Raw genomic sequence first — 143,643 nt, 5'->3', positions numbered from 1 at the left:
ATTCATAGCCACAGCTTTTATTTTGCTGCCACTTACCTGGTGTACCTTAGCCTAAACCTATATTTTGCATTTTTCTCTTTAAGATATACTTCTTGTAACTTTATATAAGTATATATTTTTTACCCTAATCCCATATTTGTGTCTTGAGATTCAGCCAGTTTAAATTTGTGTAATTATGATAATCTTCTTTGTACTATATTGTGCATAATATTATTGACTTTATTATTTTCTAAATACAATTTTTATCCTTTCTTCTTCCTAATGGCTTATTGAAGTTTCTGTTCATTTTTGAACAGAACCTTCTTAGTTTTTATTTTTATTTTTACTAATTGTCCCATTATATACTTTTTCCATTTCTAACAGGCATGACTTAATTTATGTTTTCTCTACTATTTGATCAGAATAGAATCGGACCTTTATAGGGAAAGATGCTTTATCCCCTAGATTTGCCTCAGCAAGATGAACAGTATTGCCTTTTGATTTTTCTAGAAAAATTTAAGCTGTTTATTTGAAGACTATATTTTGCTTTAGTTAATTCTGCTTCAAGAAATCTCACTTAACATTTTTATTCAAAATCCCCAGTCACTTCATCTGTCATAATTAAACGTTAGCTATATCAGTGTGTATTTTACTATAACAGTCATTGCTAACCATTGTTTTGCTGTCTTATTTTGAGATCTCTCTTTTTATTTATTTTTATTTATTTATTTATTTTTCTATATTTATTTTATTTTTTTTTGAGACAGAGTCTTGCTCTGTTGCCCGGGCTAGAGTGCCGTGGCGTCAGCCTAGCTCACAGCAACCTCAAACTCCTGGGCTAAAGCGATCCTTCTGCCTCAGCCACCCGAGTAGCTGGGAACTACAGGCATGTGCCACCATGCCCGGCTAATTTTTTCTGTATATATATTTTAGCTGTCCAAATCATTTCTTTCTATTTTTAGTAGAGACGAGGGTCTCGCTCTTGCTCAGGCTGGTCTCGAACTCCTGACCTCAGGCGATCCTCCCGCCTGGCTTCCAGAGTGCTAGGATTACAGGCGTGAGCCACCGTGCCCAGCCTCTCTTCTTATTTAGAATAGGTCCTTTAGTGTTTTCCTTAAACAGAGCAAGTTGGCGGAATACTCTAAATTATTTCATGTCTGAAACTGTCATTTTTTTGCCCTGACTGAGGAATGGTATCTTGGGAGAGGGTAAAGGATCTCTGCAGGGTGTCTGAGGGAGAGGTCCACGTGGGAGCGACACTCTTCTCACCTAGCAAGGGTCCTCCCCTCTGCATCGGCTTTTTACAGACACTCAGCTGATCCCCACCAGGTCCCCCCGTTCCCCCCACCAGCCCCCGGTCTGTGGGATCTGCTGATTTCCCCTCTATCCTGATTTAGGTGCAGAAAAATCCTTCTTCTTTGCAACTTAGAGACTGGCAGGGTAGTAGGGCGACCACAGTCTGTAAGGCCCTTCTAGCTCTTCCTCCTCCTTTCACAGATGAATAAAATGGCCTGCGAAGATGAGTGACACACGCAGGCCTCTCAGGTTCGCAGTGAGGACCCTAGACCAGAGTCAAGTCCCCTGACTGTGTCCTCTACCCTCACCGCACCACAGCCGGGACCAAGTTTCCTACTCAGAGTCCCTTTTGAGATTGTGTAAGCAGAGGAAGATGATGAGTGAGCCAGACCCTGTGTGACAGCCGTCTCCTTTCAGACCTGCCTGTGGATGCTGTCAGCCCTGGGAAGGCCTCCTTGTCACAGGGGCTCGGGGTCATATCATCACTCAGCCAGTATATATTCTGAAACTCTGTTATTTTAGTTTTGTTTATATAATAATATTCATAATATAAAGTTATATACTATAAATAAATGCAAATAAGAAAATAAAAATGATCTCTAAGTGTACCATTTCCTAAATATAAATTTTATTAACAATTTGATTTATTTGCTCCCATATATTTTTTTCTAGGTAGATATGTGCTTCAGTGTTTGTGAATGTTCAGTATATTCATAGATGCACTTTTAGTTTAAATGAAAACAAATCACGTTGTTTGGTTACCTTCTCTTTTTACTTTATATTCTAACTTAAATATTTTCCCATGTCAGCAAGTATTTTTGTATACAGTTTTAACAGCTGCATAATATTGAGTCTTTGAATGTGTCATAATTTGTATACTATACCATGAATATTAGTAAATATTTGTGAAAGATGGTTTTGGTTTCAACTATTCTTAACATCATTGTGGTAAAATTTTTGCATTTAAATCTTGCATAAAAATATGATTATTTTCTATGGATATAGTTCTAGAAATTGTAATCTTGGGTCAAGGTGTAAGGACAGGTATTAATATTAAATAAATATTTAAAAATATTTATACATATTTTTAACTATAATAAAATATATTTTTATATAACTTTAAAAATATAATTAAAATATTTATTTTACCTCTTTCAGAATTTAAGAGCTGACATTTTTAAAAAAATGAATTATAAAAACAACATGCTAGATTTAAAAGACAGAAAGAGGACTTTGTATTCAACAAATATATAATATGCTTTCTACTCTGGTGCCCATGGAACTTTTATAAAATTCCATCAAATGACTTGGCCACAAAGAAAATTTGATAATTTTTTAAAAGTTGAGAATTGAGAATGTTACATTCTCTGACATAAGAAAATCAAAAGTAAACAATGAAATGATAATAAAAGTATTTTACCAGATGGAAATTAAAAAACACTTCCCTAAGTAACTCAGGATCAAAGTAAAAAACTGATACTGAAGTTACACACTTATACCAGAAGTTAAGGGACAAAATTAGAGCTGTATTTAGAGGAAAATTTACAGCATTAAATTCTTTTATTAAAAAACAAAAAAACAGGACAAAACAGAACAAAAAAGTAAATGAGCCAAGTACTCAACCTAATAAATGATAAAAAATGACCACAAAATTGAACCCATTCCAGAAATGGTAATTAACAAAAATAAAACCTGAATTAGAAGAATTAAATATAAAAATATGAAGTATAAAGAAACCATAAAGCTGGTACTTTGAAATTACCAATTACACTGGTGACTCTTTGCAAACATGGTGGAAAGAAAGAAAAAATACAATGTTAGGAATGAGAAAGGAGATACTATCCCAGTTAGGAAAAAAATTTAAACTAATTATAGTGGCATATCATGCACTTTTCTATAACAACATAATTAAATAAGTGAAATATGTACTTCTGGTAAAATAAAAATTATAATTTTAAAGTTTAAATTTAAAATCCATAAGAAACAAATGATTGTGGAAGAAAATGAAAAACAAATTAAAGCTTTTAAAGCAGCTTTTTTATTGTGGTGTTGGTCTGAAAAACAAGTATGTTAAAGTTTTCTGACCTGGTGGGCTACCCTATTATTGGCCCTTTGGCTTAAAGAGAGCAGGCTTTTCTTGAGACTTGCTTTTGTCTGCACCCATTGGTGTTTGTGGGTTCTGGCTTCTCTAATGCCCAGGCTGGAATAATATACAGGAAGCAAGAAAAAGCCTCAGGGAATTCACCATTAGGTTGTTCCTTGATTCCAGAGTTCCAAGCCTACCTTCTCTTCTCTTTGTCCTCAACTCTTCTGAAAAGTGACATATATTTTGTCCAAAGATTTTTTTTTTTTGGCCCTTTTCACCACTATACATGTCCAAAGATTTTTATTGTGATCAGCAGGAGGAATAAAATGGAATGTATTTAGTCCACCTTTTTCAGAACCAGAAGTCCATGATATAATTCTGTACCAAGAATGAAGAGATTCCAGTAAAGAATTACCAGAACAAGAGGACTTGATAGGGTGCTGAGATCCAAGGGAAAATTATAAAAAATAGTTTTTCTCTATATTACCAGTTAATAGATGAAACAGGGCAAATGTCCTATTCACAATGACAAAACTATACATAAGAAGCAACAAAGTCCTCAACAGATAAGAAGAAAATAATTTCTATTGTAAGATCTAACTCTAAAACTAAATAAATGAATGATATACCATATACCTGGTGAAGATGACAGTAGGAGAAAAATATTAAGCCTCCAATATTTACTACATTGTAGTAATTAAGTTCCAATCAGAATTTAAATTTTGTTCCAACTTGATAATATGAAAGTTCATATGTAGCCATAAATGTGCAGAGTTAAGAAAATAATGCAAAGTAATACTGAAGGAAGTGCTTGAACTACGAGATACTGAAACTTGCTGCGTAGATTCTCCTGCCTCAGCCTCCCAGGTGCTAGGGTTACAGGCGTGAGCCACCACGCCCAGTGGAAACTTGCTATAAAGATCAATATAATCAAAACAGGAGTAGATAAATAGACAAGTAAAACACAAGCGGTAAATTCACAACATTTAGAATTTGATCTAAATTCTTGGGAATATATATGATACAAGTTGTGTTTGATTGCAGGAGGACGGGGCAGTTCATTATGTAAATAGAACAAGACATCCATCTGGAAAAAAAGTGAAGTCTTCACCTTACACAACACACTAGAATGTAAATTCCAGCAGGATTGGATATGTGATTGTAGAAAATTTTATTAAAAGGGATGTTGTGTTAATTTCCTAGGACTTTGGAAGCAAAGTACCACAAACTGGGTAGTATAAAACAACAGAAATTTATTCTTTCACAGTTCTGGAGTCTAGAAGTTTGAAATCAAGGTGTTGGCAAAGCCGTGCTCCCTCTAAAGGCTCCAGGAGAGGATCTTTCCTTGTCTCTTCCAGCTTCTGGTAGCCTTAGATGTTCCTTGTCTTGTGGTAGAAAATTTCCAATTTCTGGCTCCATCTTCACATGGCATTTTCTCTGTGAGTCACTGTGTCTTCACATGGGCATCTTACCATGACACTAGCCATATTGGATCAGGGGCCCACCATCTTAACTAACTACATCTGCAATGACCCTATTTCCACATAAGGTCACATTCTGAGGTCTTGGGGATTAGGACATCAATAAATCTTTTTGGGAGACACAATCAATCCCATAACAGATATTGTAAGAAAATTTAGGAATACATTTTTGTAAAACCTTGGTGGTGGTGGCTGGGAGGAGGTTCCTTAGTGTACAAGAGGAAACCTAAAGGTCATAATGGGAAAGAACAACAATTTTGATCAGATAAACATTTCTTTCTAATTATATGTTAAAAGATATTAAAAATTCAAAGGATCATGAGGTGGTAGGATTGCTTGAGGCCAGGAGTTTGAGGTTGTAGTGAGCTATGATGACACCACTGCACTCTGGTCCAGGGAGCGAGCAAGACCGTGTCTCAAAAAAAAAAAAATTCATAGGATCAAGACAGATATGAAAACACAGATCAGTATGTGACAGATAGGGACTTATATCTCCAAATGAGAACTTGTATTAATTTATATGGGGGAAAATCCAAAAGAAAAAAATGAAGGATATGAAATATGCTTTGATATTCATGTGATATGATTATGATTATTATATATGTTATGGTCTGAGATGAGAGAAATGACCACCTAAAGAGTTAATTGAGCCAAATTAGTGAGTCTTCATTAGCTGGCCAGCGACCACCCCTGTTCTGGGAAAGTCCAGGCACAGAGAATGGCCCCGATCTTAAAGTGGGCAGGGGTTATATACCTTCACCACTAACAATACTAACAATACACATACAGCTCAGAACATGTTGATTACAATAATTCATAAGCAAGCAACCTTACAGAAGCAGATAGCATCAGTTAAATCAAGGAACATTTCTTTGAGGAACATCCAAGGAACATTTCTCCAAGGAACAGCCAAGCATAGTACAATGTAACTATACACACCTAGTGATTTTAAACAATCACTTACAAGTTAATCACTGTATAAATTTTTTTCTGTTATTCATGTATTCTTCTCTCAGCTCATAGGTCATGGGCCTATGAATCACATAGCAGCAGTGAGCCTGTACACAACATGGCTTCACTGTGGCTCACAGAGCTATAGTGATTACTGCGGCTCATCACATTCCCCACTGGTTTTCACGTGAAATCAAATCCTTGATTTATCTTTGCACACATAGTGATAATGGGTGTGTAATATTATAAGCTTAACACTTTGTATCAATGGGTAATTTAGAATACACAGACCCACTAACAGGGCTAGGAGAAACAAAATTAAAGGTCCTGCTAAGGACAACAAGAGTTACAAATATGTTGACAGTGAGTTTGGAGGATCATAAGTTTGACAGCTTGAACTCTTTGTTTAATATAAGAAATTAGGCTGTTTATGATGCAGGGGGCAGGCATAGTGTTGATAAGTTTGTAACCCTTGTTTAGTCTGTCAGACCCATAGCTTGGTCTCCCATACCCTCTCTAATATCATTATTTGTTTTTATCTCTAAACAACTGGCAAAGGTCAAAGCGGAGGACCGGCTGGGATAGGGTGGAGTTTTGGGCTATAACAGTCTTATCTACTGTCCTGGGAAGCATCCAGGTATAGTGTATATTGGTGGGGGGTATCGCCTGCTGGATTAAAACAGATAACTAGGAGGAATTAGAGGAGTTTTTGGAAAGTCTTATCTTTAGTGGGTCCTCGGTGGGCCAGGCGATCTATTTCTCGGGGAGTTGATCTGGGGTTGCCTTTTTGATCCGCGTGTGGTGGATGTAATGATGCTTTCCGGCAACCTTCACGGCTGTTGGTGTGGTGAGGATCACTGGCAGGGGTCTAGTCCACCTGGCCTCTGAGCTGGCAGGCTGAAGTTTTCTTATCCAGACAAGGTCTTCAGGCTGTACCTGAAATAGAGCTTTCTCGGGAGTGGGGTTAGTTGGCTGAATATGGTTTTACATGGGGTTATGTTTTTAACATAAGGAGTGCACCTGGTTTTTAGCAGGGCAAAGGGAAGGAGGCTCATCCAGTTTTTACCAGTCTCTAATTTTAATTTATTTAGTGTTTTTTAAAGTCTTATTTATTTTCTTTATCTGTCCTGAACTCTGAGGCCTATAGACATAATGTAATTTTCAATCATAGTACTTGAGCCAGTAATTGAGTTGTTTTGGCGATAAACGCTGGGCCATTGTCAGACCCCAATGTTAGCGGGAGGCCAAATCTGGGGACAATTTTAGTTATTAGCTTTTTTATAGCTATTTGTGCTGCCTCTGACTTTGTAAGAAAAGCTTCTGCCCATCCAGAGAAAGTGTCAATCAACATAAGCAAATACCGGTATCTATAGTTACCTGGTTTTACTTTAGTGAAAGTCACTTTTCAATGTTTTTTTAGAGCTTGTCTCCGCAACTTGGCCTTCAGGGGAAGGTTAATGTCTTTACCTGGATTTACTTGAGCGTAGACGTGGCACCTTGCTGAAGCTTGCCGGGCTTGGTGGTGTAGCCGAGGAATATCCAACTTTCTGTATCACTTTTAGTCTTCAGGGCCTTTTCATTTTAACTTTTTTGGTGTAGTTTGGAGAGTTTGGCAAGAGCCGTTTTGGCAGAGCAGGGAGCATTAGGAGAGTCCCCACTGGTTTTTGTGTGACTTTTTTTTGCTGTCGCATCCGTGAAAGCATTGTCTCTTGCCACCAGGCAGTCAGACTTGCTCTTGGTAAAGTGCCCCCTGTCCATGTGCCATTGCAAAGCTCTCCCCCATCTTAGGGCCTGGGTCAGGGCTATGAGTTTAGCCTTTTGGGCTGAGGTTTTATGTCCAAGAGCCTGTGCCCAGATAACCTGGTCAGTAGTTATTATAGCCACCCCTGCATACCTGATTTTTTTTAGACATGTAGCTGCTTTTATCTGTATGCAGTTCCTCATCAGGGTCTTGCCATGGGTGATCAGTGAGATCCGTTTTTAGGCTTGTAAGAGACTCCAGTATCTCGAAGCAGTTATGCAGTGGCTCTGCTGGCTCATCATCTGGCAGCAGAGTGGCAGGGTTAAGAGCAGTTGTCTTCAGGAAGCGAATCCTGGGGGGAATCTAGCAACAGCACTTGGTTACACATGAGTTGGAAAGCCATTCTTCTTCAGGTGGACTTTTTAGAGCCTCTACTGAGTGAGGGGTTATGATACACAAGTCCTGCCCCAAAGTGAGCTTAGAGGCTTTTTTTTTGCCAGGACGGCTGTTGCAGCAATGGCCCACAAGCAGCCTGGCCAGACAGATACTACAGGTCCAAACTGTTAGACAAGTATGCAACCGGTCTGTTTTCTTTTGGGCAATTTTATTAACTCAGATAGCACTTTTTAATCTCTCTATTTTCTGCAGCTTTCTCTAATATCAGGGGCCGATGAAGTGGGAAAAGGCATATTAATGGCACGTCTATTTTCGGGTGCCTCTGGGTCTATGGGAGTATACAGGCAGTAAGCTTTAAAAAGGTGTTCTAGGAACACCTCCGGAGACTCCTTAGGTCTCTGTATGGTTTTGCTTACCGTAGACAAATTAGTTAGCCTGTTAGCTGTGGCCTATATGCCCCCGAGCAGAGTCTGGCGATATCGATGGAGAGCCCCCTTACCTTGCTCCTCGTTTGGGTCCCACTTTGGGCGCGTGGAGGGGAAGACTTGTTGTATATAACCAGGATCCGTGGAGTTGCCCATCAGGGCCAGGGTTTATTTTAACAGCTTTTCTGTGTATATGTTTTTTATATATCATCTTTTTTTTTCTATCCCCTGTTTTATGCCTGTCTAAACATTTACTCTATTTTAAGGGCCGTACCTAGCTGCACCTGGCCCTGGAACTGTTTTACTTGCTAGCGAAGAAGGCCCCTATAGTTAACAGGGTCCCCAGTGCTACGGCCCCCATCAGCATTGTTTTTATTGATGCCCAGTTTCTCTCTCTTTGACGCTGTGCCTCCTCCAGGGCCATGTCCCCATAGAGAGCTGTGAACTCTGCCCAGCTCCCACTGTTGTGGATCTAGTCGGCCAGCCGTGTCTCTAGGTAGGCCACCATCCACTCTTGCACTTGTCCCACTAGTGGCTCTATCTCCCTGTTGACACTCTCAGCACATAGTGCAGCCCCAAAGACGAAGAAGGCCACAAGGCGGCCCCAATTGGGTCCCCCTGGAAAAGCTCATTGGCGACCTGGGTGAAGCACTGCTGGGCTGAGCTGGGGACCACATGCAGCTGAGCCACCAGACCAGAGAAAGTATGCTGGAAGCGGGTCTTGAACTCATCTCCAGCTGCCCGCATGGCTTGGTGCAGCGGGTCAGCTGCTGGGCCCTTCTCTGGGCCAGTTTTACAGACATAACCCTTCTGCCTCAGCTTATAGCCTATAAAGTCTGCCACCAAAGCTTGTGTGTCTGGGGCTGAGGCTGGGGTCGCCATCTGTATAAATGAATGGATATAATTAAAAAGCATATAAATGATCACCCTGAAAGTTTCTGGAAATTTTTCAAAAAACATTAAGTGGCATGCAATTCTTACATGACCCTGATTGACCCATTTTGAGGAAAAAAAGGGAATAATCTTTAGATCTCAGGAATCCTTGGTCCTGGCCCGTCGCCTGGTGGCTGCCTTATGGAAGCTAGGAACCTGATCCCGTGTTTCTGAAAAACAAGGACTATCGAGGGCAAAAGTCTAAACAGGGTAACCGAGAAAGAGTTTTAAAAAGGAGGACCAAGCCTATCATAGTCTAGTATAGCAGCATCAACAGAACCTGTTTCATTTTCTTAGGAGCTATGCCATAAAATCCTATACCAAACACCAGGGCCAAAAAGCCTGGTAGCAAGTAGACTAAATCTATCATAAAAAAAGTAAAATCAAGGAAAGGCTAAAGGAAGCCACAGAATTCACAGCGGTACCAGAGCAGGTGTCGGCAGCTTCCGGAGACTCCTCAAGAACGCTCGCCCCTACTTGGTGGATTGTAGCTGCTGTCGAGAAACCAGCAAAGGCACTCCTTGACCCTGTTCTGTGGTTAATAAATACAACTGGCAATCTGGGCAATAAGCTGGGCTAAAAGAATACCAGTGACTCAGCGCCAGAGCGGGAGGTGGTTGCCCCCTTGGATAGAGGGCAGTTTTTACAATGAATTCTTTATAACGCATAGGTAACAGACTGTAACGGTGGCAGAGAGAAAAAAAATTAGTAGATTTATTGGCTAGGAGGAGAAGGAGACAAATGAGAGTTGTTGCTAGGTGAAACAGGTGCCCACGAGGCAGCAACCAGCAAAATTCTTTTGTTTTTCACAGTTACTTTTTGTTACAATAAGAGCAACACTTTATCAGATTTCAATTTAAACTTAACCGGCACAGGGATTTTGAGCAGGATTTGCTGTACACTCTTTCATGCTATAGAGTTTTTTACAATGACAAGACACAGAGACACAGAGACAGATCTTCACATAGGGTGGGGTGTACTTTCAGGTGTCCGCCTGGCAGCTCCCCTTGCAGAGATTTAGGCGCGTCTTGGCTGAAGGTGTTCCTGTATAAAGCCCGGGCAGGTCACTTCTCTTTCCAGAGGGTGAGTCACCGTTATGCCCTATGACGTCGCCACAGAAACGCAGGTTAGGACTCACTCAAGCCCCGTAGCCAATCAGCCGTGGCGCTATAACACTCTCACATCTCTCATCCAGGTGACAGTCGGGAGGGGAGACAAGACAATAACACTATTTGTGGTTGCGTTACTCAGACAGAAGCAGCACTCTAAAAGCAACATGTACTAGTATCTAGACAACAATTAATAACATACAACAAATCAACCACGAGCATTCAAACCAACATCAAACAAAATCCTAAAGTTTTCGGAAAAACCAAGCTATCCGGCACGGTGCCAAATAGTTGCTGACTCGGCCTCGTGGCCAAAACAGCGTTCCAAGCCCGAAAACAATGACCAAAACCCCGAGTAATGTCTCACTCCTTGGGGCTTGTTCCTGGGATCTTAGCTGTGTCCAGCTTTCCCAAGGAACACCAAAATGGGCCCACCAAAGACAAACAAACCAAACACGGGCCCACCAAAGACAGACAAACCAAACACTCACCGGTGTAAGTCCAGAAGACTCGTTCAAGGAAATTGATTAATTTTGAGGTGTCGGTGGCTGGAGCGAGGTCTGGCTGTTGCCTGGGGCTGAGGAATGTCTTTCAGGAGCTCTCCCCTAGGCTAGGCACTCGACCCCGCACCAGATCCCAGGCACCAGTGGTCACCAAGCACCCTGTGTAAAGGCCATCTCATTGGGGCCTCCAAATGTTACAGTCTGAGATGAGAGAAATGACCACCTAAAGACCTAATTGAGCCAAATTAGTGAGTCTTCATTAGCTGGCCAGCGACCACCCCTGTTCTGGGAAAGTCCAGGCACAGAGAATGGCCCCGATCTTAAAGTGGGCAGGGGTTATATACCTTCACCACTAACAATACTAACAATACACATACAGCTCAGAACATGTTGATTACAATAATTCATAAGCAAGCAACCTTACAGAAGCAGATAGCATCAGTTAAATCAAGGAACATTTCTTTGAGGAACATCCAAGGAACATTTCTCCAAGGAACAGCCAAGCATAGTACAATGTAACTATACACACCTAGTGATTTTAAACAATCACTTACAAGTTAATCACTGTATAATTTTTTTTCTGTTATTCATGTATTCTTCTCTCAGCTCATAGGTCATGGGCCTATGCATCACACAGCAGCAGTGAGCCTGTACACAACATGGCTTCACTGTGGCTCACAGAGCTATAGTGATTACTGCGGCTCATCACAATATACATATATATCCATATGCATATATTATAAAGAAAACATGATTTATACTGACATTCATGAGTTCATGCAGGGTTCAGTATGGTGTTTCCCCCTCTTTTATCTGTGCTCCCCTCTCTGATGGTGAGAACAGTCAGAAGCCTGGTTTCCACCATCTACCATCCATTTACTGAAATTACGTGTCTGATCTTGCATATTGTCTACCTTTAGCATTAGAGCCTTTCACATATTAATCATAGTTTAAAAAATTTATTGATACATAATAGATATACCTATTTTCAGGGTACATGGGGTAATTTAATACATTCATATAATTTGTGTAGATCAAATCAGTGTAATTGGGACATCCATCCCCTTAAATATTTGTTTTTTCTTTATACTAGAAACATTAGAATTATTCTCTTCTGGCTATTTTGAAATATACAATACACTAATGTAAACTATAGTCACTCTTAATCATAGTTATTTTATTCTCCCTGTCTATGGTTCCAATATATGTTTCACATCGAAGTCTGGTTCCAATCATTGCTTTGTTTCTTCAGACTGTGATTTTTTAAACTTCTAGAATGCCTGTTTTTTTGAAAGCCAGATATGTATACGATGTTAGATATTGAGGTAAATATTTTGCTCTGCTTGGATAAGAGCATATGTTTCCTTTTGCTAGGCCTTTTCTGTGGTGATCTGTGTTATCTAATCAGGAGTTGACCTGTGTTTACCCTCTGTTGTTTGCTATAGGAACCAAAAACTTCAAATTCTCCTAGTGATAACTTTTGTTTTTGTCTCCCAGCTTGGCTTTGGATCTTCCCTTAGTGCAGTTCCCCAGAGACAGTCTCTCTGTGGTAACTCTCACGGCTGGCTGTATTCCAGTTGCTTCTGCTCTTTAGTGTGGTGGGAGGGTTGAGGGTCATCTCTGATGTCCTTATTAAGCCTCACTCTTTGGCAGGCACTGTGGACCTGTGTTTGGGGGTGGGGTAGAGCTTGACTTGACCCCCTGTTCCCTTCCCCCAGCTGTAGTCTCAAGGCTACAGTTTTGAAACACTTTCCCCTGGAGATTAGGTTTTTGTTGACATGCCTGGGTGGAGTTTCTTTGGTGGCCTCTGTTCACTTCCCCCAGCTGCAGTAGAATTCCACCAGTGTCCTTGGGGTGTAGGTTTTGATGAATTTTCCCCTGCAGATTAACTCTTTTGTTCTGTAAGAAGAAACAAACCTGAGCGGATTTCTTTTTTTTTTCAAATAGGGATCCAGCCATCATTACTTTATCATCACGAAAGACATGAAAGGCCTGAGTGGATTTCTTAGTGGGTTCTCTTTCCCTCCCCCAGCCAGCACCATGAAAGGGGAGGACTTTCTTAGGACTCTCCTATTGTAAGCCTTGTGTGGGTCCTGGGGAAAAGCTTGCAAAAGGGCAGAACCCTCCCCATATTTGTAGCCTCCCCAGGAACTTCACACGCTCACACTAGCCTACATTTGACACTTAGCAATCATTAAAAGTTCCAGTTTAAACTTCCTACTAGCTTATATGACATTCAGTTGGCATCTGCCCCAGGTAAGCAAATGCTTTGGTTCTGTTTTCCCCTGAAGATGCCTGTGTCTGTACAGATTTTACAATATAATAGCTGTTTGTTCTATGACCTCAGTTTTCTGATGAGTTCAAGCAAAGTTTGTTAATTTCCAGCTTGTGTAGACTTTTGTTCTTGTTGTAAGGATGAGAGTATTGACTTTCCAGCTCTCTATGACTCTGAGCTGAAACTAGAAGTCCTCTAAAATATTTTTTGAAATTTATTACCACCCCACAAACATCTTTCATCCCCCCACCTTATCACACACCTCAAGACATCTCAGTACTCTTTGGGCACTAAACTTTTAAAAACTTGGAGATCTTCCTTGCAATAGCACTGAAAGGAGGGGCCTTGCAAAAATAACTGGAAAATACCAAATCCCACAATTTCCCCAGCAACAGTTAAAAATCAATCCAAGAGTTCTCTCACTAACAGGCATCCTGAAGGGAGTTCTGTTTTGCACAACTTCTGGAAACAGCTGAATGAACGGAAAAGAGATGTAAATCTCTCCCTTTCAAAATTGTTTTTTGAGAATCTGCTGGTTTTTTTTTTCTTTTTTTTCTGAGACAGAGTCTCGCTCTGTTGCCCAGGCTAGAGTGAGTGCCGTGGCATCAGTCTAGCTCACAGCAACCTCAAACTCCTGGGCTTAAGCAATCCTTCTGCCTCAGCCTCCCGAGTAGCTGGGACTACAGGCATGCGCCACCATGCCCGGCTAATTTTTTTCTATATATATTTTTAGCTGTCCAGATCATTTGTTTCTATTTTTAGTAGAGACGGGGTCTCGCTCTTGCTCAGGCTGGTCTCCAACTCCTGACCTCGAGCGATCCTCCCGCCTCGGCCTCCCAGAGTGTTAGGATTACAGGTGTGAGCCACTGCGCCCTGCCGAGAATCTGCTTTTATAGAGCTCCTGAGTAAACAGCAGAATGAGCTACAGCCTCAACCATATCTCAAGGATAGTGTCACATCTCCTGCGATAATCCCCTTCCCAAGTAAAGGCAGGAAACCAGGTCTTAGACTTTGACATCCTTGCAGTTTTTGTTATCTACCTGCTGCCGCTTTTGTTATCAACTGACAGCCATCGCTATGTTTTCTTCTTTGTCCCCATAAAAGCAGCAAGCCACTTGGCCTTGATGCTGGTATCTCCCTCCCTTTTGTTTGCGATGCCAGCTGTCTCCCTGCTCTTTCTTCCCCCTCTGTTTTCTTCTCTCTCTCTCTCTCTCTCTCTCTCTCTCTCTCTCTCCTCTAAAAGGATAAAATAAATTCTTTTACTTTTACATCTTAACCTCTGCTTGAGAAATCTTTCTCTCCCTGTGCTGTGAGCACCTACTAGGCTTTCCACCCTAATAGCACTTATTCCTGCATTGAAATCCCCTTCTGAAGCTGTGGTTTTGGCACATGCTTAGGAGCACCATGGATGCCACATTGGGCCAACAGTCAATATGGCACAGTCTGTGTTCAGTCTCCACAAGTGGTGTTGTCAGGCAGGGAGCATGGTAGAATTGTTGGGTAGCTTCCCTGTGGGAGCAGCCATCTTGGAAGAGTGTTCATTATATACAGGATGTAAAGTAAAAACAAAATCCTAATCCCCCCCACCGACTGAACAGGCCCCTTCTTGGCCAAGGGGACCCCAGAAAAACGTTAAAACTGAGTTTCAGGCCAAGGTGGAAAGGGAGGTCAGACACGCCTCTTTATTACCTCCTCCTTTTGGAGTTTAGACACTGCAACTGACCAGCATTAATGTTAAAAGAGACTGACAAAATAGACTTCTTGTGGCAATGAGATACTAAATTACAAACAGCACCTAAAGCCATGCAAGGCAAAGGTTAAGTGATGCCTACAGGACATCAATTTGCTCAACAGATCACTTTGAGTCTGTATATCGTGCCTTGCTCTGTGATTAACAGGCTTCCTTATCTTAAAACCTTCCTTTCTACTGATTCTGAGCCTTTGGACAAAGCTTTGTTTCTTTAACCAACTCAAATCAAAGAATCTCTTAATCTACTTATAACCTGTAAGCCGCTGCTTTGAGATGTCTTGCCTTTTTGGGCCAAACCAATGTATACCTTCCATGTATTTGTCAGGGTGGCAGTCTGCCATTGGTTCTTGGTATGCTCTTGGTCAAAGAATGACCAGACACAGCAAAGCATCAAGTCCAGACCATAACCCTGGTCCTCAGGCTCCTTTCTTGGAAACATCACCAGCAGGCCCAATGTGTGTGATGGAGTAACCTCAGGCAGGAAGCAGTTTCACAAGAGCAGTTCTTTATTATAAAACAAAACGAGTCTGTCTCTGAGAGTGGAGAGAGTCAGACAGACTCACTGACTGGCCCACTATCTCCCTGACTTCTCGGATTGTTTCCTTTTATTAGCCCAGGCCGGGGGCAGGCTCTCGGGAGGTGTGGGATGTTATCAAATGATCAACAGGTGTCCTTAAAATTCCATCTGGGTATATGACCTCCCTCTCCAAAAGCCCACCTGGGGGGTGGTTGAACCACGATGCAGATTCAAGCTAATGGCATAATAATTACCCTTAGGTTACTCCAGGTCACTTTCTAAATCCTATCATGGCTGGGCTGGGGCATTCCTAGATTGATAAACATTCTGTCTTTCGCTAGGTGTAGCAGTTGTTCAGGATAGCATTAAGAGTGGGACAACACCAAAATGGAGTGCCCGCCCCATCCTTCTTCCCAGTTGGACCAATTGCTTGAGACAGCACCAAAGCAGGGGACCCTTGTTCCTAGAAGAGCCAGAGTTCCTAACTATCTACCTATTTATTTATGATTTAACCTGTAAGTCCTGTCTCCCTAAAATGTATACAACCAAACTGTAACCCAACCGCCTCAGGACCACTTACTCAAGGCTTCTTGTGTTTATGGATCCTTGGGCCATGGCCACTCATATTGGCTCAGAATAAAACCCTTTAAAATTATTTTACAGAGTTTGATTTTTTTTAATTATTTCAAGAAAGAAGCTGCCTTGCTTGTTTTACCAAAGGGGTCAGGGATCAAGGCTGTTGGCCTTCTCTAGGCAGGATTTCTGGAGTAGGGGGTGTTTGGATCCGAGCTATAGAGATTTGTGGTGTTTATAGAAGCTGAGGTTATGGCACAGGGACAATGCAGAAAAATGATCTCCTAAGAGACACAACTGCGTGAGAGGTGAAAATTCAGGATGGAATTATCCTCTTCTGAGTGATAACAATGGAGGAAACAGGGAAATCAGGGAGGTACAGTAAGCTACTGGGAGATACCACTGGAAAAGAAGGGGGGATGTTAGGGTGATATATTTCCCTCCAGGTAAATAATAATAGTGGTACAGTCCCCATGTGGGCGTTACTACTGGGGGAGAGAGAAGGAGATGTCAGGGTGGTAAAGTCTCACCGCTGAGTGCTACCACAGGGAGATGGAAGGAAAAGTTCAGGTGGAGGGGAAGCAAACCTCTAGGAATCTTAGCGGCATGTCTACTATTCATTAAGCATTTGCTGACTGCATGCATAGTTCTAAGTACTTTACTTCTATTAATTCATTTATTTCTTGAGGTATCTGGACTTTGAGGCACAGCTACAATGGCTTTCCCCAAATCCAGGCTAGAAATAAATATACCCAGGTTTTCGTCCAATACTTGTACATGGTTTCATTTTTACATTTAGATCTCTCATCCATTTGGAGTTTGTTCCTGGGCATAGTATAAGGTGTATCCAATTTAAACTGTTTCTAAATGGCTGTGTCTAGTGGGTTGGTGTCTCCCAAAAAGATATGTCCCCAGAACATATGACTATGGCCTTATTTGGGGAAAGGATCTTTGCATATGTGATTAACTTAAGAATCTTGAGATGAGATCATCCTGGATTAAGCCAATGGGCCTTAAATTCAATGACAAGTGTCCTTATAATGGATAGAAGACGAGAAAGAAACAGAGAAGGTAATGTGAAGACAGAGGCAGAGATAGGAGTGATAAATGTACAAATCAAGGAATACTAAGGATTGCTGGAGCCACCCGAAGCTAGGAGAGAGGCATAGAGTAGGAGAGAGGCATAGAATAGATTCTCCCCCACAACCTCCAGAAGGAACCAGCCCTGATGACACCTTAATTTTGGACTTTTTCTCCAGAACTGTGAAAGTAGATTTCTCTTGTTTTAAGTCACCCAGCTTGTGGTAACCTGTTACTGCAGTCCTGGGAAATGAATGCACTACTTATTTAAAAGTTCATCTTTGCCCTCATGATTTGAGATGCTATTTCAATCATATAAAAAATTTTCTTCTGGGCCAGTACAGTGGCTCATGCCCACTGCACTGCAGCCTGGGTGAGCAAGACCCTGTCTCTAAATAAATAAATAAATAAATAAAGGCAAATGACCTGAACAAACACTTCTCAAAAGAAGACATACGAATGACCAACAGGTTCATGAAAAAAAAAATGCTAGCATCACTAATCATTAGAGAAATACAAATTAAAACCATAGTGAGATATCACCTCACACCTGTTATAGTAGCTTTTATCAAAAAGATAAAAAAAAATGTGTTGGCAATAATGCGGAGAAAAGGGAGCCCTTGAACATTATTGGTGGGAATGTAAAATTACAGTCATTATGGAAAACAGTATGGAGGTTCCTCAAAAAAACTAAAAACAGAACTACCATATGATCTAGAAATGCCACTTCTGGGAATATATCCAAAGAAACTGAAATCAATATGTTGAGGGGATATCTATACTCCCATGTTTATTTACTGCAGCATTATTCACAATAGCCAAGATATGGGATCAACCTAAGTGTCTGTCAGTGCATAAATGGATAAAAAAATGTGGTATATATATATATATATGCACAATGGTATACTATTCAGCCTTAAAAAAGAATGAAATTCTGTCATTTGGGACAATATGGATGGATCTAGGGGATATTATGCTAAGTGAAATAAGCCAGGCATAGAAAGACAAATACCAACTACACTTATATGTGGAATAAAAAAATTGAATTCATAGAAGTAGAGTTTAGAATGATGGCTACCAGGGGTTAGGGGTGGGAGAATGAGGGAATGAGGAGTTACTAGTCAAAGGGTACAAAGTTTCAGGTAGACAGGAGGAATATGTTTTGAGAACGACTGCACAGCAGGGGAACTACAGTCAATAATAATGTATTTTATATTTCAAAATAAGTAAGAGTAAATTTCAAATATATCACCACAAAAAATGTCAGGTAAGTGAGGTGATGGATATATGAATTAGCTTGATTTAATCACTCCACAGTGTATACACATATCCAAACATCACATTGTACTCCATAAATGTAATACAATTAGGATCTGCCAGTTAAAAATATTAATGGCTGAGCATGGTGGCTCACACCTGTAATCCTAGCACTTTGGGAGGCCAAGCCGGGAGGATCAGTGGAGGTCAGGGGTTCAAGACCAGCCTGAACAAAAGCAAGACTCCATTGCTACAAAACAAACAAACAAACAAACAAAAACAAACAGAAAAATTAGCTGAATGTGGTAGCACACACCTGTAGTTCCAGCTACTTGGGAGGCTGAGGCAGGAGGATGGTTTGAGCCCAGGAGCTTGAGGTTGCTGTGAGCTATGGTGATGCCACGGCACTCTAGCCCTGGCAACAGAGCAAGACTCTGTCTCAAAACAATAATAACAATAATATTAAAAAGAACAGAATAATCCAAGCATGATAAAATATGGACTTGATTTTAGGTGATATAATGGGACTTGAAAAGAAAGGACATTTAAAGACTTCCAAGAAGAGAAGAAAGGATAGAAATTCCAGAGTGAATAGTCAGGAAATATATTAGCATCCAGAAGAATTTAGGAGGTGAGAACTTTCTTGATTTAGGCAATAATAATTCCATTTACTAATATATTGAAATGAAGGAACTGAACAGGAATTTAATGAGAAGTGTCATTTTACAAAGGTAAATATAGTACCACAGCACAGTTATAATACAAGGACTAAAAGTACAGTAAGGTCCTCTGAACCCATAGGTGCTGCATCTGTGGATTCAACCAACTGCAGATCAAAAATATTCAACAAAAAGATGGATAGTTGTATCCATCCTGAACATGTACAGACTTTTTCTCTTATTATTCCTTAAACAATACAGTATAACAACTATTTAGATAACATTTACATTGTATTAGGTATTATAAGTAATCTAGAGATGGTTTAAAGTATATGGGAGGATGTGTGTATCCAAATCTTACACCATTTTATATCAGGGACTTGAGCACCTGCAGATTTTGGCATCTCGGGGCAGGGGAGGGTCCTGGAACCAATCCCCAGCAGATACTGAGGGCCAACTGGAGATAAGTCAATAGAATAGGAAAACAAAACACGTGTTCAGAATGGATGGAAGACTCCTTTACGGAAGATAGTCTGTAAAGGGGAGAGCAGAGGACAGTATACAGGGCTCTAGCTAAGGGCCCTTTAGCTAGAGGGAATGGAGGAAGAAAAGTCTGTAAAGATAAGAAAACGAGGTACACATCAACAAGAAAAAGAAAGATCTGTGGTTAGAAATGAATATAACAATAGGAACAAGCAATTTACAGAAGGGAATCCCACATGGATGACAAATATAATTAAAAGTTCAACGTAGCTAATTATACCAGAAATGGAACGAGGGCATGAACACCACAATGTGAGCACCTGGGGCTGAGGAAGAGCATAGATTCTGATGGCTGTGTTGACAGACAAGAAACGATATGAGGCTGGTTGTAGGTGACAGTTCTGAAAAGCTGGAGAGGAAATGAAATGAAAGGGGATTAAGCAGGAGTAAGAGTGAGACACGATGATTTTGAAAGGAGGCAGATCCATAAAAACCTGAATACATGACACCTGAATCTAATACCATGGGGGAAGGCAGGACAGAAAAAGCATAAAATGTTAGGGAAAGAGAAAACAATCAAGAAAGGGAGGTCCTTGCAGGAGCAGCTTGGCATGTGATCCAGGGTACAATCATTGGGGGAGAGGAGGCAGAACACTCTCCTGCCAAAAAGCCACGCAAAGAAGACAACTGATATTGGCAAAGGTCATACTTAGAGATGGCATTTAGGTATCTGAGAGGCTAATGCCGACTATCTCCAAGCAAGCCCAAAAGTTTAGACATGTCAAGATGGGTTATCTTCAGAGTGTTTAAAGGCATCGGCCTCTCCTAGGGAAAGTGACATTTACTTCCACATCCCCATCTTCCCCGATCACTCACTCACCTGAACTGCTCTGGTGTGGGGCTTCCCCTTCCAATGTCCACAGCCCCTCCCCTGGCTCCAACTGGAAGATGGCCTCTAGCTTGGGAACTCGGTACCCTGTTAACAGGACATGATACAGAAGAAGCAAATTTCTCTTCTTTATAAATTACCTAATGTCTGGTATTCTGTTATAGTGACACAAAATGGACTAAGACGGGAAATTTGTACAAAGAATAGGAACAGGTGATATCAAGAAAATATTGGGCTGGGCGCAGTGGCTCACGCCTGTAATCCTAGCACTCTGGGAGGCCAAGGTGGGAGGATCGCTTGAGGTCAGGAGGTCGAGACCAGCCTGAGCAAGAGTGAGACCTCCGTCTCTACTAAAAATAGAAAAAAAATTAGCCAGTTAACTAAAAACAGAAACAAAAAATTAGCCGGGAGTGGTGGCACATGCCTGTAGTCCCAGCTACTTGGGAGACTGAGGCAGGAGGATCAATTGAGCTCAGGAGTTTGAGGTTGCTGTGAGCTAGGTTGATGCCATGGCACTCACTCTAGCCTGGGCAACAGAGTGAGACTCTGTCTCAAAAAAAAAAAAAAAGTAAAAAGAAAAGAAAAGAAAAAAGAAAATATTGTTGGCTGGGCATGGTGGCTCACATCTGTAATTCCAGCACTCTGGGAGGCTAAGGCAGGAGGATCACTTGAGCTCAGGAGTTTGAAACCAGCGTGACCAAGAGCGAGGCCCTGGCTCTACTAAAAATAGAAAAATTAGCCAGATGGTGTGGTGTGTGCCTGTAGTCCCAGCTAGTAGGGAGGCTGAGGCAGGAGGATTGCTTGAGCCCAGGAGTTTGAGGTAACAGTGAGCTATGATAATGCCACTGTAGTCTAGACAGGGTGACAGAGTGAGACTCTGTCTCAAAAAAAAAAAAGACAATACTGTTAATGTTTTAAGTGTGATAATGGCACTGGAGTTAAACAGAAATACGTACTAAAGTAAATAAGGATGAAATGATATCATTTCAGTTCATTATACTATTTTTGTGTTTCTGAATAGCTTGATTATTATGAATTATATATGCATAAGTTCTAAAAGTTAATTTTTAAGAAAAAGGGAGGAAATGAACACAGAAAAAGCTATCACACAGTCTAAAACTGGACTAAAATTATATCTATAACTAATTGTTCTTAAAATTTTAATCTATCTGTGGTTCAAGAAGTGTCAAAAAGCTGCTCTTATGGACTGAATGTGCCCTCTGAAATTCATGTGTTGAAATCCTAACCCCCAATGTGATATTAGGAAGTGGGGCCTTTGGTTGTGAGGCAGAGCCCCCATGAATGAGATCAGGGCTTTTAAAAGAAAATGCAGAACAGGCTGGGTGCAGTAGCTCATGCCTGTAATCCTAGCACTTTGGGAGGCCAAGGCAGGAAGATCACTTGAGGCCAGCAGTTCAAGACCATCCTGAGCAAGAGTGAGACCCTGTCTCTACAATAAATAGAAAAATTAGCTGTGCATGGTGGCACCCACCTGTAGTGCCAGCTACTTGGGAGGCGAGGCAGGAGGACTGCTTGAGCCCAGGAGTTTGAGGTTGCAGTGAGCTATGATGATGCCACTGCACTCTAGCCTGGGTCACAGAGTGAGACCCTGTCTCAAAAAAAAGAAAGAAAGAAAAGAAAAGAAAAGAAAAGAAAAAAGACATGACGGGCATAGATATTGCTCTCTCGACCATATGAGGATACAAGTAGATGGCTGTCTGCAAACCAAGAAGAGAGCCCTCACCAGACACCAGATCTGCTGACACCTGGATCTTGAACTTCCCAGCCTCCAAAGCTGTGAGAAGTAAATATTTCTTACTTAAACTACCAGTCTATGGCAATTTGTTATAGCAGCCTGAACTAAGACAGCTAACTAATAAAAATTATAATATAAGATTAATATTCAGCTCATCCACTGATATGTATAATTTTGCCTTTTTTCTCTGTATGAAGTCAGACCATCAGAAAGGTGTGTCCTCAGATACAGTTTTAGTTTGCTTTCTGCGGTTTCAGTTATATTCAACCATGGTCCTAAAATAGTAAATGGAAAATTCCTGAAATATATTAACACATGGTTGATCCTGTCAGAAAAAAAAACCTTCCAGAAATACATAATTCATAAGTTTTAAATTGAGCACTATTCGGAGTAGTCTGATGAAATCTCACACCATCCTACTCTGTCCTGCCTGGGACGTGAATCATCCCTTTGTCCAGTGTATCCACACTCTACACTATCGGCCCATTAGTCCCTTAGTAGTGGCCTCAGTTATCAGGTCAATTGTCTCAGTATCACAGTGCTTGTGTTCAAGTGACCCTCACTGTACTTCATAATGGCCCCAATGCGCACCAGTAGTGATGGTGGCAATTTGGATATGCTAAAAAGAAGCTGTAAAGTACTCCGAGTGAAAAGGTGAAAGTTCTTGACTTAATAACTTGAGGTTGCTAAGATCTACAGTAAGAACAAATCTTCTAGCCATGAAATTATGAAGAAGAAAAAAGAGATGTGTGCATAGTATACAGAGAGTTTTGGTACTACCCAAGGGCGCAGACATCCACTGGGGGTCTTGGAATATATCCCCAGCAGATCAGGGAGGACTACTGTACTAGGAATGATGGGGTCGCTATAAATGACATTGTTCTCTATTATTAGGCTGACTATACAGTTTATACTGGTTGTCACAGCATAATTATAAACAGAGCCCCTATGTATTCATTCACATGAAGATCTATCAAAAATCTTTTGAAAACTCCATCCCAGAAAGTCTTTACTACAGAGGCATTGTCACATTGTCCTTGTGACAATTAAATGTAAATCATGTAACTGCTTATATCTCTTTCATTCTGTATTTGCCACAAAGAACACAAATTTGTAGCTTAATTTTAATAATGATCGCAGGACAGTCCTCTAGGTGGCCTTGGACCAACCCAGTTCTTCCTCTCTTCTCCCTTACAGTTCCCAAGAATAACTGTATTAAGTGCCGGGAATGCAACATCCTGAGGTAGGGAGTGACTGGCCAGAACAGCTGAGGCTCTGTTCCAGTTGCCCCTAGAAAGGAGAGGTCCTTCAATGCTCTAGCCCAGCATGTCACATTGCCCTGGGGTATAAAACCCAGGGTGGGTTGCTTTTCAGGGTTCCTCAGTTGCGGGGCAAGTGGGGTGTGCACAGATGAGACTCCTTGCTTCCCCAGCAGCTTTCCTGAGTCTCAGGGGGTAGCTCGCAATGATTCCTAAGGCTTCCGTTGTCCCTTGCTGCCTATCTGCAAGTATCATAATAAACTCACTCCATGTAACTTGTTGTGTGTGTGGGTGTTGTGTCTCACCAAACTCAGACAAGTTGGTAATCAGCGCATAGTGAATCTGCTTCACAACTATTTTACTAAACTTCATTCAATATTGCATCAGTGTTTACAGCCCACTGATGTTCTGTTGTTAAATGTGTCCACACTGCCTATAGTGTCCCTGATCCTATTACAGATTTATATGTGTTCATTTTACTATTCAGATTATTATAAACCTAGTAAATACAATGGGAAATGGAAGCAGTAACTAAGCAAATAAATAAACAAATATTTAGCAGAGACTAGGTTTTTTATTTTTTTGGTTCTATTTTGGAAAGAAAAGCAATCTATGAATTCAGAGCTGGGAAGTGAAAAGGTACAGGTGAAAGGGTACCTTTCAGAGTCTGGAATCAGCAGGGAGCTGCCTCTCTCTCCCCTAGGCCATGGGGCTGGACCCTCCACATCCCCCTCCTCCATCAGCCAAGTCACATTTTCTGCTGAAACCCACAGGGCTCTGGATGTGGTGACATCAGCCATGTGGTGCTCACTCTCAGTGGAGAATCCTGATCTGTTTCTGGGGCAGCAAGTCCGGAATCTGCCATTTCCTGTGACTTACCTGTCCCTGCACTGAGGCCCTGGGGACAGGTCAGGGGTATCTCCTCACTGAATGAATTCCTGCCCCTGGGGTCCTCTCTGTCCTCACCTCACATGAGCTGCCGTGTCCCTCTGCAGCCAGGGCTGAGGACCACGGGGGAGCATCTCCATTAGCTGCCATGTCCACACTGGGCCTCAGGCCTCAGGCTGTCCTGCTGACAGCTCCACTCGTCCCAGGAGCTTGAAGCTGGGCTGGCACCTGTGGACTCAACCAGAGCTGCTGGGGTGAAGGAAGTTGAGGTTGGAAGGAAGATCTTGCAGTTCCCACTAAGGGGTCTGGCCCCCAATACTCTGCAGAGGCTCCAAGAAACCCTGGAAAGACAGTGTCCACAAGGTTACTCACTCCACATTCACCCACAAACGCTTCCTAGGCTGCCACTAACTCTAGTTAATTGTCATCGTGGAATGTGGGAAATATAGTAATATTTGGACTAAAGTGAATGAAGGTTTGTATCTCAGCTCTCTCACAGTTTAGGTGGGAGAATATGAAGAAGCTACTTTGGAATCCAGGTTCCAAAACAAGGATGAATATGCCTACCTTAAGGGACAATGACAAGTACATGAGATGATACTAAGCATAAGCATTCAATAAATATTAGAAATTACTGTTATTATAAGGGACCATGGATGGTACAAAGGTACCTCACTTTATTTTCACAACCTTTACAATTAGTTGTTACTATTATTATTCTACTCAACTTACAGATAAGAAAATAGAGGCTTAGACCTTTTAAGTCGTATGCACACAGGTCACAAAGTTAGCAAGTAGAACAGGACTCAACCCAGATCTACTGGTTCCAACTTTCACACTCTCAACCACTCTCTACTCTCACAGTCTCAACCACACTCACATCCTATCAATGTTCGGCTCCTAATAAATATTACTTCTGCTTCTTGTTATCATCAAAGAGCTCAGGTTATGGGGCAACCATGTTGCATGTGCATAAACTGAACTCCTGGACACTTTAGTGCACATCCAAGGCAGCCAGCATGGTCCACCTTCTTCTGCAGAACATAAAAGAAGTCAGACTTACTCTTCCCAACTCCTCCCTGGACGTGAAAACCAGCACACCAGAATCAAATGCCCTGACAATCCCTGACTTATTCTAGCCTATTGATAATTGGTCACCACAGGCCCCAGGTCTTGGAGACCACATCACTGTCACCTCTGGCTAACAGCAGAAGCCATCAGTGACTGAACCACATCAAATGCAAGGAAGCTACTGAAAAATGTAAACGTTGACTCTTAATATTAACGCAAACAGATTGCAAATTACTTTTCCGAGAGGGTAATTATCTGGCTTCCAAAGGGCCCTCAAATAATCCCCACTACAGGCATCTCAATAACACCTCCCTCAACAGGAATCCAATCATTGATTTTCCCAGAGAGCCAATCATTTTTCCTTACAGTATCTAAAACTGACCCATGGAGATGCCCAACACTGGCATTCCAGGCCCCAGTTAACTGGCTCTACATGGTCACAATTCCTGATACCCACAGAACACAAATCACTGATCCCAAGTGTTTTCAAAATATGACCCCCCAAAGTTCCCAGGCTCCACGTTACTCACTCAATGACCATATCAGACCTTCAATCATTAACTTGCAGAAGCCTGGATCACTGACTCCTACAATTAATGATTCCTGCAGAGATGCAATGACTTTCCCAACATATGTCCAAGTATTATTTGCTAAGGGCTCCCCCAAATGCACGTTCACTGCCAACAAATGAGCAATTCCAGCAGGACTTCCCATCACTGATACCATTAGGACTGAAATCAGTGCTTCCTAACTCTGCTGGCACACCAGAATCACCTGGGATCTTCTAAAAATGTTTATGCAGGGTTCTGCTCCTGAATAACAGTGACAGAATACCTGTGGGCCTAGGCATCTGTATGTGTGAAAACCTCACAGAAGATTCTGATGCAAAGTGAAGATTGAGAATCACTGATCCTCCCCCACAGGCGTCCTCCCAGCATCAGACTTCTTATTTACAACAATGGAAGGCAGAGTCATTTAACCTCGACAAATCATAGAGGAAAAGGACCACAATGTAAGAATCCTATATCCCTCCCAAAGATACCATTTCTCAGCCGGGGCAAAGAATGACAGTTTTCAACATGAAATAATATGAAAAATGTTCCTTCAATTTACCACAGTTGAGGAAAGCATTCAAAGACAAGTTCTAAAAAAAGGAAAATTGAATCAGAAATGAGATCACAAAATAAAAGAACAATACAATGGGTGGGTACACAGATACACACACACACACACACACACACACAATCACCCCACATCATGAGCTTTTTGACGAAAACAGGAAGTATATGTATGTATGTATGTATTCCTGTATAATCATAACAGATGAAAATCTGGGAATTTGAAACAAAAAAATGAGGGCTCTTGTGAACTAAAATAAAGTCTTAATCCCCCCAGCTGACTGAATGGACCCCCTCTTGGCCAAGGGGACCCCAGAAATACCCTAAAACTGAGTTGCTGGCCATGAGAAGGGAGGTCAGACATGCCCAGTCATGCCCCTTTCCCTTCTTTTAGATATCCTTTGTAACTCATTAACAGGCCTAAGGCTATGCAAGACAAAGCTTAAACCACAGCTGCAGCCTTACTTAACAGATCACTTGAGTCTGGGTATATGGCAGGTGGCTTGTCTCTGATTAGCAGACGTCCTTATCTTAACTTAAAACCTTCCAAGCCTTTAGACAAAGCTTCATTTCTTTTTTTTTTTCTTTTTTTTTTTGAGACAGAGTCTCGCTCTGTTGCCTGGGCTAGAATGAGTGCTGTGGCGTCAGCCTAGCTCACAGCAACCTCAAACTCCTGGGCTCAAGCGATCCTCCTGCCTCAGCCTCCCGAGTAGCTGGGACTACAGGCATGCGCCACCATGCCCGGATAATTTTTTCTATATATATTTTTAGTTGGCCAGATAATTTCTTTCTATTTTTAGTAGAGACAGGTCTCGCTCTTGCTCAGGATGGTCTCGAACTCCTGACCTCCAACGATCCACCCGCCTCGGCCGCCCAGAGTGCTAGGATTACAGGCGTGAGCCACCGCGCCTGGCCAAAGCTTCATTTCTTTAATCAATTACAAATCAAAAAGTCTTTAAACCTACCTATAACCTGTAATTCCCCCCTAATTCCCTCCCCCGCTTTGAGATGTCCTACCATTTTGGGCCAAAACCAATGTACTCCTTCCATGTATTGATTTATGACTTTACATGTAACCCCTGTCTCCCTGAAATGTGTAAAACCAAACTGTAACCCAACAACAGCATGTCCACTTGCTCAAGGTTTCTGTGGCATAGCTCTGGGCCATGGTCCTCAAACCTGGCTCAGAATAAACCTCTTTAAATTATTTTACAGAGTTTGGGTTATTTTCTGTTGACACCCTTTAGACAGATACCTAAGGAAAACATTAGTTGCCTCTAATTAAAATTTTAAATTATCTTTGAAAAGTCCAGAAGTACAACTGTTCATCTTGCTGAAAAAAATGAAGAGGAGAGAGAATCTGTCCCTACAGGTATAATTTTATTTTGATCAAATGATAGAGAAAATAAAGTTGTTTAATGAATATAAAGTTTCAGTTTTGCAAGATGAAAACGTTCTGGAGATTGGTTGCTGCATAACAATACTTAACACTGGTTAAGATGGTAAATTTTATGTTATGCCTTTTTTTACAATAAAAAATAATTAAACATAAATAAATAAAACCCAGAGTCAAAGGTGGACTAACACTGAAATTATACACTTTGTCCCATAAGTTACTGGTCACAGCAAAAGCTGTATTTGTAAGAAAATTTACAGCCCTAAAGGATTTTGTTATTAGAAGGAGAGAAAAACCTCAAAATAAATAAGCTAAGTACTCAACCTAAGCAATTAGAAAAAGAAATTATTTAAAAAATAAAATCATGCTAATTAACCCCTGGAAGTAATAATTAACAAAATTAAAACTTAAATGCAATATATTTGTATGTATTATGTGTATATTGAGGGTCTAAATAATATGAAGAGCTAATCCTTTCAAATGTCCAGTTACATGAATAAAATTCTGGCCAATCTTATAAAGGAAACAGAAAGAAATAAGTACAGTTTTAGGAATATTACTTCTAGTGGAATATTACGTGCAACTCTATAGTAATGTTTAAATATGGAGATAAAACAGGTGCTTCCTTATCAAAATATAAAGGTAGTCATTTTATAATGGTAAAGGGAGTAATACAACAAGAAGATATAGAAATCCTAAATGTATATGCACCTAACACAGTATCTTCCAGATTCATACAACAAATTCTACTATATCTAAGCAAAGAAATAAACAGCAGCATCATAATTGAGGAGGACTTCAACACTACACTGACAAGAACAAAAAAAAGAATAAAGAAACAACAGAATGAAGGACAAAACAATACGATCATCTCAATATGCAGAAAAAGCATTTGATAAAATTCAGCATCCCTTCATGTTAACAACTCTCAATCAATAAGGTATAGAAGAAAAGTACCTCAACACAATAAAAGCCATATATGACAAACTTATAGCTAACATCTTACTGAATGGGGAAAAGCCAAAAGTTTTTCCTCTAATAACTGGAAGAAGACAAGTATGCCCACTCTCACCCAGTCTTACTCAACATAGTGCTAGAAATCCTAGCCAGAGGAATTAGGCAAGAGAATGAATTTAAGGACATTCGAACTGGAAAGGAGGAAATCAAATTGTCTCTGTTTGCAGATGACACAATCTTATTACAGACTCTACCAAAAAAAGTCTTAGAACTAATGAACAAATTCAGTAAAATTGCAGGATAAAAAAAAATCAACATGCAGAAATGAGTATCAGGAACAATAAATAACTGAAAAATAAATCTTTTTCCTTTTCTAAAAAAAGAAAAAATATATAAATGAACAAAACTAATGCAAAATAGGAAAGAAAAGAAATTCTAAGTGACCAGTGAACAATAACTAGAAAGTTTGTAATGTATACATTTAAAAAGACACCAGCCCTCCGTCCTATTTTTTGCAATGTCCTGTGAATCTACAATTATTTCAAAAATAAAAAGTTAAGTAAACAAAGAAAGACACCAGGATAAAATTGACTTAATGTGGCGTGCAATCTAACTTGTAAAAAACAGAGTATTTCTACACTTTTTAAAAAGTTCTATTAATAGAATAGGAGTTGGCAAACTACAGGCTGCAGGCCAGTCTGACCCACAATCTGTTTTTCTAAGTAAAATTTTATTGAAAAACAGTCACTTTTATTTGTTTACATCTTATCTGGTTTTGCTATAGCAGCAGAGTTGAATAGTTGCAATAGAGACTGCGTGACTGGCAACACCTAAAATATTTGCTGTCTGGTCCTTTGCAGAAAAAGTTTACTAATCCCTGTTGTGAACAATAGAAAAATTTGGACATTTCCAAATTCATTTTATGAAGTACTTATCTGAAAAAAATAGAGTTCTATTATAAACAAGCAATTATGTAGAAATTATTTTGTCTTGTAGATGGAAAGATTGTAAATAAAATAATAGCAATTTGAATCCAGCAATAATCAAAAGAAAATTTTACCTCATGATTAAACTAGGTTTTCCGGTAAGGCATAGATGCTTAATGTCAGGACATCTATCAATTTATTTCATGACATCAACACATAAAGGAGAAAAGCAATACAATTAGATTGATGGACTAAAAAAGGCATTTGACATCATTCAGCAGTATTCTCAAACTAAAACAAGACTAGAAATAAATTATGAAAATTCAGAAAAGATCACAGACTTGAAATTACCAGGAAGCATAATAATAAAAGGTAAAATGGTGAAGATGTTTCCATTAAAACTATTAATAGTAACAACATAGGGGTGTTCCTAGCACAACAGTGTTTTGAAAGTTCTAGCTAATACAATGAAATACAAAGATAACATAAACTGATGAAACATTGAGAAAGGACAAAAAATCATTTTTGTTTGCAGGTAATATCATTGTGTCCCCAGAAAAATAGCACAGGGAATTTTAATAAGGTGGTAGGGTACAAGAAAATAAATACAGCATATTGAAACAGATGGACAGGGAAAAAAATCCCATTTTCAATAATGACAACAAATACAAAATACCTAAATATGTACATAACAAGGAAGGTGCTGGACCTAAAATAAGGAAACTAATAGTTATTCTATAAGAATATAATATAGGCCGGGCACGGTGGCTCACGCCTGTAATCCTAGCTCTTTGGGAGGCCGAGGAGGGTGGATCGCTCGAGATCAGGAGTTTGAGACCAGCCTCAACAAGAGTGAGACCCCCGTCTCTACTAAAAATAGAAAGAAATTATCTGGCCAACTAAAATATATATATAGAAAAAATTAGCCGGGTATGGTGGCGCATGCCTGTAGTCCCAGCTACTCGGGAGGCTGAGGCAGGAGGATCGCTTGAGCCCAGGAGTTTGAGGTTGCTGTGAGCTAGGCTGACGCCACGGCACTCACTCTAGCCCGGGCAACACAGCGAGACTCTGTCTCAAAAAAAAAAAAAAAAATAATATAAAACTTAAACACATGGAGAGACAGATCCTATCCCTGGACAGGAATATAATAAAATTAAAATATCACCGTTTCAATATTAACCCTGTTTAAATAATGATGTTACAAGTTGAATTCCAATTATTTTCTAACTTTGTTTTTTTTTTTTTTTTTTTTTTGATACAGAGTCTCACTCTGTTGTCTGGGCTAGAGTGCCGTGGCCTCAGCCTAGCTCACAGCAACCTCAAACTCCTGGGCTCAAGCAATCCTCCTGCCTCAGCCTCCTGAGTAGCTGGGATTACAGGCATGTGCCACCATGCCAGGCTAATTTTTTCTATATATATATTTTTAGCTGTTCATATAATGTCTTTCTATTTTTAGTAGAGACAGGGTCTCGCTCTTCCTGAGGCTGGTCTCGAACTCCTGAGCTCAAACAATCCACCCGCCTGGGCCTCCCAGAGTGCTAGGATTACAGGCGTGAGCCACCGTGCCAGGCCTATTTTCTAACTTTGTAAAGTAATTTTTAAAAAATTTCAAATTCCATATGGAAGTATAAATAGCCAAGAAAATCATGCAAAGGAATATGGAAAGGATGCTTATACTCTGATATTAAAACTTACAATAAAAACTAATGCAATCAAAACAAGAACCAATAGGCCAGTAAAATATAAGAAAATGTCCAGAATTAATCTTAATGTATATGGGAATGTGTGACATCAGTTTAGCCAAACTGTAGGGAGGAAAGGTCACTGTCGCCATAAAGCTTTACTGAAAATTCACTGATATGAGGCAGATTAATTAATAGGAAGAAAAATTACAAATTTATACATGGGAGCCTTCAGAATGAACACTCAAAGATACAGGGAAAATTGTCCATTTTTATGTTTTAGGGTCAACAAAGTATGGACAGCTGTGTAGAAACGACTGGACAAAAATGGTATGATCTAGGCCGGGTGTGGTGGCTCATGCCTGTAATCCTGGCACTCTGGGAGGCCAAGGCAGGAGGATCCCTTGAGCTCAGGAGTTTGAGACCAGCCTGAGCCCTGAGCAAGAGTGAAACCCCGTCCATACTAAAAACAGAAAAAATTAGCTGGGCATGGTGGCACATGCCTGTAGTCCTAGCTACTCAGGAGGCTGAGGCAGGAGGATTGCTTGAGCCCAGGAGTTTGAGGTTGCTGTGAGCTAGGCTGAATCCACAGCACTCTAGCCCAGGCGACAGAGCAAGACTCTGTCTCAAAAAAAAAAAAAAAAAAAAAAAAAGGGTATGATCTAATGCTAACAGGCTGAGTGGCAGAACCCAGCAAGGCCTTTCTATCTAGATTCTGTTTGGTTGGCCTCTCGGAGCATGTATTTATTCCTTCTGGGTGTGGCGCAGGGCCCTTTCTGGAATGAGGGTTTTACAGTAAAACAAAGTAGGTCAGATCATTACCAGTTTTTACATAGAATAATTTTAGGTTTTATGGCCAGCTTTCAGAAAAAGGGGTTCTGGCTTGTATGACCTGCCTTGGGTAAGAGGGATTCTGATTTCTGTGGCTAGCTTCAGGGAAGAATGGGACAAAGAGGCAGGAGGACCAGGTAAGGTCAGAGAACTTTTGCTTCTGAAGGCCTTCATTTTAGGGTAGTTTTTGAGCCCCATCAACATGATAGCTCTTGACTATGGACTGAAAAACCCTTCAGCACCAACCGTTAGCACCTCAAACAATGACACAAAGTCATAATGTGTTTTGTCTTACATGAGAATCAAGATTAAGCTATTTTAAAAACAATCTAGGCCGGGCACGGTGGCTCATGCCTGTAATCCTAGCGCTCTGGGAGGCCTAGGCGGGTGGATCGCTCGAGGTCAGGAGTTCGAGACCAGCCTGAGCAAGAGCGAGACCTCTTCTCTACTAAAAAAATAGAAACAAATTAGCTGGCCAACTAAAATATATATAGAAAAAATTAGCCGGGCATGATGGCGCATGCCTGTAGTCCCAGCTACTTGGGAGGCTGAGGCAGTAGGATTGCTTAAGCCCAGGAGTTTGAGGTTGCTGTGAGCTAGGCTGACACCAGGGCACTCACTCTAGCCCGGGCAACAAAGTGACACTCTGTCTCAAAACAAAAAAAAAACAATCTAGTCTCAAAACATTTTCCAACTTGGGTGTAAACTTGAGTACATGCAATATTTCCAAGGAGTAAGACTCTGAGATTATCTTTGGATTTTAGTAGCCATTTTAGTTAAAATAAATTATTATACTATACAAAAATTAACAGTTTAGGGCTTTTTCCCTACGCAAAACCTTTGCTATGGCAACATAATGTACACATAACCAGCTAGCAAATCAAGAGTGGACAAGACCAAGGGAAAACTAAAGCTTCCAATTTTAAGTTCTTATAACTAAAATTTCTAGGACAGCTTTGAATCCCTAATAGTAGTATTAATTTCAGATGATAGAAAATGGGAGTTAGAAACATTTTTTTTTTGTGTACCTTTCCACAGACATTGAAATCAGTGGAAGAAACTGTATCTGCAGCTAGGATTAAAAGACCAAAACCAAAATATTTTTAAAAACTTTTGATCATAAGTTTCTGTTTCTGTGCTCTATTTACTTGCTGTTTTATTTATTCTAATTTATTGACACTTATTTTTTGTTTAGGCATGTATACATTTTTACCTAATTAAGAACCTTAAAGTTAAACACATAGGTATTTTCACTGATAACTCAGGAGATTTGACTATTACATTAGACCAAAAATGTTAAATTTACCTTACTTATCAAAAATCATACAAACACAGATCATTTTATCTTTGGCTGGGTTTATAGTTTTATAACCTTTGTGTCAAACCCTGACACCTTAAGAACATAAAAATATCCAGTAAAACCCAGGCAAAAATGTGTGCTGACAATTTGAAAACATTTTTATTCTTACTTTACCAATAATACATTTTCTAAACAACCCAACTTATTTACCAAAGATTACTAAATTCGTGTGAACTAGAAAAGCATTTGGTTTTGTTTACTTAATTTATGAGCACTCCCTTATTTATAAGCCAGTCTGCAACCATGTAGGCACAAATATATAATACATGGACACAGATAAAACATATCTAAACATATACACTTACACACATACACAAAATTCCAATAGATTTTATCTCAGAACTCTAGCCATGAGGTAGTGAAACCACTCTTTACAAATTAATAAAGGGGTGCAAGGCGAGAACTGTGTTAAGGGCCTAAAACTCAGCAAAGGCACAGGCATAGCTAAAAATAATGATAATAACCAGCCACTGTCCCCTTGTTTGCTTTCCTATAATTGCTACTCAGGAGTCACACAGCTGATGGTCATAAAGATTCTTGGGTTCGGCTGAGGAGAGGTCGCCAGACTGAGGCACAGCAATTAAGATGGCATCTTTTACTCCAAGGAAGAGGAAGCAGCATTCTTTGAACTGTGAAAGCCTGTTGTCAGATATTCCATCAAAGAAATCAATTTTTCACTTCTCTGAAAATCTATTTCCATCACCTAATAAGAAGCACATTTGTCAAAGTGATAAAAATGAAGAAAAAGTGCATTGCTCTCAACAAGGCCGTTTCATCTTAAGTCCATTCTAAACAGCTGAAGAAGATAGATTGCCATCTGCAAATCAAGATTCACCATTTAAATCTGCTGTGTCCACTGTATCCTTTTACAACAACAAAAATAAGTTGTACCTTAATCCACTGGAGAGAAAGCTAATAAAAGAGAGTAGATCCACTTGTGTAAAAACTAATAATGAAGATAAATCTTTTCCCGGTGTGACAGAAAATATTCAGGGAAAAGCAATTTGCTCCAAGAAGAGGAAGAAAACACCACAGAAGAGTTTAACTGCTAAGTGTCAACCAAGTTACAAGCACATCAAGCCTGTATCAAGGAATTCTAAAAATTCTAAGCAAAATTGAGTGCCCTATAAGCCAATTATGGAGAAAGAGAATAATTGTTATTCAGCTAAAAATAATCCTAATGCTCTTCGAGTTTTAAGCCAAAAAATAAAACCACAGGTTACACTCCAGGGTGGAGCAGCATTTTTTGTTAGTAGAAAAAATTCCTGTCTTAGAAAAATTTCTCAGGAAAATAAGCCATCACTGGGACTCACCCAAAAGAATAAATCAGTAGTGACTGAAGATTCTGATGTAGAGACTGTCAGTGAAAGAAAAACTTTTGAGACAAGGCAAATGCCAAAGTGCTTATTACTGGAAAGGAAATTGAACATTGAGCTACTGAGTGCAAGAAGTAAAAATGAAGACAAATCAGTAAAGGATTCGTCAGATGGAGTAGTTTCTTCAAGGGAATGTAAAGTAGATAAAAATAAGTCTTTTTCTTCAGAGGATTCTCTTGGTGAGAACAAGACAATGGCTCCCGAGTCCATCTATCCCATCTTCAATGCGTCTTCAGTCAATACAAAAAGATCTCTAGCTGAAGAACAGTCTTCTGTGGGATCCATCATATGTACTAACGTCTTGAAACAGACCAATACCCAGAAAAATACTAATGCCAGAGATACAAATAAAGAATCAAAAGACCAGCTCATCATTGATGCAGGTCAGAAATATTTTGGGGCTACTATGTGTAAATCTTGTGGCATGATATATAATGCTTCCAGTCCTGAAGATAAAATGCAGCATGTTCAGCATCAACACAGATTTCTGGAAGGAATCAAATATGTGGGGTGGAAGAAAGAACGAGTAGTAGCAGAGTTTTGGGATGGGAAAATCGTGTTGGTCCTGCCACGTGATCCAAGTTACGCTCTCAGAAAGGTAGAAGATGTCCAAGAACTTGTTGATAATGAATTGGGCTTCCAGCAAGTTGTTTCCCAGTGTCCAAACAAAACCAAAACTTTTCTCTTTATATCTGATGAAAAGAGAGTAGTTGGATGTTTAATTGCAGAGCCCATCAAACAGGCCTTTCGCGTCCTATCTGAACCAACTGGCCCAGAATCCCTAAGCTCTAAAGAATGTCCTAGGGCTTGGCAATGTTCAAATGTACCAGAACCTGCAATCTGTGGGATAAGCAGAATCTGGGTTTTCAGATTGAAGAGAAGAAAGCGCATTGCTAGACGACTAGTGGATACTCTCAGGAATTGCTTCATGTTTGGCTGTTTTCTCAGCACTGATGAAATAGCATTCTCTGACCCAACACCAGATGGCAAGTTATTTGCAACCAAGTACTGCAACACCCCTAATTTCCTGGTATACAATTTTAATAGTTAAAGCCGATTTCAAATATAAAACAGTTACTGTGTGGATAAGTTCAGAAATTATGTAGGGATTCAAAGAAAAGGAAATTCTTTGGGTGATGTATTGATTAGCACTATGGATCTTTAATTATGAAACTTTGTAGCTGTAACAGAAAAATTACTTGACTCCTGTGTAAGAGTTTTGACAAAGCAAGGTGTTCTCTATGGAAATGGGACCTGGTCTTTTGTTTTTTTTAGGCTTTATGTTCTCTTTTTTTTTTTTTTTGTTTTTGTTTTTGTTTTTCGGTTTTTGGTTTTTTTTTTTTAATTTAAACAGGTTTATTTTGAGCTTGAATGTGTGTGACCAGCCTCTGGAGCACATCGCCTCAAGAGGTCTTGAGAAAATGTACCCCAACCTGGTCTTTTATAAAGCACACCTTTAGACCAGGATTATCTCATGCCACATCAGAAGCCAAGAGGCAAATTTAAACCCAGGCAAAAAAATTTCCATGCTTAATTTTTAAAGGTAATTCCTGAATTCTATATACAAAGTTCTTGCTTTATAGCTCCTTCTGTACAGTGGCTCAGTCTGAATATATTTAGAAAGTATTTTGAGTTTCTTATTTGTAACAAGAAAAGATGGTAAGTAAGAGTAAGACATCCCATATCCACTTATGTAGAGCAGAATTCCATGGCTTAATGTTTTAATCTTTGAAAATTAATCAAATATGCAACTGTCATCAAATTTAATTAAAATTATAATTAACTACATTATTATCATTTCATTGATTTTTGTTGCATGAAAATACTGATAGTGCTACTTTAGGAATTTGTTACTAGGAATTGATGTCATTAACAAAATGGATGCCTAATTTGTTTGGTTTCGTTTTTGTATTTTTTTGCTTGCTTAAAATGCACCTTCTTGTTCTGAGACATCTGGCAAAAAATCTTTGCAAAATGTGTGGTCACAGAATCAGGGTTAGTAAATATATCTAGGCTGGTGGACCAGAGAATATGATGACATTATGTAACTACACCTAAATGTGTACAGATTTTTCTAGTATAATTCTTTCATGCTTACTTTGTAAAGCAAAAAAAAATTATTCAGATTGTTTTGATTCTAAAAAATCATTTACTGTCTGGCAATAAGACTCTAGGTGAGTAGCTTTCCAGGTTGTCACTCTGTGTAGAATCTGCTCATCTGCAATCTTTTTGCCTGTAAGTTAACATGGTTCCAAAATTTAAAAGCCTAGGTTCCAAAAGGAATGTAGAAGTGTTAAAATGTGTGTAATAATGCAAACATCTTAATACTATTTTCTGCACTGCTGTTCTTTAAAATTCTTTAAAAATTTTATTTAAAAATGTTTATTACCTATTTTGTTTGCTCAGTGCTTTTGTGATGAATCAATTAAAATTCTTTTAAGTACAAAAAAAAAAGATTCTTAACTTTCCCCATAGATAACATCACCCTTGTGAAACCTAAGGCTAGTTTTTGAGTTATCTTGCAGCCCCTGCATTCCAGTGGAATGGCTGACCCACCCAGACCAGTGGCCCATACCCAGAACGGATTCAACTAGTATTGTGACCCCCACCCAAGAACTGACTCAGCAAAGAAGACAATTTCTATACCCCTGGGGTTCTTCCCGGAACCCAGCCAATTAGCAGACCCAATTGCCTAGCCCTTTGCCCACCTAACTGTCTTTAAAAACCCTTTCTCCCAAATTTTCAGGGAGATGGATTTCAGAAACTCCTCCTATCTCCTGACATGGCACCTGCAATATTAAATTTTCTCTGCTGTAACCCCTGCTGTCTCAGCGTATTGGCTTCCTCTTGAGCAGTGGGCAATGAACTTGGTTGGGCGGGTAACAATAGTAATACAAACTCAGCAATTTGCAAAAGACAACTGGAGCCAAATTTCTTCTGACAAAACTGGAACTTATTCACATGGCTAACCTTTAGTTGCCCTGATAGGTAATGTAATTACACCTGTGGATAAAAGTTTGGGTAAAGCAGTTTTCATGGCAGTTTGACTTAAATAAAACCTCTTTTACCTTTTTTCTTTAGTTTAAAATGAGTTTTCAATGTTTACATTTTACATCTTGGCTGCAAGATCTCTGGGTAGCCTTCAGTTGGTGATACCATAAATAATGAGTTTATCTCAACATCAGCAGAAAAACTTAGTAGGTTTAGAGTAGGCAGAAAAGAGAGATAGAGAGCTTGAGAGACTGGACATTTTAACTCTATAGTGGCAGGGTGACCATTTGAGTTCTGAATTTTCCTTGATATAATTTGCCCTTCAGTAAAAACTTCTGCACAAGAATTGGCCATAACCATCTGAAGTCCTAGAAAACCTGGCATGCCTTTGAATCTTTCCATTTACACAAATACTTGCAAGTAGAGGTGCTAAAAACCAACTGGGGTGCCTGAAGGGGGTTGTTCTCTTTGTCTTTCCTCATTTTTAAAGGATTTTTTTCCCATTTTTCTTTAAAAGAAGCAACCAAACTGTAGTCTAGGGTTTAGTGTGGTGGACCAGGGCATGCTGATTGTGGGTGGGACTCTACAGGGTTTCACCACTGAGTCATTCCCACTCTCTAACATGTCTGTCTCAGTTTCTCTCTTTGGGGGTCTACTACCTCCAAGAGAACTCAAAATGCTGAGTGATCACCTCTTATATGTGTTTCCTGGACGAGCCTTCTTTTAATTAATTTTGTTGGAGGGTTCCCTATAGGGCCACTCGCGACATGGGGGATCACCCCAGGCAACTCCTACTCAGGCCCCGGTCACCCAGGGGTGCCTTTTGGCTGGGAGGAGTAAAATGCCCTTTCTCTTCAGAACTAAGGAACTCAGTCTCTCATTTATCTACAAATAAGACAGTTAGGTTTCCTCTCTCACAAATGCACAGAGAAGCCAACTGAGATTAATTTTGGGAGGAAGAGGCAATGGAGAAGACCCTTTAGAATGCAACTTCGAATCAAAATTAGGATCCAGAACAACAAATTCCTAGGAAAAGAACCAACAGCTCAGAATAAACCAGGACCACTAACTGGGAACAGGAGGTCCAGAGCTCAGGAGGACTTACCAGTTCCACCCAAGAGCAAGGTTCGAGTCATGGGGCCCAAGGAGGCCATGCCGGTATCTGGTACCAAGTTCAAGCTACTCCTTCTGGAGGTCTTGAGTCATCTCTGAGGTCTACATCTGGGCACCATCTGACAGAAACCAAACTCTGTAAAATAATTTGAAGAGGTTTATTCTGAGCCAAGTTTGAGGACCATTGCCTGGAGCCACACCCAAGAAGCCTTCAGCAAGTGGACTCACGGTGGTTGGGTTACAGTTTGGTTTTATACATTTCAGGGAGACAGGATTACATATGAAGTCATAAATCAATGCATGGAAGGCATATGTTGGTTTGGCCTGAAAAGGTGGAACGTCTCAAAGTGGGGGCTTATAGGTTATAAGTGGGTTTAAAGACTCTTTGATTTGTAATTGGTTAAAGAAATGAAGCTTTTTCTAAAGTCTTGGAATGTTTTAAGTTAAGATAAGGAAGTCTGCTAATCAGAGACAAGATACTGGCTATATACCCAGACTCAAGTGATTTGTTATATAAATTGAGGACCTGCAGGTGTGGTTTAAGCTTTATCTTACATAGCCTTAGGCCTTTTAATGAGCTACAAAGGGTATCTCCAAAAAAGGGAGGGGCCATGATGAACCATGTCTAACCTCCCTTCTCATGACCAGCAGTCAGCTTTAGGGTATCCCCTTGTCCAAGAGGGGGTCCATTCAGTCAGCTGAGGGGGGAGCTTAAGATTTTGTTGTAGTTCACAATACATTGCTGGTGGAAATATTAATATTTTATATACATAAATGTACATGTGTGTATATATATCAGGATATATAACATTTTGAGAGCCACTTGGTAATATCTATTAAAAATACACACATCTGTACCTAATAATAAGGCTCAAATACAGCAAAAGCTGACACAAGCAAAAGGAAATGCCCAAATCACCACCACACTGCCCTCAATAGAGCAAGTAGGTGAAAAAAATCAGAGAGGGTATAGAAGTTTTGAACAATACAATTAACAACTGGAAAACACACATTCTCTAAAAGCAAAAGATAGAACATTTATGGGAATTCACAAAGGTCTAGGCCATAAGGCAAGTCTCCACTCATTTCAAGAAATGTTCAGGACACAAATCACATTATCTGACCACTGAGAAACCTGGTTGGAAATCAGTAACAGAAGGATGAGCCTGTTTATTGCAAATAGAAACGTACTTCAAAATGACACGTGTGAAATGAAAAAAATCATAAATGAATTTTTAAAATGCTTGGAAATGAACAATAATGAAAATATGATAAAGCAAAATCTTTTGGGGCTTGGAAATCTATGGCCTTAATGCCTATATTAGAAAAAGAAAGGCTTACTACTAATTAGCTGAGCACCAACGTAAAGACCCCATCACTGAATCCACCGACCCACCTCCCCTTCCCCAACACTCAGCGTAGAGTAACCCCATCGCTAACCTCAAATTCACCTCAGCGCCCTCAAGCGCTGAACCATCCATCACCTTTTGAAAACCCTTTCCACTCGGAACGCTGACCTCTAACAGCGCGGCGGCTGGGCGGGGCCGGGTGGGGGTTTCTGATAGGCATGCTCAAAAGCACCTGCGAAGCTGTGTTCCGCCATCTGCAGGGTACAGTTACGGTTACCAACGGCGGCTTTCCTGGGCTTGGAATATGGCCGCGCCCACGTAGCACTTCGTGGGGACCGACATCTCGGAAGGTTGTTCCTGACGTACAGTGGAAGAAGTGGCTTCCCGCCTCACGGAGCAAAACAATGGAGCTGCACTGGGAAGAAATAGCCCGCCCTTCTTTGGGTGGACTTTCTGGTGGTTAGGGATCTTTGCAGTTAGGCTCTGGAGCTCAACTTCTAGAGAAGTCGAGGGGCCGCTAGGGATATGGCGTGGGGGAAAGGTGAGCCTATACTAATGAGAAGAGAAAGAGACGGGCCCTGAGTGAGTCTGGGAGATACCACTGGAGGAGAGGGGGAAATGTGAGGATGGTACCTCCTGGGCGATACTACTGGTGATGCAATAGGAGCGTTACAGTCTCGCCTGGGAGATACCACGAGGAGAGAGGGGAGATAAATCAAGGTGGTACCGTCCAGTCCGATTGGGGGTGGGTAAGAAGGAGGGTATTGGAGCGAGGGCCTAAACGTCCCCATAATCTCCATCAGCCCCCACACCAACCACCCCAACTGACATAATAATAGGTATAAATTAAAATAAGTTTTAAATTGATATGGCCACACATTTTCTCCGTCTAATATAATGTGTCAATAAAAGCATCTTTTAGGAAACTTTATTGTTCACAGTTCCTCGTAAAATAAAGTCTAAGTAATAACTATGTAAGTGCAGCATTAAGACAAATTTTTGACCCTGCCCCACAACTGGTTTGCTGCCTCTTAGCACCTCAAATAGGAAATTATGGAGATGCCATTGCCTCTCCAGGAGATATCACGGGACAGGGGTGAAAAGAATCCGTTTCTTTTCAATGGATGAACTGCTACACATTCTCCAACACCCAGCCCACATACCTGCTATGGAAAGCCCTCCCTGACCATGGTAGGAGACTCTATGTCAGCTGAAGCCCCTTCTGATCCAGCAAGTGGGGAAGGCTTTTTGAAAGCACCTGGTCTTAAGCTCTGGTGTCCTCTACATTCATGCCCTCAGATCAGGCACATCCTTTTTGGACTCCAGTTAAACATTCTGGAAATTAGAGTGTTGGACTCTCTGATTCTCTGTCTCTCCCACAGCCCTGGACTAGATAATGCTTTTGTTGAGTGAATAAGAAATTGAATCCACGAAAGCTTGCTAGCACACATATATGTCTAAAACGTTCCAGGAATTACTGTTGATTTTGTTGAAGGTGATGATAGTATTGTGGGTAAGAAAAGGAGGAGGAGGAGAAGGAGCAGACAAAGAAAAGGAAAGAAGTGTCCTTCTGTGTTAGAAATTTATACTGAGGTACATGGGGGAAATGATACGAAGTCTGGTATTGGCTTTAAAATACTCAACCAAGGGAATGGGGAAGTAATGAAAGAAAATAGAATGTTGATAACTGTTGCAGCTGAGCTTTGTGTACATAGGAAGTCATTATACTATTTCCTCTACTTTAGTATATATATATAAAGTTTATAATAAAAAATTTTTTTAAATGAAGAAATGGATGAAGTATTCACAAGTAACTATTAATATTAGACAAAATAGATTTCAAAGTGAACAATTTTAAAAGAGATAAACAGATTTCTTAATTGAAAAGCTTACAAGCCACCAAAAAGATACACCAGTCATGGGTATTTATGTGTGCATATGTACTTTTGAAATACATAAAACAAAAACTTGCTGATGCAACAGGGAAAATTTTACAAGTATTCAATTACAGTGGAAGAAAAACACATCTCACAGAAACTGACAAGATCAGATAGATGAAATGTGTAAGATATGAAGACTGGAATAATACAATCAAAAAACTTGATGTTTTTTATAGCTTCATTCAATCTTTATTTTGTACTCAATGGAGAATGCACATTTTAAACATGAATGAGATACTCCTATAAATTCTCCTATTACTAGGCCACCCCAAATAATAAATCTTTAAAATGATATCACATAGGCAATATTCACAGCCCACAATGCAATAAAAATGGAGATAAAAACAAAGAAAATAAATATTTCAAATTCCTGGACATTAAAAACACTCACATACAATTAATACTTGAGTTAAAGAGGAAATCAAAATGGATTACCAACTACTTAGAATTATAAGAGCATGAGCACACTACATATAACATCTATGGGTTGGGCAAATTAGTATACTTAAGATTATTTATATCATAAACTGCAGTTATTAATAAACAAGAAATTCTGAAAACAAATTATCTAAACTTTTAATACAAACTGTAGGAAAGGAAAACAAAATATCTGCAAAGGAGGTAAGTAAAAGTTAAAACCAGCAATTAATAAAATAATTAGCAAAATATTAGTGATCAGGGAAATGCCTGTTGAGAACACAGTGAGATACTCTCTTATGCCCATTCATTTGACAAAAATAAAGCAGTTGGGCAAGATTAAATGTTGGGGAGTATTAGGGTGTGAAGTACATATGCCAGGGGAGAAAGAATTCTCAGTAATTACCATATACAGAAGTAAAAGTTTATTTCAGAGGGAGAGAGAGGAGAGAGAGACAGACAGACACGCTGGCCGTGAGGCCAAATGACTCTGAGTTTTTATTAGGGCAGGCTGAGGAGGGGTGGAGGAGTTATGACTGTAGCCCAATTGGCAGAAAACAGCTGAGAAACTGCTGTATTGGTTTTTTCTGTTTCTCACGCAGCAGATTGATAGCAGAAATTAATTTCTTCTTTCTTTTTGATAGCAGGAGGCATCTATTACCGTCTCTTCTTGAAGAAATGGGGGAAGTTCGCACTCTTGCTGTCTGCTCAGGAAATTTTTCAAGGCTGTTTAAACAATACTCAAAAAACTTTTTTACAGGCAGTCAATTTTTGATGACAGTCCATCAGATAGTCTACCCCTTCCTCCTCTGTCCCAGAAACTTTCTTTCCTTTTGGAATGTGAATTGACCAGCTCTGACAAAAGTTAATGAGGATTTATGCCTTCTTTTGTGTGCTCAGCTTCCTTTAATTGCTAGGTAAACATCTCTGTAGGAGAGATATTCATGTTACTAACCTTAGAGGCAAGGCTTATGCTACTCTAAGTGGCTGCCAATTAGAAATCTCTTTTCTTTTTTTCTTTTCCTTTTCTTTTCTTTTCTTTTTTTTCTTTTTTTGTTTTTTGAGACAGGGTCTTGCTCTGTTGCCCGGGCTAGAGTGCTGTGGCATCAGCCTAGCTCACAGCAGCCTCAAACTCCTGGGCTCAAGTGATCCTCCTGCCTCAGCCTCCCGAGTAGCTGGGACTACAGGCATGTGCTGCCATGCCTGGCTAATTTTTTCTATATAGATTTTTAGTTGTCTGTTTCATTTCTTTCTATTTTTTTTTTTTTTTTTTTGAGACAGAGTCTCGCTCTTTTGCCCTGGCTAGAGTGCCGAGGTGTCAGCCTAGCTCACAGCAACCTCAAACTCCTGGGCTCAAGCAATCCTCCTGCCTCAGCCTCCCGAGGAGCTGGGACTACAGACATGCGCCACCATGCCCGGCTCTCTCTATATTTTTAGCTGTCCATAAAATTTCTTTCTATTTTTAGTAGAGACGGGGTCTCGCTCTTGCTCAGGCTGGTCTCGAACTCCTGACCTCGAGTGATCCTCCCACCTCGGCCTCCCAGAGTGTTAGGATTACAGGCGTGAGCCACTGCACCCGGCCGCCTAGAAATTTATTTTCTTGTTAACTGTTAGCAAGACCATCCTTTCAGTAAGGCTCTCTCATACGCTGTTGGTGGGAGTATAAGTTAGTGAAACCACTTTGAAAAGCAGTTTGGCATTTCCTTCTATAATTAGACATTCACATACCTCACCACTCAGCGAGTCCACTCCTAGGAATAATCCCAAGAGAAACTCTTGCCCATGTAGCCCAGAAAACGTAAAAGCACGTTCAGGAGAGCCTGCTCATGACATAAAAACGTGGAAACAAACCAGATGCTCACCAAAGGAGTCAAAATGAACAAACTATGGTAATACTTAACAATGTAGAGGAATACTAAGTGAAAAAAGTATCAATTGCCAAAGATTACATACAGTATGATGCATTCATTCCAACATTTTATTATGAACATTTTTGGACATAAAAAAAATCAAAAGAATTTTAAAATGAGCATACACAAAAGCACAACCTAAAAAAATCTATAACCATCATTTTAGTATATTTGCTTCATCTCATATCTATCCAACTATGCATTCTTTTTTCCATTCAACCCGTCTTCTTTGATGTGTTTCAAATTATGTTACATCAGCACACATCACCCCTGGAAGTTCAACATGCATATCATAAACTGGAGTTCAGTATTTGTTTATATTTTTAAGGCAAAATTTATATATGGTAAAAATACACAGATCTTATATGCATCCTTTGATGAGATTTGAAAAGTGCATACAGACTTCCAGTTTCAGTTCTGACATGTTAAGAGCTTGGAAGAAATCATTCCCACACTTGGAATAAGAATAAAAGCTGAACAAACTGAAAATCAATGACTTTTCATAGGCCCCTTAGATAATTGAGGTTACAAGACAAACTGCCACCCCAAAATCTGGAGAGAGAGGCAAATACAGAGAATCATAGCTGAGATCAGCTTACTTTACCTAGAGCAGAAGCCTCTGGATCTTTAAAGTGATAGGAACACTTCACTGATGACTTTGACAAATTGCTGGAGGCTGAGTGTAAATTAGCTTGAGAGTGAGAAACCTTAGTCTTAGGGAGGTCTCACACTTTCCTGGGTTTTACCTCCAGGAACTAAGCAGATTCTCAAAGTGAAGATCTAAGAAATATCCCCTAAGGTTTTTGGCAAGAGGAGGGTTAAATTTACCATTTCGAAATACGCCCAGAGCTTTCTCCACAACAAAAGTTTGCTCTCCGGGGTAAGCAATTTTTCCAGAGACTTGTCTAACTGGGTGAAGAGCACCCAGTCAACTCCAGCCCACTCTAACTTTCCTGTCTAATCTAGGGGAGAAAAAAAGGCTAAGAAACACATCTGAAGGTCACAGCCCAGGGACTCAGGCCCACTAAAAGACTAAAATTTAATCATAAGATAATAGAACACTTCTTCTCCTTCACTCCTTACCATCACAGTTATAAAAACAGTCAATTAAAACTAAAAATACAAAGAAATTATCTGGCCAACTAAAAATATATATAGAAAAAATTAGCTGGGCATGGTGGCACATGCCTGTAGTCCCAGCTACTCTGGAGGCTGATGTAGTAGGGTCGCTTAAGCCCGGGAGTTTGAGGTTGCTGTGAGCTAGGCTGACGCCACGGCACTCACTCTAGCCTGGGCAACAGAGCGAGACTCTGTCTCGAAAAAACAAAACAACAACAAAAAAAAACCTAAAAGACCTTTAAGACACAGCCTCTATTTTATGAGGGAGATGTTTCCCTATTCTTAGGGAAACACCAGGGAAAGAAAAAAAAAAAAAAAAAGAACACTACAGAAATCTAAAGCCTCTGGCACCTACAACTACAGCTAACATTAAACATAGACCAGCTCTTAGATTAACATAAAACTTTCCACTAAAGGCCTGTATTCCTCAGATACCTGATACATCAAGTCCAGCTATTAACAAAAAATCACAAATCACAAAAGTAGGAAAAAATGCAAGAAAAAACACAGTCTGAAGAGATAAGGCAAACATCAGAACCAGACTCAGATATGACACAGATTTTGAAATTATAATATAGGGAACTTAAAAGAGCTATGATTAATACGTTAAAGGCTCTAATGGAAAATGTAGATAACATGCTAAAACAAATGGGTAATATAAAAAGAGAGATGGTCACCGTAAGAAAGAATCAAAAGGATATGCTAAAAATGAAAAACACTACAACAGAAGTGAAGAATGCCTTTCATCGGCTCAAAAGTAGACTGGACATAGCAGAGAAAGAATCAGTGAGCCTGAAGAAATGTCAATAGAAACCTCCCAGACTGAAATACAAGGAGAAAAAAAATGAAAAAATAAAAACCACCCAGAATATACAAGATCTATGGGACAATTGCAAAGGGTGTGACATATGCATAATTGGAAAGCAGAAGGAGATAGAGAAAGGAGCAAAAGAAATATTTGATGAAATAATGGCAAAGAATTCTACAAAATTAATGGTAGACACCAAACCACAGATCCAGCAAGCAGGATGTCTTAGTCAATTTAGTGTTGCAATAAACGAATACCCAAGGCTGGATAATTTATAAAGAAAAGAGGTTTATTTGACTCACAATTCTGATGGTTGGAAAGTTCAAGATTGGGCATTTGCATCTGGTGAGGGCTTCAGGCTGCTTCCACTCACAGTGGAAGGTGAAGGGAAGCCAAGCATGTGCAGAGATCACATGGAGAGAGAGGGAGAAAGGGAGAGAGGGAGGGAGGTGACAGGCTCATTTTAATAACCAGCAATTATGGGAACTAATCAAGCTAGAACTCATGCATTACCGTGAGGATGGCACCAAGCCATTCATGAGGGATCTGCCCCCATGACCCAAAACACCTCCCATTAGACAGACCCCACCTCCAACATTGGGGATCAAATTTCAACATGAGCTTTGGAGGGGACAAACATCCAAACAATAGCACGGGAAAATTCCAAAACAATCTACACCTAGTTATATGATAGTCAAACTGAAGAAAACCAACAACAGAGAAAATATTGAAAGAATCCAGAGGGAGGAAAATTCTTACTCTAGAAGAACAAGGTTAAGAATTACATTTGATTTCTTGTTGGAAACCATGAAAACAATAAGAGAGTGGGATGAAATATTTAAAGTATTGAAAGATAAAGCTCAATAACAGAGAATTCTACATTCAGTGAAATTATCCTTCAAAAGTAAAGAAGTTCAGGAATATATCTACCTCTGAAAAAAATTTTTTCAGAAGTGAAGAAGAAATAGAGACTTTATCAGATAAATAAACACTGAAGAAACTGATTGCCAGTAGATCTGTCTTGCAAAAAATGTTAAAAGAAGTTCCTCAGAGAGAAGGAAAATAATATGTCAGGAACTCAGATCTACATAAGGAAAAGTGTCAGATAAAGAATAATAAAAGTTAAAATAAAATTGTTTATTTTTCTTATTCTTAATTGGTCTAATAAATATTTGTTCAAAGTAATATATTATGTGATTATAGCATATTTACAAGTGAAATGAATGACAGCAGTGTTATAAGGGATAAAAGGAAGGAATTGGGAATACTCAGCTATAAGGTACCTGTACTACCCATGAAGCAGTATAGTGTTAGTTGAAAGTGGACTTAAATTAGTTATAAATGTATATTGCAAAGTCTAGGACAACTACTAAAAAATTAAGAAGTATAATTGATATGCTAAGAGAGGAGAGAAAATGGAATAATAAAAAATGATCAATTAAAAGCAGACAAGGCAGAAAAATGGGAGAGATAAAAAAATGAAAAAGAACAAATGCAGGCCTGGTACCTGGTGGCTCAGGCCTATAATCCTAGCACTCTGGGAGGCCGAGGTGGGAGGATCATTCGAGGTCAGGAGTTGAAGACAAGCCTGAGCAAGAGCAAGACCCTGTCTCTACTAAAAATAGAAAGAAATTATCTGGACAGGTAAAAATATATATAGAGAAAAAATTAGCCAGGCATGGTGGCGCATGCCTGTAGTCCCAGGTACTCGGGAGGCTGAGGCAGGAGGATCGCTTAAGCTCAGGAGTTTGAGGTTGTGAGCTAGGCTGATGCCTTGGCACTCCAGCCCGGGTAACACAGTGAGACTCTGTCTCAAAAATAAATAAATAAATAAATAAATAAATAAATAAATAAATAAATAAATAAATAAAAATAACAAATGCAATAAACAGAAAACAGTTAAAAAAAGATGGTAGATATTAATTCAACTATATCAATCATCACTTTAAATGTGAATGGTGTAAATATGCCAGTTAAGACAGGGACTGCATTAAAAAAGGACACAAGGGTTCTCTATAAGAAACCCACTTTAAATATAAATATTCAGATAGTTAAAAGTTAAGCGATAGAGAAAGATATACTATACTAATGCTAATGAAAAGAAAGGTGGAGTAGATACATTAATTTCAGAAAAGTAGACTTCAAAACAAGGAAAATTATCATGGATAAAGAGGGGCAATACATAATGATAAAGGAGTCATTTCTTTTTTCTTTTTCTTTTTTTTTGAGGCAGAGTCTCGCTTTGTTGCCTAGGCTAGAGTGAGTGCCATCGCATCAGCCTAGCTCATAGCAACCTCAAACTCCCTGGCTCAAGTGATCCTCCTGCCTCAGCCTCCCAAGTAGCTGGGACTACAGGTATGCACCACCATGCCCGGCTAATATTTTCTATATATATTTTTAGTTGTCCAGATAATTTCTTTCTATTTTTAGTAGAGACGGGGTCTCGCTCTTGTTCAGGCTGGTCTCGAACTCGTGTCCTCGAGCGATCCTTCCGCCTCGGCCTCCCAGAGTGCTAGGATTACAGGCGTGAGCCACCGCACCTGGCCAAGGAGTCATTTGTTTAAGAAGATATAACGATTAATATGTACTCATCTAACAATAGAGCATCAAAATACATGAGGCAAAAACCAATAGAACTGCATGGAGAAATAGACAAATCCACTATTATAGATAAAGACTTCAACACCTCTCTTTTAGTAACTGATAGATCCAACAGGCAAGAAAATCAGTAAGAATACAGTTTAACTGGAACCACCAATCAAATGGATCTAACTGGCATTTATAGAATACTTCATCCAACAAGAGAATACACATTCTTCTTAAGCTCACATGGAACATTCACCATGATAGGCTACTTCCTGGGCCACAAAACACACCTTAACAAACTTAAAAGAAAATAAACCATATAAATATGTTCTCAGACCACAATGGAATCAAATAAGAAATCACCATTAAAAGATAGCTAAAAATAGCAGCAAATATTTAGAGATTAAACAATATAATTCTAAGTAAAGCATGAGTCAAAGGAGAAGTCTCAAGAGAAGTTAATAAATATTTGAACTCAGTGAAAATCACAATACAACTTATTAAAACGTGTGGGATGAAGGGAAAGCAGTGCTTGAAGGGAATTGATGGCATTGAATGCATATATTATAATAGAGAAGAAGAAAGATGTAAAATCAGTAACTTAAACTTTCCCCTTAGGAAACAAATGCATACAAACAGATGGTCATTAAGCACATGAAAAGATTCATTAGACATCAAGAAAATGCTAATGAAAACCACAGTGAGAAATCACTTCACATCCATTAGAATCCATAAAATTAAAAAGACTGATTTTACCAAGTGTTGGCAAGGATGTGGAACAACTGGAACTGTCCTACACTGCTGGTGGGAATGTAAAATTGTAAAAACACTTTGGAAAATATCTTGGCAGTATCTCAAACATTTAAACACATACTTACTGTATAACCCAGCCATTCTACTTGTAGGTATTTATCCAAAAGATATAAAAGCTTATGTCCACACATAGACCTGTACACAAATGTTTATAACAGCTTTATTTGTACTAACCAAAACCTGGGAAGAATTCACAGGGCCATTATCAGTTGAATGGATAAATGAATTGTAATAGATCCATACAACATAATACTCTGCAGCAATAAAATGAATTCATACTCACAACAATATGGATGATTTTAAAATAATAATGCCAGGTGAAAGAAGCCAGATACAAAAAAGAATATATTGTATGATTCCATTTCTATAATGTCCTAGAAAATGCACACGAATCTATATTGACAGAAAGCATATCAGTGGTTACTTGGGTATGGGGAGGAGGGAGTGATGGATTATATATAGGCATGGGGAAACTTTGGAAAGGGTGATAGAAATATTTGTTATCATGACTGTGGTGATGTTGACATAGTTGTATACTGACAGGATAAGTTTTGCATAAAAATGAGAACTTTAGAGCATTCTAATTTAGGAACATCAACGACAAACATTCCTAAATAAAATATTAGCAAACAGAATCCAACAGTACATTAAAAGAATAATATATCTATAAATCTATTATGTATGAATGAAAAATTTAAAGAATAGTACATTATAACCAAGTAGGACTATAGTAGGATTAAAGGGAAATTTTAAAATTTGGAAGTATATTAATTTCATCATATTAACTGAACTAAACATGGGCAAAAATCATTGAGAGAAACCAATACATCGGATTTTAAACCTATGAAAGGCTCAACCACTCTCATGCTAAAAGCACAAATTAAAACTACATTTGAGATATTACTTCCTACCTCTCAGATTGGCTTAATAACCCATTAAAAGCTTAATAACCCTTTCTATTAGTGAAGGTATAGGAAAAACTGACACTCTCATCCATTGCTGGGGGAAGTCAAAATGATACAATCCTATGGAGGTGAATATGGCAATATTTACTAAATAATAATGCAATTAATTATGACTCAGCAAACATATTTCTAGTAATCTATTCTACTAATCACCTAACATGTATGAAAGGTATATTACAAGGTGGCTCATTGTGGCATTGTTTGAAATAATAAATTATAAGACACCAGTCTAAGTGCTCATCAGTAGGTCTCACAGAAAACAATAAAATCAAATCATCAGCATGATTCCAGTCAGTAGCATCAAGATGTAACATTAGTAAGAAAAAATGTGGTTTCAGAGCCAAGACAAAGAAAGAGCTGAGGAATCTTGCAAATTGCAGTAGGGGAAGGAAACTGGAAACAATGAGTACAGATTATGTGTTCAGGAGTTCTGGTGGAATATTATGGCAGTACTTATCATCCATTCATTGCACTGATATTTCTGAAGCACTAATTGTGTGTTATGCAATGTATCTGCAATCAGAAAAGCAATAAATCTGATGCTGGAACATGAATATAACAATGCTCAAAAACCCCCCAACAATGTGCAAAGGGAGGGAAATCTCTTCATCCAAGAATGTCAGCTAATAAACAGAGAAAGAGAATTAGAATATCATCATTTTGCAACTCTCAAGTTAATACTTATTTTAGTCAAAGATCATCAATGGATGCTAAAACCATTTTGTGAATGCTTATTGGGGAACAGATTATTCACAGCATCGCCAAAGAATCAGCCCATAGATAAATAATTAAATACAAAAGGTAAAAGGTCGGTTTTTTAACAATGGAAATATTTGATGGACCATCCCTTAACCAAAAAATCAGACTTAGCATTACCAATAGAGTGAACTGACACATGCTTCCAGATATGACTTACTGAGAGGGACACATCACCTATGTAGTTTTCTTTCCCAAGTCATTTAACCTGAATCTATTCATGAGGAAACAATCAGAAATGCAGAACCATCTGCAACACAATTGGCATAGGCTCTTCAACAATACTAAGGTCCTGACAGACAAAAAAGGCTGGGGAACTATTATAGATTAAAGACTAAAGAAGAGATTAGAGACGAAAGAGATGACAACCAAATGCAATGCATGAACTCATTTTGGATATGGGATTTTTTTTAAGTTGTAAAAAAATGGAGATAATTAGAAAAAAATTGAATTTGGACTGCATAATATTATTGTATCATTATTAAATTTCTTAAGTGCGATTAGACTATTAGAGGAGGTATCATGGAACTGTCCTGTATGCTGATGGTGGTAGTGGTTATACAAATCTATACATGCATTAAAATATAACTGTACATGAAATATAACTGTATAATTTTATAAAATGAAATTTAAAATAATAAAAAACTTGAATTTCCTAGGTGTGATAATGGGCTTGTGGCTATACAAGAAAATGTCCTTGTTCTTAGGAGCTTGGAAATATACAGAGATAACCCAAATGAAAAGGAGCAGCGATTGCTTATTCAGAGCTTGCTATAGCAAGGGAGTCAGCCACCATCACTCGGCATTCGTCAGAGACTCAAAGGCGGGCAGAGGGTGGGAAAGCTTTATATGCAGTAGAAAAAAGGGAAGGCTTCAGGTATGCCCTGATTGGAGGCTGTTGGCATGGGGAAGCTGTAGGTGGGCTAATTGAAGTGGGGCATCCTATGTGATTGGTTTGGGGAGCAGATTCGACTTTCTCTGGTTGGTCCTGAGTTGGAAGTGGGAAGAGGGGATAAAATATGGAGAAGCTGGATATCATCAACCAAGTCCTGACAGGCAGGGCTGATTGCTGCATAGGTTGTGGTTTGGCTTCCTGGACTTGTTGGGGCAGAGGTTGTAGGTCAGAGTTCTATTGTTTTATATGGTCTGGCCATCATCCATTTGTATATTCAGTCCCTCAGGAGATACATGCTGAGTATATTGGAAGGAGCATGATGTCTGCCGCTTACTGTAAAAAGGTATTGTAGAACAAACATGATGGAGTTGTCAGTTTCTCTGTTGCCTTCTTCTTTTGCTCCTTTCTGTTTTGCCATCTGTCTCCTCTTCCCCCATGAAACTCTGACTAGTGGATAAACCACAACACTAGCAAAAACAATCCTCAGAAAATACTGTTGGTTTAGCTACCAGGGCTCTGATTGAGCAAGGGGCACAAAACCAAGAATGACCCTTCAACTGGAAGTTTCATTTAAAGTAAAAAACTTCTACCAAAGCCCAAACTACAAGGACACATATTCCATTTTTCCCTATAAAAACCCTGACCCTGATTCAATTAGGACATTACTGAAGCATCTCAGCTGAATAAAGCATTAAGCTCTATTGCTATCACTTCAATCATTTTCTTTTGACATTACTTTAAAATGAAGGGGCCTGTATATATATGTATAGAGAGATAAAGCAAATGTGGCAAAGATTAACAATTGTTACATCTAGGTAGGGGGTATTTGGATGTTCATAGTGCAATTCTTTCAGCTTTTGTATAGGCGTGAATTTTTTCCATTGAAAAGCTGAGTGTAAAATAAGCTATCATTGCCTGCTATCCATTGAAATATGTAAATGGTTGTGGCTATTGGTCCTGAGGTCCCTGCTCAAGCCATTGAACCTGATACTTTTCATGAAGTTTTCTTTGACCTCTGTCAGTGAAAGACTTTGTAAAATGTTTTTCACCTACTAAAGGGAGGCACAAAAGACAAGTATGATCAGAAGACTGTGGCTGTGGATTATTCCTTGTATCTACTGTAGGACAGAGGTGCTCATTATTATGTCCCTAGCTACAGATATGAAAATATTCTGACCTCAAATTTGGAGAGGGGGGTGATCTCTGTTGCTTGCTGTGCAAAAAGACAATTACTGAGACAAAACAAAGGATTTATTGCAGAGAATGTGTCAACTAGGAGTGGGGAGGAATGGACTGCCTCAAATCCATCTCCCCAGTCAACAGGGTCAGGAGTTTTTCTGGAGGTGAAATGAATAATGCATGAAGAGAGTGAGCAACATTACATGTTTGGGGCACAGTGCAGGGCATGCAAGCACAGTGAGAAATCATGCTAGTACATGTATTGCATGATCAAAAAATGTTGGATAAGCCCCTCCCAGGGTGGGGGTTTTAGTAGTATAAAGAGCTAGGGGTCAATATTGGCCGTTCTTTCAGCCTTATGCGCAGGTGTGATGCAAGGAATAGGCTGCTCAGTGGATCCCTGGGAACCTCTGTAGTAGGGTGTCACTTATCTTGTCTTCTCCAGACAAGCAGGTGGTGTAAGCCTCTGTAGTTACCTTGTGGCTGCAAAGAGGTTCCGCCACTTCTGGGAAAGAAACTCAAAAGGAATGTATCAGTGCAACAGAAAGTTACAAAGTTTTCATTAGCAAACCTTACTGAGTCTGTTAAGCTCTCTGTCTCTCCATTTTTTTGAAACTGCAGTTGAGATAAAACTCATTGTCTATGGTACCATCAATTCAAGGCCAATTAGAACAGCCAGCTCTAGCTACAATGTGAACACTGAAAACTCATTTGAAACACAAGAGAACTAAAAAGAAAAGAAACCACAAAAAAATGTTCTTGCTTATGGAGCTGGTTACACTAACACCATGAATTTAGGGATTTGGGGGCTGTTTTGTTTCACTAAACATCAAGTACCAAGGGCAGGCCAGGTGCAGTGGCTCATGCCTGTAATCCTAGCACTCTGGGAGGCCGAGGTGGGTGGATCGATCAAGGTCAGGAGTTCAAGACAAGCCTGAGCAAGAGCGAGGCCCCGTCTCTACTAAAAAAAAAAAAAAAATAGAAAGAAATGATCTGGCCAGCTAAAATATATATAGAAAAAAATTAGCTGGGCATGGTGGTGCATGCCTGTAGTCCCAGCTACTCGGGAGGCTGAGGCAGGAGGATCGCTTGAGCCGAGGAGTTTGAGGTTGCTGTGAGCTAGGCTGACGCCACGGCACTCACTCTAGCCCGGGCAACAGAGCGAGACTCTGTCTCAAAAAAAAAAAAAAGTACCAAGAGCAGTGCCTGGTGATCAACAAATATTTGATGAATGAACAAATAGGATCTTATAAAAATTCTCCATCTCTTTGGTATTTCATGCATTACTTAAACCAAATTAATTTTATAACAGTCATGTCGCCCAGAGATGCCTGCAGAATCTTCTGGAAGGAATCATTAATATTTTAAGAAAATGACTCTGGTGTGTGTGTTTTGCTGCCCTCTACATTAGGTAGTAAAGATACCAGAAATAAAGCAGTTGATTACTCCGTATATGTGAGAACCAAAAATCACTGCAGTATCAGCACAAACAATTAAATGAGAAAACAATAAATTAATAAAATAATTTCTAACACAAAAGAAGGTTATGAAGAAAACTGAAACGTGGCAAAGAGCTCAAGAGCATTGGGATAGAGCAGTGAAGAAAGACCTCTGAAGAGACATCTGAGCAGATATATGAGTGATGTGATGGAGTGAGCCATGGAGCCAGGAGCAGCAGTGTCAAGGCCATGGAACTCCTGCTCATCCCACCACTAGGTGGCATCTTTAGGCTGGGGCCAAAGATTTTCTTGCCCCATTCAAGGAAGGGATAGCACTTTTCTCCACATAGACTTTCTCTATTTGTCATTTAGGTATTTAGCCAACACTTTAATTTTACCAATTAATTTAAATATTTAGTTAGTTTTAATAATATCACTAGTGCTTATGCACCTATCACCCAAAAGAAAAGGTATAGTCTTGACAATAACCTCCATCTATCCATGTAGTCCCCCAATTCATTGTCCTGCTTCTCCTCAGCTGAGGTAAATATCATCCTAAATCCTAGATTCATCAATATTTAATTTCTTTTTTATATAATTTTATTGCAACTACACAAAATCTTAAATAGTTCATGTTCTTTATATTAGTAGCTTTTAATTTTATAAAAGTATGCTATACTTTATATAATCTTTTGGGATTATAGTTTTTCCCCCTTAATATTCATCCATATTGTTGGGTATTGTTCTAGTTCATTCATCATGACTCCTGTTAATGAGCATCCACTTTTGTTTCCAGGTTTTTCTGTTGTGAACAGGATGCCATGCTGCTATGGTTTGAATATTTGTCCCCTCCAAAACTGATGTGGAAATTTAATCTCCAATGTGGCAGTATTGACAATTAGGGCCCTTAAGAGGTGATGGGTCACAAGGGAGTGGGACTGGTGGCTTTATATGAAAAGGAAGAGAGACCTGAGCTAGCATGCTCAGCCCCCCTTGCCATGTAGTGACCTGTACCACCTCAGGACTCTGTAGAGAGTCCTCACCAGCAAGAAGGGCCTCACCAGATATGGCTCCTCAATCTTGGACTTCTCAGCCTCCAGAACTGTAAGAAATAAATTCCTTTTCTTTATAAATTACCCAGTTTCAGGTATTGTTGCAAGCAACAAAAAACAGACTAAGACACATGATACCTGCATATCCTAGATTTCTTGTGTAAATATTTCTCTTGGATATATTCCCAAGAATGGACTCTTAGGAACGGATTGTGAGGTATGTAAATACTCACTATGGAGGGAATGCCAAATTATTCTCTAAGGTGGATACACTGATTTATATTCCTTCAACAGGGCAAAAAGATTCTGTAGGTCCACGTACTCTCCGACTATTGGTATTGTCAGGCTTTTACTTTTTTGCAAATTGAATGGGTGTAAAATATCACTGGATTTGTAATTCCCTGATCACTAATGACTTTGAAGATCTCTTCCTATGTTTATTGGCTCTATCTTTTCTGCTTCTTTGAAGTGGTCTAACAGATAGACCTATTTTTTTTTTAGCATAACCATAGTACTATTATGACATCCAAGAACATTAACAATGATTCCTGACACTCTATTAGAAGTGCATGCATGCCAAATGTGTGTCCACTGATTCCATTTCTTCTTTCATTTATTCATTCAACAAACACTTACCCAGATCAGGGATATAGGGGCAGAAAGAGAATCTGGTATAATCAGAGTCCGACTACTATGGTTTGAATGTTTGTCCCCTCTGAAACGCATGTTAAATTGCCACGGTAACAGTACTAAGAGGTGGGGGGTCTTCAAGAAGTGAATAGGTGATGGGGGATCTACCCTTATGAAGGGATTAATGCCATTATTATGGGCGTGGGTTAGTTACCTCCACAGTGGGCTGTTATAAGTGAGCCTAGCCCCTTGTGCTTTCTTTTTTTGCCCACACTTGCTTATTCTCTTGCCTTCTTCCGTGGGATAATGCAGCAAGACGGCCCTCACCAGATGCTGGCATGATGCTCTTAGATTTCCCAACCTCCAGAACTGTGACCTGAATACACTTTTCTTTCTAATTACCCTGTCTGTGGTATTCTCTTATAGCAGCAGAAAACAGACAAAGACACCAACCCTCTAAGACAGTAAAAATGAACTCGGGCTATAAATATCTGCCCTGCCATTCATCAGGCAGGAGAACAGACACAGATAAAGCCAGATGGAAAATTCACAGGAAACACTTATCCCAAGGACATGCTGCAATTGTAATGCCATAAAGAACCCCTACTGTAAGTGACTACTTCTTTCTTAGTCACTGAGAAACTTTGTTCTCTGCAGTCATAGACTATCAGAAACTTTGCTGTTTGAAATGATACCAGTAAGAGTGAAATACCTGGCTCTTACAGGAGATTCTGAGTCACTCAGACACAGAGAAGCAAGGCTCAATTTCCAACCCAGGTGCAGAGAGAGCTTCCGATCAGGGGTATCTGGAGACACATCTCTATTTTAACAGAGGAACCAGCACTTCACAGTCTAGACCTGATGTTGACCCTTTACATACAGGCCTACTTTGCTTTCAACTTATTAAAACACTGCTTCATTTAAATTTCATCTGGACTCCACCATTCCTTAGAATCCTATAAAAACTCCGTCTTTTCCTTTGTTTAATCACCTGCCCCGTGGTTCCCCTGGTGTATGTCTCCCTCATTGATGGATGGATTTGTCAGACTAAAAATTAGTCCCTGATGGTCTTAGGCTGATTGGACAAGGACACCTCTCACATTCCAGATTGTTAAGCTGAGACCCAGAGGGGATGAGACTGGACTGAGAGCCCCCAGCAAGTCCAAGCCTCAGCCTACACTGGGTCCCCTCAAAATACTTTTCTCACATGAGGATTGAGAAAGGCTTTCAGACTTTCAGCAGAGCCTTCTACCTCTGTCAGGAAGATTCCCTGGAGGAGAAGATATTTGAACTTGGTTTTGAAGGATGAATAGACATTCTCAGGTGAAAGGTAGAACGACATCTTCCCCTTCTGCTCCAGTGACATCTCCCAGAGGGCAGGAGTATCTCCAGAATTTCCACATTGGAGGTCATAAGGGACAGCAAACAGGTTAAAGGGCAGAATCAGAGTCTTGCATTAAAGCCACATCTGCAAAGTAAGGGCACTGTCACTATATATTAATAGATCTTACTTTATGAGGAAATAAAAAAATAACTTTCCTAAAGATGTTTTCACTGACATATTGCATAAGGAAACATTAAAAATTGTTAGTATTGGTACATACTTCTATTTTAGTTGAGGTAGATGGAATGGGAGATAAGGTAGCTCAAGGGAGCATTCAAACCTCACAGCCAAGCCCCACAGGCACAGCGGGGTTGGGGGAACCGAACACTCTGACTTCTCCCCTTTTCCCACTCCGTGGTATATCCTAGGAGGGCTTGTGCAACCCTGATTTCTCCTCCTTTTACCCTTGTGGTATATTCTAGCAGTCTGACTTCTCTTCTCACCTGGTGGTAACTGCCAGGAGACAACAGCCGCAGGCGCCTCTGCGTATTTCTAAGAGGCTGCTCAGCTGCTCGGAACGGTATTTCACAGATCCATAGACTACAGATCCAAAGACCCCTCCTCCAGTAAGCCCGCGCAGAGGAACGTCCCCACCCCTGCTCCCTGCCACCAGTGGGACAACTCCTCACCCCTGCTCTGTGAGTTTAGAGGCGTCCTCATCCTTAGTACGGAATGGACACTCCTCCAACATGGTGTATCCCATGGGGAAATGAGACCTGGGCGCGGCCATGTTCTCCGCCTGACAACGCTGCCAAGGGGTACCGAACGCCCCAAAGCACCGACTCGGTAACTTCTCCATGTTGACTCTTGGCTGCCAGCGGCTTCGAAGGTGGCTTTGCGCACGCGCAGATCCCCTTTACCCCCACCCCCGCGCGAAGCCCAAACCCCGAGAAGGGCGGGGCTAGCGGTAGTGACCGGAAGCGGCTGTAGTTCTCAGCTGCGGTTTGATAGTTGTCAGGAGGATTCGACGTTCAGTGCCCGAGGGATGTGGAGGTGATGGGGCGCCGGGAGGGTGAGTGCTGGGGGCTTCTGTATGGTCAGTGATGGAACCGTTTGAGTAACTTGAGTTGGATGATTCGCTCATTATTTTGCAGGCTTTTCTCTTTCCTAATGCCAACGTAAGATGTTAAAGTTCACTCAAAAACCCACTGGGTTGGGTGCATTAAGTGTTTTTAAGAGTGTTAACTTGTATTAATTTGTCTCTTATGCAGGAGTTATTCAAAAGTGAATTTTCTATTTCCAAAAGTTAATCTTTTTAATGGATTTCTAACCTTAGTTTTTGGAGTCAGAAAAAGATCTATGTGAAGCTCATTCCTTCAAATATAAGGAAATTTATGGCCTAGTCCGTGGTGAATTTTTAGATATGTTCCGTATTATAACTCAAAAATAATATTTAATTATTAGTTGTCAGTTGCGTCACACAAAATCTGTCCTTTTTGTCTGATGCTTCTATTACTGAGAGAGGAGAGAGATTCTCCACTGTTGTGGTGATTTGTCCATTTCTCCTTGCTGCTGTATGTGATCCATTGTGAGTTAATTTTTGTATAAGTGTGAGACTTAGGTCAAGGTGCATTAAATTTGCTTATGGATGTCCGATTATTCAAGCACCATTTGTTGAAAAGGCTATCCATCCCCCATTGACTTACTTTTCACCTTTGTCAAAAACAAATTGGCCATACTTGTGTGGGTGCTCTTTCTGGGTTCTCTATTCAGTTCCATTGATCTGTCTATCCCTCTGCGAGTAGTACCGTGCTATCTTGATTACTGTAGCAATGTAAGTCTTGAAATCAGGTAGAGTAATTCTTCCCACTTTATTCTTTTTCAAAATTAGTTTAGCTTTTCTGGTTCCTTTACCTTCCCCATGTACATTTTAGAAAATCTTGCCTCTATATACAAAGCATCTTGCTGGGACTTTGATAGGAATTGCATTAAACCTGTATTTCAATTTTGGAAAAATTTATATCTTAACAATGTCATGTCTTCCAATCCATGTTCACAGTCTATCTCTCCATTTATTTAGATCTTTTTTGATTAATTTCAACAGTATATTGTAATTTTCATCATACAAGTTCTGTACATGTTTTAAGTTTATACCTAAGTATTTAATTTTCTTGGAGTGGTTGTAAATGGTATTGCCTTTAAAATTTTGATCTCCCCATGTTTCCTGCTTATATATGGGAATACAATTGTGTTTTGTTTGTTGATCTTGTATCCTACAATCTCGTTGAACTCAATTATTAGTTTTACACCTTTTTTGGTAGATTTGTTGGGTTTTCTGCATGAACAATCATGTCATATACAAAGAGACAGTTTTATTTCTTCATTTCCAATCTCTATGCCTTTTCTTTTCTTGCTTTATTATGCTGTCTAGAACTTCCAGTACTATGTTGAATAAGAGTGGTGAGAGTGGACATCCTTGCATTGTTTCTGTCTTAGAGGGAAAGTATTCAGCCTCTTACCATTAAGTATGTTAACTATAGGTTTTTTTTTTCAGATGCTCTTTATCAAGTTGAGGAAGTTCCACTCTATTCTCAATTTTCTGGGAGTTTTTTTTTTATCATGAATTAGTGTTGAATTTATATGATATTGTGATTTTTTTCTCTTTTAGCCTGTTAATATGGGGAGTTACACTGATAGATTTTTGAATATTGAACCAGCCTTACATTCCTCGAATAAACCCCACTTGGTTGTGATATAACTTTTTTGGATATATTGCAGGACTTGATTAGCTAATACTTTTTTTTTTTGAGTATTTTTGCATCTAACTTCACGGGAGATATTGGTCTATACCTTTTTTGTACTGTCTTTGTCTGGTTTTAGTATTAGGGTAATGCTGTCCTCATAGAATGAGTTGGGGACTATTTTCTCCTCTTCTGTTTTCTGGAAGAGATTGTGTAGAATTAGTGCTAATTTTTCTTTAAATGTTTGGTAGAAATCTCCAGTGAAACCATCTGGGTATAGAAATTTCCATTTGGAAGATTTTGATTATGGCTTCAATTTCTGTATAGTTATATAACTCTTCAGATTATCTATTTAATATCTTTTCAGATTATCTACAGGTCAAGCATCCCTAATCCAAGAATCCAAAATCTGAAATGCTCCAAAATCCAAAACTTTTTGAGCACCAACTTGACGGCACAAGTGGTAAATTCCGCACCTGACCTCGTGATGGGTTACAGTTAAAACTCAGTCAAAGCTTTGTTTCATGTACAAAATTATTAGCAATATAGTATAAAATTACTTTCAGGGTACATTATATATAAAGTGTATATGAAACTTAAAAGAATTTCATGTTTATATTATGTATATGCAAATAAATATTACAAAATCCAAAAAAAAAAATCTGAAATCCAAAACACTTCTCATCCCAAGCATTTCAGATAAGGGATACTCAACCTGTGTTTAATAGTGGGTGTATGTTTTACGAGGAATTGTACTATTTCATCCAAGTTGTTGAATTTATGTACACAAAGCTGTTTGTGGTATTCCCTTTTTTAATATTGGTAATTTGTGTCTTCTCTCTTTTTATCTCTGTCAATCTTGCTAGAGGATTACCCATTTTCTTGATCTTTTCAAAGGACCAGCTTTTGGATTTATTGATTGTTCCCTGTTGTTTTTTTGCTTTCAATTTCATTGATTTGTGCTTTACATTTATTATTCCCCTCCTTCTGCTTACTTTGCTCTTCTTTTTCTAGTTTCTTGAGGTGGGAGCTTAGATTATGAATTTAAAACCTTTCTTCTGGCCAGGCGTGGTGGCTCACGCCTGTAATCCTAGCACTCTGGGAGGCTGAGGTGGGAGGATCGCTCAAGGTCAGGAGTTCGAGACCAGCCTGAGCAAGAGCGAGACCCCGTCTCTACTAAAAAAAATAAAAAGAAATTATCTGGACAACTAAAAATATATCTAGAAAAAATTAGCTGGGCCTGGTGGTGTATGCCTGTAGTCCTAGCTACTCAGGAGGCTGAGGCAGAAGGATCGCTTAAGCCCAGGAGTTTGAGGTTGCTGTGAGCTAGGCTGATGCCAAAGCACTCTAGCCTGGTCAACAGAGTGAGACTCTGTCTCCAAAAAAAAAAAAAAAAACAAAAAAACAAAAAAAACAAAAAAGCCTTTCTTCTTTTTAATATAAACATTTAGTGCTATAAAGTTCCCTCTCAACAGTGCTTTTTTCCCTCTAGACTTTGTCTTTGATCCATGGATTACATAGAAATATATTGTTTAATTTTCAAGTGTTTGGAAAATTTCCTGTTATCATTCTGTTATTGATTTCTAGTTCCATGCTATTATAATCAGAACATACTCTGTATGACTTCAGTTTGTGGCGGCATTTTATGACCCCAGATATGGTCTGTTTTGGAGAATGTTCAATGGGTGCTTGAAAGGAACATGCATTCCATTAGTGTTTGGCTGGAATAGGCCAGGCTTTTTCAAAAAGGTTTTCTGTTCAGTGAAATCATCTTTTCTTGGTCCTTTAATTAACAGGAGTGGTTTTTCTTGGAGGTTTTTAAAAAATTTAATTTATTTATTTATTTGTTTATTTTTGTCTGTGCTTGTTGGTGGCTCTGAACTGTAAGCTTCTCCAGTACCTTTGTGTGATAGTGATGTATGGGAGGGTAAAAGAAAACCCTGGGAACTCACCACTGTGTTGTTCCTTAAGTCCTGAGGTCTGTAGGCTGTCCACCTTACCATTCTACCTTTCAGAGTCTTCCCATTTGTGTTTGTTGTGTTATGTCCATTTTTCCCCTGATCTATACTCACTAGTCTCTTCTTTCTCTTTTTTCCCTTGTATTAACTTTGTTAATTTACATTTTACTAGGGAAGAACTTGTTTCACATCAGTATTAAAATGTGTTGCTACACAGTTGTGCATCATATTCCACAATAACTGCTTTAAACACTTTCTGGTTTGGGAAAGATTTTCCTCTCTTATTTCAAATATATATGTATATATTTGACTCCTCTCCTTTATCTGGTTTGCTAGGGAGCTTTCTATGACATTGGTCATTTCAAAGGAGTAGCTTTTTTTTCTTTAAATCTCCTATTATATTTATTTGATCTAGTTAAGGTTTTATTTTTATTAATTCCTGGTTTTGGTTTTGCTTAATTTTGTTTTTTCTACTTCTAATATTTTCGGTTGAATACATAGCTCATTTGGGGGTTATATTTATTTTTAATTAAAAATAAGGTTATGTAAAGCTGTAGATTTAACTCTAAATATGATTTTGTATTCCATAACTTTTGGTAAAATTTGTATAGCTTCTGTATTGATTTCCCACTTTGATCCTAAGTTATTTAAGAAAAAGTTTCTTTTCTTTCCTTTTTTAAGAAAACAGATTTATTTAGATATATTCCAATACCATAAAATTCATCCATTTAAAGTGTACAGCTCAGTGGTTCTTAGTATATTTACAGAGTTGTGCAGCCATCACCACACATCTAATTTTAGAACCCTTTCAACACCTCAAAAAGAAACTCTACCCTTCATTAGCAGACATTGACCAGACCACCCCGTACCCCCAGGCCCAGGCAACTGCTAATCTATTTTCTGTCTCTATGGATTTGCCTATTTTGGACATTCCACATAAATGGAATCATAAAATATGTGGTCTTTTGTGACTGGCTTCTTTCACATAGGATAATGGTTTCAAGGTTCATCAATGTTATAGCAGGTACTTCTTTTTTATTGCCAAATATTACTCCGTTGTATAGATATTCCAAATTTTGTCTATGTATTCATCAGTTGATGAGGATTTGGGTTGTTTCTACTTTTTGGCTACTATAAATAATATTGTCATGAATATTTGTGTCCAAGTTTTGGAGTAGATATGTGTTTTCATTTCTCTTAGGTAGATACCTAGGAGTAAAATTAGTAGGTGACTCTGTGGTTAATATTTTGAGGAACTGCTAACATGTTTTTCAGAGTGGGTGCACCATTTACAATCCTACCAGGAATATATGAGAGCTCCAATTTATTCATATCTCACAAACACTTGTTATTGTCTTTTTTCCCCTTATTTTAGCCATCTTATTGGATGTGAAGTGGTCTCCTAATCAATGGAACATTTTGGTTTTGATTTGCATTTTTCTAATGACTAATAATGTTGGACATTTTATGCTATGATCAGAGAATGTAGCCTGTCGATAACTCATAGTCAAACATTTATCAGATTTTCTTTGTGGCCAAGTTATTTGAAGGAATTTTGTAAAAGTTCCATGAGTATTAGAGAAGAAAGCATATTCTCCCTTTCTTTGATATAACATCCTCTTTGTCTTTTTAAAATATAACTTGTTTATGACTTTTATTTTATTTTACTTATTATTTATTTTACTTTCTCTTTTCCTCTTCATTCCATTCTTTCTGGTGTTGTCTTAAGTTCCTCTTCATTTTAAGTAGACATTTTCCTTTTCCTAACAAGAATGACTAAAGATATAGTGCCTCTATTATTTGATTAGAATAAAATTGGACCTCCACTTGGACACAGAGACACTCTCACCTCCCTAGTTCCCTCAACAGGAGAAATGTTTTACCTCTGGACATTTTTGAGGCAATTAAAAAACTTTAGTCCCAGGCTATTAATATTTTCCTTATGGCATATCTCTTCTGTTTCAATAAACTTTACTTAACTTTTTTTATTCTGAATTCACAGCCATGTTTTCAACATGTGTTAAACACAACCATATTTATTTTGAGCCTACCATGTGAAAGGTACCATATGGAATAAGATTGACAACATGACTTTTGGAGCCAGGTAGACTAGGTTTGACTTAAGACCACTAAACCTCTCTATCTATATGTATAAAATGAAATAATAATAAATATGGCAACACAGGTGACAGGATTGTTGTGCAAATTAAATAAGGTACCTGCTTCTGCATATTACACAGTTCCTTATAAAAACATTACTTGCTAATATGTATTAAATGTTTACCTTGTGCCAGTCTAGTGCTAATTGCCTTAGAAACATTATCTCATTTAATTTTCATAACCACTTGAGATAGTTTTGCTTCATTTTAAAAATAAAACTGAAGAATTTTTTTGTGTGTTCTCATAGCTAAAAGTTGGCAGAGCTAGAATGTAAACCTTTATTAATTTTAGTCCAAATCTCATGGTCTTGTTCATATTCCGTTTTTTTTTTTTTTTTTTAATTTTTTGAGACAGAGTCTCACTCTGTTGCCCGGGCTAGAGTGCTGTGGCAGCAGCCTCGCTCACAACAACCTCAAACTCCTGGGCTCAAGTGATCCTTCTGCCTCAGCCTCCCGAGTAGCGGGGACTACAGGCATATGCCACCATGCCCGGCTAATTTTTTGTATATATTTTAGTTGTCCAGCTAATTTCTTTCTATTTTTAGTAGAGGCGGGGGGTCTCACTCTTGCTCAGGCTGGTCTCGAACTCCTGAGCTCAAACGATCCACCCGCCTCGGCCTCCCAGAGTGCTAGGATTACAGGTGTGAGCCACTGCGCCCGGCCCATATTCCATTTTAATTAATAACTAGAATACTTGTTTCTTGGACTTTATCTACCCCACAGTATCCAGTGCAGTGAACTGTACTTTGGTGCCCCAGGGAGATGTTTGTGTGGTGGGTGCTGAGTGACTCTGACCATGTGGACACTGTCTTTCCAGGGTTCTTGGAGTCTCTGCAGAGTACCTGAGCCAGAGCCCATGGTGAAGGCTACAGGATCTTCCCTCTGACCCCAGCAGCTCCTGTTGAATCCACAGACTCCACCAGACTCCTGGGAAGAGCGGAGTTGTCAGCAAGAGAGCCCCAGGGCTGAGGTCCAGCGGGAGCATGCCAGCTAACGGGGACTCTTCCCAGCCAGGGGGACATGGCAACGCCTATGAGGTGAGGAGGAGGAAGAGGTAGCCAGGGACAAGAATTCATCCAGAGCTTCAGAGCCTGAAGGAAGGCTACTATTTCATTGTTTTCATTTGTATTACTTTTTTACTAGGCAGAATAATTTTTTCCTCACATTTTCATTGGTCATTTATTTCCCTTTTGTGAATTTCCTTCTCCTGTCCCTTGCTGATTTATTTATTTTAGCTTATGGATTTTTAAAGAGGGTTTTGGAAATATTAAGGTAATAGCCCTTTATCATTCTTATGCATTTTTGTGAATTTTTTTGCCACTTTGTAATTTGTAATTAGTTTTTAGTTTAGTTTACAAGTAGTAAAAGGTATCAAATAGTTCTTTAAGTCTTGTTAAAAAAAATGACTCTTCCCTGCTTTGTTTTCGTCTGGATTCCAGCTCCCCAAAGACAAACACTCTTAATCTTTGTAATTTTTTTAATGTTTTGGGCGTTATCTGTTGACTTTCCTCTATGGAAGATAGAGATTGAGCTTTTCTATATACCTCCACTGACATACACATTTCCTGTAACCCCATCCTCCTAAGATAGGTGTATTATTGTTTTAGTGAGATCCACAGTCATTGTTTATTACTGTAATAATTTATAGTTGAATCAAATAGTATCCATGCTATGATTATTATTTCTGTACAACTTTTTCTTTTCCCTGGAATTGACAATTTTCTGGCTTAGGCATTTGTTCACTTTACTATATATGTATCAATAATTCAACTCCAAATTCTTCCCACATTAGGTAATAATCATAGGGATAATAATTACAAGCACTCATAGAATGTTTACTACGTGCCCAGACTGCTATATGCACAGTACATGTATTCACTTGTCTTCATAACAACCTTGTGAAGTAGGTGCCATTATTGTCCCCATTTTATAGAGGGGAAAACTGGGGTATAGAGAAAAACTATCTGGCTCAAGTTCACACACCTAATAATAGTTGCGGCTGCTGCAACTCTGGGCATCACTGTCTTCTCTTTGAAGAAATATTCCCAGGAGCTTGACTTGCTGAAGTCTGCATTGACTCTCCACTTGATACATAGCTGTTACCATGGCTTCTTCCCTTGACTTTCTCCCAGGAAATCCCCTTCACTTCTGTCTTATGTCAGATCTCCTGTTTCTTGGAGCCTGTATCTTCTTCTTCTTCTTTTTGGAGACAAAGTCTTGCTCTGTCATGTGCAGTGGCATCATTGTAGCTCACTGCAACCTCAATCTCCTGGGCTCAAGGGATCCTCCTGCCTCAGCCTCCCCAGTCGCTGGGACTATAGGCGTGTGCCACCATGCCTGGCTACTTTTTCTATTTTTTGTAGAGACAGGGTCTCGCTCTTGCTCAGGCTAGTCTCAAACTCCTGACCTCAAGCAATCTTCTTGCTCCCCTCCCCCCGAGTGCTAGGATTACAGGCGTGAGCCACCATGCCCGGCCCTATATCTTCCACCTTCTTGGCTTACCCCTTCATTTTTTGGAGGCATATCCTTCCAGATATCCTTAAAAATGGATGCATGACAGGTAAAGTGTCTGAAAATGTCATGCAAAAATATATTTATTTAATATATAGAACTGTACAGATATATTTATAGAATGTAAAAATTAATATCATAGAAATATATTTATTTGACCCTGACACTAAATTTGTCTTTTTGGCTGAGTTTAGAATTCTACGTTGGAAATCATTTTTATGCCAAATTTTAAAAGCCAGGGTCTTCCTAGGCCTTTGCTACTCACACATATATTTTCTCTGCTTTTCAAAAAACTCTTTGAATTTGATTGTTGATCCTCTTGATCCTCCTTTTTTTATTCTTTGCTTTACTAATCTTCATTTCTGTCTCTTTTGCTCTCCTTTCCAGGAGATTTTTTTAAAAAACCTCCATCTTCTAAATCTTCTTTTGTGTCTCTCATTAATGCTGTTATATATTTTATTTTAAATAGCTCTTTTTGTTTTCAGAATATTCCCTTTTAATAGCATGCTATTTTTGTTTTATGGATGTAGTGCCTTATCACTCTAAGGATACTAGTAATAATTTTTTAATTTAATTTTTTGAATAATATATGTATATATGGCTCAAAGAATTTAAAAAATATAAAAGCTGTACAGGTTGAGCATCCCTAATCTGACAATCCAAAATCCAAAATGCTCCAAAATCTGAAACTTTTTGAGTGCTGACATGATGCTCAAAGGAAATGCTCATTGGAGCATTTTGTATTTTGAATTTTCAGATTAGGGATGCTTAACCAGTAATTATGCTGCAAATATTCCAAAATCTGAGAAAATCTGAAACCCAAAACACTTCTGGTCCAAAACATTTTTTTTTTTTTTGAGACAGAGTCTCACTCTGTTGCCCAGGCTAGAGTGCCATGGCGTCAGCCTGGTTCACAGCAACCTCAAACTCCTGGGCTCAAGCAATCCTTCTGCCTCAGCCTCCTGAGTAGCTGGGACTACAGGCATGTGCCACCATGCCCGGCTAATTTTTTCTATATATTTTTAGTTGTCCAGCCAATTTCTTTTTATTTTCAGTAGAGACGGGGGTGGGGCGGGGTCTCACTCTTGCTCAGGCTGGTCTCGAACTCCTGAGCTCAAACGATCCGCCCGCCTCTGCCTCCCAGAGTGTTAGGTTTATAGGCGTGAGCCACCACGCCCGGCCCCAAACATTTCTTTACGCAAATAAAAGCAGCTGAGAACACATTCTTATTTTCTTCTTTTTATTTCACAAAAGGTGGCCTACTGAAGAAATTTTTATCAATCCTTGTAAATTTAAAATACTTTGGTGAAATATATGAATTACAAACAATGCTGCTATAAACATTCTTGTTGGTGTCTCCTCGTGCACATGTTTACACCCTCTCTTAAGTATATGAATGGGGTGGAGTTAATGGGTCATAAGTTAAGTCTATCCTTTTAAAAATGTTTTTATTGTGAAATATAACATACATACAGAAAATTACACAAAACAGACATATACGGCTGAGTGATTTATCCTTGTATAGGTCTAGAAGAGTCCATAGTCAGCATTCCAGAATCCCCCTACTCCCAAAGATAACTACTGCCCTGACTTTTATGATAATCACTTCCATTAAGAAGAAAATTGCAATCCATAGAGTGGGGAAGATATAAAAATAGAGGACTTATACCCAGAATATCTAAAGAACAACAAAACAATAAGGAAAAGCAGACTACCTGGTAGTCAGAGGCCTATTGAACAGATATGTAATAACTGAAGATAATCCGAATGGCCAATAAACACCTGAGACAGGGCTCAATCTCATCAGTCATCAAGGAAATGCAAATTTACACCACAGTGTAATACCACTACACCACCACTAGAATGGCTAAAATTTAGAAGATTGACAATGACAAGTACAATGACAATTAAGTGTTAGCAAAGATAAGGAGCACCATGAGCTCTCATGTGCTGCTGATGGCAGTGTAAATTGGTACAGTCTTTTTGGAAAACACTTTAGCCTTACTCATTAAAGCATATGTAGACCATCTGAGGAAACAATTCTCCTCCTAGGAAAACACCCACCAGAAATTCTTGGCTGATGTGCCAGGACACACGTATAAATGCTCACTGTGGTATTACTTGTAGCAGACAGAAACTTGAAATAATGAAAATATTAGAATTATTATCCATCAATAATAAAATGGATAAATAAATTGAACATAATATTGAGTGAAAGAAGCCAGACATGAAAGAATTTGTTGTGTTTATCTCAATTTATATAAACTTTTAAGACAGGGAAAACAAAACCATATTGTGTAGGGTACATGTGTAGGTGGTAATACTTGAAAGCAAAGCAGGGAAGTGGTTTCCTTGATTAGAGGGGAGGGAGGGAAAGAGGCATGAAGAAGGCTTCTGGGAAAGGAGCTGGAATGTTCTGTTTCCAGACTAGGGTGGGTATTAAGTAGGTTTTTGCCTTGAATAATTAGTTAAGCTGAATATTTGTTCTATGCATTTTTAATGCATGAATATTATATTTTGTAATAAAAATATTTTAAAAAGGAAAAAAAATATGTACCCTGTAATTTTAACTCCGATAGCTAATATAGTCTTTCCAAAGGCATCCACAGATGGTCTGTCCATACAAACAGGTACATGTGTGCACACACATACACACCCCATACCCATATATTCATTTTTAAATTAAAATGTTAGCATACAAAATTCCCAACACTTGCTCTTCTCCCTTAGTAATAAATCTTGGTGATCATTTAGTGTTAGTGCATGTAATGAGTTACCTCATTCATTTTAAAGGCTGAATCTTATTTGATTATATGGATATATTAAAATATGCTAACAAGTTTTCTGTTAATGGATGTTTAAGGTATTTCCAGTCCTTTGCAATTACACACAGTACTGCAATGAATGACCTTATCCATATCTCAGTTAACGTGAAGGAGAATATGTTTAAAGAGAAATTTCTACAAGTGAAATTCCCAGGACAAATAATCCATACATTTCCATTTTTGATAGATCTGGCAAAATTGCCTGCCTTGTGGGTTGTATCAGTTGCATAAGAGTACCTGTTTTCACCATTCCCAAGACATCACAGTGTCTTGTCATATTTTTTTCTTTTTGGCCAGTCTGATAGGTTAAAACATGGTATCTCAGTACAGATTTAATCTGCATTTCTCTTATTATGGCTGAGGTTGAACATAAGTGATTGTATTTAAAGAGCCATTTATATCATTTTTTCTGAAATGTTTTAAATTTTCCTTTTCCTATTTTTCTATTAGGTTGTTGCTATTTATGGATTAAGGACATTAGCTCTTTGTCTTTTATATGTATCCCAAATATCTTTCCCAACCTCTCATTTGTGTTTTAAATGAAAATTTTGATGTTTTCTCTATGCATTTCACATAATTGAGTTTATCAGTCTTTTGTGTCCTCCAAGTTTAGTGTCATAACTAGATAGGCATTCCTCATTGCTCAACTATATTTGAAAAAAAAAAAACCCCAAACTCTTGTATTTTCATTTTAGTAATTTCATGTTTTCATTTTTTACTTTTATTTCTGTGAGTATCTGGATTCATTTTGTTGTTGTTGTAAAGCCTTAGCCAGAGATCCATCTTCATTTTCTTCAAGATGCCTACACATCTGTCCCAACACCATTTATTTAATAACCTATATTATCCCCGCTAACATGCAATACTACATTAGCATATACAGCTATACCTCGGAGATATGGCAGGTTCAGTTCCAGACCACCACAATAAAGCAAATATTGAAATAAAGTGAGTCACGTGAATTGTTTGGCTTCCCAGTACATATAAAAGTTATGTTTATACTATAATCTATTAAGTGTGCAATAGCATTATGTTATGTCTATAAACAATGTACATACCTTAGTTAAAAATACTCTATTACTAAAAAGTGCTAACGATCATCTGAGCCTTCAGCGTGTCATAATCTTCTTGCTGGTGGAGGATCTTGCCTTGTTGTTGATGGTTGCTGACTGATCAGGTTGGTTGTTGCTTAAGGTTGGGGTGGCTGTGGCAATTTCTTAAAATAAAGCAACAATGAAGTTTGCTGTATTGATTGACTCCTCCTTTCACAAAAGACTTCTCTGTAGCACATGATGCTATTTGATAGTGTTTTACCCACAGTAGAACTTAGTTCAAAATTGGCATCAGTCCTCCCAAATCCTGAAGCTGCTTTATCAAACAAATTTATGTAATATTCTAAATCCTTTATTGTCATTTCAACAATGTTCATAGCATCTTCACCAGGAGATGAAGAAACCAGTGTCTTTAGTCATATAAAGAAACCACTGTCTTTACTCATTCCTAAGAAGGAAATCCTCATCAATTCAAGTTTTTTATCTTGGATTGCAGCATTCAATCACATTTTCAGGTTCCACTTCTAATTCTAGTTCTCTTTCTATTTCTCTTCCACATCCGCAGTTACTTCCACTGAAGTCTTGAACCCCTCAGAGTCATCCACAAGGGATGGAATTAATTTCTTCTAAACTCCTGTTAATGCTGGTATTTTACCTCCTCCCATGAATCATGAATGTTCTTAATGGCATCCAGAATGGTGAATCCTTTCCAGGAGGTTTTCAGTTTACTTTGCCCAGATCCCCCAGAGGAAATACAATCTATGGCAGCTATAGCCTTACAAAATGTATTTCTTAAATAGTAAGGCTTGAAAGTTGAAATTACTCCTTGATCCATGGGCTTCAGAATGGATGTTGTGTTAGCAGGCATGAAAACAACATTAATCTGCTTGTACACCTCCATCAGAGCTCTTGGGTGACCACATGAATTGTCAGTGAGCAGTAATATTTTGAAAGGAATCTTTTCCCAAGCAGTTGGTTTCAACATTGGGCTTAAAATATTTAGTAAATCATGCTGTAAATAGATGTGCTGTCATCCAAGCTTTGTTCTATTTATAGAGCACAGGCAGAGTAGATTTAGCATAATTCTTAAGGGCTCTGGGATTTTCAGAATGGTAAATGAGCATTGGCTTCAACTTAAAGTCACCAGCTTTATTAGTCCCGAACAGGAGAGTCAGCCTGTCCTTTGAAGCTTTGAAGTCAGGCATTGACTTCTCTTCCCTACCTATCAAAGTCCTAGGATGGCATCCTCTTCCAATAGAAGGCTGTTTTTTTCTACATTGAAAATCTGTTGTTTAGTGTAGCCACCTTCATCAATAATCTTAGCTAGATCTTCTGGATAACTTGCTGCAGCTTCTATATCTGTACTTGCTGCTTCACCTTGTACTTCTATGTTGTGAGGATGGTTTCTTCCCTTAAACCTGATGAACCAACCTCTGCTAGCTTTAAACTCTTCTTTTCTTTCCTTTTTTTTTCCTTTGAGACAGGATCTTGCTTTGTCACCTGGGCTAGAGTGTAGTGGTGTCATAGCTCACTGAAACCTCCAACTCCTGGGCTCAAGTGACTTTCCTGCCTCAGCCTCCCAAGTAGCTGGGACTACAGGTACATGCCACCAAACCCGGCTCATTTTTCTATTTTTTGTAGAATTGGGGGTCTCATTCTTGCTCAGGCTAGTCTTGAACTCTTGACCTCAAGCAATCCTCCTGCCTTGGCCTCCCAAAGTGCTAGGATTACAGGCATGAGCCACCGTGCCCGGCAGCTTTAAACTTTTTTCTTCTGCAGCTTTCACACCTCTCTCAGTCTTCATAGAATTGAAGAGAGTTCAGGCCTTGCTCTGGATTAGGTTTTGGCTTAAGGCAATGATGTGGCTGGTTTGATCTCCTATCCAGACCAGTAAAACTTTCTCCAGATCAACAATTAGGCTGTTTTACTTCTTACCTTTTATGTGTTCACTGGATAACGCTTTTAATTCCCTTCAAAAATTTTTCCTTTGCATTCACAACTTGGCTGACTGTTTCTTGCAGGAGGCCTAGCTTTCATCCTATCTTGGCTTTTGACGTGCCTTCCTCACTAAGCTTAATGATTTCTAGCTTTGGATTTAAAGTGAGAGATGTGCGACTCTTCCTTTCACTTGAACACTTAGAGGCCATTGTGTGGTTATTAATTGACCTAATTTCAATATTGTTGTGTCTCAAGGAATAGGGAGACCCAAGGAGAGGGAGAGAAATGGGGGAATGGCCAGTTGGTGGAGCAGTCAGAACATACACAGCATTTATCAATTAAGTTCTCCATCTTCTATGGGCACAGTTTATGGTGCCCCAAAACAATTATAATAGTAACATCAAAGATCACTGGTCACAGATCACCATAACAGATATAATAATAATAATAATAATAATAATAATAATAATAATAATAATAATAATAAAAAGTTTGAAATATTGTAAGAATTACCAAAATCTGACACAGAGACATGAGGTGAGCACATGGTTTTGGGAAAATGGCACCTATAGATTTGCTTGAAGCAGGGTTGTAAAAAATGCAATAAAGTAAAGTGCAATAAAACAAGGTATGCCCATACGTGCATTCCAGTATATAGCTCTGAGTATACTGGATATATTTCTGGACCTTATTCTGTTCCATTGAGCTGTTTAATAGTCATAATCTTTATGATTCTAATTGCTCTATATTTATAATTTATTCTAATAGATGGTAGGGCTATCTCTGATTACACTTTTTCAGGAATTTACTGTTTTCTTGATTTTTTTTCTGTGCACAATTTATAATTAGTGTATCAAATTTAAAAATAATTCTCTTGCTATTGTGAATGAACTTGCACTGAATTTATATTCAAGATAGGGCCATTTGTTTCTTTATGATAATTCAGATTTCCTACTAAAGAAATGGGTATGTCTACATTTTTTCAAGTAATATTTGCATTTCCCATTAGTGTGTTAATGTTTTCTTCAAATATGTTTTTGACAGCAGTTTTTGTTTCTGTTGTCTAAATGAAAGAAACAATGCAAATATATATGAATATATGTCATAAATTGGAACTAAAATTACAATTATGCCCACACAAGAGGTAAATGAGAAAAGTAAGTGAAGGGAAAAGTACAGAATATTATGATTCTCTTATTGTTCAGGAGAAGAATATAGATATTGACAGACCTTGTTAGAGAAACATGCATATAATTATGGCCTTATGTTGGAATCAATGAAAAGACTAAAACTTGAACAGTAAGTTTTAAATGATCATTAAGGAGGAAAACACCAAAACTTTGATGTGCCAAGGAGATTAAAGAAAACCAAAAGAAATATGTAAGTAGCAGAGATCCATCCTAGTGTCACAATAATTACATATTATAAATGGGTTAAAATTATTTGTTAAAAGAAAAAGATTCCCAGAAGATGGGAAAAAACAACAACCAGAAATACCCCAAGGTCCAGAATTATTTTATGAGTTACACTTAAAATTAAATAACCCAGAAAATATGAAAATCAAGGAATAGAAAACGGTAGACTTGGCAAACAAGAACCAATATAAACTGGGAGCTGCGATTTTAATTCCAGAGGCAATGTAAGGTGAAAAACATCACAAGAGATGAAGGTAGATGGTTCAAACTGTTAAATACCAAGAATTATAAAAATTATCAATGCATATGTAGCTAATGATATATCCTTAAACTATGTGAAATTAAAACTGGCAGAAATAGTTAATTCAACATTGGCCATTTTAACCCACCCTTTTCAGAAACTAGATGATCAGGCAAAATACAAATCTGAAGCTTTGCTATATAATATGAATCGTCATATTCTGTGACCACAGAGCATTAAATTAAAAATAAAAAGTGAAAAGCTAGTGAAAAATAAATCATCTCACACGCATTAAAATATGATACAAAAGCCATGCAGGTAAACTTCAAACAGCACGTTTCAAAGTTTAGGCAGTAAAGCTAAACTTGTAGGTAGAGGAAAAATTGTAGACTTGAATGCCTTCGTTTATTCCTTTCCTGTATTCATGAACTTTCCTTCCTGTTAAAAGGAAATGATCTCTCCACTGAGCCCTCTCCCCTCTACTCTAGTTATTGCCTCTCTTTCCTGTCGTGTCACTTTTCCCCTTCTTTGCTGATCCATTCTCACAAGCATGCAACATGCAATAATATTTTCCATCTCCAAAAAATCCTTCCTTGACTCCATATTCACTCCCAGCCGAGGTGTTTCACCGGAGGAATGAGTCATTCCTGTAAGCTCACTGACAAAACCGTGGCTTTCTGTAAGTTTAATGTCTTCTCCTGTTGGGTAGGTTTCAGGCCAGGGACTTGCTTCCTTGAACTGGTTAGGGGGTCACTCCCCTGTAGTCCCTGTGGTACACTTCTTCTCTGAAGGTCCTGGAGTCTTAATTATGCCAACCCCCCAACCCTCAACTCTACCCCTCTTACATTCTAAGCTGCCATTCCCACTACATCCTTGCCGGGATCCTGCCTTCCCAGGGGTCTCTTATACTAATGTTGTGATACAAACGCTTGCCAAAAAGAACACATTAACAATTGCAGATCAGTCTCACTTGTGAGTAGTGATGGAGCAGTTATAAGTGAAATATTATTGAGCAGAATCCGTCAATTCCTTAAAAAAAAAAATCACTCAATCTGACCACGTGGTTCAACATTATAAAATCTATGTATAATTTACCATGTTAACATATCATCAGAGAAAGGTGATGGGATAAAAGTCAACATTCATTCTTTTTTTTTTTTTTTTTTTTTGAGACAGAGTCTCGCTCTGTTGCCCAGGCTAGAGTGAGTGCCATGGCGTCAGCCTAGCTCACAGCAACCTCAAACTCCTGGGCTTAAGCGATCCTCCTGCCTCAGCCTCCCGAGTAGCTGGGACTACAGGCATGCGCCACCATGCCCAGCTAATTTTTTCTATATATATTTTTAGTTGTCCATATAATTTCTATTTTTTTTTTAGTAGAGACAGGGTCTCGCTCTTGCTCAGGCTGGTCTCGAACTCCTGACCTCGAGTGATCCACCCACCTCGGCCTCCCAGAGTGCTAGGATTACAGGCGTGAGCCACTGCGCCCGGCCAAAATTCATTCTTGATTTTAAAAATTATCAAAGTTAAGCATCACATGCTTCCAATTCCTTCCCCAAACTCACCCTAGGGATTGTCACTGAAGTAACGGAGACTGATTAACAATGTCCAGAATTCTTCATTTTGGATCTAATCCTTTATCTTTATAAGTTGTCTTCCTTTTTCTTATTTTATACTTTTCCAGAATTCTCTGACTAAGAAGATGGAGACCTTGCTTCCTTTCTGTTGGGGCTTCCTTTCTGTTGGCACTTCCTTATACATTAATCATGTTCAGGATCCTTTATTTTAGATTGAGTCTTTATCTTTATAGGCACTTTATAAAGTGTCTTCCTTTGTCTTGTTTAATTTTTTTGCCCCTGAATTCTACTCTGGTTGATACTGAGATGGAAACCCGGCTTCCTTTCTGCTGGCTTTTTTTGACACACCTTTGCTTATCCTTTTACCATCACTGTTCCAAGTCTTTGTTTCTTTTTTCTGTACAATATATGAAAGATGTGTTTTATATTTTGCTTTCTAATTTTAATGCTTTTTAATATCTTTTAGTATATGCTCTATTTTGCTTTGTTTTGTGTTCCTTCTAGTAATTTGAAAGGATTGAATTCTTTTTTGGTTCTTTAAGTGGTTACCTTTATAACATTAACTTTGTAAAATATAATTAATATTCTAATTATTACAACAGTATCTACTAACTGTCCACTGTGAGTAATGACAAGGTTTATATATGCTGTTCCAAGAGTTCTTTTATTAGTTTTCCTTCAACTTTGTCTGTTCAGTTTGTCTGGGTCAACTTTTTAGGTATACAAATTATATACTGAATTTCCTCTCTTCCATATTTCTGTCATTTTTTTCTATTATATTTTAAAGTTTTAGTTTCCACTTCATTTTGTTTACTGGCCATAATCCTTTCTTTGTCCCTACCTGTTTTGACAGGAACTGTTAAAAACCTTCATTTGTGATTTTTTTTGATCATTTCTTTACTAAGGTCTGCAAACACATTTAAATTTTTCTTAAATGGCTCAAGTCAATGTCTTTTTTAAGTTGATAACTTCAAATCAGAATCCAAATGAGGTCTGCACATTGCATTTTGTTTATATGTCTTTGTCAAGAACTGTGAAGAGTCTGATATTTGACCCTACTTGCAAGCTAGCAAGTTAGCCTGCCACAGTGTCCTGGATGCTGGCAAAAGACATCACACTGTGGGCTAGAGAAAAAGGACTTTATTGCTCGTGGCAATTGCAGTAGCCAGAATCTTAGCATTTGTGCCAGTTCCTCAAGTCCCAGTTCCTATGGGGTGACTGAGGGCCAGGTGACACACAGAAGGTTGCTTAGCTATCCTGAGTCTTTTATACTGAGCAAACTTGTCCTTTGCTCTGGAGGGAGACACAACATCTTCCAAGGCTATTTGCTATGTGAACATCTTTGAAAATATAGTCTGGAACAAAAAGGGCAGTGTGGCATAATAAAAAATATATATTTGGTCTCTGCCCTTGGTTCCTGGCAGAGAGTTCTTAATACTCTTGTAATTTCCTGAGTGGATAGGGGTGCTAGGAGCATCTTTTGTTCCAATATTTGGTCTTTGACTCCAGTTCTTGACATAGAGCTCCTAATCCCTTGGAATTTCCTGAGTGATAGGAGCATCTTTTGTTCTAATGAGGTGACTCTTGATGGGCTCCTGGATAGCTTCAAGAGGGGGGATGGTCACCAGGAAGACTATGCTATGATTAGGAGCTTGGAACTTTCAGCCTCACCCCCATCCTCTGGGGAGGAGAGAGGGGCTGGAGATTGGATTAATAATCATGCTTATGTGATGAAGCCTCCATGAAAATCCCTAAAAGATGGGGTTTGGAGAGCTTCTGTGTTGGTGAACACATGGAGGTGCTGGGAAGGAGGTATGCCTAGAGAGGGCTTGGAAGTTCCGTGCCCTTTCCCACATACCTTTCCCTATGTATCTCTTCATCTGGCTGTTTTATCCTTTATAATAAACTAGTAAATGTCAGTGTTTTTTGGAGTTCCATGAGACATTCAAGCAAATTATTGAACCTGAGGAAGGGGTCATGGGATCTCTGCTTTATAGCCAATTGTTCAGAAGTACAGAAAAGGCTTGGACTTGTGATTGGTGTCTGAAGTGGGGACAGTCTCGTGGAACAGAGACTTAATCTGTGAGGATCAGTGCTAACTCCAGGTAGTTCGTTCAGAATTAAATTGTACAATACTTGTTGGCGTCTGCAGAGATTTTCTTGGTGTGGAAAACCCACACATTTGGTGTTAGAAATGTTCTGTGTGAATGGAAGGAAAAATTGTTGTTTTTTCCGTTTTTAGGCAGTCAGTGCCTGGGCTCACAAGATGTGCAGAAATGTGAGAGCCCCATGGAGAATTATCTCCCAATAATATCTACCCCTTGTTTCTACACTATCTTGGATTCTGTTGGATTTGTCTCATGGAGCACTTAATTAAGGCTTTTATCGACAGCACTCTAAGAAGCAATCTGGCCAATACCGGGCTTATACCAGCAATACTGGGCCAAAACCAGCAATATGAGGCCAATCCTCAATATTTTCCTCAACCATAACTCCCAGGGTTACAGACCCAACCAGCTGAATAAATGCCCTAAACCATCAAGGTCTACCTTACAAAGGCAGGAGTTTTTCTCCTTAAGATTCTATATTGACCTTTTCTTCTTGGCCTGAGGCACTAATCCAGGTATAACGGAATGTATTAGCAATTGCACAGATTCTGCCTTGGCTCTGAAGGGCAATTTCATCATCCGTAACAACCTTGGACAGTAAGTTGAGGCTGACTGGAATGCCTTCCAGGGCCAAGGTAGCATTATTGATCACCTCAGATAAAATCAGGGACAAATTTCCTACCACTTGTTTTAATTGGATGATTCCTATCACAGGAATAACTGCCCACAGGGTGCACATAAATAATGAGCCAGTTATCCCTCTAAGAAGTTCCCGCTAGCAACCAAGGGTGGAGAGATCTTCTGAGTCATTTAAGGGTTGCATGAACCACTGGTGGTGATTCCTTAAACACTTGCAGATATCTTATGACCCCTCCACCCAAACTGTAAATCAGCATATTTTGGGATGGAACAAGTTAATGTCTGCCTGACTTCCACACAAAGAGTACAATCCTCGCGTGCCCCTGGGAAGAAAGTGTTGTTTACAACTGATGGGTCCCTGTAAGTAAGAACCACAGCAGTCAGGGGACACAGGGTGAGAGTACCTCCAATGTGGCTCCTCAGTCAGCTGATAGTCTTTAACTGATAAGACCAAAAGCAAACAAGTCAAGAAATTGAACTTATTCAGGCTACTGCAGTAGGGAGAGAGCCCAAGATTTGGAGATCAGAGTGTCTGAGTGGGGTGGTTTTGCCTTTTACTTGTATAGGGTGGAGTAGACAAGTTAGAGTTGGGAGATTTATGAGGGGGTTGTTTTGCAGTTGGGGAAGTCACAGTGGAACAGGGAATGTTTATCTCTGTGGCTAGCTAGTTTCAGGAGGACGTTTCTAATCTCAGTTCATCATTCAAGAAATAAAGAACAGGAAGTCGGAGGGTCTGTCTCAGGCCTTTCAGCAGGTTCAGGCAAATGGGGAAAGGTCTGTGTTGACCTTGCCGTAGGTAAACCCCAGGAGTCATGAGAAAGAGTGGATAGTGAGCCTTAACTAAGTCACATAGGGGAGAGGGTGGTCCTTTGTGGTCAGCTGTTTCTAGAACATGAAATGGTAGGGGGATTTCTTAACTGTTGCTATTTTCAGGGCTCAGGTAGAATTCAGCATTGTCTGAACCTCTCCTGCTCTTGTTCAAGATGGCCTTGAATGACTATGTCTGAAAATGAGGCCATTGGAAATGCCAAGGTCTTTATCGTTGTCAGTCCAGATTTGACTTCCACGCATAAATTGTTGGCTCGGGTTTAGCCTCTGTGTACAAAGTCATTTGGAAGTATAGTTGTTCTCAGGTCTGCTAGATTATGATATGGGTTGAATAATGATTCAGTAATGTCAAGACTGGCTGCATAGTAGTGTCTAAGACTCTAGGCAGGCTGCATTCCTAACTGCAAGGCATAAGATTATAAACAGGAGAAGGATTAGTAATCCTTGCACTGTACCTTGAAGCCAGGATCCTCTATTTCCAAATTTTGTCCAGGAGAACATGCCCCATAGGCCATTCATATCAACCTTAGAAAGGCAAGTTCTTCATGGCCTGTGATGTTCATCCAAGTGCAGCAAGAGGTGTTGGCTATGGTGTAGACACCTCCCTGACTAGCTAGGAGGAAGAGGAGAGCTACATGATTGTAATAATTTGGGGAAGAGCATTTAAACTTATTTACTAGGGCAGAAGTGGCATCATTTATTACTTCTGTAAGGGTTTAGGAGAGATTTGGAACTACTTTTTCTAATTGTATAATTTTCTTAGTGGGTAAAATGACCCTCATAGCGTGCATAAAGAGAGAATTGTTGATTCCCCTGGGGAGTGTTCCTGAATACTCTGTAGTTGCCTCATTTGGGAGTGATTAAGTCTCCAGAGGGACATGTGGTTGACAGGTGGGCTGGTGGTTCTCAATATTTGGATGCCTTGGACAAGGATTCCAAAGACACAGAAAATATTAATGTAGGGAAGGCAGGTGTAGACTGGCTGACCACATAAAAAGTAGTATCATAGGGGTGACAGTGTTTGTGGTGTAGGAATCATTCATAATTGTTGCAGTTAATCATGGGGTGGACCCTTCTTCAGGATGGCAGATTCTTTGTGTAGAGTTGAACAAAGTCTATAATGCTGATTGAAAAGTGATGGAGGAGAAAATGGTGGTTATTGGGAATAACAGCCATACTATGTTTTTTTCCTGGGCCTAATTCTGAGGAAGTGGAGTTATGGGGTTTGGAGATTTCAAGAGAAGCATTAATTATGTTGGTAGATACAGTGTAGTTAGTGTGTGCCGAAAAGTTGGGGTTGATGATGTGGTTTAAATACCAATATGGATCATTAAGGGGAAATGGGACATGTTGAGGGAAATGGTGATTAGATATCCGTCCTGGGAGGCAGGTGGGGGAGGACACATCCAACAACCAATGAGACTGAGAGTGGTAGCAATAGTTGAAAACCAAACAAGGGAATTTTGTTCCCCTCTTTGTTTGTATGGTAGAAATGTAAAGGAGGAAAAGGGCAGAGAACACCATGAGGGGCAAAGCCATCTTGGAGTTCTGCATCGTAGGGGATGGTTGGGCCAGAGGTCAACGGAAAAGAAGGAGACATATGACAAAGAGCAGACAAAGAAGCAAGATGGCAGGGGCTAATTTTAACAAAGAGAAAACCAAATTATAATTTTGTATCAGTATAATATTAGATACCAAAGCTCATTTTGAAATTCTTATAAATAAACTCATTAAACTTTGACTACAACACATACAATTCCCTTTCTGTGGGCCTTCTACAGCTTTCTATATTCGTTCAGGTTTTGTCCAATATTTTTCTCATTCTCATTCTGGAACAACCAGTCATTTTACTTTAGGACAAAACTACTTTCTTTTTCCTCAACATATGCTGCGTACCTTACATACATAGTGATTCCTCTCTGCCACTTTTGCTCCTAGTAGAGTCTGTCTTACGTATATTGATTATAACTTTTAGCCACAATAACTTTTATTTCACAGAGAAAACTGTGCATAAATGTGAATTGTCTATCATACACCACCATTTTGTAGCAGACTAGCAGAGCTTATGAATATATCTCACAATGTTTTATAGCCATGTACATCCTTTATAGCAGTGATCTCCAACCTTTTTGGCACCAGGGACTGGTTTCATGGAAGACAGTTTTTCCACAGATGGGGGTGGGGGCATGGTGGAGCTCAGTGGCCCAGTCCCTAACAGGTTGTGGGCTGATACTGGTCCATGGCCTGGGGGTTGGGGACCACAGCTTTATAGTACAACTTCTCAAAACGGCTAAACTGAACATGTTCATTAACAGACCGAAATATATATACATAGCCTCTCTGTAGCGTATAAAAATAAGATGTAAAGGTATATAAACTTAAAATTAAGCTTAATGTTTCAGTTTTTTTCTTACTTAGAAATGATCTAGGTATCTAATGAGTAACTATTAATTAACTTAATTTGACATAAGTTCAAGGTTTTAAGTCACCTAAGGATATTGGCAACTATCCTCAAAGTGACATACTACTAAGCATAATTACTGTTGGAATAAAGTTTGTTAGAATAATGATTCAATTTGATTAAAGACAAATTTACATTTTTCATAATCTTGAATATCCAGTAGATGTAATAATAGCTTATTGAATCAATAAACCTGTGTAAATTTAGAAAGAATATACCCAACTGGAGTAGAAATGTATGTTTTTGTTCAGTTTCAGTTTTTAATATAGAAAATCACCTGAAAGGAAGTTCTTAGATCATTTATGAATTTTAATCTTTTTATGCTGTAGCTCTATCTACTCTTATCAGAAATAATCAAGATCTGATTAGCCTCCAGGGGAATGTGGTAAAGTCAGCCATCTAGTGATGGATGGTAATTTGGAATCAAAAGCAAGATGGTTATTGTCCACGAAGCCCTGATGTGGTGAAAAGCTGCTTGATGGAGGGAAAAAGATGCTGACTTTGTAGGCTTCAACCAGACATTAGAGATGCTTCAGACAAATATTTTATCTAATAGAAAATGACATCGCAGCCTGTTGCTTTGCTTGCCCTTTAAGGCAAATTAGTGGATAGAGCAGAGGCTTCCAAACATTTTTTTAAAAAAGGTTGTTGAGGTTTTTTCTTGATGTTTTTGACTGTGATGCACAGGGCACAGTGAGAAGTACATTTTATGTGGTGACATATAGACACACACGCACACATATATATATAGACATACATATTTATTTGTCCCCACTGTGAATGCACACATGTGTGCACATACACAAATGTAATAGAAACAAAAATTTTAGAAGCAATGCTCTTTGGCAGTGATGTACTGGGATATTTTATATTCTCCTCAACTCTATTTCATTAAAAATAAATGCTGGTTCTAATACAAAAAAAATTATATGCTTGTTTTATACTTGATGCTGATAACTCAGAAGACATGGCTATTTTTTTAATAACTAACAATATTAAACTCGTCTTGTTTGCCAAGTATTTACCTAAATTATGTGAACTTGAATTCTCAAAACATTTGAGTTAGTTACTATAAGAATAGTAGTCCCCCCCCCTTATCTGTGGCTTTCCTTTCTGTGGTTTTAGTTACCCACAGTCAACTGCAGTCTGAAAATATTAAATGGAAATTTCCAGAAATAAACAATTCATAACTTTTAAGTTGCATGCTGTTCTGAGTAGCGTGATAAAATCTCTCACTGTCCCATTCTCCCACTGGGGATGTGAATCATCCCCTTGTCTAGCAGATCCATGCTGTCTGTGTTCTCGCCCATTAGTCACTTAATAGCCATCTCGGTTATCAGATGGGAAAAACCTAGCATATATATAGAGTTTGGTACTGTCCGCAGTTTCAGGCATCCACGGATGCGGGGGTGTCTTGGAACATATCCCCCATGGATAAAGGGACTACTGTACTTATTTTTTTTTTTTTAGCACATAAAGATTATTGGAAGTTCAAGTTATTTGGGAGAACTTTAGGATATTCATTTTTTTCCCAGAGGTAGAAAAATATTACTCACAAACACATAAACATACATATGGACACAAATAGAGAGTTTATAGTTCAGTGGCTCATGTGAAAGAGGTCTTCTCTCCCCAGTCTTCTCTCCACTGGGACAGTGAAGCTAAGCAGAAAGCTCTGCTGGGCAGTGAGGGGTCCTAGTGAGACAGAGATTTAGATGAAGGCAAGTCATGTGATAGATTATCAAGTTCCACCACAGGTATGGTTCGTATACTCTGAGGGAGAGTGGGGGAAAATAAGGGGCATTAATGGTGGAAAGTGTTCCCCTTGTGTCCACTAGTAAGGTGGAGGGATGTCCATGGCTGGGGATGATTATCTCCCCTTGTCCATTGAGTCGGTTGTGGACACCAGGGGGCAGGTCTCTCCAAGGAAAGTCATTGGGGAGATGGATCTTTGAACTCTTGTTCGCTTTTGTGTTTTAGGGCCAGGAATCCCAAATCCGATGTCCTATCCCTTTTTATTATGATATTTGCAAACGTCCCTATCTATGGGGTTCTGGGGGGAGCAGATTGCTCTGGCTTGTTCCCTTCTTATTATTTAAGTTGTAAAACCATGGGCTTGCATTGTGTTGATTTGGCCCTTTCTGTACTGAAGTCCTTATGGTGTTGAACGAGTGTGTATTTCATAAAGAAGAACATTTCACCAATTTACATTATATTTTTTAGTAATGTCTCTGATTTTTGGTTGTAAGCTGTTAACAGAGTTAATGACCAAGGTAGATGTGGTTTAATCTTTGAGAGCAAGATTAGAGTAGTCCTTCCAAACATTTTCTAATCTCTATCTCTAGTGAGAGATCTATTCATCTCTTTGTTGTCTACAATCTTGTATATTTGACTAATAAATTTTGGAGGGGGAAGACAGTGGGAATGGATTCTAAAAGCCTCTCTTCTATGGTTTTAACTTCTATGTAAGTCTCAGTGTGTTCTCCCATCCAAGTACTAACCAGGCCTGACCCTGCTTAGCTTCTGAGATCAGGAGTTCAGGGCGGTATGGCTGTAGGCTGCCTCAGGGTGTTCTGATTTCTTTGAAGGTCCATCTCAGGGGCCCACTAGTGGTTGTACAAGTTGATATAAGTCAGGGAGCCCAGGAGAATATGCCCCGAGGACCAGTCTGAATTGATTACTAAATTCTTCTCCATTCTTACAGGGGTCTAGAAAGTTTTTAACAATAGCATGTAAACCTGAGCAAGACCAAGGCCTGAAGAATACTTGTTCAGGTTGGTGCTCAGGTCATTGACCTTCCATCACAGGTGGAGTAGGCAAATAATACAGGTTAGGATGGGCACTTGGCAGCAGGAGAATTTAATGAAGCCAAAGAGGGTAAAGAGGAAGAGAGACTGAAAGGGAGAAAAGGGGAATCTGCAGAATGAATGGGTAGAGAAAGGGCAGGGGTGGCACACATGGAGAGTTCTGGGGGAGAAGAGTGTTGTGAGGTTTAGTTAGGGGTGAAGGAGGAGCAGGAGGAGAGGACTGGTGGTGGGAGAGCCAGTTCTTAGAGACCATGCAGTTGAGGTAGATTGGAGACACTTTCTCATTTTTCAGCCTCCTCATTCCAAACAAAATAAGCTGACCATTGATGATGTTGACCTAAAGGAAGAAACTGAGGCACAAAATATAATTTTACAGAGTTTACTTGAGCCAAAGTGAGGACAGCTGCATGGGAAACACTTCTAAGTTGCCTTGGGAAGTGCTCCATGTGGGCTTTGTTACAAGCAGGTTTTTAAAGGCAAAGGGAACAAGAGATGGGCTGGTACAAGGTTATTTGACAGGAATTCTCATTGGTTTATAGAAATAACATTGATTAGTGATTGGCTATACATTGTTGAATATAGGGTATGAGTTATGGTGTCCAACATATAGCATTGTTAGGTTATTTTTTTTTTTTTTGAGGCAGAGTCCCGCTCTGTTGCCTGGGCTAGAGTGCCGTGGCGTCAGCCTCGCTCACAGCAACCTCAAACTCCTGGGCTCAAGCGATCCTTTTGCCTCAGCCTCCCGAGTAGCTGGGACTACAGGCATGTGCCACCATGCCCGGCTAATTTTTTTTCTATATATTTTTGGTTGTCCAGCTAATTTTTTTTTCTACTTTTTTAGTAGAGACAGGGTCTCACTCTTGCTCAGGCTGGTCTCGAACTCCTGAGCTCAAACAATCCGCCCGTCTTGGCCTCCCAGAGGGCTAGAATTACAGGCGTGAGCCATCGCGCCCGGCCTGTTAGGTTAATTTTATGATTGCTTGGCCCCAGTCTAGAACCCACAATAGCAAGTGGCTTCAAACAGTGATTACTTAGCTTGAGGAGGGAGTGAGACATGACTGCTGTCACATTTCACTGTCTCTTTGAGCCTGATAATTTAAAGGGACTCGCATTCCTCAGATTTTAAAAAAAAGTTGCTTTTCTTTCTCAGCGAGATCTTTAAGAATCCTAAGATTTGGGGGCACTTCACAAATGAATATGTTTAGGGAGATCCTGAATGCCTGAAAGGAGCCTTTGGAGTTCTGAGTTATCCTTAGTAAAATTATGGCATTTTTGGAGATAATGAACTGAACTGTTGCCATAGTGGCAAAGCATACAATCGGCAGGAGTTGTTTGAAGGGGTTGAGAATTGCATTGAGAGTTTCCAATGAGTACCAAGGTTAAACAAAAGCTGGCAACAAAACAAAATCAATAGAGCACTCAAAGAATGGCAATCACATCCTTACTATGTGACCATGGACAAACATCCAGAGCACAGGGATCAGGGGCTGGATTTACCAAACCACCAGTTAGGGAAGAAGCACGGTGGGCTGAAGAGGTCTCAGTACATGGGTGGAAAAGGTGGTCCGCAAGGGGCCTCCAGGCTTATTCAAGTCATGGCACCAAACTATCCAAGACAAAAACGGAACAAAGAAAATGGATTTTATTCAAGCCATTGCAATAGGAAGAGCACCCCAGATCCGAATAGTGGAGTCTGGGCAGGGTACTTCTGCTTTATACTTTTATAGGGAGGAGTAGACAAGTTATAGGTGGAGAGATTTACAGGGAAGATTGTTTTTGCAATCAGGGGAGGTCTCAGTCAGTCAGTTGACCAGGAAATGTTTAGCTTTGTGTCTAGCTAGTTTCAAGAGGATAACAGTGTGGTTAATTATTCATGAGACAAAGAATGGGGAGTTGAGGGATCTGTGTTAGGCCTTGGGTGCAGGTGCAGGCAAAAGGGAAAAGGTCCATGTTTGGCCTTGTCACAGGCAAACAGTGGAGTCATCGCATGTCTTAGGGGAGTCATGACAGAGAGTGGACAACAAGCGTTATAGGGAGAATGGTTATTTGTGGTAAATTATTTCTCAAGGAACACAAATAGGCGGGAGGATTTCTTAACTGTCACTGTTTTCAGGGCTCAGGTGAAGTTCAGTGTTGTTGAGAGTTCTCAGCTTTGTTTGAAAACTTGAGTCTAGTTCTTGTTATTGGAGAGACTACCTGAGGGCAGTCTTTCCAACCAGTCCTACACATCCATGCCACCAGCCACATGGCATTCTTCTGCCCTACAGAATGACTGAGTGATGGCTCGGGGAAGTGGTTGGGAAAGACATCTGGAGGGTTGATAGGTGTTTTGCATGTGAGATGCAGGAGCTGAGGCTCTCCCTGGCACGGGTTGGCAGGGGATGTTGGCAGACTCAACAGTTAAATTTAAGGCTTTTGCACCTGTTTGGGAAGAGGTGTATCAGGGCATTTTCCTTTTGAGGAAGGTTCCAAAGGTGGTTCTGAAAGACAAAGATCATAAAAGTCCCTCCCTCTCCTATACCTCCTTGGGTCTAAGATGTTTCCTCTTTAGATGCTGATTTGTTTTCCCTCTACTGATGCAAGATCACTGTGGTCCATTCTAATAGCTATAAGTTCACTTTTCCCCCCATTCATCCCCTACTAGCTCCCAGACTTTTCATCTGAAAGGATTAGGTGCAAAAGGGACAAGGCATTTTTATAAATTTACAGAGATCTGTTATGTTCCGTACGTTGGCCCACGTGGGTTACTGTAGGGGGACACAGTGAGCAACGTACTGAACCAAGTGGTAATTATCCTTATGATCTATGACACTGTCAATCCAACCAGAGAATCTAGGTGACTGAACCAGAATTAAATGTAAATCCCTTAGGCTTCCTTCTGTCTGGGCTGCCACCCAGTGGGTTACCAACCACTCTGGTCTGCAGTTGCTGTTAGGGGAAAGAAAGAAGATTATATCCAGAAATGTTTAAGACAGAATCTCAGGTTTTTAAAATATGTTCATATGACCCTCAACATCTTGTGTTCTGATCATTACCCAGAGAGCAGCTGAAAGAAGATGATTGCTTTCTGGGGTCAGCCATATTCATTGACCAAACTGCCTTACTAAGGTTTGTGGACCAGGAGTTGGTGAGGGAGATAGAGTCTGAAGTCCTTTTGAGTCAATTTTTGAGGAGGCTGTTTCAACACTTAACAATACCAGATACCTGTGCACGGTAGGGAGTATGGAAGTCCATCAGATACCTTGACATCAGCACATTTTTATATGGCTTTTGCAATAAAAGGTGTACCATTTTCAGGATGCAAATAGTCCAGAAAAATGAAAACAGCTACAATTGTGTGGCTAGAATTGGCTGAGCAGATTGAAACAGCAATAACCCAAACCCTAACTTGAAAAAATGTCAACAGTGGCGCAACCTGAGTGAAGGCTCTGAGAGGGGGCTTGAGGAGTGATGTAGTCAATTCGCCAGGAGAAAATGGGGCCACACCTCATGTGATGTGACCTTCTTTATCACAACAGGTCATCTTTTAGGAGTCACAAGTTTGGGATGCAATGGTAGCTTCTGCATCAGAAACATAGAGTCCTGTAATTTTTGCCCTGTCTATATGACAATGGCTGCCTTGCCTTGTCCAATGTGATGATGGATCCAGGCAGCAAGGGTGGTATTCTGGGCAGTGAAGGCTCAATCAGCAGCTTGATTCCACTCAGTTTCATCAGAGAGTGGACTCTTACCATGGGAATCTACATGAGTGATGCAGGTCGTTCAATTAATAGCTGTGATTTGTTTCCACAGTCTGTGATACCAAGGAAGGCTGACTAATCTCAGTCTGTAGTTTTCTAAGTGGTAGACTGAACAGCTAGGCCATTGGACATAGCTCAAAAGTCAATAAATATCAAAGGGAATATTGGGCAGAGTTAATGACAATGGCCTGCTGAGTGGAGCACCCACATCTATTCTCAGTTCTGCTGAGGCTGAACAGTCACACAGCCCAGTGGAAACCATCAGATTTCAGCTTAGCCAAACCATTAATGGATCAGGTCCAGGCATTTAGGGGAAGCTCTGTGAATTGAGGGCCCCATTAAGTCTAGCAGTCTTGCTCTAGTTGGCAGATTGGGAAATAAATTTCCCCCAAAGGGATAGTTGTCCCATTTTCACGTAAAGCGGAGATGCTGTTGGAGTGAGGCCAGTTGTGCTCTTGAATATACTGTTTCCTTTTGATAAGTGAGGCTTGTTGGGCACTTCCCACCTTGTTAGTCATTGAGTCTGAATCACCCTACCCCCAAATGAGAATAGTGGTCAGGCAGAGAGTCACGAGGCCTCCATTGGTCAGTTCAGTTTCAACTCGGGCCTCATAGCAAGCTAATAGCTGCCTTCATAGGGGACATAGCTGGTAGCAGTGTAAGAAGATGACAAATCCAAAACCCCAAGGGGCTCTTCTAGGTGGAGGCTGCCTCCCTTTGTTAGAGACCCTGTTGGCAAAATCATCAGTTACAAAGAATAGTAGCTCAACAGGGTCACTTAGGCTTTGAGGGCCCTGAAGGTAGAGAGCAGAGAATGTGCCACAGCTTGCTGGACAGCATCCTACACTGCCTGTTGGTCTGGGCCTGGCTCAAAGGACATTGGTTTGCAATTTAGCCAATATAAAGGATCTAGTAGAAGGTCCAACTGAGGCATATGATGTCTGTCATAATCAAGGTGTCCACTATGGTCTCTTTCTGAGCTTCCTTTTCTGAGTGAGGTTCAAAGAGATGGAAGTTTTTCCTTGACTGTGAGGGGGTAGAGCATTGTGAATCCACCCAGAGGTCCCAGACGCTTTACTTGGTGAGCAGTCCTCTGAATTTTGTCAGGATTTACTGTTCCCTTCTGATGGCAAAGGCATGCTAATACCACAGTCAGAGCCATTGAGACTGAGGCTTCTGACTTGCCAACCAAGAGGACTGATCTCTAGAGTGAAAATTTTGGACATCAGAGGGTAGAGTCACCTTAAGGCCTGACCCACTCACTGGTGTTAAATGACAAGGTACTCATTATCTCAAGAGAGTACTGCAAATGTCAGTTGAAGGCCTTGCCACATGAATGCAATTGGTCTTGGCCCATGGTGTCAAGAATTATAAAAGGTCTGAGATTTTACCATACTTATAAGCTGATAAGTGGGCTTACCGCGTTTGCAAGCATGCTGGCAGAAGTCACAGAACTCCTGAGTCAGTGAGGAAGGCTATTACTCAGAGAAAAAGCAGTAGCCAGAGTGAGCTTGATTGCATGTTGGGGAAAAAATTAAAAATAAAATCTCCTTGCAACCCAGGAAATCCTCTCTACAAGTAGAGAATAGAAAGGAAAGAGTTTTATTATTGAATAAGCATCAAACCAAACTGCAATGTACATTATAATCAATCTGCTAACGAGATTGCAGACAGAAATCTCACTCTTTTATGCAGCTCAGCAGGTACATGTTCTCAAGATAAGCGATAACTTGTCCTTTGCTCTACATTCTTTCATAGTTCATCCTAAGTTCACCTGGTAATTGGGGCGGTCATCTGTGCTAGCTAATTGCCTTTATCTGAAAGAAAAAAATCAAGCTTCTATGACAAGCAGGTAATTACAGATTAGAGACAGGCACCTAGGCTAAACTCCCAGGGTGTCAGGGAGATAGGGTTGTAATGCTGACACAGACTTGTTTAGCTTTAAAAAATTTACGAACATATCAAAGGGGCAAAGGAAAGGTTGACAAATACAAGTTTTCTCAAAGAAATGCTTTAAGAAAAGGGAAGTGGGGGAGGTCTCTTTCCCTTTTAGCAATAGGGAAAATTTAATTTAATTTAATTTTTCCCCCTTATGATTTTCTCTTCTTTTATAATAATACTATAATTTTCTAATTATCTTTATCATTCACTATTTCTACCTTTCTCTGGGCAGTTTTAAGACACCTGAAGATCCAGCAAATCCATAGTAAAATACACTGCAAAGCAATTATGAAAATTACCGTGGGGTGAATTTTAAACATCAGTGTGACATTTGCATTTGGGGGGAAAAAACCCTTCAAATAGGTCTTAGAAGTGGTGGATGGTTAAAGCATGTTCTTGATTAGTAATGTGCAAAAATTCTCATTTGCTCATACATTACTTTTACAGATTGTTGGTGTTATCTTTATTGCTTGCCCTTTAAGGTGATTATTTAAGTATTATTATTATTATTATTATTATTATTATTATTGTTTTGAGACAGAGTCTCGCTCTGTTGCCTGGGCTAGAGTGAGTGCCATGGCATCATCCTAGCTCACAGCAACCTCAAACTCCTGGGCTCAAGCAATCCTGCTGTCTCAGCCTCCCAAGTAGCTGGGACTACAGGCATGCACCACCATGCCTGGCTAATTTTTTCTATATATATTTAGCTGTCCATATAATTTCTTTCTATTTTTAGTAGAGACGGGGTCTGGCTCTTGCTCAGGCTGGTCTCGAACTCCTGAGCTCAAACGATCCACCCGCCTCGGCCTCCCAAGTGCTAGGATTACAAGCATGAGCCACCGTGCCCGGCCTATTTAAGTATTATTTTATAGTTCCTTAGGGAGTCTCACCCAACCCAAGCCTAAAGAGTGGTTCTCCAGAGGCCTGATATTCTAATTTTTAATTAAGAGTTTTATAAGACCCAATAAATTTATCCTAAGTTCCTGTCAATCAATAAGTAACACTGTATTTACAGAACTTAGCCCTGCAGTACTTGTTCCATCTTCCCAAATGATATTTCCAAGATGCAAAACGCAGAGACATCCATGGCCATTATCTAGTGTATTATGAGGCACTCTTTGAAGAGTACAGATTGAACTTCCAGTGTTTAATGTGCTTCGCTCTAATTCTTTTAAATCTTGAGGAAAAACCCAACGTATGGGCTTTCACTGATCCAAATCCATGGTGATACCAGGCATGTAGATCTCCATGAATAACAGGCATCTACTGGTATTTATCTGTCCATATGGGGACTGGAGAGAACTTGCATTCTAAGTTAATGCAGTGACATTAGACCTATTCTTCCGCAGTCTCTATCTGTAAATGCCAGATCTCTCAATTAATTAGATGTTTTTTTACACTATTCTTGTATCTCTTGTGGTATAGTCATAGTCTAGTACTTATCTGTTCCCTTAAATATGAACAGCCCTGTAATTCTGAGCTAGTGATGGTATCTTGGAGCTATTTTGTAGCTAATTGCTTTTGGAGTATACTAATGAGTGCCTGAGACCTCTGTGGTGATTTTTTTGTTCCATCATTAAATTTTTCCAAACAGTCCAATACCAAATTTTTTTCATTTCCATTCTAATTGAGCTCCCATTGCTTTTAAATATCTTGCATGATGTGATTCCATCCAGTTTGCAATTGTATTATGTGTTTTTTTAATTGTCTCAATGCACTAGGTTTATTCAAAGTCTTAATCTCAAAAGAGTTAGGTATACCTGTGCTTCTTTCTATTCCTCTCAGGATTGTATTCTAATAAGTCTCCTTTTGCCCTTGGATGGCCCCAAACAGGTCCCTTAATAAACAAATTTCATATTGGGAGGGCTCAAGGGATACATGTCTAGTTATGAAGACTTAGCCTCAGATATTTTAAGAAAAACTTTCCACCTATAATATTGGGGACTATTAAAATAGGCTCAGAGCATTGCCATGTTCCAAACATAGTAGGGGGATCTCTATTATATATATTTTGAGGGATCTGTTGAAAGCATTCCCACCAGTTAGGATGTAATTTACCATTGCTATCTTTACCACTATCAGTAGTTTTATTGAATCAAACCCCTACCATGGTAAAGGTGAGAGAACAAATCACAAGTGGGCTTACTCCTACAGTTATATACATTGTTAGTGTAGTTAATGGATTCCTTTTTTTCTGTAAGGATCCTTCTAATCAAACCAGTTAACAAAACATTTTTGCATCAAATTTAGGGCTTGAGTGTCTGGATGTGTATGTTACTTTAGTATTAATATTATCAAAAATTACTAATGAAGATGGTTTTACCTTTACTCTGCCAATTATTAGATTGTTTTGAAAGCCCAGGTCATGTGTACTTTGGGAATATAATATAGAGTTCATTGTGGGGAATGGCCTGCAACTCAGTTTTAAGGTTTTTATGGGATCCCCTTGGCCAAGAGAGGGTCAATTCAGCTTGTTGGGGGTGGGGGCTTAGGATTTTTAGTTCACATGTTGAATATTATTATGAGGGGATTCAGTTAGGCACAGGACATGGTCTCAGACCCAAATCATAGGCCTGCCAAACATTAATTCAAAGGGAGTGACACTGTAATTGCTAGCAGGGGTTGCTCTAATTTTTAACAAGGCCATTTTAACCCAGAAAATCACTGAATCTTGGTCAATACGTTTTTTCAGACTTTGATTCATTTGCTCCACTTGTCCAGAGGACTGAGAACAATAGGGCTTATGACAGTTTATTGGATTCTGTAGGCTTGTGCATAATTTATGAAAAAAAGTAAAAATAAAATGATTTCCTCTGTCTGATTCAATCTGCTCTGGTAGCCCAAAGGTAGGAATTATGTTTATAAAGAGGACCTTTGCCACTGCCTGAGCAATGGCTTTTGAAGAGAGAAAAACTTCAGGCCATTTATATGCACTGTAACTAGACAAAAGTCTCTTACCTTCTGCAGGCATTGATTCTAAGCAATCCAGCTGCTACCAGGTTCCTGGTAAATTGATTGGGAAAAACTTCCTGTGCTTATCCTGGCAGTGGTCTGTGAAGACTTTTGATGACAAATGGCATATCTATTTAATATGTTTTGAATAAGTTCATCTTTTTGGTAGGCATAGTGAGAGTCTAATGCCTTTAAAATCCGTTTTTTATGTAGCTGATTTTGTTGACGACACAACAATACTAACCAAGCAAATAAAGACTGTGCAGTCAGAATTATATCGTTAGGTAATTCCCATAGTATAGTCGAATTCTTTTATTCCCTTTCTTAATCCATTTGTCCATTTCCTTTTGGGATGTGTATTTTTGAAAATGAATGAGTTTCTTGTATTAGAAGTGAGGCTTCTGAGTTGGGAGTCAGCCATGTTCTAACAGTAGCTGTTTGCAGCCCTGTCAGCAAAATCATTGCCTTTAGAAATTTTGTTAGAACATTCTGCACTGTGTGGGATCTACAATGGATTATTGATATCTCAGTAGGCAGTTGTGAAGCCACAGACAACTGGAACATTAATTTTCCTTGAGATATTTTAGTTCCCATGAAGTTACGAATCCCCTACTTTTTCAAATTTGCCCCATTATATGACAGACAACAAATATGTACAATCGGTATATAAATTCACTTTAAGTCCCTGAACCAAGAATTGTAGCCCTAGTAGCCAGTTTTAATTTGGCTGCTTGTGCTGCTTTAATTCTAGGCAAGACATGTTTCCAAGATTTCCTAAGCAGTCACCATAGCATAGGAAGCCTAATGGTGGCCTTTTATATCTTGGGTACATAACCCATCAGTAAACATTATCAAATATGCATTTTAAACAGGAATATCAGAAAAATGAGCTTGCTGCTTAGTGTCTTCTCCTATTACCATTGTACGCTCATGATCATCTATTTGACCAGGATCTGGTAAAAGAGTAGCAGGGTTTAGGAGACTGCATCTCTGAAGCACAAGATTAGAATTAGATAATAATGCTTGTTCACAATTAGTCAGATGGCACACCGATAAATGCTGGATCTTATACACTTGTAAGATCGTTGTCACAGCATGCGAGGTGTGCAAAAGAGTCAAGTGACCCAAGATAGGGGCTTGAGCCTTTTCACTGAGTATGGTGGCTACTGCCACCACTTGGAGGCATCTAGGCATTTTCAGTGCCACAGCATCCATAAGAACTGAGAAATATGCTATTGGTCTATAGTCTAAGCCCACCTTTTGAACTAAAATTCCACTAGCAGTGCCTTTACTTTCATGACAAAACAAGTGGAAAGGTTTTTAAGTTTGGAATCTCCAAAGCTGGGGGAGAGAAACCATAGCCAATTTCAGTTATTCAAAAGCCTCTTCGGATTCTAGGGACCAAATCAGAGCATCTGGAGAATCACCATGCGATTGCTTCATCACAAGTTTTGTGCTCATTGCAAAAGCTGGAATCTGCTGTTGTATAGTACCCTACGAGTCCCCCAAATTGTCCACGTTGTTTTATTGTAGTAGGCCCTTTTTTTTTTTTTTTTTTGAGACAGAGTCTTGCTTTGTTGCCCAGGCTAGAGTGAGTGCCATGGCGTCAGCCTAGCTCACAGCAACCTCAAACTCCTGGGCTTAAGCGATCCTACTGCCTCAGCCTCCTACTGCCTCAGCCTTCCGGGTAGCTGGGACTACAGGCATGTGCCACAATGCCCGACTAATTTTTTCTATATATATTTTAGTTGGCCAGATAATTTCTTTTTATTTTTAGTAGAGACGGGGTCTTGCTCTTGCTCAGGCTGGTCTCGAACTCCTGACCTCGAGCGATCCACCCGCCTCGGCCTCCCAGAGTGCTAGGATTACAGGCGTGAGCCACCGCGCCCGGCCTGTAGTAGGCCCTTTCATCTGCAAAATTCAAGCTTTCACTTGACAACAGATTCCCTAAATATTTTACTTCAGTTTGGCAACATTAGAGTTTGTTCAGTGAGGTCTTGTGTCCCAGTGAAGCAAGGAATTATATATAACAAAGCCAAAGTATCAGTTTTGCATTGCTCTTTAGTTTTGGAGAATACCAGCAAATAACCTACATTTTGAATAATTATAGATCCCTCCAGTGGGACAAATTTCCCTAAGTTTTCCTGTGAATGGCTAGAGAAAAGTAGTAGGAGAGTCATGAAATCCTTGCGAGATCATTTGCCATAAATACTGGACTCTACCAGTAAAGAATAAGAATTCAGATTCGTTAGCTAGAGAAATAGAAAAAAAGCAGAACACAGAAAAACTACAGAGAAAAACTGCAGACCAATGGCACAGAAATCAGAGTAGTTGCAGGGTTGGGAACTACAAGGATTGAGGGACCAACAAATTTATTTACTTCTCTTAAGATCTTGTACAAATCTATGTAGTGGTTGTCTATCTTCATCAAATATATCTTCCTTGACTAGAAGTAGGGGAGTATTACAGGGTGAGTGCCTTTTTAAAATTATTCATGATTTTTCTAATTCTTTTATAACTGGTTTTATTCCTTCTAATTGAGCTCTCAACAAAGGATATTGTTTTACACATGGTCATAGCTTATCCTTTTTGTAAACTCTTTTTATTGATTCTATATCTTGAATTAAACCACCATCATTATTCCCTGGGGCCCAAAATGATGCATTGATTTGTTTCAGTTTGGGGTACTTTTCCAGCACAGTGTGAGGCTGCCACTGTCTGCCATACCCCTTTTCTTTTTGATGGCACCTGGTAACCAGATCAGGTGCCCTTTCCTCCAGTGAGTTCCACAAGCACTCCATCAAGAGTACAGAATATGGTAGCCTTTATTCTGCACAGCAGTTATGCAAGGAGGTCTCTCTCCAATCAGTTTACAGGAGGATCAGGAAAAAAAAGCGGAAAAGCACAGTCTTCATCAGAAGACCTATCTGTATGGGAACTGTGGAGGGAAAGAAACAAGTAGAAGGCTGACCTGAAATGTCAACAACAGTCTGTACTGACCTATCACCAGATGGCACATGAGAGATTTCTGGGGAAATTGCACAATAAATAGCACCAGTATCTACCTGAAAAGGCAAGCATAGATTAGCCTGAGGGAAAGTTATTGACACTTGTGGTTCACCGGTTTCCACCTCTGAAATTCCCTCAAATCTGCCAATTTTGAGCCAATTGCCATTTTGAGCCAATTGCCAGTGTTCACTAGCTGAGGGTTTTATCCCGGTCTTTCCTGATGCCCCCTGTTCTTGCAATATCTGCATCCTCTGGAGTTTCTTTCTATAATCCCTCTTCTGATGTCCTGGCTTCTTATAATAATGACATACAGTTTCCTCATTGTCCTCGGTTCCCTTCATAGATTGTCCAAGGTAGGAGTGATTCCTTTAGAAAATTAGTTGTAACTGAGCAGTTAACACACTGGTTTTTAATTGCTTCTTTTCTTCCTTCCCTTTCTCTAGCTTGTCCCCAAACTGAGTAGCTGCTGCTAAGATTTGAGTAATAATCTGTCCTTGGCCAAGACAAAGGTGGATAGGACCAGAGGGTGTCTTTGATCTGTCCCTGGATCTTTGCTGGTCAGTTTTGAGAAGGCCTCAACAAACTGTTGAGATAAAAAAAGGGACTCACTCTTCTTTTGGATCCACTGCTGTAATTTCTCCCAGTTCACTTTTAGCAGAAAGGGTCCAAGTATGGCCCTTAGCAACCCCTTTCAGTGGGTCCCTAAAGCCCTCAGTTCTTTCATGGCTGTGGGGAGTGGCAGATAGAGTCTTTTGGCCACAATACCCCCTGTTTGGATGGGTCACCTTCTTCTGGTGCTTGACATGTTTGTTCCATTAAACAAGCAAAGCCTTCTGGTTGCAGAATTCCATGCAGGTGCTAGTACACATCCCCATGTGTGGGACTGTAAACTGAAAACACACTGCCAAGTTCTTGTGCAAACTTCTGTGGGTCTTGCCTGGGCACAGGAAAAGAAACCCTTGAATGAGTAGTACTGGCTGAGTTGAGGGCATGAAGATTCTTACTGTTTCAAGTTCCCCTTGGGAGGTCTGGGTAGCTTCTTAATAGCATCAGCTTTGTTGTCCATGCAGATAGGAAGCTGGCTCTCAAGCTCTTAAGAAAAACATTCTTGGGTTATAATGCTGACAAAAGGCTTATTTAGCTTTTAAAAAAGATTTACATACATATTGAAGGGACAGCAGAAAGATTTGGAAATACAAGCTCTTCTCAAGGAAAAGCTTTAAGAAAACGAAAGGGGGAAAAGGTATTTTCCCCTTTTGGCAACAGGGAAAGTTCAAATTTTTTAAACCTTATAGGCTGTGGGTTCCCTGAATCCCAGTTCCCACAGGAGCATCTCTGATTGTCCTTGATGGATGTCTGCGTCTGCAGTGAGGTGCATTACAGGAAATGAACACTGAGCCCAGGGAGCCTGCTACTTTATAGCAGCCTGCAAGCAAGCCTCAAAGTGGCTTGCTACAAACATAAACCTGAGGAATGCCCAGGCCGAGAGCATTCAGGGCTTTGCTTTCTGGTCATACCCAGCAGGATGTGTAAGAGCATGAGAGACCCATGGAAGAGTATCTTCTGACTCCAGTGGGATAGAAAAGAAAACATAGGCAATATCCAACACAGCATCCTAAGTGCCATCTGTTTGTGCAGTGTATTCAGTTATAGTCACTACATCTGAAACAGCCAGGGCTATGGGAGCGACAACTGAATTCAGTTGGCAGTAATCCCGTGTAAGCCTCCAGCTCCTGTTAATCTTTCTCGCTGGGCTGTTGTATTGGCATATTACATATCTTACTATACCTGCTGCCTTTTAGTCCTTAATCAAGGCTGTGATTTCCCTTTGTCCTCCAGGGATTATCTCTTCTTTCTCTTGGACCGTCTGGGAAAGGGAGAAGGGTTGGGGTGTGGTTTGCATGTCCCGCTACCATGTGTCTGCATGTGGCAGTCCCTGAACAGGAGAATCCCCTTTAGACTTGATGAGCATTCACAGGACAAGCATGTAAAACATCACGTCAATGATACATTCAGCTGTGGAAGCCACAGTAACAGTACATTGAATTGGCCCTAAGGGCCCCACCTGCAAGGTCACTTTAGCTTTCTTTCCTCATGAATCCCTGCCTACACCCCATAAGTTGAATTTGAGTTTTCCCTCACCCCTTAAAGGTCAGAGAGGATGGTCACTTGGGTAACTGTATCAAGCCTTAAAAGTCTGAGTCCCTCTCTTCACTGAAGTTCTCCAGCACACTCAGAGGGGTGTGTATGGCCTTTGGTCCCTCTTGGGAACAAGGAGGCCTCTGTCCCAGCCCTAATAATTTATTAAAAGCAGCTGATTTCAGGGTAGAAGAGGATGGAGGGATCAGGCATGGAGTGAGAGTGTGGCTTCATGCCAGCAAGCAAGTCTTTACATTTACTTTTGATTTCAAGTAATGCAGCAACTGCCCAGGACTCAACCAGATGAACTTCGGATATTTTCCATATGCCCAGAGCTCTGTATTGGGCAGCAAGGGCATCATTACTGACACTACCCATTTCAACTTCTGGGTTATCTCACTTCTGCGGCCACAGCCACATTGCTTTCTGTTCATGCCTGTTGGAAGACTCAGGATTTACTAGCACAGTGGCAACTTCTTATTTTTAATATGTCCACTTTAATCTGGCACATTTGCTGCCCATTTTCATGATAGCATATCTTAAGTTTTTGCTTAGTTTTAAACATAAAAGCTAGGGGAGTTTTCCAGGGCAGTGGGACTGACCCCAGAAACTTATTTTGAATTCTTTGGGTCAGTTTCTCATTTCCTAGTGGGTCATCTTTGTCAGTGTTATAGATCCAGTATGGGGCAGTAAGAGCCTTATATGAGGCATTGCCTCATCTGTTGTTGCCCACAAGAATTTGTTGCAGGGGAAGCTCGCCGAGAAGGCTAAGTATAGGCTAAATTATAGCAGCCAGAATCTACTGTAGAAAACCTCTGACACCTTTTTCTGTTGCTTCTGGAAGGCTCTAAGGTTGGCATGATAGATTGCAGGAGGAGTCGAGCTGTAAGACTTCCCAGCTATTGCTACTGTTCCTTAACATGCCCTCCCGCTCATCCCACAACCAAACCAGCCAAAGTTCTGCCCATTTGCCTGGTTTCTGCCCATACCAGTCACAAATGTCCCTCCTTTTGCCCTGAGTGTAAATGCTTATTTCTGTAATTATTGTCTGAAGAAAGGTCAAGAACACCTCCCACCTCATTCTTAGTTCTAGTTGTTACAGTAGAGGACCTGGGACTGACCACCAGACTGTTGAGGAAGTCCCCCACCTAGATGAGAGTTAGTAACAACCAGGAGACTCTTTAAACCCACTTCCTGATACTTGGAGTGCAATAACTTCTCCAGTTCCTCCTAACAGGCAATACAATGGAGGGCCATTTATTGCACAGTTGACCATGCAATTTGGTCAGCGTATTTACTACTGATTCCCCTAGACTTCCCTTAAATCCCCTTAATTGTCCCATGTATTGGTTTTCTATTACTGCTGTAATAAATTGGCACTTACTTAGTGGCTTAAAACAATAGAAGTTATCATCTTATAGTTCAGAAGTCCAAAATGGTTCTCACTGGGCTAAATTAACCAAGATGCTGGCAGGGCTGCATTCATTTCTCAAGGCTCTAGGGAAAAATTCATTTCTTTTCTCTTTATAGCTTCTATTTTTTTATTTCAGCTTATTATGGGGGTACAAAAGTTCAGGTTATGTATATTGCCCATGTCCCCCCATCCCCCCGAGTCAGAGCTTCAAGCGTGTCCATCCCCCAGACACTGCGCATCACACTCATTATGTAGGTCCCTTTACAGCTTCTAGAGGCCACCCTTATTCCTTGGCTGGTGGTCTTCTTCCTCCATCTTTAAGCCAACAACAGTGAGTCCAGCTGTTCTCACATTGGATCACTCTGACCTTCTCTTCTGCCTCCCTCTTCTACTGTTAAGGACCCTGTGGTTACATTGGCCCCACATGGATAATCCAAGATACTCTGCTTATTTTAAGGTCAGCTGATTAGCAACCTTAATTCCATCTGCAACCTTAATTCTCCTTTGCCATGTAGTATAACGTATTCACAGGTTCCAGGGATTATAATGTGGACATCCACAGGGAGGGCATTATTCTCCTTTCCAGGGGTCCTTGAGGCCCTCATCTTTCCTTTTCCAGAAAACTACATCTCTGTGAATAGCCCATCCTAATCACCAAAATTTCCAAGAACTGTTAAGGGTCTGAGATTTTTTTTACCCTACTTGCAAGCGCTGGCAGAAAACAAAAGACTCCTTGGTAACAGACAAAGGACTTTAATACACATGGCAATAGTGGTAGCCAAAGTGTTAGCATTTGTGCTGCTTCTCTGAGCCTCAGTTTCCACAGGGCAGTGCAGAGGGCCAGATGATACCCACACATACAGTGGGTCCCATCATAGGAGAGAAACCCTAAGCTTGTGGACCCTGAATCTTTCCTAATGGGCAATAAGTCTGCCTGGCCTTTGTCCTGGAGGGAGAAATTATGTTTAGTATAATTTCTAGTATAGCCTGCCTTTTGTTCTGGAGGAAGACTATCTTATAAGACTGCATGTTAATATAAACATCCTTGAAAAGATAGGTTTGAAAAAAGGCAGTCAGTGAGTGTGCTTGCAAGATGTGCAGAAATATGAGAGACCTGTGGAGAATCATCTCTCAACACTCTCAAATCCCTTTTAATCTATAGCAGATCCACCAGATTCTCCTCCCTCTTGTTGTTCCCCTTGCTGTTTATTTGTTGAAGAAACTGGGCCGTTTTTCCTGCACTATATCCTGTATTTTGGAATTTTCTAATTGTATTCTTGTGGTGTTATTTAATATGTTCCTGTATCCCTATTTTAATATGAACTGAAATCTAGAGACGTGATCAGATCTAATATTTTGGGAAGAACACTTCATAGGCAGTGTTGAATACTTGCTAATCCATTCCTCCAGGAGGCACATAGTACCTGGTTATCTCTGTGTATTCAGGGGATGTCAACCTGACCCACAGATTATAAAATCCCTTCAGTCTTTCACCCAATGGTTTTAGCAGCCATTGATGATCATTGCTTTTATTAGCATTTCTCAGCTGGGATTCTTCTGTAAAGAGTAAATTTCCATAACAAACTATTTGTTTACCCTGAAATGAAGTACTTATAAGTAGGATAATCATTTTAATATAAAACTCAAGTCATATCTCTTCCCTTATATATAAAACATTTCAGTGGCAATCTATTACTAAAAGAATTTATGCTATTTCCATGATCAGACTCCAGCACACTTATTTGGATTTTTTCCTGTAATCACCTCCCTGTCTTATTTCCGTTTTCTGTTGCTTATGACAGAACATCTGAAACTGGGTAATTTATAAATAAAATAAATTTATTTCTTGCAGTTATGGAGGCTGAGAAGTCCCAGGTCGAGGGAACAGATCTAGTGAAAGCCTTCTTGCTGGTGGGGACTCTGCACATGGCAGGGGGGCTGTCTGTGCTAGCTCAGGTCTCTCTTCCTCTTTTTATAAAGCCACCAGTCCCACTCTCATGATAACCCATTAATCCATTAGTGGATTAATCCATTCGTGAAGGCAGAGCCCTCATGACCAAATCATCTCTTAAATTAAGGCCCCACCTCTCAATACTGCCACATTGGGGATTAAATTTTAACATAAATTTTGGGGAGGACAAATATTCAAACCATAGCACTGACATACAGTCTTCTCTCTTTTTTTACAGAGCTAATCACTCATTCTTTAATTCACCATGTATTTTCCTGTCTCCATACCATTCTCCTTGTCTCTTCTGGAAAATATTTCCCTCACTTATCTTCACACTTACTTTTGTCCCAGATTCAATTTAAATTGCACCAACTCTAATGGAACCTAAACCTACACCCCCAGGAGACTCGACTGTTTTCTATTTGGAGCCCACAGTGTACCCTGAATATATTTTTAACATGCTCTTTTGTTTTTTGTGCTTTTTGAAATTGAGTTGTAGTTGAAACACACTGAATTGCCCAGATCTTAATGTATAGTTTGATGGTTTTGACAAGTGTATACACACACACACACACACACACACACACACACACACACAGCCATCACCCAGATTAAAATATAGAAAGTTCCCTCTTGACCAGTCAATACTCTCCCCCTGAGGCAACATTGTTAAGATTTTTAATCCCTGTAGATTAAAAATCCTTGATCGTCCTGTCCTTATAATAGAATCATACAGCCTGTGTCTGGCTTCTGTGTTTGGCTTCTGTTTATAAAATAGAATAATAGTTTTGAGATTCAGCTAGGTTATTGTATCTATCAGTAGTTCTTTTCCTTTGTTATTGATGAGTATTCCATTGTATGAATACAGCACAATTTATTTAGACATTCACGTGTTGACGAACATTTGGAATGTTTCTAGATTTTGGTTATCATGAGTAAAGCCTGCTGTGGATATTCTTACAGAAGTTTTCTGAGGATATATGTTTTCATTTCTTTTTAGTAACTACCAAGAAATGGAATTGCTAGATTTTAGGGTAGTTGTATGTTTAACTTTATTAGAAACTGCCAAACAAGTTTCCAAAATGATGATTCAGTTTTACATTCCTACCAGCAATTTTTGAGTTTCTTTTTAATTTTAGCTTTTCTAGTGAGTGTATAGTACTATCACAGTGTAGTTTAAATTGCATTTCCCTTACAATTAATGATGTCAAACATCTTTTCATGTGCTTTTATTGGCCATTTATGTATATTTTAGGTGTCTGTTCAATTATTTTGCCAATTTGAAAATATTGGGCTACGTGTCTTTTACTTATAACTCTGTAGTTCTTTCTACATTCTTAATATAGGTGTTTTGTATATGTATTATAAATATTTTTGCCCAGTCTGTGGCTTGACTTTTCATTTTCTCAATAGTGTCATTGCATCAGAGGAGGCTATGCGGGAAGCTGTAACACGGTACCCAACCGCTTCAAGCAAGGGTTCCACTGGAGGCCTAATGGGACCTGAACTCCCACCCCCATAGTATTGGAGAGCTCCAGTCCCCCTCAGGTGTCAGTGGTGGCTAAGTGGGGAATCGTGACTTCTACACTCAGCTTGCAGGACAAGGGCAACATCCCTCCCTTCTTCCCTTGTCAGAGCAGTATCAGAGAAAGCCAGCTAAAACAAAATTTAAATAAGATCCAAAGTCTCCTAACTTATAATATCCAATATGTCTAGGATTCAATTTAAAACATAACTTGTCATTTAAGAACCAGGAAAATCTTAAATGAGAACCGACAATCAGCAGATATCAAAAGAGAGGTAATGCAAATCTTAAAATTATCTGACAAGGATTTTAAAGCAACCATCATAAAAATGCTACAACAATGGGCAATTACAGAAACACCTGCAATGAATGAAAAAATATATATCTGAAATCTTTCACTTTTGTGAAATTTGTTCATGAATAGAAGGAAATCTATTAAAAGATATTATTAAATTCTTAAAAAAATAGTGTCATTGATGAGCAGAAGTTTTAATTTTGATTAGGTCCAGTTTATCAAAGCTTTCTTTTATGGTTGGGCTTTTTGTACTATGTCAAGAAATCCATGGTTACTTCAAGATTGCAAAGATATTCTCTTATGTTTCCTTCTAGGGCATTTTTAGTTCTAGCTTTTATGTTGAGGTCTATAATCTAGCTTGAGTTAGTTTTTTGTTAACTTTTTCTATGGCTTGTTTTCTATTTCATTAATTTTTGGTCTTTACTGGTTCCTTTCTTTTACTTCCTTTATGTTTATTTGGTCCTTCATTTTCTAGCTCATTGAGGCTAAATTTTAGGACATTAATTTTAGACTTTTTTAAAGCTATAAATTTCAGGTTATAAGACCTGAAAATGTGGAAGTGTCCATCAAACTGGGAAGTGGGTATAGGCTAGAAAAGATTTTAAGGATCATGTTAGAGAAATCCTAAATTGATTAAACACATTGTTGGTAGAAATTTAGACTTTGTGTATGCTGCCAATGAGGGCTCAAAAGGAAGTGGAGAACATGTTTTGGAAATTGGAGGATCCTTGTTATAGAGTGGCAAAAAGGTTAGCAGCACTGTTATCTGCAGTTACGTGGAAATGAACTTGGTGATCTATCTAATATTTCCAAGCAAAATGTTGAAGATGCCTGACTTCTTTTTGCTTTTTATGGCAAAACGTGAAAGGAAAGAAAGAAATTGAGGAAAGAACTGTTAAATACAGAGGAGCCAGCACTTGATGGTTTTGAAAATTATTAGCCTCTCCAAATAGCACAAGATGCTAAAATTAAGAAATGGCTTTGCAGTGCTATCAGGAAAATTTGATCTAGAGATAAAGCAAAGGATGTGACTGTACAACATTTTAAGATCTTAGGAAGGTCAGAGGATCAGAGTATTCAGCCAAGCAAAAGCCCCTTTGAAGAGATTAAAGGTACATTACAGATCTCAATCAAACAGTAGGGCCTCTAGGAAGCTTAAGAGTATTGTCCTTCAGCCCTCCCAAGTCTAAGGTAGAGGAAGGTTTATTGTGAAGAGATCTCTGGGTGCAGCTTTTGCCTAATAGGGTAGACCCAGTGAGAGTCACAGAAAATCAATACAATTTTAGGGTAAACTATATCAGCATAAATACTACCACCTTGTACTGAAAGGGATGCAAACAATACAAAAGGGAAAGAAGATGTTAGACCTCCAAAATTCTTATTGCAGGAACCAGGTTGAGCAAACTCTTCTGCTGCCTTTCATGACGAAGGAAGGATGGCTCAGATGGTGGGGCCAAGAACCAAGAAGAGGGAATCAAAAGCCATGAAGAATTATTTTTAGGCCTTGAGGCCTAATCAAAGAACTCTTAACATTTATCCAGATAACGCTTTATTTTCTTCAACATTTTAAAAATATCATTCAACTGTATTTTGGCCTCCATTTCTTCTGTTGTATAAGTGGTCACTTAAATCACTGTCCCTGTATGTGATGTTTCAGTGTCTTTCTGGTTTTTGTTTTTCTGGCTGCTTTCAAAATCTTTTCTTCTTTGATTTTCAGCGGTTTGCCTATGATGTGCCTAGGTATGATTTTAGTGGATTATCTTGCTTGGATTTGCCAAACTTCTTGAATCTGTGAATGTATGTCTTTTACCAAATTTGGGGAGTTTCCCGCCATTATTTTTAAACATATCTTTTTGCCCTTTTCTCCTTTCCTTCCGGGTCTCAAATTACATGTATGTTAGATTAATTTTGACTTATTTATTGGTATTAGTCTGTTTGTGCTGTATTTTATAACAAAATACCAGGGACTGGGTCATTTATAAACAATAGAAATTTATTTCTCACAGTTCTGGAGGCTGGGAAGTCCACGATCAGGGCACTAACAGGTTTGGTGTCTAGTGAGGGCTGTTCTCTCCTTCCAAGATGGCACCTTGTTGCTGCTTACTCCAGAGGGGACTAATGCTGTGTCCTCAAATGGTGGAAAAGATGGACGGGCAAAAAGGAAGAGGCCTGGCTAATTTCCTCCAGCGCTTTTATAATAGCACTAATCCTTTCATGAAGATGAAGCCCTCATGACCTAATCACCTCCCAAAGGTTATACCTCTTAATACTGTTGCCTTGGGGATTAAGTTTCAACATGAATTTTAGAAGGGATGCAAACATTCAAACCGTAGCACCATCCCTGACACTATTCATTTTTATTTTCATATATTTTTCTCTCTGCTTTTCAGATTTGATAATTTCTGTTGGTCTATCTTTAAGTTCATTACCTCTTTCTTCTGTTATCTCCATTCTTTTGTTAAGCCTATCCAGGGAATGTTTTAGTTTTAGATGATATTTTTCAGTTCTAAACTTTTCAGTTCATTATTTTTTATAGTTTCTATTTCTCAGTTGAGCTATTCTATTTCTTCATTATGAACATATTTTTTTCTGTATGTTCTTGAGCATAATTATAAATAACTAGTTTAAAATTCTTTCCTGCTAATTCTAGCACATGGATCACCTCAGGTCAGTCTCAGATTGCATTTTATCTTGAACCTTTTGTCATTCTCTCCACACCTTTCGATCTCTTTCTATGTTGAGTTATTTTGGATTGTGTCTTGGTTGTTGTGAAACATATAGTGTAAGAGATGTTTGATTCTGTTTAATTCCTCTGAATATTGCTGATTTTTTGTTTTGTTTATATTTATATAGTGATCATTTAACTTGGCTGGACTCAAACTAGAAACTTTCTCCTCTTTGGTTGGCATGTGGTAGCTCAAATTTCAGTTCATTTAAGTGGTCAACCAAAGGTTTGGGTAGAGTTCATTCACACAATTTAGGCACCTTTCTCTCTCTAGATCCCATTCTGGATACCCCTACCCTTGATTTTCCAGTGGTAGTGATGACTGTAAAACTCCCCTTTGATTCTTCAAGTCAGTAAGACTGATGGCTTTCTGCTGGAATTTTGTTGCCCTGCATGGCACTGACTGGGCCTATTCACAAGCTAAAGTGTTATCCCTTCTTCTAAGTGTCAGCTTTCCTGCAATAGATGCCAGATTTGGGTTGCTCTTTAGTATCTTCAGACAGTTGTTTTTTATATTTTGTTCATAGTTTAAAGCTGTTCTCTGTATGGGGGTTGGTCTAATAAAAGGAATTCAGGCAAACTGAAACTTAATTTTTGTTAATTTTTGTATATGATGTGAGGTATGAGTCAAGGTTTATTTTTCCCCCGACACTAATATCCATTTATTCTAGCACAATTTGTTGAAAAGACTTTCCTTTCCTCACTGAAACCTATTGACATCTTTGTCAAAAAAACAGTTGTCCATATATGTGTGGTTCTGTTTCTGGACTCTATCCTGTTCCAATGATGTTCTGTATGTCCTTACATCAGTACAATACTGTTTGAATTACTGTACCTTTATAATAAGTCTTAACGTTAGGTAGTATAAATCCTCTATACTTTTGGTTGCTTTTTGATATTCTAGGTCCTTTTCATTGCCATATAAACTTTAACATCTTCTCCGTTTTTACAAAAATATTGACAAATACGTTATTGAACAAGTAGAAGACAAATCAGTGAGGCAACAGGAAATTTCAGCAACATTCAACCAACTTGATTTATATATTATGGAACACTACACCCACCAACAGCCAAATATACATTCTTTTCAGGGAAACATGGACCATTCTCTAGATAGACCATATGTTGAAATCATATAGAGTATATTTTCTGACCACCATGGAATTAAATTAGAAATGAACAATAAAAAGGCATCAAGAGAAAATGGCCATATTTTTGAAGAGCAAATGAAAACAACAGTATAGGGAGTTATGTAAAGTTAGAAAATTGAGAGGTATACATGCTTCCTTTTAAAAGTTATAGAACATAAATTTTCCATAAAAATGAACAAACAAAACAGGATGGAGGTCAAATCCTATAGAAAATTATTTTTTAAAATGGAAGTCTATGTGTCATATATAATGAATAGCAAAAATGTATGACTAGACATTTGTATTCTTCATAACATTATATATATATAGATAAATAGATTGATATATAAAACTAGGTATTTAATAGGTATACCATATGGTATATTATGATGAAAAATAGTTAAAAACAACTTCCTGTCTGTCTGCTTCCATCCTCCAGTGTCAGTCATGTTGCCTTGAACAGGATTGTGTTGTTACAGGTACCAGTGTCATTTGAGGATGTGACTGTGGACTTCAGTAGGGAGGAGTGGCAGCAGCTGGACTCTACTCAAAGACGCCTGTACCACGATGTCATGCTAGAGAACTACAGCCACCTGCTCTCAGTGGGTAAGCACAACAATCCTGTGAAGCTGTGAAGAGCCTGTTATGGGTTTATTCGTGTCCTTCAAATAAAGTGTGTTGAAATTCTAACCCCTAGTACCTCAGAATGTGACCTTATTTGGAAATGGAGTCTTTACAGAAGTAATCAAGCTAAAATGGGGTCATTAGGGTGGGCCTTAATCCAATATAACTGGTATCCTTATAAAAAGAAGAAATCTGGACACAGAGACACACACAGAGGGGACACAATGTGAAGGCACACAGGGAGAAGATGGCATGTGACTGGAATGATGCATCTGTAATTCAAAAAACACCTGAGGCCAGCAGAAACTAGGAGAGATGCTTGGAATAGTTCCTTTCCTGGAGCCTTCAAAGAGAGCATGACTCTGCTGACACCTTGGTTTTGGAGTTCTGGACCCCAGAACTATGAGACAAGAAATTTCTGCTGTTTTGAGCCCCCTTAGTTTATGGTGCTTTGTTACAGCAGCCCTAGGAAACTAATATAGATTTTTATACTTGGAAATGGGATGCTGCTGTGACAAATACATAAAAAATGTGAAAGTGTCTTTGGAATTGGCTAATGGGTAGAGGCTGGAGCTAGTTTTGAGATACTTTGAGGTCTGAGATGGAAATGAGGAACATGTTATTGCAAACTGGAGGAAAAGTGATCCTTGTTATAAACTACCAGAGAACATGGCTGAATTGTGTTCTGTTGGGTGAGGAGTAGAACTTGTAACTGATGAACTTGAATATTAATTATAGCTGAGGAGATTTCTAAGCACTGTTGGAGAGCACAGCCTGGTTTCTCCTTGTTGCTTATAGTAAAATGTCAGAGGAAAGAGATAAATTGAAGAAGGAATTGTTAGGGTAAAGGTACTAGAACTTGAAGGTTTGGAAAATTCTCAGCCTATCTATATTGCAAAAGTTGAGAAAGTGTACTCTGGAAAGAACATCAAGGGTATGTCTGGACACCTGATTGCTAAAGAGATTAGGTGTGTGACTTGTGGATTCAATCAACTGTCTCAGTAGAAACACTTCCAGGTTGGGCTAAAGGAGACAGAGATGGGAGAGAATGAAGGAAGGCTATTAGACTTCTGGGATTCTAAATCCAGAAGTGGGAAATGGGATGGTAAATCTATATGGCTATGAACATGTGTTATCTTTCAAGAAAAGGGAAGAATGACTTCAAGGATAGTACAGCTACAGCTGCTGCGACAGACCCTGAAGGTACAGGCTGGGAGATGGGGGGACCCACTGCCTCCTCAGTTTCAGAGGGCAGGGCTATCTCTTTGTTTCCAGGGCTGAGGCAGAAGGGCCACCATCCAGGGCCAAGGGGTGGGGTGGCCATGTCTGCTCTGAGGCCATACCTCTTAACAGTTTTGTATGCTCTCGAACTCTTTTCAAAGTTCTTTTCATTTTTCCCTTCTGATACTTGTTGACTGTCAATTTGTGCTGGTATTTAGCCTTAGATGCAGTTTACCACCCACTTTGGGCTACATTGTCAAGGAACACGACTTCAGTAATCCCTAGGCCCAGTGCACGAGGAGCTACTACTGGGCAAACACCATCCACAGGCTGGGCCTCCATCAGTGCCGCTGTAAGCAGCACTGGGAAGTGGGTCTTCTGTATGCCACATTTATGGTGCCCCACTGCAGGGCAGACATTCGGCAGTAGGCTCTTCCATGTTCACTTGCTATTACCAAGGGAATCCTTTTTAAGTTTCTTCTCTTCTACTAACTAATATGTTTAAATTCAGTGGGTGAGTAAATTCAGACCCAATAGCAAGCCAAAAAGTGTTTCTCAAAAGGAGAGTACTTATCCACAGAGGATGGCAGGGCTTTGCTCCAAAATCCTAAGGATCTGTACTGTAGTTCACATATAGAGGACTGCCAAAGGCTCCAAATAACATCTCTACCTGCCATGGGCACTCGAAGCACCATTGAATTGGCTGGATCAAGTGGCCCAAGTGGCAGAGAAGCTTACACAGAAGCCTGGACCTGTTGCTGAGCCTTCTCTTGTTTGGGGCCCCCCTCAAAACTAGCTGCTTTTTTGATCACTTTATAAATGGGCCAGAGTAGCACACCCAAATGAGGAATGTGTTGCTTCTGAAATCCAAATAGGTCTGGTAGGCATTGTATCTCTTTTTTGCTTTTAGGAAAGGACAAATAAAGAAACTTATCCTTCACCTTAGAAGGGATATCTTGGCATGCCCTACACCACTGGAGCCCTAGAAATCTCCCTGAGGTGGATGGCCCTTATGTTTTTGTCAGATTTATTTCCTACCATCTGATATGTAAATGTCTTACCCACAGGTCTAGAATAGTTGCTGTTTCTTGCTCCCTAAGTCCATACAGCGCAATATCGTCAGTATCATCAATGTCATGGACCGATGCAATATCTTGTGGAAGGGAAAGACGATCAAGGGTTCCTGCAGACTGAATTCTGACCTAGGGCAGGAGAGTAGATATACCCCTGAGGCAGGACAGTGAAGGTGTATAGCTGGCCTTGCCAGCTGAAGGCACAGTGCTTCTAGTGGTTTTACTAACAGGTATCACACAAATAAATCATTTGCCAGATCAATAACTGCATACCAGGTGCCAGGGAATGTGTTAATTTGCTCAAGCAATGAAACTACATCTAGAAGAGCAGCTGCAATTGGAGTGACCCCCTGGTTAAGCTTATGATAATCCACTGTCATTCTTCAAAACCCATCTGTTTTCTGCACAGGCCAGATAGGCAAGTTGAATGGGGATGTGATGGGAATCACCACCCCTATATTCTTCAAGTCCCTGCTGGTGGCACTAATCTCCGCAATCCCTCCAGGAATGCGGTATTGCTTTTGGTTTCTATATTTTCCCAGGTGGAGGCAGTTCTAGTGGCTTCCATTTGGCTTTCCCCACCATAATAGCCCTCACTCAACAGTTCAGGGAATTAATATGGGGATTCTGCCAGCTGCTGAATATGTCTGTCCCAATTATGTATTCAGGAACTGGGGAAATCAGCACAGGTTGGGTTCAGGGACACACAAGCCCTACTGTGAGATGGACCTGAGCTAAAACTCCATTAATCACTTCATTTCTGTAAATTCCTGCTCTGACTGGTGAACCACAGTGGCATTTTGGGTCTCCTGGAATTAGTGTCAGTTTAGAGCCAGTATACAATAATTCCCAAAATGTCTGATTATTTCCTTTTTCCCAATGCACAGTTACCCTGATAAAAGGCCATAGGTCCCTCCGGGGAAGGCTGGGAGACAGATTGCCAGTATAAATTTGTGGTAGTGTACCAGGGTCCTTTCTCAAGAGGACCTGATCTCCCTTCTTCATTCAGGGGGTTCTGGGTCTGTAAGCTGGCTCAAGTCTGGGAATTGATTGAGGGGCATGACCCTCTGTTTTTATGATTTGAGTTAGACTTTTGTTCACTTAACCTGGAACTTTTCTGCTTTTACAGATCAAGTAAGAATTTAGTAGGCTTCCTATCTATTTCACTTCTAGGAACACCATGGTTAACCAGTCAACACCATAGGTCTGTTCAAGGCGGTGTTCTCTTTACTATTGGAAGTAGAGTTATCAGTGCCTTTAAATGTAATCAAATTAGAGAATCAATTCCAGAAATGCCAGAACCAATTCAGAAAACTCATCCTTGAGATTCTGTTCCTCTAGATCTACTTTTGGCACTAAAATCTGTATTAAGATTCTTCAGAGAAATGGAACCAATAGGAGATTTTATATATAGAGAGAGATTGATTGATTCATTGACTGACTGATTTTAAGGAATTGAGTCACCCAATTATGGAGGCTGGCAAGTCTGAAATTCACAGGGTAGGCCAGTGGGCTAGAAATTCAGGTAAGAGTTGATGTTGGTATTCTTGAATCTGAAATCCACAGGGCAGCCCAGCAGGTGGAAAACTGAGGCAAGGTTTCTATGTGGCAATCTTAAACAGAATTTCTTCTTCCACTACCCACTACATATTCCCTTTGCCCTCAGCAAACACTTCAGCTGGTCATAGTTCTTTGCCTGGTGGGAAGACCCAAACCTTTATTCCTGTGTCAGAGAAAACTAGAGCTGGACAGTAGTTAAAGCTGGATAAAGATTTTATTCAGAACTTTTATGGTAGGGGCAAAGAGACCTTGGTATAGAAGTGGGCTCAATTCCAAATACAACATGGACAAGTGGGAATCTATGGCCAAGGAGCAGGGTGGGGGTCAGTGGATGGAAAATCACTCAGAGGAAACATCAGGGGTAAAGGGGATCCTGACTAAACCGATCTAACAGGACTCTTGCTGAAGGCAGGACAGGGGGATCAGATATCATCTGGAGAGTGGTGCAGGATGAGGAACCTTGTCCAGGGGCATCAATGCTGAGGTTGGGGGATCTGGCTGAAGTGATTTAACAGGATTCTTGCTAAAATTGAGCAATGCAAAGATGGATGTGGAATTGCAAAGGTTGAGTCCTAGTTGGGAAGAAGATTCAGAAGAGCCTGACTAAAACTTGGTCAAGGAGACCCTCTTGGCTGGGCGCGGTGGCTCACGCCTGTAATCCTAGCACTCTGGGAGGCCGAGGCGGGTGGATCACTCGAGGTCAGGAGTTCGAGACCAGCCTGAGCAAGAGTGAGACCCCGTCTCTACTAAAAATAGAAAGAAATTATCTGGCCAACTAAAAATAATATATAGAAAAAATTAGCTGGGCATGGTGGCGCATGCCTGTAGTCCCAGCTCGGGAGGCTGAGGCAGTAGGATCGCTTAAGCCCAGGAGTTTGAGGTTGCTGTGAGCTAGGCTGATGCCACGACACTCACTCTAGCCCTGGCAACAGAGCGAGACTCTGTCTCAAAAAAAAAAAAAAAAAAAAAAGGAGAACCTCTTTGCTAGTTCCTCCTCTTGTTCAAGAAAAGAAGAAACATTATTCTTTCCTTTGAACAATATAAGTCTGTTTCTCATTCGGTCACCTTTTGTTCATTCCAGGTCAGTTGAACCATCTGCTGAGACTTGGTAGTAGAGGCTATTTCCTGTATGTTTCTAGCAGGCAGGTGTTTGTTTAATGAGTGAGATTTCTACAGAAATAAAAGAAAAACAAAGATTAATATTTGAAAACCTAGTTTCTGAGTCCAGAGAGCAGCCAGTCAAGAAGATTCTAGATGTTGGGATCAAAGCATCTTTAGATGGTAGAGTGAGGATGGAAGTAGCAATCTGACAAATTTCCTTGTTTGCAGTTTGGATCTCTGGTGCTGGCATCGGGTGTTCCTGTGCACCTTCTGATTGGCCCACACAGCAACAGGAATGAAGGTTGCCTGTACATGATCTATTGTGCTGATTTCTTTGAAGTTTATATGAACTCATCCAACTTTAGCTTACTACAGGGAGTCAGGAAAAGGGCAGTTTAGTTTTCAAAGATGCCAAGTCAGGAGGGTGGGAGAAAAATTGGAAATTTTAGTTTGGAGAGTTATAGCCAGATATTGGAGGAAACCAGAAGAATCGGTCCAGTTCAGTTTACAGTTCAGTTTATAACCCACAAGGGTGTGCTATAGTGTTCCATTGAAACATAAAATTTCTGTCCACAGTCACCTCCTTTTTATTTGTTCAAAGATAAACAAAGTAAGGTTATTCTTGTTTACAAAATAGGTCTGCTCTTGTTTAGATTTGCCTGATTATTTACATAAGTGCAGCAAGAATGCTAATTGACTGCACAGGCCTTTTTGAGTTTGCTTTGCTGGAATTTTTCATAAGGAATCTCAGATTAGACTTTTAAAAACCTCTTGAGGCTAGGAAACTAAGCCAGGAACTCACCACCAGACTTCAAATTCCTCTTCTCTTAAGATTTGGGTGAATTCCTCTTTTCTCGAGGACCCCAAGATATCCCAGGGTTCCTGGGCCTGCCAGGAAGTGACTTTCCTTACTCATCTGTGAGGCTGGGAACCCTATAAGCCAGGTACCAGGCCAGTTTCTTGACAAGTATTGGCTCCATAAAGTCAGCCTTAGTTCCTTAAAACTGTCTGGTCATGTCTAAAAATATGACGTTCCAGTCAAAGCCTTGGTTATATAATATAACCGATGTTTCCAATTATGACCTGTTAGAAGCAGAACAGATTCTTACTGAGCATATGCAAATAATTATATTGCCATGAAAATAAGAGCACTCAAATAAGATTTTCTGAATTCTGGAGGGCTCAGGCAGGGAGGAAAGATAAATGTTTCATTTCTGTTTACAAAAGTATAGTAAAGGTAGCTTAAGAGAAAAGGGAAAGTGATTCCTTATATCTGGAAAATAGAACAGTAAACAACAAGCACTGTTCCAAGCAAAAACCATGATCATCCTTTATTAGTTCATTCAGTCCCAGTAATTAATTCTTGTTCTGCTTCAACTTGGGTTAGCGGTTTTATGAACCCATCAGCTTTTCCACTAGAGTTCTGGAAATCCTTACACAGTCTGGTGGTATAGTCACAAAGTTATTCAAGCAATGCCATCATGAAGCATTCTAACCTGTAGCTCATTGCAAACACATTCAGAGACAAATTAGAGTAAAGCAAAAATTTATCTATGAATGACAAGTTAAAATGGCTGTGGTTAAAGATCTGATGAGAAGTTCATCTGACAAGAAAATTTAGTTATTTCTGTGACATACAACATTTTAAAATAATAACCTGTATTATGACTGATAATATTATACCAGGACATATCATGGACAATGAGGGTATAGACAAATTTCTATGAATTTCATGTAATTTCTGAAATATATATATATATTAATAACATTTACCTACACAAATATAACCTAGGTGAGGTTAAGCATCCCTTCTTATTTGACAGTGCCTTTTCATGCAATTCAACATATCAAATAAACCAAAGTTTTAAAATTTAATTTACTTTTTATTTTTTAATTAACTGATTGATTTTTTTTTTTTTTTTTAGAGACAGTGTATCACTCTCTTGCCCAGCCTGGAGTGTGGTGGCATACAATCCTCCCACCTCAGCCTCCTAAGTAGCTAGGACTACAGGTGTGTGCAACCACCTCGGGCTAATTTATTTTCTGTAGAGACAGGTTCTTGCTATGTAGCCCAGGCTGGTCTCAAACTCCTGGCCTCAAGCGATTCTCCTGCCTCAGCCTCCCAAAGTGCTGAGATTACAGGCATGAGCCACCACATCTGGCCCTGAAATATTTTTAACATTTCTCTCTTTACAATGTGAAAGAACAAATGGTTGGAGATTTTCCAGGGGCTGTCTGGGAAATCTCAAGGTCAGTTTGAGATCAAGATTTCATGGAGGATTTGATTTGGGGAAGGTAAAGTTGTCAGAAATGTAAACAAAACACAACAAAACACCTTAGTTCTTTTAAAAATGAGAAGTCTTAGATCTCTTAAATAGTCAAGGACATGATAAAGATTAGAACAGGAAATTATTGTGAGAAAACACAGAATCTTTTTCCCTAGGCAGATTACTTAAAAGGTAAAGAAAAACTTTTATAATCTCTTATTAAGAACAGACCAATAATCAAGAAAACTTTGTCATTTTAACAGAGAGAAAACCAAATTCTAGCTTTGCCAACAGTATACTTTTTTTTTTGTTTGTTTTGAGACAGAGTCTTTCACTCTGTTGCCTAGGCTACAGTGCTGTGGCATCAGCCTAGCTCACAGCAACCTCAAACTCCTGGGCTCAAACAATCCTTCTGCCTCAGCCTCCCGAGTAGCTGGGACTATAGGTGCGCACCACCATGCCTGGCTAATTTTTCTATTTTTTTGTAGAGACGGCGTCTTCTTGCTCAGGCTGGTCTTGAACTCCTGGGCTCAAGCGATCCTCCCACCTCAGCCTCCCGGGATGCTAGGATTATAGACATGAGCCATCACGCCCAGCCCCAGTGTACTTTTGATATGAAAGTTCATTTTAAAAACTTACAAACACATTGATTCAAATCTTAGCCAGTTTCATCACACAGAAAATTCCTTTTCTGCAAACCTTCTATAATTTTCTGTATCCATTCAGTTTTTGTCCTGTATTTTTTCTCTTTCTTATTTTAGAACTACAAATTATGCTACTTCAGGACAAAATTACTCTTTCTCCCTTAACGAAACATATTTTTCATACCTTATATACTTTTCCTTATCAAAATCACATCTTGCTTTCCTCCCATTTCTTTCATGTAGTGTTGTTTCCCTTCGTCTTTATTATTTCTGGTAGTTTTAATTACATATATTGATTATAATTTTTAACCATTGGTAACCTCTCTTTTACAGAAAAAACTAGGAAATTGACATTTGTGAACCATCTCTCACATACCAGCATTCCAAGTGAGCAGATTGGCAAATTTTGTGAATACACCATCTCACAATTTTTGGACACATGTATTTATAGTATAGTTTGTCAATGTGGCAAAAAGAACATGTTTATGAACAGACTCAAATATCTTTAGCTTCTCTATGCCATATCAAATGGTAAGCAAAAAATGTAATTATTAACCAAACTTGTGTTTAATAATTAAAGTTTTAGTTTATCTCACTTAGAAATAATCTAGATAATTAACGAATATCTGTTATCTAACTTAGTGTAATTCTAAGGTTGCAAGTTACCAAAAAGATTTTAGAAATTGTTTTTAGGCAGTCATAACACCAAACAAGGTTAGCCATTATCTCAAGTTATTAAGTTATTTATCTGTTCTCTATTTTTACAGCATGTGCATGTTAGGCAAGAATCACCTGAAGCAAAAACCTAAATACATGAGTTCTTTGTCTTTGTTTTGTTTTACTGCTATATTTGATACACGTGAAATAATGGACATCAAGCAATTCTCTCTTCCTCTTCTTCTTCTTCTTCTCCTTCTTTCTTCTTCTCCTTCTCCTTCTCCTCCTCCTCCTCCTCCTCCTCCTTCTTCTTCTTCCTTCTTCTTCTTTCTTCTTCTTCTCCTCCTCCTCCTCCTCCTCCCTCTTCCTCCTCCTCTTCTTTTTCTTCCTTTCTTCTTTCTTTTTCTTCTTTATTCTTCTTCTTCTTCCTTTCTTCTTTCTTCTTCTTCTTCTTCTTCTTCTTCTTCTTCTTCTTCTTCTTCTTCTTCTTCTTCTTCTTCTTCTTCTTCTTCTTTTCTTCTTTTCTTCTTCTTTTCTTCTTCCTTCTTTCTTTCTTCTTTCTTTCTTCTTCATCTTCTTCTTCTTCATCTTCATCTTCGTCTTCTTCTTCCTTCGTCTTCTTCTTCCTTCATCTCCCTCTGTCATCCAGGCTGGAGTGCAATGGCATGATCAGAGCTCACTGCAGCCTCAAATTCCTGAGCTCAAGCGATCCTCCTGCTTTAGCCTCCCAAGCAGCTGGGACTACAGGCATGAGCCATCATGCCCAGCTCTTTTTTAAAAATTATTTTTTTATTTTTAGAGATGGAGTTTTGCTATGTTGCCCAGACTGGTCTCGAACTCCTGTCCTCAGGTGATCCTTGCATCTCAGCCTCCTGAGTAGCTGGGATTATAGGTATGAGCCACCACGCCCAGCTAAGCAATTCATTTTTACTGCATCTTTACTTTTAAATTTGTTCTGAGGTTGATTTTATAGTTGTTATAATCTTAAACACCCAGTAAATATAATATCAGTTTATTTGACTAGTATTTAATGCTGATAATTTAGAAGACACAGCCATTTTTATTAAACTAATAATATTAAACTAATCTTATTTACCAAAGATTTACCACAATTTGGATAAAAATACTAAAATACCAAAAGATGAAAAATGTATTAAAAGCCACATGAACTTGAAAAACATTTGGGCTAGTTTCTGTGTTTCTCAGAGTTCTAGGAACATTTAATTTATGTAAGCACTCATTTATCTCTAAGTTGATTTGCACAGAACTCCTTTAAGGGATCTTATAAATTAATTCCTACCTCTATCTGGAGGTAGAAAATATCACATAGACACAAAATATATACATATATAAACATACATGCACAAACAAATGCACAGATGAAACAGAGGTTCTATAGATTTCTATTCTAAAATTTTAATATATTTTCATCCTTGATATTTTTATCCAAATTGTGGTTTTTGGCAAATAGAGCAAGTTAAAGTTACCTGTTTACTAGTATTTGTGGAGGAGACATTTAAGATTTTTCTCTTGACCTGATATCTAATCTTATGGAGGCTGTGGACTAAATTTTAGGTGAGAGACTGAGGGGACATCACACAACTGTCTGGATGTCTCCAAAGCCCATCTAAGTGGATAAAATATCTAGTCTGTTTCCAATTCACCTTTTTTCTCTTTTACCCTCAAGTGGTTGCTTTTAGGGGTCTCTTAGTCTCTTGAGAGCCCCCAGTGGGGGGAAGAGACCCAAAGTTCAAGTGAGTGTAGGGAGTTAAGGGGCTAAAATAGGACAGGAAAGTTCTGGCATGGATGGAGGAGGTAGGGATTTGAAGGCAGACATATCAAGGGATTCAAGGGAACTTGAAGGGAAGATCAAAGGTGGTAAAAGGAAGAAGGAGGAGCAGAAGCAATGGGAAAGGGGAGGTCTTAGAAAAGCCAGTTTTGAGAGATGTCAAGTGTCCCAAGGAGGTTCTTTAAATTCCGTATTATCCTCAGCAAAATCATGCCAGTGAGAAAGGAAGCAGGTAGAGTTGGTGGAACATAACATATAGTCAGCAGGAGTTCAAGAAGTGGTGTCTTAGTTGATGGAGAAGTTCCCATGTTCTTAACAATGGTACCTTTGTGCTTATGAATAGAGAAACTTGGGACTCTAACCCAGCTCTCATTTCTTATAGAGCCTACCCCCTTACAAAGAGAGAAGCCTAGGACTGTCCCCCATCCTTTCCTTGCCTTAGACTCTAACCTACCTTCTTATAAACAGCTGCTCACCTGGGACTCTAACCTAGCTTCTAGAATCTACTCAGAATCTTAAGAATCAAAAACTGTCCTTACTGTGCTTCAGTGGACTGTCACCTAGAGCACTGGTTTGTGAGTCAGACTCATCAATGGATTCCCCAATCAATCAGCCAGGAGTGAAGGCAAAGCCTTCAAAGGTACACAGTTGGGGTCCTGGGTAAAAGGTCTGGGGTCCAATGATGAATCTGATCTTATCTGAGTCCTGCACCATAACTATCAAAGAAAAGCAAGGTTGGACAGTAGTTAAAGCAAGAAAAACAGATTTTAGGCCGGGCGCGGTGGCTCACGCCTGTAATCCTAGCCCTCTGGGAGGCCGAGGCGGGTGGATCGCTCGAGGTCAGGAGTTCGAGACCAGCCTGAGCGAGACCCCCATCTCTACTAAAAATAGAAAGAAATTATCTGGCCAACTAAAAATATACATAGAAAAAATGAGCCGGGCATGGTGGCGCATGCTTGTAGTCCCAGCTACTCGGGAGGCTGAGGCAGTAGGATCACTTAAGCCCAGGAGTTTGAGGTTGCTGTGAGCTAGGCTGATGCCACGGCACTCACTCTAGCCCGGGCAACAAAGTGAGACTCTGTCTCAAAAAAAAAAAAAAAGAAAAACATTTTATTTAGAACTTTTATAGTAGGGGAAAAGAGACCTCAATATAGAACTGGGCTCAATTCCAGATACAATATAGACAAGTGGGGATTTATAGCCAAGGAGCAGAGTGGCCATAGATGGAAAATTACTGAGAGGAAACATTAGAGGTAAGGGAATTCTTACTAAACTGATCTAACAATGTTCTTGCTGCAGGCAGGCCAGGGGGATCAGATATCACATGGGGGATGGTGGAGGATGAGGCATTTGGTCAGCTATCAAGGGTGATCAGATATTGAGATTGGGGGATTCTGGCTAAACAAACTTAACAGGATTCTTGCTAATATTGGGCAATGCAAAGATGGACACTAAAGTCTAAATGTTGAGGCCTAGTTGGGAAGAGGATTCAGAGGAGCCTGACTAAAGTTTGGACAAGGAGAGATTCTTTGTCACCTGAAGGGTCTGGGCCATTCGTAGTCCTGCGTGAATTGGGTTGTTGTAGTTTTCCATTGACTTTTATCACAGGGTATGATAATACTAAGAGACACCCTAAGGGATCTGCTGGATTCTAGACATACTCTTCCTTACCTCCATTGTAGAGTAATAATCCAATTTCCTCTTGGTAATTAGGATCAGTCACCCTCGGCAAAACCCTAACTCCCTTCTTTGCCTGTTGATTTAGAGGCATGAGGGAACCAAAGTGGCCAGGTGGCAGTCTTAACTTCCAGTTCAATGGAATCATTGTTGTGTCTCCTGGTGGAAGCATTCTTCCCTTTGGAATTAAGACCTCTAGAGTGGCAGAGCATGCGGTCACTGGCACAGGAAGCAAAAATTTTGCTAGTGGACCACTAGGAGTAATAGGGAGGGGTGTCATTCCTAGCCCAGGGCTGACAGGACAGGACCACCACCCTAGTGGGCTAAGAGGACATATCATGGAGCCAGTGAGGATTATTCTCAAGCCTTAAAATTTAATGGAATTTTCCCTGCTAGCTTTTCCTTAGGACCCATGATCTCTTTTTTTCATGCTGATTTCTCCCTTTTGGAATGGTAATACCTATCCTATGCCTGTCCCACCATTGTATTTTGGAAGCAGATAATTTGACTGGTTTCACAGATTCACAGATGGAGAGGAATTTTTACCCAGGATGAATCATATCCCAAGTCTTACCCCTAACTGACTTAGATGATTTAGATGATGAGATTTGAGACTTTAAGTTGATAATTTTTAGATGTGATTTTTGTCTTAATAAGTTGATACTGGAATGATTAAGACTTTTGAAGATGTTGGGATGGGGCGAATGTATTTTGCATGTGTGAAGGACATGAATTTTGAGGGGCTAGAGGGAAGACTCTTGTGGGTTTAAGACACTCTTGTGTCTTCCCAAAAAGCTATGTTGAAATTCTAACCCCAGTACTTCCGAATGTGGCCTTAGTTGGAAATAGTCTTTACAGAAGACTATTTTGAGCTAAAATGAGATCTTTAAGGTGGGTCCTAATTTAATATGACTGGTGTCCTTATAAAAAGTGGCAATTTGGACACAGAGACATGCACAGAGGGAGAACACCATGTAAAGATGAAGGTATATATTGGGGTGATGCCTCCACAAACATGCATAGAGGGAGGAGAATGTGAGGACACACAGGGAGAAGGTGGCCATGTCACTGAAGTGATGCATTTACAAGCTAAGGAACACCAGGGAATGCCAGCAAACACTGGAAGATGCATGGAAGGCTCTATCCTAGATCCGTCAGAGAGAGCATGGCCCTTCTGACACCTTGATTTTGGACTTCTAGCCTCTAGAAATGTGAGACAATAAATTGCTATTGTTTGAAGCCACCCAGTTTTTGGTATATCGTTACGATAGCCCTAGCAATAACTAATACAGCGCCTCAGTGAGGGTGTTTGCATTCTCAGCTGCTGAGACATCTGGGGCATCTGAGGTGTGCAATAGTGTCATCCTTGATTTGTTTGAGATTCTTCAGTCCCTTTTCACCTCTGTGAATATTATTCTGTTCCCAATGAAAAGTTGTTACTTTTCCAAAGAACAAATGGAAAGCAATTAGCTGGACCCAATTCTCTATCATGTCCTGTTAACAGGGTTTGAAGTTCCCAAACCAGAGGTCGTTTTCAAGTTGGAGCAAGGAGAGGAGCCATGGGTGTTGGAGGGGGAAGCCCCACACCACAGTGGTTCAGGTGAGTGAATGGGACCCAGGCAGATGGGGACATGGAAGTAATGATATATAACATTCCATCACACAAAATCCTCCCTCAAGCCCCTTGCTGTCAATACTCACCACCACTTCAGCCCCAGGCAACCATTGACGTGCTTTTTGTCACTATAGATTAGACTTGTCTTTATTAGGGTTTCATGTAAATGGAATCATAGTGTATGTACACTTTGGATCTGACATCATTCACTCAGCATAATGATTTTGCACTTCATTCATGTTATTGAGTATATCACTAGTTTGTTCTTTTTGTATTCCATGAATGTATTGCAATTTGTTAATCTATACACCCATTGATGGATAAGTGGTTCATACTTAGTTATTATGAATGAAGCTGCAGTGAATATTCTGGTGTGTCTTTGTGTGAACATGTATTTACATTTCTCTTGGGTAAAGACCTTAGATTGAAATTGCTGGGTCATATAGTAAGTATATACTTACCTTTATATGAAATTGCCAAACTATCTTCCAAGTTGGCTATACCATTTTACATTGCCAACAGTAATACATGAGAACTCCTGTTGCTCCACATCCTCACCAAGACCAGTTATCATCAATCTCTGTAATTTTTGCTGTTCTGGTGAATGTGTAATGGTATCTCATTGTGATTTTAAATTGCATTCCTCTGATGAGAGTAGTCATGTGCTTGTTGATCATTTTCATATTTTTGTGAGATATCTATTCAATATCTTTCCCATTTTTTATTGGGTCATTTGTCTTCTTATCATTGGGCTTTAATATATTTGCTGTATACAACTCCTTTGCCAGATATATGTATTGCTAATATTTTCTTCCAGTCCGTGGCTTGCGATTTCATTTTCTTATTGGTGCCTATCAAAGAACAAACATTTTAATTTTGATGAAGTCTAATTTATCATCTTTTTTGTTGTTAGTACTTTTTCTGATCTGTTTAAGAAATCTTTGTTTACCACAAGGTCACAAAGATTTTCTCACTTTTAAAATAAGTTTTATCATTTTAGCTTTTTCAGTTTAGGTCTATGATCCATTTTTGTGTGTAATATGAGGATTGATGTTCCATTTTTTTGATACCAATATCTAGTTGTTCCAGAAACATTTGTTGAAGAGACTTTCTTTTTCACATTGAATTTCCTTGGCATGTTTATCAAAATCAATTGACTGTACATATGTGAGCCTATTTCTGGGCTCTCTTCTGTTCAACTAATTTGTCTGTCTAGCTGTTTTTTTTTTTTTTTTTTTTGAGACAGAGTCTTGCTCTGTTGCCCGGGCCAGAGTGAGTGCCGTGGCGTCAGCCTAGCTCACAGCAACCTCCAATTCCTGGCCTCAAGCAATCCTACTGCCTCAGCCTCCCGAGCTGGGACTACAGGCATGCACCACCATGCCTGGCTAATTTTTTCTCTATATATTTTTAGTTGGCCAGATAATTTATTTCTATTTTTAGTAGAGACGGGGTCTCGCTCTTGTTCAGGCTGGTCTCAAACTCCTGACCTCGAGCGATCCACCCGCCTCGGCCTCCCAGAGTGCTAGGATTACAGGCATGAGCCACCGCACCCGGCCTGTCTATCTGTTTTAAAAGGTAGGTTCTATTATTATTCAGGTATGGTGATATCAACAGATCAGGAGACAACTGCCATTGAAAATACAATTTGTTACTCACAGTTCCCAAGAGGAGGGGGCATGTCACACCTTGCAGGGCCACATGGGAAGCACCAGGGTCAGTCAGGAAAGCACCAGCCAGAGCCTTCATTGTGTATTTGGTGGGAAGGAATGGATGAAGCAGTGTAAACAGGCTAGGCAGGTTTAAGAGCAGGGGGATAGTGGCTCAACCTGTGAGAGCTCAATAAAGGGGATAGTTGTGGGTATGGCTGCATATTAATTGGTTTGAATATGAAAGTCATGCTCAAGGTCAAGTATTTGCCACCTCTAGGAATTAGCTAGCCCTGCAGTCTCTCCAGGATCAGGTAAGCCCCAGATGCCAGAGCATCATGAATACAGAAAATAAGAAAATATAGTTAATACATTATCCTTTTGGCAAACCCATACTATCTTTATTACTGTAGCTTTTATAGTAAGTCTTCAAATCAGGTAGTATAAGTCCTTCAACTTTACTTTTTAAAAATTACCTTGGTTCTTCTTGGTCATTTGCATTTTTATATAAATTTTATAATCAGTTCGTATGTTTTTTTACCAAAAAAGCCTGTTAGGATTTTATTTGGAGTTGAATTGACTCTAAATCAATTTTAGGAGAATTGACATCTTAATAATATTGAGCCTTCTTATCCATGAACATGGCATATTTCTGCAACTATTTAGATTTTTAATTTCTTTCAGCAGGGTTTTATAGTTTTTAGTATAGAAGTCTTATGCATCCTTCATTAAGTTTATCCTTAAGTAGTTGATGTTTTTGATAGTTTTAAATGGCATTTATTTTTGGACTGTTCATTGGTGATATAAATATTAAGTTTTAAAAATTATATTTTTAGATTGTTTATTGCTAGTATAAGTTGCTAGTGCTTGATTTTTGTACATTGACTTTGTATCCTGAGGCATTTCTAAGTCCACTTACTAGTTTTCTTGTGGGTTCCTTAGGATTTTTCATGTAATTATTATCACCTAAAAATAGGGACACTTTTAGTTCTTCCTTTTCAATCTCATGATTGTAATTTCTTTTCCTTATTTACTAAGACTTTCAATTCAATGTTGAATAGAAATGACAAACATGAGCATGCTTGCCTTGTTCCCAATATCAGGGTAAAAAATTCAGTCTTTCACCATTAAGTATGATATTAACTGTAGGTTTTTTGTAGCTGCCATTTACCAGGTCATATTAATATAAGTTTCTTTCTAATCATAGCTTGTTGCAGAGGTTTTTTTTTAATCACAGTTGAGTGTTGAATTTTGTCAAATGCTTTTTCCACATCAATTACAATGATTATATGAGGTTTTTTTCTTTTGTTCTGTTACTATGGCGAATTTATTTATTGATTTTTAAATGTTGAATTAACATTGTATTTCTGAGATAAATACTAGTCAATTATGATGTATTATCCTTGTTTTATATTGTTGGATTCTATTTATTGGTATTTTGTTTAAAAGTATTTGCATTTTTAATGAATGATTTTGGTTCATAGACCTTTTTTGGCAGTATCTTAGTCATGTTTTCATATTAGGGTTATACTGGCCACATAAAATGAGTTTTAAGGTGTTTCCTTTTCTATTTTCTGAAATAGTTTGTATAAAATAGTTATTTCTTCTTTTAATATTTCATGGACTTTACCAGGAAAACCATCTGGGCCTGGAGTTTTCTTGATAGGAAAGTTTTAACAACAAATTCAATTTCTTTAATAGACCTAGGGCTATTCATATTTTTGGTTTCATCTTTTGCCAGTTACAGTAAGTATATTTTTCAAGAAATTTGACCATTTCCTCTATGTTATCTAATTTAATCCTGTTGTGGTCTGAGAATATACTCTGCGTGATTTCAGCATATGGTTTATCTAGGGATGTCAAAGATTTTTGACGAAGTTGCCAGTGCAGTTCAAAGGGAGAAATGAAAGCCTTTTTGACAAATTGTGCTGGAACAAATGGATGTCAGTTTTGGGGGAAAATTGATAATTTGACTCATACTGTACCATATACAAAAATTAACAAAAGTTCTAATATTACTGAATTGTTTCTATTGGACCAACCCATCTGGCAGATAAAAATTGTTAACCTTGGAAAATATGTTTTATAAACTAGCCACGCAGAGTAATCAAAAGAACATTTTTCTGGTCCATCATATATTGAATAATTTTGATTGTATCCTGAGCATTATCAATGTTATGTTATAGTAACTCTGTATTCTGTCATATTGTTCTGAAGAATATCAGCATTTTTTCCATAGCAGGTAATCTACTAGGTTAGACTCAAACCGGAAATATTCTATTGCCTAAGGTGAATAGCAACTCAGACCTTAGTTCATACTGCTTTCAGTTTGCCCCACTCATGCAGCGTTGAAGAGTCAGCCAATGATGTAGGCAGAGTATAGCATAGAATTGGGAGTTTGATTGCTTTGCTTCTTTGTTTTGAGGTTGCCCCCTCAATCTCTAATGGCCCTGAGTGCCCCAGCCTTCTCCTGATTCCTCTGGAAAAAGGATGACAAGCTTTTATGGGAATTTTAGCTGCTCTACACTGCTGCTAGGAGTGCAGCCACTCTCCGCAAGAACCTGAGAAAAGAGGGGACTAACTACATGCTGGTCACATCCTCCAACTTTTGATTCCCCTTCAAATTCTGCCTGCTTTTGTTTTGTCTTGTTTTTTGTTTTTGTTTTATTCTGTTTTATTTTTCTAGAGATTATATTTACTATCTGTAGAAGGATCCTTTTTTAGAAGCTTACATAATAGAACTCTTACAATTGATTCTTGCACATTGACCTTGTATTCTTAGATTTTGCTAAATTTGCTTATTAATTCTAGTGGGTCTTTTATAAATACCTTAAAATTTTCTGCATATATTATTATGTCTTTCTGTCATTTCCTTTTTAGTTTATATGCTATTTATTTTTATTTTATCTTGTTCTCAATCTGAAGGCAAAAACTTTCGGTCCTTCACCATTAGGTGTATTAGCTGTGGTTTTTCTTAGATGCCCTTTATTAATTTGTGGCAATTTCTTTCTGTTGCTAGTTTGATGAGAATCTTAAACATGAGTGGATGTTAAATTTTCTAAACACTTGTTCTTCATTTATTGAAATGAGCATTTTATTCTACTAACATGGCGAACTTCATTGATTTTCAGATGTTAAACTGACCTTGCATTCCTGGGATAAACCTTACTTAATCATGGTGTATTATCTTTTCTATGTATTTCTTGATTCAATTTGCTAACGTTTGGTAAGGATCTTAATGTCCATATTTATGAGAGATACTGGTCTTTAGTTTTGGGGGGCTTCCCTTATAATATTTTTTATTTTGGTATCATATTAATGCTAACCTCATAACATGAGTTGGGACATTTCATGCCTGCTCTGTTTTCTGAAGGACTTTGTGTGAAATTGCTATATTTTTTAGAAGTTTTCAATGTTCGCTCTTCTTTTTTGTGTTTTTTATAAGACTGCTTTAAATTTTATAATATTTCCCCTAAATATGTGATATTAATAAAATTCACCAGTAAACTCATCTGGGTCCTCTGAAGTTTTCTTTGTGGGACTTTCTTTAATTTCAAATTTAGTTTTGTTAATATAGGGATATTTAGATTTTCTATTTCTTATTTTAATAATTTGTTCTTTCAAGGAGTTTGTGGATTTCATCTAAGTTGTCAAAATTTTTTTGGCATAAAGTTGTTTCATAGTACTGCTATATTATCACTTTAATGTCTGTTGTATCTTTGGCAATGTGCCCTCTTTCTCTGAAGTTGATAAAATTTTAATTTAACAGTAATATATAAAAAATCTAAATTTGTATTCACTTAATAACATAGCCTCTAAATAGTATATATAAACATTGACAGCACTAAAAGGAAAAATAGACAAAATGTACGGTCATAATTGGAAATTTTAACATGTCTATTTATATAACTGATAAAACAAGCAGACAAAAGAATCGGTGAAGAGGTAGAAGATGTGAACATGACCAAATGACCTAATTGACATATATCCAACAACTGTAGAATACACATTTTTTTCAGGTGCACATAGCACCAAAAGGGACTATTTTGGGACATAAAGTTAATTGCAACAAATTTAAAAGAATTGAAGTCATATACTATATGTTCTCTAACCACTGTTAAATTAAAACTCTGAACAGAAAGACAACTAGAAAATATCCAAATGTTTGGAAAAATTAATACATCCAAATAGCCCATAAGTTAGAGCAGAAACGATAATGGAATTAGAATATCTTTTCAGTGGAGTGATAGGGAAAATATGGCACATCAGAACATGTGGGATGTAACTGAAGCACTACAGTGAAATTTTCTTATTTTATATGTATCTGCTAGAAAATTAGAAAGACTAAAAATAGACCATCTAAGTTTGCAACTCAGGACATACAATAGTAAAAACTAACAAAGCCAAGAGTTGCTTCTTTGAAATATTAATACAGTTGATAAATCTAGCAAGACTAATCAAGGAAAAGAAAGAGAAAATACAGAGTATCAATGCCATGAATAAAAAAAGAAACATCATTATAAATATTATGGACATTAAAAGAATATTAAGAAGATATTATGAACAACTTTATCTCCCAAAATTTGGTGACTAAGATGAAATGGACAGTCCTAGAAAAACAGAAATTATAAGAAATGTCACAATAAAAAAAGAAAATCTTAATAATCTTTTTATCTATTAAAGAAATTTAATCTATAATTTAAAACCTTTCTACAAAAAGCTCCCAACCCACATGGCTTTACTGGTGAATTCTTCCAGGCATTTAGAGAAGAAATAATACCAATATTATTCAAGTTCTTTTGAAGAAAAGAAAAGGGAACATTTCACATCTAATTTTTTTTTTTTTTGAGACAGAGTCTCTAGAGGCTAGAGTGCTGTGGCATCAAGCTCACAGCAACCTTAAACTCCTGGGCTTAAGCAATCCCTCTGCCTCAGCCTCCCAAGTAGCTGGGACTATAGGCATGTGCCACCATGCCCGGCTAATTTTTTTCTATATATATTTTTAGCTGGCCATATCATTTCTTTCTATTTTTAGTAGAGACGGGGTCTTGCTCTTGCTCAGGCTGGTCTCGAACTCCTGAACTCAAACGATCCACCCGCCTTGGCCTCCCAGAGTGCTAGGATTACAGGTGTGAGCCACCACGCCCGGCCTCACATCTAATTTGATAGTAAGTTGAACTATATTAGAATAAAGAATTATCGCTTCTTGGCCTTTTGGCTAAGATCAAGTATAAAATAAAGAATTACTCTTCTTCAGAAGATATCGCTAAGAAAGTGAATAGGCAAGCCACAAACTGGGAGAAGATATCTTCAATACATAGATTTGACAGATGACTTTATATTCAGAATATATAAAGAGCTCTTACAAATCAATAGGAAAAAAATAGGTAAAAGACACAACATGCACTTCAAAAAAGAAGTATCCAAAAGAGCATTATATATATGAAAAGGTGCTAAACATCATTACTCATCAGGGAAACATAAATTAAAACCACAATGAAGAAGCCCTACACACATACATACATACAAAAGAAGGGCTAAAATTTAAAAGACTGACAATTATCAAGTGTTGAGTATTTAGAGCAAGTGGAATCACATTCATTGATGGTAGGAGTATAAATTCTTTCAACTACTTTGGAAGGCAGGCACTACCTACTGATGTTAAATATACGCTGATTCTGTGACTCAGTAATGCCACTCCTAGGCATATATTTAAGAGAAATGAGTGCATATGTCCACTAAAAGAAGTGTACAAAAATGTTCATACCAGCTTTAGCCTAATTGCCAAAAATTTGAAACAACTCAAATGTCCATCAATAGAATTGATGAGCATTATGCTGTATTCTTACAGTGTGATACTACACAACAATGAAAAGAATGAACTACTGATACACATAAGAACTTGGGTGAATCTCAAAAAATTTGTTGAGCAAAAGAATCCAGACATAGAAATGGGTATATGCTGTATGTTTCAACTTATATAAAGTTCAAAGACAAGCAAAACTAGTCTATGATTGTAATAATATTGATGATAAATGATTGGTGATCTATGGTCAGAATGGTGGTTATCTCTGAGAGTCAGTTATTGACTGGGAAGGGCCACCAGGGAACTGTGTGGGGTAATTAAAATGTTTTATATTTTCATCTGAGTTGTGGTTACATGGGTGTATACATATGAGTTTTGGAGTTGAGCTTTACAGTTAAGATCTATACTATGTATAAATTATATCTCAATAAAAACCAAAGAATTTCATGTATATATATATATATATATATATATATATATATATCACCTTATGAGCCTGTGAGATTATTTCTCGGGGATGTTTATGTAGGAATGGTATTGCTTGATCATTGTGCAGTGCACAAGTGTGCCTATTTCACCACATCTATGCCAACATGCAACACTGTCCAAATGTCTTATTTTGTGGCCAATCTAATGGATGTAAAGTGGTATTGTGTTGTTTTTCCTCCTTTTCTAATCCATGTTATTCATTTTGGTTTCCCCTTCTGTGAATTGCTTATTCCCATTATTTTATCCTTTCTAACCATACGGTTATCTCTCTTTCTTCTTGATTTGCACCTAATTTTCTCATTTTCTTTTCCAGAGAGGCTTTTTCCCACTGAGATGCACTAGTTAGGGGTATTATTTACTGTCTTGTAGATATTTATTCCTATATTTGTTAACTCAAAGGGGTCCTTCATTTGGAACACTTAAGTTTTTTATTTATATTTTTATTGACACTGCTAGTTTATATATTATAATTGTGCTCATTTACATCATACTGGATGGTTCCCATGAAATATTCTACTTTACTCATCCTCAGTATGGGAGGAATTGGCATCATCATTGCCCAAATCAGGAATCCTCACATTCCAAATTCTGTTAGATTCTGCTGTTTCTTGGTTCTTCCCTCTTAGTTATCTTCTTTTACTGATTACTCTGAAATTCCTATTTTTTTCTTTTTTAAAGAACACTATTTAGATAGTCTCTCCTCTTAATTCCTAGTAGTACCACCCCCAAACAGATCTATATTGTCTTATGCTTGGATTATTCTGTTCCTAATGGGAGCTTCAAATTTCATTCTTGTTTCTAGTTGATCTTAAATGGTACTGGCAGATTTCATTACCTAAGACATTGCATCTATCTTTGTCATTAGCTTTATGAAGTAAATGTACAGTTACTCCATATTATTTAATATATGGCATATGACCAATAACTCTTCTCTTGGTGCCATCTACAAGATGTCCATTATTTCCAGTTTAAAATTGTATCTGTACAGTTTCCTTAATTCATCCTTTTATAAAATTGTTCACTTTGTCTTTAATGCTTACTGTATATAAAGTGTGTCTGTGCATCTAGGCTTTTTATTATTTTGCGCTCTGCCTATCAGGTAATAGGCATTTTCCTTTTGTGTTCAGGCTCTTGTCTATTCCATGAAACGGCCCTTACCTACTCCAAATTTATTGCTCTTCCTCATGTCTGTTTCCCCATGTCCCAGATGTTTTGCCCTTAGAAATTTCTGCAAGTCTCTGAAAATAAGAGCTTGTAGCTTATTTTCATTATTCAAATGTTCAGCATGAAGAACATATCAATATTAACTTACTGAATTTGTGGGCGATAAGAATAGAAGAGTATTTCACTCTGTTTCAGAAGGATTTTTAAAACTTCTACTGAGAGGAATTCAACAGGCCTAGATTTTTATTAGAAAATGATGACATTGGCATCAAATATTAAAACGTTTATCCTGTGTTCGTTGTTTTTCTATTATAATAGAAATCTATTACGATGATTAGCAAAATGAATAGCATAGAGAGTGTCTACTTTGGAAGTTCAGAAAAAATATTACAATTTTCAAAGTAAAAGTTTCTTAAACTGCTTCATGAAGCATGTACATACCTTTTCAAGTGGCATAAAGTAAAATGCTAAATAGGCTTAGTGGGAGGAGAGGCCATGAACACATCCTTTGATTTGACAATAAATGGATTCTTTTTTGAGGCATATTTTGGGAGCAACAAGTAGAATGTAAGCTTGTATGAGTCGCTCTTTTTTCCAGACAGTGACTCCTCATTTATGTACTGTTCATAGAATCTGTGGGCTCAGGAGAGGTGTTATTGCAAGAGCAAATTTTTTACAATGAACATTGGTACTAGTGATCTAATAAATATTGTCTGGTACTGCAAGGGATTTATATGTTAAATAAAGTGAAAAGCAGAACTGCTTCTAAAACCATGCCTAGGAATCCAGTGCTCTATATCACCAGAATAAATTAAAGCCAAGTATGTGAGAATAAAAATGTAACTTAAGAATAGGAGGATGAAATTTTGGATGGGACATGTAGCTGGAGTATAGTATCGAACTGACTAAGTGAAAAACTGGATTTGCTGACTCAGAACCTTCTCAGTATCTAAAATGTCTTACTGAATAAGTCAGTGGTATAATTTTTTCATTTAAAAATTATTTACCAATAATCTAGTATGTCTCATGCACTGTATTAAGAATGGAAACATCTGTGATACCCACTCTGGGCAAGAATAGTATATGAATTATGTTAATGCTAATTTGCAATAATAAAGAGATTGTAAGGTACAGTGACTTAAATACTAAAGAATTTTATTTCTCTCTTATAGAAAATCTCATTGCTTATGTTTGTTCAGGAAATCAGGCTTCTTCCAGCATATTACTCCACCATCTCTTGGGTTTTTTGTAGCATCTGCATGTTTGAATCCGTGTTGCTACCAAGCCCAGGTTTTAGTAGGCACGAAGGTAGAAGTTGGTGTGGAGAAAACATGCCTACTGTTTCAACACTTTTGGTTCAAAGTGGCACCATCGTTTTCTCTCACATTCTATTGATGAGAACATTGTCACATGGCCACACCACTTCACAAAGGAGGCTGAGAAATGTTATATGGCCAGGCAACCATATGCCTGGCTGCTACTGTGTTAATGTAAAGAACAAAGAAACAGATTCTAGTGGGCACCTTTCAGGCTGTACCATAGATGGATTGTCCTTTCTCCTATTTTATACTTCTTGTTAGATATATATGATGTAGATCTAAGAAAACAATTACACCTGGATGGAGAGTTGGAGTATAGACATCTATTTATTGTTTTTATAGGTGAGGAAGACTATGACCACAATATTTTTCCTATAGACATGAATAAATTATTTTTATCACATTTAGTATTTTTGCTAATAAGCAAGATGAAGCAGTGAGATTAGTGAAGATTTAGAACTGAAAGCCAGTGAGGACTTAAACTCCAAGTCACCTCCTTCAAGCCTAGGCTCTCCAGTTATTTCCCCTGAAAATCTTTATCAGTCTTCTTTCCAACCAACTTGATAGCCAAGATTCCTACCAAAATAGAGCTAGACTGCTTATGTCGAACTCCAACCTCCAACACTTAATAACCATGTTATAGGGCAAATTATATAACCATTATTAGCTTCACTTGCCTTTTATACAAAAGGTAGATAATAGTAGATACCTCATAGGGCTTTTGAAAGGATTAAGTGAGTTCATATGTATAGTCGTGTGCTACATAATGATGTTTCGGTCAATGATGGACCGCATATATGACGATGATCCCATTAGATTGTAATGGAGCTGAAAATTTTCTGTCGCCTAGTGACATTGTAGCTGTTGTATCATCATAGTGCAATGCATTTCCTTTTCTATGTTTACATGCACAAATACTTACCATTGTATTCTAATTGCTTATAGTATTCAGTACTGTAACATGCTGTTACTATAGCCTAGGAGCAATAGACTACACCATATAGCCTAGGTGTGTAGTAGGTGTGTAGCACACTCTGTGGTGTTTACATGATGATGAAATCACCTGACGACTCCTTTCTCAGAACATATCTCTGTCCTTAAGTGATGCATGACTGTATGTATTTCTTAGAACAGTGCCTGGAATATTGTGTAATGTAAGAGGTTGGCATATAATAAGTGATATAATGCATTTCCTGTCATCGCTGACATCGTCATCACTGACATCGTCATCACCATTAGATTTACTTATTTCTATGTATTCAATTTGGATTAGCTTACGCATACCTTTTAATCTTCTGCTATCTATTATTTGTGACAAATTTACCTTTTCTTTCTATTTTTAGATGGGAAGTTTGGAATTAAAACCTCACACAAAAGAATTTCTGGAAAAGCTACATTTCATAGTGATATGGAGGGTGATGATACAAGAGATGATTCATTTTATTCCATTTTAGAAGAACTGTGGCAAAATGCTGAACAGATAAAGAGATGTCAGGAGAAACAAAGCAAAGCTTTGAGTCATGGTTCTTTTATCAATAAGAAAATATTGAATACAGAATGGACTTATGAACACAAAGACATTGGAAAATTTGTTCATCCAAGCCCAAAACTCATTCTTTCACAGAAACGACCCCATAAACGTGGCTCATTTGGGAGTTTTAAGCATAATTTGGATTTACATATTCATAATAAAAACAATGCAACGAAAAATTTTGATAAAACTATTGAACATGGTCAAGTTTTCACCCAGAGCTCTTCTTATACTAACCATGACAACACACATACAGGAGTGAAGTTTTGTGGACGTAATCAATGTGGAAAAGCCCTCAGCTTCAAACACTCAGTTAGTCAACATCGGAAATTTCCTGTTGGAGAGAAAGCAAACACATGTACTGAATTTGGGAAGATCTTCACTCAGAAGTCACACCTCTTTGCACCTCAGAGAATTCATGCTGTGGAAAAAGCTCATGAACTTAGCAAATGTGTAAATGTTTTTACACAGAAACCACTACTAAGTATATATCTGAGAGTTCATAGGGATGAAAAACTATATATATGTACTAAATGTGGGAAGGCCTTCATACAGAATTCAGAATTAATTGTGCATGAGCAAACTCATACTAGAGAAAAACCCTATAAATGCAATGAATGTGGAAAATCATTTTTCCAGGTGTCGTCTCTACTCAGGCATCAGACAACTCATACTGGAGAAAAGCTCTATGAATGCAGTGAATGTGGGAAAGGCTTCTCTCTGAACTCAGCCCTCAATATACATCAGAAAATTCATACTGGAGAGAGACATCACAAGTGTAGTGAGTGTGGGAAAGCCTTTACCCAAAAATCAACACTCAGGATGCATCAGAGAATTCATACAGGAGAGAGATCCTATATATGTACTGAATGTGGGCAGGCCTTCATTCAGAAGGCACACTTGATTGCACATCAAAGAATTCATACTGGAGAGAAGCCTTATGAATGCAGCGACTGTGGAAAATCTTTCCCTTCTAAGTCACAACTCCAGATGCATAAACGAATTCACACAGGAGAGAAACCCTATATATGCACTGAATGTGGGAAGGCCTTTACCAACAGGTCAAATCTCAATACTCACCAGAAGTCTCATACTGGAGAAAAGTCTTATATATGTGCTGAATGTGGGAAGGCCTTCACCGACAGATCAAATTTCAATAAACACCAGACAATTCATACTGGAGAGAAACCCTATGTTTGTGCTGATTGTGGGAGGGCCTTCATCCAGAAGTCAGAGTTAATTACACATCAGAGAATTCACACTACAGAGAAGCCTTATAAATGTCCTGACTGTGAGAAATCCTTCTCCAAGAAACCACATCTCAAAGTACATCAGCGAATTCACACAGGGGAGAAGCCATATATATGTGCAGAGTGTGGGAAAGCCTTTACTGACAGGTCAAATTTCAATAAACATCAGACAATTCATACTGGAGATAAACCCTATAAATGCAGTGACTGTGGAAAGGGCTTCACCCAGAAATCAGTTCTCAGCATGCATCGCAATATTCATACATGAAAGTAACCCTGTTTCTTGAAAACAAGAGAGCGTTATCATAGAAATCAGGTTTAAGTGTATGTCAGAAAATTCAACTGAGACAGATACTATATGAACACATTGCATAACAAAAAGCATTCATCAGGCTATCTCACCTGAGTTGAGAAAATTGATTTTGAAGAGACCCTCGAAGAATGCATTGAAGGAGGGAGAATTTCCATATTTGTACAGCCTCACAAAATATAATAGAAGTCACACTGGGGAAAATGCTATCAATTTGATATGTTAGGAAAAGCCTTCCTATAGAAAGTATTATAAGGCAGATTGTTACCAAATTCTTTTTAGGAAGGAGTGTGCAAAATTATGTAAATGACAGTCATGTTTACTGTATTATATTGAGCAATGTAAAGTGACAAAAAAATGAAAGGTAGAACAACAAAATAATATAATGTGTAGACCTACTCTCAGTTCTGTGGGGTGTTTGTGGCAGAACACATCGCATAACAGGAGGAATAATTGAATTGAAATTCTTTTTCAAATTTAGAATAATTGTGTCTATCAAATATGTTTATTGAATATTTCTATCAAATGAATCCACAATTTAAAAGTCATTTTAGTTTTATATATACATACAGCTTCAGATATAATTTTACATAAATACACAAATATAATCGTATCATTCATGCTGATTTCCATGACATAATGTTCTTATTTTCTTTCATTGTGGTACAATGCAAAATAGCCACAGATTCCTCCCATCCTTTTATGCATGCCTCTTTGCAATGTTGCTTTGTTGTTTCTCTTATTAAGAAGTAGCATCTCTTTCTCTACTCCTTGACTTTGAACTTGGCCATATGACTTGCTTTGGCCAGTGGACATTAGCAAAGGGATCCAAGAAGAAGCTTGAGAAGTATGAAAAGCCTCCCTTGAGGCTTGCTCTCTCTTGCTGTTCTCTGGAATTTTGAGACTTCCATGTGAAGGAGCTCAGATTACCCTATTGGGGGATGAGAAATCACCTAAAGCAGAGGCAATTCAGCCCTCTAAGGCCCCTAAGACCAAGCAGCCTGCCAACTGATAGACATGTGAGGCCTTCCTAGATCTCTAGCCCTAGCCGAGCCAGCCCAGCCCACAAGAGCCATACCAGGTATTCCAGCCAACTTACAGAATTGAGATAAATAAAATGATTATAATTCTGAGAAACTTAAGTTTTGGGATAGTTTGTTGCACAGCAAATACTAAATGATACTTGAATGTGTATATGTGTGTGAGGGGGTATTATTGGACCAAAAAATAAGACATGTGGCATTAGCTTTGGGCTGGGGCAGCAGGTGGAAACTGGAAAAACATTGAGGAAAACTTAACAAAAGCTGGAAAGATGGCACCCCATATTATTTAGTAGGAAAAAATGGCAAAGCAGTCACTATGTTTTGTGGGGAGATAGAGAATGGACCAAATGGTTGTGTAGATCTGGCTAAGGAGATTTGCAGCAGAATATAGGAAGTATCAATTTGTTTCTTTTAGCTGCAAATGATAAGGTACAGAAAGAGAGAAGTGAACTAAAGAAGTAACTGTTCCATTGGCAAGCAGAATTCAGAAGAAATATAGAAAAGCCAAGACTTGCTGGGTTGGAAAATAATGGTTTCACATCTCTAGTCTCTCCAGCCATCAGAATATTCTCAAGGTAAAAAGTGGCCTCAGGGTAAAGATCAAATCACAAGTGTATCTGTAAAACCCTTTATTACAGTGTGTGAAATATTTAAGTTGGTGCTTGGGAGACCCTCTCAGCTAAACTTAAGGGCTTCTAAAAATATTCATGACGTTGTCTCACAGTAGCCTGACACACTGCTCAAAGTGGAGAGAGGCCTATCTTAAAAAGAATTATTGATGTGGCATTTGGAGCATGGAGTAGATCTAAACCAGATTCATAGCAAACAAAGTTTTAAATAGAGTTTTACCAGTGAAACTACCTCCAGGTTGGACTTAAAGGGACTGAAACAGTTCAAAATGAAAAGTGGCTTCTGGACTTCACTCCCTAACTCCTATGAACAGGATGGAAGCTGAGAAAGTTACTCAGCTACAAAATGGGCCATTTCTTATGGGAAATGAAGGATGTCTCAGAGGGAAGATCCAAGAATAATATATTAAAATGGACTGGGGAGCCATTCCCAGGGAGAACTGTGCCCTAATCAAGAAACATCTGCCCCTCAAGCCGGGGGAACTGACAATATTTGCTCTGTAGGATTTCAGAATTGCTATGGAGCAGTGACTGATATGTGCCTCTTGGTCCTCCTCTTTTTGAATGGGAGTATATATTGTAGTTATTCTGTTCCTGTCTCACCATTGTATATATATATATTGTGTGTGTTTGGGGGGGCATATAACTTGTCATTTAGCTCACAGGCATCTGGATCAAGAAACTTAAAAATTATACCCAAGGAGCCTCAGCCACATCTGGACTTGATACAGAAGACTTGAGATACTGGATTTGAGCTTGATGCCACAATTTTGGATGAGGCATATGCAGATCCAGGAATGGAAGTGAACATATTTTGCATGGGGTGGTAATGTGAATAATTTGTGACCAGAGGACACATTGTTAGATAGAAAAATGCTACAGATTTATTTCATCCCTATGTGTGTGTCCCTTTTCAGCCTTTATTTCTCTTTGTGTTTCAGTTGGGATAATTTCCATAGATCTATCTGCAAGTTCACTGATTTTTATCCCCATCCTGGCTCTGTCAAGTCTTCTGATGAACCCATTGAAGACATTCTTTATGTTATGTTTTATTTTTTATTTCTAGTATTTCCATTTGACTCTTACAGTTTTCATATTTCTACTGAAATTTCCCGTCTGTTCATGCATGTTTTTCGTGTTTTCCACTATATACCCTTTGTCTTAGTCAATTTGGGCTGCTATAACAAAGTACCACAGACAACAGAAATTTATTCCTCACAGTTCTGGAGGCTGGAAGTCTGAGATCAGATGCCAGTATGGTCAGGTTCAGGTTAGGGCCCTCTTCCAGGTTGCAGAGGGCCAACTTCCTGTATTCTCCCATGGCTACAGCTAGAGAGCTCTCTGGGATCCCCTTTATGAGGGCACTAATTCCATTCAGGAGGGCTCAACTTCCACGACCTAACTACCTCCCAAAGGCTCTACCTCCTAATACCGTCACATTGAGGGTTAGGATTTTAACATACAAATTTTGGAGGGACACAAACATTCAGCCCATAACACCCTCTAACATATTATTTATTCATAGTTATGTTAAATTCCCTGTTTGGTAGTTCCAACTACTAGGTTAACTGAAACTGGGTCTGTTGGTTGCTTTGTCTTTTGATGGTGCATTGTTTTCTCTTGCTGTTTTGCATCTAATAATTTTTGGCTGAATGTCAGACGTATGTAGGACAGTAGAAACTGAGATAAATAATATTTATTCCTGAAAATAGACATGGCTGCCCTTCTGATAGGCCATTAGCATGGGAGGATTGAGTCCACATAGTAGGAGTTGCGCTGGGTTTGAGTTTTGTTGTTGCCATTATTACCTTCAGTGTACCATAGACTTCAAAGTCCTCTAATGTTATCTTGAGTTGGGCTCTTATTTTGTGTTTGGAGTAGCTACTGGTTTGCCGAGAGAATTTTTCTCAATGTTCCTGAACCATACTTACCTTTAGGCCCCTCCTGTGTGCCTGCATCTCAGGGAGGGTGTCTATCCATGCTCTTGCCTCTACCTTACTAGTAGACTGCTGTTACTGCTTGGTTCTTGCTGACCTGGTGAGTGGGGGGCAGGGGTTGTCTTGAGCCAGCCTCGGTTTTTGTCAGGCCCTATCCCTGGGTCTTGAGGGTAGGGTTTTTTCAGTGCCCCTCATCCTATGATAGAAGACTTTTAATTGTCTGGGCCTAGGATGGTTTCCTGCCCTTCTATCATGGGTGGAAGATCTTTTTTACCCCTTTCCTTTCCTCTAGTCACAGATCTTCTCCTGTATCCTGAGGGCAACAGGGTGTGCTGCACTTCCCTCAGTGGCTTAAGGCTTTGTTCTATAGGGAATTAGGGTCCTTTTGGGGTTTTGTGCTATTTTTGTATTAGCAGCTGCCCCTTTATAGGCATGCACATGGAGGGAGGCATTCTCCAGTCTCCTGCCCTGCCCCCAGTGTTTCTTGTGAGCACTCAGTGGAGGTCTGTGGAGAAAAGCCTGCAGGTAAGAGCCAGCTACTCACAGCTCTCAGGGGTCTCTCACACTCAGCCTTTAGCAATTTATTAAAAATTCTTGCTTAATTCTTACTGCTTGTATGGTGCCCACCCCCCCCCATCTTCCTTCCTGTTCTGCCACATATGACCCAGTGACAACTTCCTGTCTCCTTTGAGGCATTTGTCTTTTCTAATATTTCCAGCTAGTTGACTGCTCTGGGATCTTAGCTCTTTGATGGGTTCAGAAAAGTTAGGATTTTTTAGATTGCTTACCTTTTAACTTGTTATAAGGATGGTAGCAGTGTTCTTTCCAGATATCTACATCCTGGGTAGAAGCTAGAAGTCTGGACAGTTTCTACTGGCTCCTACTATCGAAATATATGCCCTTTTTCAGTGTGACTTTGCCACTTCACCAATCAAGATGTGGAATCTATTTCTTCAGTCCTTGAAACTGGACTTATCCATTTCTTTGGCCAGTGGTTCATTAGCAAATATGACACAAGCAGATGCTTGAAAAACTGCTTGCACAATGAGGTTTGCCCACTCTTGCTTCTCTTTGGAGTCTTGAGCCCATGTGTGAGAAAACCTAAACTGTGCTGCTGGAAGATGAGAGACCACATGGGCAGTTATGGAGCAGAGACTAGCCATCCCAGTTGAGGCACTCTATACCACCCATATTTTCAACTGACATTCAACAAGACATGTGAATGAAGCTATTCTGGCCGTCCAACCTTGGTCAAGGCAACTGTGGTTGGCAGCTTTGGAGATGACCCTGAATGTTCCCACCTCCTGGTGTTCACACTCTTATGTAATCCCTTTCCCTTGAGTTTAGGCTGGAATTAGTGACTTTGTTCTAATGAATAGAATAAGGCACAGGTAATGGGATGTTACTTCCAAGATTAGGTTACCAAAAAGACTGTGGCTTCCATTTTGGGTGCTTGCTTACTCTCTCAGATGGTTCACCGTAGGGGAAACCTGCTGCTACGTCATGAGGCAGCCCTGCAGAAAGGTCCGCATGAGAGAACTTGGAAGCATATCCTCCCCTAGTCTAGTCTTCAGATGAGACCACAGCCAGATAGCTTGACTGTAACCTCTTGAGAGACCTTCAGCCAGAGTCATCCTTCTGAGCCATACCTGAATGCCAAACCCATAGAAACAGTGAAATATTAAATGTTTGTCATTGTTTTAAGCTGCTAAATTTTAGGGTAATTCTTTATGCTGTAATAGGTTAGTAATATACTGGCCCAGACTAGGCAAGCTCTGCCATTCATCCCACCCATCCCAAACAACTAACAGAATAATGTTCATTGTTTTAAGTCACTAAGTTTTGGGGGGCTTGAAGCCCAGAAAAAGCTAACTGATACATTCATTATTTACTGAATTTCTTCCTCCAAATATTTTTACCTAACAGATAACCAATACTAATCAACTACTGTGAGCACTCTCATGTTTTAATCTATGCTCATAATCGTGTATGGACATGCATATGTTACCATGCTTACAATCAGTTAGAAGCTATGTAAGGATTGTTTCCTTTGATTTTCAAAAATGGTATCATAGCATGAAACCATCTCTGCATCTTGGTATTACTCAACAATATCTCTTTTGAATGGTTGCATTATAGTTCATGGGGTGAATAAGCAATAATTTATTCAACTATTTATATTATTAAAATTTATTCACCCCATTTTCAACCTATTTTGTCACTAGGAATAATGCTGTTAAAAATATTAAAAGGTAGTTTGCACAGTGGTTAGGTAGATAGGCTCAAGAACCAGTTAGCCAGGGTTTCAATCCTGGCTCTATTATTTCCTAGCTGTGTGACTTTGGGCAGGTTAATTAACCTCTCTGTCCTGATTTTTTTTAGCTATAAAAGATGTTCACATGAGTACCTATGACATAGATTTGACTGAGAAGTGCCTTAGTTTCGTAGGGCTACTGTAACAAAGTACCACAAATTGGGCAGCCTAAAACAGCAGACATTTACCGTCTCACAGTTCTGTAGGCTATAAGTCCAAATTAAGGTGTCAGCAGAGCCAGGCTCCCTCTGAAGATGCTAGGCAAGGAACTATTGCATGCTTCTCTCCTAGCTTCTGGTAGCCTTAGGTGTTACCTGGCTTGTAGATGCATCACTCCTGTCACATGGCTGTTTTCCCCTGGTGTGTATTTATATCATGTTCCCTCTGCATGTCTGTCTCTGTTTCTAAATTTACCCTTTTATGAGGACATCAGTTATGTTGGATTAGGGCTCACCCTCATGACCTCATTTTAACTTCATTACCTCTGTAAATACTCTATTTCCAAATAAGGCCACATTCTGAGGTTCTGGGGGTTAGGCTTTCCATATATCTTTTGGAGAGGACACAATTCAACCGATAAGAAGGTAATGCATTTTGTGTAAAGCATTTGGAACTATGTATGCATGGAGAGAAGTTCTTAATGAATATTAAATACACCCCACTTCCTGAGCCTGTGTAGGTCCCCCTACAAGTCTCCGTACTTGGGACAGAGGTGGGATTTGAGAGTTTATCTGTGGCATCTTAGTCTCATCCAACTATCTAAGGAAAATGGATGCAGTAACAGGAAAATCAGGCCTGGGACCAAAGCTTGCGGTACCAGCATTTGAGGACTGGGTCAAGGAAGGAATATCTATATAGGATAATGGGAAGTAACAGCCAGAGGGCAAAACATACCAGGTGAGCAAGGGGCTCACAGAAGGCAGAGTGTTTCCAAGGAGTGTTTCAGTGGAGGACTTGTCCAAATTGGAGGTTAGTTCATATGAGGGTAGAAAACTGGTTCTTGATTTTGTGACAAGGAGATCATTGTCGACTTTGATGAAAGCTATTTTGGAAATGAATTTAAAGCAAGCAGTTGGGCAAACCTGAAGGAATTTCTGAATTCAGGTAATGTAATTTCACCATAAAGCAACTTTTCTGATAGAAAAATATCAGGCCATTGGGCTGGATTGTTCTGTTGAAGTCTGGGTTGTACTGAGAAATGAGAGTTGGCCAAAAGTACAAATTACATGATATTTGGAAGGTCAAAGGGAAGGAGCAAGCATTACTCTTAAAAGTCTTTGAGATTAGATACAGTGAAGGACAGAGCAGAGCGACCCATCAGGTTCCAATTTTTCCTCACTCTGTCCCACTCTATTTCGAGCCCTTCTTTTCATCTCCCAGCCCTGCTGATGAACAGTGGCCTTAGGCTACTACCAGATGCTTGGCTGCAGGCTCACAAAGGCCATAGCTTCTTATAGACTTCCCCATCAGCTCCTCTTCACAGTTCCACTTCAGCAGCCAGATGTGCCCCGATTCTCAGATTTTCCTGAAAGCTCTGATTTATCCACTCATGCCAGTGTCTCCAAAGGGCTGGTTTAGTGACTTCTTTAATCTTCCAACTCCCCCTTCTA

General features: G+C 39.1%; 1 protein-coding gene, 1 long non-coding RNA gene and 2 pseudogenes across 4 annotated transcripts; 2 read left to right on the top strand and 2 right to left on the bottom strand.

Moving 5' to 3' along the window:
- Nucleotides 1-8,591: 8,591 nt before the first annotated feature.
- On the bottom strand, nt 8,592-9,430 carry LOC123628631 (annotated as a pseudogene).
- A 14,530-nt stretch (nt 9,431-23,960) lies between these two features.
- Nucleotides 23,961-40,756, bottom strand: LOC123628630. Its single transcript, XR_006731711.1, has 3 exons — nt 40,548-40,756; nt 39,100-39,243; nt 23,961-24,627 (listed from the first exon to the last, which is right to left on the bottom strand). It is a non-coding gene; the product is annotated as an uncharacterized LOC123628630 (long non-coding RNA).
- LOC123628628 lies at nt 34,180-36,122 on the top strand (annotated as a pseudogene).
- An 18,518-nt stretch (nt 40,757-59,274) lies between the features above and the next one.
- On the top strand, nt 59,275-136,142 carry ZNF81 (zinc finger protein 81). 3 transcript variants are annotated; one of them, XM_045538474.1, is made up of 5 exons: nt 59,275-59,361; nt 65,965-66,184; nt 108,847-108,973; nt 122,485-122,580; nt 134,363-136,142. In XM_045538474.1, exons 2-5 carry the CDS (start codon nt 66,131-66,133, stop codon nt 136,066-136,068), a joined length of 1,983 nt encoding a protein of 660 aa, XP_045394430.1. In that variant the 5' UTR covers nt 59,275-59,361; nt 65,965-66,130; the 3' UTR covers nt 136,069-136,142. The 3 variants fall into 3 exon arrangements, with proteins under 3 accessions (XP_045394430.1, XP_045394431.1, XP_045394432.1); XM_045538475.1 differs by having other exon boundaries at nt 59,279-59,342; XM_045538476.1 differs by having other exon boundaries at nt 59,338-59,385.
- The last annotated feature ends 7,501 nt before the right edge of the window (nt 136,143-143,643 follow it).

Source organism: Lemur catta, chromosome X, assembly GCF_020740605.2.
Source record: "Lemur catta isolate mLemCat1 chromosome X, mLemCat1.pri, whole genome shotgun sequence".
Classification (NCBI taxonomy): Eukaryota; Metazoa; Chordata; class Mammalia; order Primates; family Lemuridae; genus Lemur; species Lemur catta.
This window is presented reverse-complemented; position numbering and strand designations above follow the sequence as displayed.

What these genes read in the sequence shown, in the direction of transcription:
- ZNF81 (XM_045538474.1), top strand. Translation starts at nt 66,131, where the DNA reads ATGCCAGCTAACGGGGACTCTTCCCAGCCAGGGGGACATGGCAACGCC. An exon ending in GACATGGCAACGCCTATGAG is followed by an intron (nt 66,185 to 108,846) that starts GTGAGGAGGAGG and finishes GTGTTGTTACAG; the next exon opens with GTACCAGTGTCATTTGAGGA. An exon ending in CCCACACCACAGTGGTTCAG is followed by an intron (nt 122,581 to 134,362) that starts GTGAGTGAATGG and finishes TTCTATTTTTAG; the next exon opens with ATGGGAAGTTTGGAATTAAA.